The sequence below is a fragment of the Homo sapiens genome, chromosome 2 (assembly GCF_000001405.40).
Source record: "Homo sapiens chromosome 2, GRCh38.p14 Primary Assembly".
In the NCBI taxonomy this organism is placed as follows: domain Eukaryota; kingdom Metazoa; phylum Chordata; class Mammalia; order Primates; family Hominidae; genus Homo; species Homo sapiens.
Genome location: NC_000002.12, coordinates 75,634,590 through 75,778,768, shown reverse-complemented (window position 1 = coordinate 75,778,768; position 144,179 = coordinate 75,634,590). Strand labels below are relative to the sequence as shown.

Sequence of the window (144,179 nt, the reverse complement as noted above, 5' to 3'; positions counted from 1 at the left end):
CCCCCACCAACAGTGTAAAAGTATTACTTTTTCTCCCAACCTCACCACCATGTGTTGTTTTTTCACTTTTTAATAATCACCAGTCTGATTGGCATGAGGTGGCATCTCTAACTGTGGTTTTGATTTGCGTTTCTGTAATGATGAGTGATGTTGAGCTTTTTTTTCATATGTCTGTTGGACACATGAGTGTCTTCTTTTGAGAAGTATCTATTCATGTCCTCTGCCTGCTTTTTAATGAGGTTATGTTTTCTTCCTGTAAATTTGTTTAAGTTCCTTGTAGTCTCTGGAGAGTACACCTTTATCAGATGGATAGATTGCAAAAATATTCTCTCATTCTGTAGGTTGTCAGTTCACTCTGATAATAGTTTCTTTTTAATTATATTGCATTTGTCGATTTTTGCTTTTGTTGCAATTGCTTTTGACGTTTTTGGCATGAAATCTTTGCCCGTGCCTGTGTCCTGAAGGGTATTGCCTAGATTTTTTCCTAGGGTTTTTATAGTTTTGGGTTTTACATTTAATTCTTTAATCCATCTTGAGTTAATTTTTGTATAAGGTGAAAGGAAGGGGTCTAGTTTCAATTGTCTGCATATAGCTAGCCACTTCTCCCAGCACTATTTATTAAATAGGGAATCCTTTCTCTATTGCTTGTTTTTGTCAGGTTTGTTGAAGATCAGATGGTTATAGATGTATGGTGTTAATTCTGAGGTCTCTGTTTTGCTCCATTGGTCTACATGTCTGTTTTGGTACCAGTACTATGCTGTTTTGATTACTGTAGCCTTGTAGTATAGTTTGAATTCTGGTAGCATGATGCCTCCAGTGTCAAGGCCACTTTTTAAGCCCTTTAGCACACAAATGATCACATCACTTGTGCACACATCTGTTGGTGAAAACTGATCACATAACTTCACTATATGTCAGAGGAACTGGGAAACATAGACCCTGACTGGATAGCCACTTCTCCAAAACAACTATACCTTATAGAATGAGAATACAAATGTTGGTGGAGACGTGGCCATCTCTGTCACTGCCCCTCTTTGAGGAAAAGACACTGAAGAAGAGATTTGAAAGATAACAAAAAGTCAGACCATGTGTAGAGCTGTGAGAGGGTGAGCCCAGCCAGAAGGAACTGGACATGGGAAAGTCAGCCTCAAAACAGGAAAGGTCTGCCATGTTCAAAAGTCAGAAAGAAGAGACTGAAGTGTAGCAGACAAGGGAAAGGAGGCATTTAGTGATATTGGAGAAGTGGGAAGACAACTGATCTGTGGACTCTTGTAGGCCACACTGAGGAGTGTGGATATTTTTATTAAAGTATCAAGATGTTTTTAATAGCATAATAGTGTGGTCCAATTTATTTTTCAAAAATATTTATCTGGAAGTCATGAGAAGATTGGCAAGGAGTAAGAGATGGAGTGGAGAGATCAAAAATGAAACTCTTTTATTTCCTAAGACAAAGGCCATTGTGAATTGAATAAGTGTAGTCACTGTGGAAATGGCAAAAACTGAACCTGGTAACCCTAAGAAGCAGTAGGTCATTTGCTTGGCCTAATGTGCACACCTTGCTCATCTGATGGGAGGAACGTAGCACATGGATAGCTGCCAGACTTTGCATTTTGGCAATAGTAAGACAGGCCTAGAAGTCTGGGCTTCAGGTGGCTAGAAAGGGAGGCCCCAAAGTGATGTAAGAAGAGATATATTAAGATTGAAAGAGATGTTGCCCTGGTGCTCACATTTAGGGAGAAATCCTACATGGTAGTGAGTTTAGAATGTTAGTATTGACAAGCTGCAATGAAGACATAGATGTTTGACTCTTTTTATGTCCATGAATATAAACACAGGCAAAAAATAATAACGTGAGTTTCAGAGTAACCATATTACTTTTTTTATTTATCAAGCTTAGGCAGAAGAATGCCTTCCCTTCATCTAAACTTTTAAAATACTGCTACAGATGAGAATTTAAAATGTCTTTGGTGAAGGGATATGCAGCCTTTATTTGATCTAAGACTTTGGTTTTGAAAAGTGAAAATGTTAGGGCTCCTTTCTCACATTGAAATACCACATGAGACAAATCTGAATATCAAAGGATCTGAAAAAAGAAGGTGAATGTAATTCCAAAATTCAAGGGATCAATGGAAGATGGTCACTTCACAGAATTCCGTGTGTAGGACTCCCAAGTTACCTGGAGGATTATCTGCAAGCTTAGCTGCCTCTGATGAATTTTTTGAGAGAAGAAACCAACCCTCCAGCCTACTTCAGAAACCCATAGATAAGGAGTTCTTTAGTGCTCCAGTATATTTCTGGTGTGTGTTAAATAAGCCAGGATTCTACATGCTGTGTGCATGGTGTTTTGCAAGAACACAAAAGACTCATTCCTGCCTTAAAGGGCTAAGATATAGATACAGGTGGTTTACTAAAAGGCCTGCTTGCTTGAGAAAGGGTTAGTGGAAATGGTATGAATGTGAAAGAGATAGCAGGGTTTTACCCAAGGCAGGCAGCTCTTCATCTGGCATAGATGCTATTTCATTCACAGCATTAGGTATAATAACAGCAAAAGAAGCCCAACACGAAATTACAGCACTAAGGAAAGCAAAATAATTACAGTTTCGAAAAAAAAAAATCCCCAGCTCACTGAAAAGTAAAGCTTTATAAGCCCTTTGTGGAACTTCTGGATGATTCTACTAGATTTCTTCACTTAAAAAGTATTAATGATAGGAGTACTTGATGAAATTCTTTGGCAATTTTTACTAGTGCTTTTGAAGAGGATCAAAGTCATCAGTGTGTGGACATGACCAGACTCTGTTTAAAAACTATGTTTAATCGGTTTTTTACTCAGCTTCTTGGTGACAAGGACCTCAGTCATTTTGCAAGAACCTTTGTTAAGCTTTTTTGGGAACAAACTGACTTGCCAAGTACAATTAACAACGGTGAAGGTTGTAAAACACAGACATTCCTCCCTGCAGGTTCCAAACTCTAACCATAAAGAAAAGATATATTAAAAATAAATGGAAAAACAACCCCTTTGCCTTCATTTGCAAAGGCAGCTCTGTGTACTGGAGCTCTCACCCAGGAATCAGACAATCTAGACTGTCTTTTCAATACTGCCACTACTCAGCAAGCAGGGTGTTTAACCCCTCCAAGCCACACTGTCCATTTTGACAAAATGATGGAGTTGCAATAAATGACCTATAAATTAACTCATTTCTGTTCTAACACGGAGCTTCTCAGACACAATAATGAATGGGAAAGCTTCACATTGAGTGGGCAAAGATAACAGAAATCACCATCTAGGGAGGCCATTGAAGACACTGGCAGATTTAGAGGCTTTCTGTGTGTTTCACCAATGGAAGACCCACGTGCCAAGCATCTGAGTTGCAATGCTGAGCTTTCACCTGGAGATCTAAGCCAGTCACACACTCAGAGCTCTGACTAACATTAATGGTAACCCGTGTGTACATATCAATGCTGGAAGCAGTGACTGTACTTCAGAAACCCCCAGGTGAAGCCAAAGGCAAAACTATGGCTATAATTTTAAGCTCACGTTTTGAGCAAACCAAATACAATTTTAAAAGGAAAAAAAATGCCCAGTTTAATTGTCTCCCTGAGAATCCTTACACTATACCTTATAAAGGAAAATAAAATTAGAAACCTTGGTTTTAGTAGACTAACTGTCAATCCTCTCAACGAACAAAGACTCTCCCATGGCATCCCTTGTCTCTGTATTTATTGATGGCTTGTATCGTTCATCACACAATAATAATCTGGATGTGATGCAGCAGAAGAAAATGCAGAACTGTTTTAAATAATCATTTTTGTTTGTTTTTACTAAGTAGAACTACAGAATTAGTAGCATCCTGGCGCAGAGCTTTAAAAGTCTCAGTCAAGAAATTTCAATTGCCTTTGCAGCTTTTCATAAAAATTAATTTGATGATCAGCCAGATACTATCAACATACAAGATGCTTGGTACACAGAATATAATATGAAAAGCCAGGACAGAACATTACTAAGCATTTCAGAGCCTTCTGGAGTGAAATATAATTTTTAAGTAGATATTGGGAATTAGGGAATACATATCATGTACAATAAAGTCATGCTAAAAGATGTTCCTAGCTTATCTCAATCTCCAAAAGAGGCCATTTTCAATCTACTGCTTTTTAAATGTCCTAAATTTCTCCCTTTGAATGCAGAAATGCTAACATTTATTAAGCACTTCCCTGTTTTGGGTAATGTTTTAAATATTTCATTTGTTCAACAAATTTGTTATTGAGCACTGACTACTCGCCTGGCACTGCATCCAGTGTTAGGCATAGGGTTGTAAAAACCCACACCACCTATACCCTCATGGACTATATACACTAGAAGGGGAGGCAGAAATTGAATAAACAAACTTATTCAATATTATTACAAACTGTGAACAGTGTGATGAAAACTCTGCAAGATATCATACCTGGAAAAGAGAAGGGAAACCCTTCCTGAGAAAGTGAGTTGAGACCTAAGAGGTTTCCTCCAGGGAGCTGGTGGGAGCTGCCGACAGACAGAAGAAGATGGGCAAGGCTTTTGGGGATGGGTACTATCCCTACCCTCATACAACAAAAGGACAAACTGATATTTAAAGACATTAACTAACTTAGCCTAAGGCAATGCAGGTACTGCCTGACAAGTGAGGAGTCAAATGTGAGTGTACTATCAGAGCTTCAATAATGAAGGGACCTATGGGAAAAACAGGAAATGCATCCTCAATTATTACACTTATGAGTTCATGACATCTTGTGTTTCAGATCAACTGATTGTCCTCTGAAGGTGTCAGAGGAAAAAAAAATAATCCTCTTGTCATGAACAGCATCTTGCAATGCCTGGGCAAATCATTATCGCCATTATTATTATTATTTGGCTCCCTCAGAAGCTGCAGGCATTGGAGCACTGCCAATAACAGGAGATACGAGGTTCACTGAGCCAGAAGAATCATACCATAAATCCTGATGCCATTTTGAGAACATTAAAAAGCAAACAACCCATAACATTATAGAGCAAGAAGATGAACAAATATCACCTTCCCCCTGAATATGAGAACAAAGTGCATTAGATAAATAAAAGGCTGACCATATCACATAAAGGACACCGAGAACTACTGATGAAAACAGATCAAAGAAATGTATTCCACTTTTCTGTCTGGGCAAACCAGGTTACACAGTAATGATGGGGCTCAGATCACACTACCCCAAAATATGAGACCTTGGTATGTTGGCTATTTTAAGCTGAAAGAATCTGAGAAACATGTTTCCAGAGGGACTCTCTGACTTTCCTCTGCCCTTCTTCCCTGAAGCAGGTCATAAGGCTCTCATGTTCATGGTGCCTTCCTTATATCCACGGAAAGGAAGATCCTTATCTCCAAGACAAAGGATGTCAAGAAGAATCAAAACAAACAGGCTTTGCTGTTTCCTCCAGTTGATTACCCTTAGCTCATAATCTTTTCTTCTTTTTTTTTTTTTTACCCCATCATATTTGTCATTGACTCTTCATCAAACCTACCATTAAAACACTCCGGTTTAATTATTTCTTCACGTCTGCATTTCCTTATGAAGGCTCTTGTGCCATGAAAAACATGGTAAATCAATTTGCATGCTTTTCTCTTGTTAATCTGTCTTTTGTTACCGGGGCCCCAGCCAATGAACCTAAGAAGGATAGAAGGACAAGACATTGTTCCTCCCCTACAGTAGTTACCTGCGGAGCTGCCAGAAGCATCAGATAAGGCTCCACTCCTGATCAGTGTCCATTTCTACTATGTTTTTCTAACTAGCACCTAAAATGTTAATCAGCTATTAACAGTAGGGTCTCTCCAAAGTTATACAGCCAAACTTAGAAATAAGAATGGAATTTGGAAATGCTGATGAGACTGGAACTGTGCCAGGTGTCAAAGGGTAATTTTTTAAATAGATAAAATCCTGACTCTTACACAAATATCAAACAAACACATGTAATAATTTGATTTAACTTATTACTCAGAAAGAGAACCAGTAAAATGAAAGCTGGTTCAAAGGAGAAGCCAAAGAAAAGACATAGCTATAGATTAGGAATATTGAAATGAATTGCAAATGGAAGCAAAACTGGCCTCTTTCACAGTATACGAGGAGTGTCAATTGAAGTTCCACTGGATAGGACAGAAGTTGCATGCCTATATACAAGAATTATCATGCATTACTATCAATTATCTGCAACTTATAGAGTTGTAAAAATGTGCAAGGACAATGAAAGTTATAATTAGATAGCTCTTAAGTACATGGCCTTCCACTGAAGCACACATTTTTTTTTCCCCACACACAGAGATGAAATATATCCATTATGCCAGAACTGGTGACTTCAGGCAGATCATTGCATAATGTAAGGACAAGTAGAAATTAAAAATAAGAGGCTTAATTTGTTCCTGATTAAAATAAGGAAAGAAATTCCCCTCTCCTCCTTGTTCTTAAAGCATTTATTTTAGAAAACTTAAAATAATAAGTACTCTCTTTTCTCTTTGAAATGTATATAAATTCTTTTGAAAACTAAATAGGCCTTTTGTCAACTTTATGACCCAGGAATATTTTTTCTCAAGAAGCTGGGAGCCATCTTTTTGAAATACAAACATCAAAGGAGATAGCACTTCTCTTTCTGTGGGAGGGTTGGAGCCTTACTTCACTGACGCTGGAAGCCTTGCTCCGAGTTGCAAAACTACCTTTTTTCTTTTTTGATTAGTATTATTTTTGATTGACAAATCATAATTATATGACATGTATGGAGTATAATGATATGTTTTTCTCAACGCACACAATGTGCAATGATGAAATCAAGCTAATTAATATATCCTTCACCTTACTTACATAACATTTTTTGTGGTAATAAATTTTCTCTTAGTTATTTTGAAATATATAGTATATTATTATTGATTATATTCACCCTGATGTGCAATAGATCACAAGACTTCTTCCTCCTGTCTAGCTGAAACTTTGTACCCTTTGATCAGCAATTCTTCATTTCCTTGCTCCCTACTCCCACCCCCAGCCACCAGGAACATCATTCTACTCTCTACTTCTATGAGTTCAATATTTTTAGATGTCATGTATAAGGGAGATCAGGTAGTATTTGTTTTTCTGTGTCTGACTTATTTCACTTAGCATAATATCCTCTAGGTTCATTTATGTTGTCCCAAATGACAGAATTTCATTCTCTTTTAAGACTGAATAGTATTCCCTTGTGTATATGTACCACATTTTCTTTATCTATTTATCCATTGATGGACACTTAGGTTAATTCCATATCTTGGCTATTGTTAATAATGCTGCAATGAACATGAGAATGCACACATCCTTTCAACATACTGATTTCAATTTCTTTGGATCTATTTCCAGAAGTAATATGGTAGTTCTATTTTTAGGTGTTATTTGTTTTTGTTTTTGTTTTTGTTTTTGTTTTAAAATGGAGTCTCGCTCTGTTGCCCAGGCTGGAATGCAGTGGCATGACCTCAGCTCACTGCAATCTCCACCTCCCGGGTTCAAGTGGTTCTCGTACCTCAGCCACCCACGTAGCTGGGACTATAGGCACCTGCCACCATGCCTGGCTAATTTTTTGTTTTTTGGTTTTTTTAGTAGAGACAGGGTTTCACTGTGTTGGCCAGGCTGATCTGGAACTCCTGACCTCAAGTGATCCACCTGCTTTGGCCTTCCAAAGTGCTGGGATTACAGGTATGAGCCACAGAACCTGGCCAATTTTTAGGTGTTTTTTTGTTTTTGTTTTTCTTAAGTTCCTCAAAACTACCTCTTGCCATAAAAATATGAGATATTTGTTTTTCCTCTAGATAAAGCCAATAAGCTAACATGGATGGTCACCCCTCTTACCAGAGAGATTTAGGATAAATGAACTATGCATGACAAATGGTGCTGTCAAGTTCTCTTACTTGAGGACTATGGTTTCTCTTGAAACACGTGTGTAATAGGTTGTATCTCTTTGCCTGTATAAGAAGATGAGATTCCTTTCTGTCTTCGCAATCTCTTATTGAATTGCCTATGATGTGTATTGCATTCTGGTTTAAATCTTATTCAACAATAAAACTGGCTTCTTTCTCCACTAGTCTTATAGAGAGAATTTTGCTTTTACTTTCATTTCCCCCAAAATAGTCAACCCATCCAAATGTACCAGAAATCCCAGAAGCATCCTGCCAGAATCAAGAACCATCCTGCCAGAATCAAGAACCCTGTGAACCAAACTGCTCGTTCCCTGGTCACTGTCTCCTTGCCTCCAGACACAGGATGATGCCTTTTGCAAAAATCAAAAAAGCAGTGAACAAAAGGCAGGCATTCTACTGTATTCCTAGCTTACAGTAGATCCTAGGTACTATGTGTAGATTGACGTATGCAGTTAAGAGGCCTCAGCAAACAAGGCAGCCTAGGGAAAGTTAAAATGCCCACAGCAAACATGATATTCCTTGATTGCTGTCACTGAGCATTGAAGGTTGGCTCCCCAAATATCACCAACACAACCTGCTGATAGACAAAGCTGACTTTATTGCCTACTACAGTTAAGGGAGAAAACCACCTAGCAATGCTTTGGCAGTATCTGAGAAAGGGGGAAGATAAAGTCAGAATCTATGAGAATTGGATCTTGGATTGACCTAAGGCAAATATTTTAAGAGGGATTGAGGGGAAATTTTGGATCTGGGATAGTATTGGGTAAAAATTATCACATAACAGTCCAGAAGTGGTGGAAATAATAAAGTGGTGATTTTGAGGAGAGGGATTAAAAAATTTTTAGGTTATAAATGTCTGTTGATGTTTTCCACTAAAGAGCTGTTTGGTCTTTTGAGAAATTCCTGTAATGAATAGTCAAAGCATTTTCCTGAATAGTAAAATCATGCTAATGAAGACAGAGGAATAGCACAAACTCATATTAATGCGGACGGTAAGGCATGGCTTTGATTCCCAGCATCTAGGCTGTGTGGGGGTAGAGGATTTTGACTTTTAGAAGCTCAGGCCAAAACTCAGATGTGCAGGAAATGTTCTTTTTCTTTTTCTCTAAGTCAGCTTATTTGCTATTTTGGGCCCTGTAAGGTTTTTAATATCCATATTTATTAATATTATCTTGAATGCACACACAAGGTTTCTGGAGCAGAGAAGATTATCCATGAACTCTGAGAAATAAAGAAAGATTTATTTTCCCACAGGCTCTGATTATGCTGGAAAATCATCTCAGCCCATTAGGGTTCATCACACCACTTTTTCCCTCTTGAGTCAGATTCAACTTGTAGCCCCAGCCTCCAAGTCCTTCTGTTTCCCCAGAGGTCTACTCAGGGAACATAGTTCAAGGCTCCTCTATATAGGGAAATACCTCAGACACCTCTGCTCTCATCTCTTTCCCTCTTTGCTTTAGCTGCCCCAACCCGGGGACTCTTAGAAGTTGGAGGAAGCCATTCCTGCCTCAAACCCCTAATTCTCACTCAGTCTGTGCACCTCTACTCCTCCATACCAGGGTTTCTCAACCTCAACATATTGATATTCTTGGCTAAATAATTTTTGTGGTGGGAGCTTGTTCTGTGGATTGTAAGAGATTTAGCAGCACCCTAAAAATACCCACTAGATACCCCCAAGTTGTGACAACTAAGAATTCCAAGTGTTCTCTGTGGCAAGAAAAATGGGCCCTGGTTGGGGACCATTACCCTAAAAGTTTAAATTTTGTGAAATAAAAACCAGGAGGAAACTTCCTGTGTATTTCCTTCTTGCTTGCCTCATTTCTTCTCTGAGGTACTGAACTTAGGATGGCCTCCCCAGACAAATGAGGGCAAGGCAAAAGAAAAGGAAATTTGGTGGTGGAAGAACATAGATGAATAATTCCTTATAGTATCCCTTCAGTTGACCACTCCATCTCAGTGCTGATTGAAGGTCACCTGGGGACTATTAAAAATGCAGAATCTCAGGCTCCACCTTGCTGAATTGGAAGTTGGGCACTGGACCCAGCAATCTGTATTTTAACAAGATCTCCAGATGATTCTTATGCCATGTAAAAATAAATGACCACCCAAATAAGACTAAGCAGAGGCTCTTCATTCAGAGCTTGCTATAGTAAGGGAGTCAGTCACCATCACTTATATTTGGCAGGGACTCAAAGGGTGGGAATGCTTTACTGACATGGGAAGCTAGACGAAGGCTATTAAAAGTGGAGCAGCCTATAGGATTGATTTGGGAGCATATTTCACTTTCTCTAGTTGATTCTGAGTTAGAAGTGGGGTCAAAAACTCATGAAGCTGGCATTTCTTGGCCAAGTCCCAACCGTTCTGGGCCATTTGCTACAGAGGTTATGGTTTGGCTTCTTGGGCTGGTTGCTGCAAGCATTAGTTAGAGGTTGTGTTGTGTTGGATTGGGTTGGGTTGGGTTAGGTTTCATTGTCATCTATACTCTGGCCATTGTCTGGTTGTATATTTCATCTCTCAGCTGCTAAAGCTTGAGAATCATTGCTGTTTTCAAAAGAGCTGACTGAGCCAGGTGCTGCAGATTTGAGGAAGATACCCTCAGGGAGCTGACAGTTTAGCACAGAAGGACACTAAAACTACCTGCCATGAAAATCACACTGATGCAGAGAGCCATAAAGGAAGCCAAAACAAGATTTCCTGAGAACGGAGAGGAGTGAATAATTCCCTCTGACAGGGAGCTCAGGGAAGGTTTCCAGATGGTGCAGCATGTGTGTTGAACCTTGAAGGATTAGTGGAATTTGAAAACAAAAAAAGAGAAATAAGATAAACCTACTACTTCTGGGGAGGAAAAAGGTTTGTAATCAAAAAAAGAGTTTACAGGGCTCAAAAATAAACATTGGTCTCTCTAGGCTGGAGGGAAGGGAATGGTCATACAATTCATGCCGCAGCCCACTTACTCCTCATCACTGTATCTGTCTCTTTGTACCAGAAAGGACAAAAGATCAGAACCAGGTACATATTGATACATGTTTAGAAGCAAACAGCTCTTGCCTTCTGGCAAGGGGCATCTCTACCAGTGGCAGCCCTTAAAGACTAAAGACGCTCAAATAGTAGCATACACACATGCAGGATGAAACCTGGGGAAGCACCAAGTCCTGGAAATGGAAAGAAGATGAGACTGTCATATGAATAACCTGTGCAGAGTGTAGAGAAGGAACAAAGAGAAGGGATCAGAGGGGCAGGGATGGAAAAGGAGATGTAAAACCAGAAAGACTGAATGAAGAAGGGAGAGCCAAAGGAGGAGGAGCCTCCCTGGAGAGCTCATCCTGTGGACGGGAGGGAGAAGGCAGCAAGGTCTTTAAGGGGAAAGAAAAGGGAAATCGATTATTTTATAGCCCTGGGATTACAGAAAAAGAAGAATGGCATGCAATCATGTCTCCAGTGCTATCTCCCCTCATATGTAAAAAAGTCCTAATGTTCATGCCCTATTTACCCCCAACCTCATCCATAGCACAGAAGTGGGGACTCCATGGGTAAGTCACAGAGTATAAGAGGAGGAGAAGAACAGCAGGAGCAGTCAGCACAGGGACCTGCCGACTGCTTTCTTCCCAGAGAACAAGGTGAATGTATCTGCCTTTCTCTGCCCTTCTCTTCTCCAGAGCCAATAGTTCCTCCACCTTTCCGCCCTTTCATTTCTGGATGTTCAACTTTTATCTTTACAATATGAGGAAAGCAAAGGAGGATAAAACAAATCTTCCAAGCTCTCCTGTCCCCTAAGGTACATCTTAAAAAACAGATGCCCTTTGACTACAATCAAAGTTCAAATATGGACTTTTCCTCAAATCCACATTTTTCCTTTCTTACCAGAAAACATTCTGATTCCAATTAATTTTCCCAGTGGATATCTTGAAACAACGAGCCAGTGCACCTGGGTCAATCAGGCGCTATCACTGAGAAATCCAGCACTTGGCTAAAGGATAAATTTGGTACAGTTAGTCTTTCTATGAGGGAAAGCCAAGGAAGAAAATTGCTAATTGATGGCAGCTATTATGTGCCAAGCACTGGGATAAATACCTTTATATGAATGCATACTTAATTTGAAAAATCACCATGGGAAGTCAGCACTGTGATCCATGATTGACAGCTAAAGCACTGAAGCTAAGTCTTAGTTCACAAACTAGCCACCTCATTAGAAAGCAGTGGAACTGAAGCCTGAACTCTGCTAGGCTGAATCCTAATCTTTTGCTCCCTTTGCCTTCATGGCAACATATCTCTGCCCACGTAAGTGTGTTCATCCTTCACAATGACTCCCTGACCCCTCATATGAAACCTTGCTCTTTAGGAAGGATTCATCGCCAGTCATTTTAACTTAGTATATTTTCCCACGTACCTATGTTCCAGAGAACACAGATAGCATGAACTATGGATTTCATGGGCAATTAAATATGGAAAACACCAGGTTAAACAAATGTAAGCAGATTACTTACTTCTTAGATCCTTGATTATGGATACGTACATTGCGAAATAAGAAGCTCAAATAGCAGTAGGATGAAGTGAGATAATGGGAAGGTACATCACAGTGCTCCAAAAGGGAAAATTGTAAGACAATACAATGTGGTGTTTAAGCTCTCAGTCTCTGGGACCAGACTTCTTAGGTTCAAATCCCAGATCTATCACTTATCACATCAGATCTAGACTTTTGGGCAAGTTACTTAACCTCTCTATGCCTTGAAGAAATGGAGATAGTAAAAGACTTTACCACTTTCATAAGTATGTCATAAAGATTAAATGAAGTGATACAGACAAAGTACCTTTAGAATACAGTGTGTGTGACAGCCATGAAAATGCACCTCTCAGATCTCCTGCTGCAAAGAGCAAAGTCAACTGACAGCCCCAGCTGCCTCACCACTCTGAGTCCACCAGTGTGTTTGTGTTGAGGCCACATTTTCACGGGCATTGCACAGTATGGGCACTAATACAAGCCTATCCCTAAGGGACTCCTCTAATAGGTGTCTTCAGCTCCAGGACCCCTTATCCTGGCTGAAACGTTCTTAGCATGCAATGTAATCTAAATTTCTTCCTACTCAATCCCCCTCCTTTTCTGTCTCCACTTGATTCTTCCCCTGTATGCTTCAGATGTTTCCCCAATAAATCTCTTAGGTGTCTAATCTTATTTTAGCATTTGCTTCCTAGAAGACCCAAACTGACATGGCTAACTACAGTCAGGCACAGCCCACAAAGTTAGTTGCCCATGGAGTCCCTTACTCAAAAGCATTTCATGATGCTTTTGAAATGCACTTGAGGAAATGAGTGAATATATCTGTTGTTAAGTTTACCTGTAGGGAGAGCCATTTTTTAAGCATTTGTTACAAGGAAGTGAAGGTGAGAGCAGAAGGATCTTCGGGTTAATCTAAAATCAAATTACATACCAACTACCCAACTTAACACATATGACTGGGAGTATTTATCATAATAAATAGAATTGACTAGTTTTTGGGAACATAAAATAATCTGAAATTCTCTTCCTGCCATAGGACTCTGTGAATTTGAAACAGCTCCATGAGAACCCAAATTGCCTTACTGAGGCTAGGAATAAAATGAGGGGCAGGGAGTATATAGATTGTATGATACCAGTTCTCCGTCATCCAGTCATTTATTGACTCTTTTACTCATTTAATTAATATTGAGCTCTCACTATGCACTGGTTCCATTCCTAGGGGCTAAGGATGAAGTGATACAAGAGTCAGATGCAGACATAACTTCAACAAAATGTGATAAAGGCTGTAAGACAGAATCAAGTGCTATAGGGACACAAAGGAGAGAAAGCCTCACTCTGCCTAACACCGAGAGGGAGTCTTTCAGGAAGTTAAACGGTAAATGGAATTCCAAGAAAAACATTGTATACAATAAACTGGAAGTGTGAAGGAAACAGCACAGAGTTGGCAGAAAGCAGATGCTGATTATAACATCCAGAATCAAAGTTCATAGTGGGAGGATATTGTAAAGATAGGCAGAGGTCAATGGGCTCCCTATGGCACACTGAGGATAGTGTACTTCCCCATGCAGAAGGTAGAAAGTCACATGGTTCTGCTTGGAACTGAGCCCCTTACTAGACAGAGGAGTGCTGGAAACCTTCCTTAATTGGGTTGGGCCAAAATTGGTAGTTGTAGGGCCCTATCAGCTGATGACGTGGATGTAATAAAGCAGGAATGGAGCACATGAGAATTTGCACAGGAATACATGTGCATTATTATTTTAGCCCCAGAAGAAAATAAGCCTATTCTATTGAAAATCATCAGTATACAATTGCTTTGAAGCACTTACAAGTAATAGAAATGCCCCTTTTTTGTTATTACAACAAAATAAATACCAACAAAATATGAGTCAGAAAGAGTTGATATTTCAGAGAGGCCTCTGAATTTTCTTCCTAGCAAGTGCCAGGGTAAACTGTATTCAACCAAAAGAAAAGTTCTAATTCTGAAAAAAAAAAAAAAAAAAAGTTTCAGGTTCTCAGTAACATCTGACTGTTCTTTGTGCCCTCATTTTATTCTGTGCTCAAATTTTTTGAATTCCTATTTTAAAAACCCATGCATATTTTATGAATTGAGCCTAAATGTCCCATCATCACAAATTCCTAAGACTCTTTCTGCTCAGGAGCTGATCATTAGTGAATTCATTTTGTATTCCAGTGGTTGTCAAAGGCCATTCTGGAGGTGTTACATTGGATTTTGACATTAATTGATGAACACTTAAGCTCATCATAACTCTGCTGGGATTCAGAACAGCAGAAATTAGAAAGATGAATTTCAGGAGATGAAACCATCGAAAAGAAATGTAACTTCAGAGTCATTACTGTTGAATGCTTGGAGTTCCGTGACATCCATACAGAATGCAGTAAGGGCTCTTGCTGTAGTCAAGTATAGTGCCCTGGTGGGAAAAGAGGGTTATTCTGCATGTGTCAAGTAGAACTGGACAAAATTAGCAATCCACCTTCACAGCCGTATGTCCTGGGCACACAGGAGAACTAGATTTACCTTATTCTGTTAACTGGTTAAAGATGAACATCTCCAAAATGAGAAAAATCTATTTAGATTAAAATCAAAAAGAGCTCCTCTTTCTATTGCTACCAAAGGATTTATAGAAATGGAAAATGTCACTCTTAGGCCAGCAGACAGAAATCAGGGCCTTGGAATCCCATCAGCTTTGACAGTAAGTATTAAATAAAGATACTGAGCTAAGAAGAAAATAGAGCAGTTTTCTTTGGCAACAGTAGGTACTTGCTCAGCTATGCTATTTGAATAACTCATTGGGAGCTTGGTAAGGTTCAAGGTATTAGAGAGCTTTCTGAAAACTGGAAAAGATGGTGAAATGATTATTAGATAGGTTGAAAATCAATACATATATAAAATCCACAACAGCCGTCTTAACTTCAGTCCAAACTTCTCTGGGGTCACATTCTTGAACTCAAAAAGCCAATCAACAAGTATGTTGACTTTTCTTTCCTTCTATTTACTCTTCAAAACTCCACAAGGGAATTTATTTTGCTTTGTTTTTTCATTTGTACTGTAACCTACAGGGTTTCAACTGGTCAGAAAAAGAGACTATATATCAAAAGGTATGAAGGAACATAGAGGGTTTTGTGAAGAACTTATCTCAGTGAAAGCAAGGAAGTAATTAGCTTTTTGGAAACATTGAATTCATTAATATGATTAATAACAACACCTCCACTGGGTCTGGCACAGTGCTAGCCTCTATAAACTTTCATTTCTCACAATTTGTGTGTAAGGAAAGGATACGATTGTCTCTAATTTACAAATAAATAACCTGCAGCTTGGAAAGGTTCATTGAATTTTCAAAGTTATTTAGCTGGTAAGCTTTGTACCGAGGTTTCAATTCCAGGAACTTTAACCCAAGTGCCCAGTGAACCATTTTATCTCGCAACCTCTGACTCAGTTGACTTATTTATCAGGGCTGTGGGGTGAGCTCTTCCAGCTGAAGGCAGAAAATAATTGTTCTCACTAAGGCCAATGTTCCATGCAGCCAAGTGACTGACTGAGGTCATGTATTTAAGGTGTAATAGCAAGTCTGAGGATGAATTCATATTCTTATAGATTACAGTGGCATCACTGATGATCATTAAATTGATTCAGTCATAGAATTTTCAGAGCCTTTTTGTGAGTATTGCATTCAATCTTCCCCCCAGAAACCATGTATAAATTTGGAAGCCAAACGAGTAGATTATATTTTCTCGAATCTAGCATGCACTTTATGTTCTTATGAGTTTATTGCCTGTTTTGTATTTCTTAAACATTTTTTTCTGGTAACAAAAGCAATATAAGCTAATACAAAGTATCAGATTGTCAAATCAGACACACAAGGAATCAGAGATCTTAACCAGTTTCAAGTCTTACCAATAACTTCAAGAATTCAGGGAACCACAAGGCACAGACAGCATGGAAAAGTTGCCCACACTGCACCCCAGGTATTTCTTGCCACATTAAGACATGCTCTGGTTGAGATTAAATATACAAGGTCTTTATGTGGGGGATGCAGGTAGCAATTATACAAAAGGGAGCTAATTTAGTCAGGAAATATCCCTATTTTATACTTTTAAACTACACAGTTTATCTGACACTTTCTAGTGAGCCATGCCCCGGAAACCCATAAATTCCAGGTTTACTTACTACATATAAGCAAGTCTAGACACACCAGGTACCTCTTGCTAAAAAGTATGTAGTAGATAAATAATCTATCACTATTAAATACCACTGATCTGTATGCCAGACAGTCTATCATTAGCATATTTACAAAGGTACTTGACCAAGTCATCCCTCTTTCTTTCCCCAGGCTTTCCTCCAAAAAGTAAAAGAAAAAATGCACAGTTGCTGCTGACCCTTTCCTTTCCAAATAGCATACTCATTAGGGACATGTTTGAAAGTATAGAAAAAAGTGGGCGAAGGATACGAAAGACACTTCTCAAAAGAAGACATTTATGCGGCCAACAAACATGAAAAAAAGCTGATCATCACTGGTCATTAGAGAAATGCAAATCAAAACCACAATGAGATACCATCTCAAACCAGTCAGAATGGTGATTATTAAAACATCAGGAACAAATAGATGCTGGCAAGGCTGTGGAGAAATAGGAACGCTTTTACACTTGGTGGGAGTGTAAATTAGTCCAACCATTGTAGAAAACAGTATGGCAGTTCCTCAAGGATCTAGAACTAGAAATACCATTTGACCCAGCAGTCCCATCACTAGGTATATACCCAAAGGATTATAAATCATTCTACTATAAAAACACATGCACACGTATGTTTATTGCAGCACTATTTACAATAGCAAAAACTTGGAACCAACCCAAATGCCCATCAATGATAGACTGGATAAAGAAAATGTGGCACATATACACCATGGAATACTATGCAGCCATAAAAAAGAATGAGATTGTGTCCTTTGGAGGGACATGGATGAAGCTGGAAGCCATCATTCTCAGCAAACTAACACTGGAACAGAAAACCAAAGACCGCATGTTCTCACTCATAAGTGAGAGTTGAACAATGAGAACACATGGACACAGGGAGGGAAACATCACACACCAGGGTCTGTTGGGGGATCTGGGGCAGGGGGATGGAGAGAATTAGGACAAATATCTGATGCATGTGGGGCTTAAAACCTACATGATGGGTTGATAGGCACAGCAAACCACCATGGCACATGTATATCTATACAATAAACCTGCACATTCTGCACATGTATCCCGAACTTAAAGTAAAACAAAAAATTTTTTAAAAATGCAAGATGAAAATAGAAATCACCTGTAATTACTAAGCATCGCCAATCTAGAAATATTTACTATTAAAAATACTTTGTGGCCAGGCACGGTGGCCCATGCCTATAATTCCCCACGTTTTGGGAGGCTGAGGTGGGAGGATCCCTTGAACCCTGGAGTTCAAGACTAGTCTGGGCAACACAGTAAGACTCTATCTCTATTTAAAAATGCTCCAGTCTGGGGGACAGAGTGAGATCTTGCCTCAAATAATTAAGTAAATTTGTTAATGCTTTTCTCTTGCTCACCTGTAGAAAAAAAATGATAATAATAATTAAAGTTTTTTAACCAAAAATAAGTAAAAATACTTTGTGTTTTACTCTAATCATTTTTCTATGCAGATTATGTCTATGAAATTAGTTACTGAGAATCATATGCTGGTGGCTTTTTCCCCCCAGAAAATTTGCAACCTATGCTACACTCCCAATGAGCAATTCAAATAGCAGAATTAAGCTTTTTCTCTACACATCTTAATGCTAGATTTTAAAGCGTTTGTTTTCATTTTATTAATCAGATAGGAACATATGCCAACCTGGATCTTTGAGTGGCTGCAATTAGTAGAGCTCTCTCATTGCTCCACATTGGCTGTATTACATGAATAAGAAGTAAACTCTTGTGTTAAGCTCTTGCTATTTTGTGGTTGTTACTTTAACAAAAGTTAGTCTATCCCTACTGATTGATAGATACATTTGCAAATATTTTTCCAGGTTTTCTTCTTTAATTTAAATATAGCTAATATGTTTTATTGCTGCATGTAATTTTTATAATGGCAAATATCTCAAGTTTTGAAAATTGTCAATTCCTTCTTTGCTTTTATGCACTGAAAGTTTTTTACTGCAGAGAGATAAGATAATTCTCCTATGTTTCCTTCTGGTTCTTTTATGGTTTTGGTTTTTGCATTTAATTATTTTCTAAACAGCATTTAGAAAATATATGTTTTCTAATCATGGTACTACCATTTTCCATATTCAAAGCAAAAAAAACTTGAAAAATATAATAATAAACAAATGATATAGAGACAAAATCTTTTATTATGCCATCACCCAAAGATAACCAGTCCTAAACATTTGTTTATATGTATTGTCCGTAAATTATTTTCCTATACAGAGACATACATTTAAGTGAATAAATGGGATGATGCTTTATGTAATATTTTGAAACTCATTTTTCAGTTACATAAAACATTATATTTTATAAAATAAATAAAAATAGTAGAATAATTTATTTTCTTTTGGATATACACCTAGTAATGGGATTAGTGGGTTGAATGATAGTTCTCTTTTAAGTTCTTTGAGAAATCTCCGAACTGCTTTCTACAGTGGCTGAAATAATATCCATTCCCATCAACAGTGTATAAACATTCCCTTTTCTCTGCAGCCTTGCCAGTATCTGTTTGTTTAACTTTTTGATAACAGCCATTATGACTGGTATGAGATGATATCTCACTGTGCTTTTGATTTGCAATTCTCTGTTGACTAGTGATGTGGAACATTTTTTTCATATGTTTTGTGGCAACTTTTATGTCTCCTTTTGAGAACTCTCTGTTCATGTCTTTTGCCCATTTTCAGTAGAGTTGTTTTTTGCCTTGTTCAATTGTTTAAGTTCCTAATAGATCTTGGATATTAGTCCTTTGCTGTAGTCCCTTGCTGGATGCATACTTGGAAAATATTTTCTCTCATTCTGTAGGTTGTCTGTTTATTCTGTTGATAGATCCTTTTGAGTGCAGAAGCGCTGTAGTTTAATTAGGTTCCACTTGTCAATTTCTGTTTCTGTTGCAATTACATTTTTTTTTTTTTTTTTTTTTTGAGATGGAGTCTCGCTCTGTTGCCCAGGCTGGAGTGCAGTGGCACGATCTCGGCTCACTGAAAGCTCCGCCTCCCGGGTTCACGCCATTTTCCTGCCTCAGCCTCCCAAGTAGCTGGGACTACAGGTACCTGCCACCACGCCCAGCAAATTTTTTTGTATTTTTAGTAGAGATGGGATTTCACCATGTTAGCCAGGATAGTCTCGATGCAATTACTTTTAAGGGCTTAGTCAAAAATTCTTTTCCAAGTCTGACGTCCAGGGTGATGTTTCCTAGGTTTTCTTCTAAGATTCTTGTAGTTTGAGGTCTTACACTTAAATCTTTACTCCATCTTGAGTTAATTTTTGTATATGGTGAAAAATAGGGATCCAGTTTCATTCTCCCTCATATCACTAGCCAGTTATTCCAGCATGGTTTTTTTGAATAGGGAGTCCTCTCCCCATTACTTATTTTTGTTGACTTTGTCAACAATCAAATGATTCATTTCTGGGTTCTTTATTCTGTTCCGTTGGTCTGTGTATCTGTTTTTATTCCAATACCATGCTGTTTTGGTTACTGTAGCCTTATAGTATAGTTTAAAGTCAGGTAATGTGATGCCTCTGGCTTTGTTCTTTTTGCTTAGAATTGCTGTGTATATTCAAGCTCTTTTTTGGTTCCATATGAATTTTAGAATCATTTTTTCTAATTTTGTGAAAAATTACATTGGTAGCTTAATAGGAATAACACTGAATCTGTAAATTGCTTTAGCCAGTATGGACATCTTAATGATATTGATTCTTCCAATCCATGAGCGTTAAATATTTTTCCATTTGTTTGTGTTATATATTATTTCTTTCAGTGGTGTTTTGTAGTTCTTGTCGTAGAGATATTTCACCTCCTGGTTAGGTGGATTCCTAGGGTTTTTTTGTGGGTGTGACTATTGTAAATGGAATTGCATTATTGATTTGACTCTGAGCTGGAATGTTATTGGTGTATAGAAATGCTACTGATTTTTGTACATTGATTTTGTATCCTGAAGCTTTACTGAAGTCATTTATGAGTTCCAGGAGGCATTTGGTGGAATATTTAAGGTATTCTGGGTATAGAATCATATCATTAACGAAGAGAGATAGTTTAATTTCTTCTTTTCCTGTTGAATGCCTTTTATTTCTTTCTCTTGCCTGATTGCTGTGGCTGGGACTTCTAGCACTATGTTGAATAGGAGTGGTGTGAGTGGGCATGCTAGTCTTATTCCATTTCTCAAAGATAATCCTTCTAGTTTTTGCTCATTCAGCATGATGTTAGCTATGAATTTGTCATAGATGGCTTTTATTACTTAAAGGTATGTTTCTTCAATGCCTACCAACAACTTCAAATCAGAATGGTTCTTCTTTCTTTATGAATGCATTAGACCTTTTTTAAGTATATCAACTCTTTGTCTATCATATATGTTGCAGGTAGCTTTCTCATTTTATCCTTCTCCTTTTTGTTTTACTTACACTTTTACCATGCAGAAATATTTATATAGTCTAATTCATCCCTCCTTTTATGGTTCATTTATTTTGTTCTATTCCCAGAAAGATTTTCTTTCCAACATTACATAAATAACTATCATACCTGAGCTCTTCTGATTTCTCCCCTTGCCTAAGGGAGAAGAAAAGCATCATGACAAACAATTTCAGTTTCCTCTAGCCTCTCCTAATGTCTGAAAAGCATCTTATACATTAGTCTTACCCTCCTCTTTCTAGGACCCCTACCCCTAATAATAAACAATGATGTTTCTGTGCCATAAAGGAACCAAAACTAAAATAAAGTATCTAAGTAGGCAACTCATGTTATAATTATAAAATTTAGAATCACGGTTGGAGTGGAGAAGATCCACCATTCTTTTGGTTCACTGAAAAATATGAAGCTAACTTTGTCTAATCCTACATCAGGAAGATATAGGGGATTTACCTTTTGTGCTATCCTGAGGATTTTGGTGTTCAGGGTCCTACCATAAATTTCTAGGGAGGTTTATAAATGCCTTAGGCTATTAAACAGGTTCAATACAGGGTAGGTTGGATGGGGTGCTAAGCAAGTATTGGACCACAGATTAGCATCAATCCTATCAAATGATCAGCAGATCAACTGATGCCCTGGTTGTGGTTGATTAACGGTCCTCACTAGATAGCAACAAGAACACAACTGAATCCTGGTATTGGCCATCAATGGTTTATTGTTCCTTTGAAGGCTCATCAAAGTCTCCAGATCTTATAATCTTCTGTCTTTGTATTCCTACTCATCTTCCCTTTACCTACCTGAGGCATCTTTTGCCTACACCGCATGTAGAAAAAGTAGAGAGTTAAATACTTTTTAATCTGAAGTAAATGACCCATAGCTCACTGTCTGGATTGAAAGGAATAGAAGGGATGCCTTCAAAAGTGCAGTTGAAGAATGCAATGGCCACAAAGGGAATAAAAGCCAATCATGAAATATCAGTCAGAGTTCTTCATTTCAAAACACAAAAAACAACTGGCTAATTTAAGTAGAAAATTAATTGATTAAAAGGATAGAGCATGTTCATTCTCTTGATTTAATTATTCTTCGTTGTATTCTTGGATTATAACATCACTTTGTACCGCATAAATATATATATAACTCTAATTTGTCAATTTATAATAAAAATACATTTTTTAAATTTTTTTATAAAAAAAGATATGAGATAGCTTATAGAATTATCAGGAGGCCCAGAAAAACTAGGTTTAAGAAACTCTACCAGCTTTTGTATGTTTATACAAAATTATGTGACAAAAATGGTCCTTTGCAGACATCATTGTTATTACTGCCAAGCTCCAGACACTGTGACAAATCAACATCACCAGCTCTGGGCCCTGGACACTGCCTTCCACAACACAGCCACAGCTATCATGAAAACCAGACTTTCCTACAAGTGCCACCACCATAAGAGAATGTGCCTTCCGGTCTTCTTTTGCATCATGAGACCCCAGTTCAGAGTCTGGGAGATAAGTATCTTTTTAATGAAGCTAAGGTCGTATGTCCCTACCGTGGGTGCAAGGGTTTCTGGGAAAGCTAGAAGCCATGCTTTTCAGCGGGTTGACTCTACCTACCACTGAGATTCACAAGGTGGAGAATTCCCCAATATAGGAACAAGTCTGGACATGAGTCACAAAAACATAATGACAAATGCCTTCTGAATTAATATTTTAAAATACTATTCTGACTCAATCATTTAAAACCATATATATATGTCTTTTTATCTCAATGATTTATATATTTTGAATTCAATTGCTTGCTGCTTTCATAGATTTTTTATAAAGTGGAGGTATTCATTACAATTAGATTAAGCTGCAAGTAACAGAGAAACCAAAAATAACTGTGGTTTAACGGCTTTTTTTTTCAAGTTTAAGAAGTACAAACATAGTCCAAGACAGGAATGACATTTCATGATGACAGAGACCCATACTCCTTCATTCTTGTTGCTCTGCTATGTATAACTTCCATTTCCAAGATACTTTGATGGCTTAATGTAGCTGCTAAATCTACAAACATTGTGTTCACATTTTATTCAGCCATAAGAAGAAAAGAAAAAAGAGAGGCATATTCTATCTCTCTAAGGACATTTCCAAGAAGTCGAGCATACCACTTACATCAGTTTACATCCCATTGGGCAGAACTTAGCTACTTAGACAAGTGGCCAATCTAGCTGCAAAGGAAGTTTAGAAGTAGAATCTTTATTCCAACAGGTCACGTGTCCAGCTGAAAACTGAGGTTCTCCTTCTATGGAAAATGGAGGAAATGGATATAAGGGAAAAACTACCAGTCTTTGCCATGCTAAAATACCTTTATAACTGAGAATGTGGAATTATAAAAGTTAAGTTACCTATCCAAGGTGTGGTGGCAGGCAAACGCTCTAATCTCCTAAGAACTAGATTTGTTTGACCTCCTTGATTATTACTGCAAACTTTTTGGGCATGGCCTACCTAAACTTCAAGCACCAGAGTATATGTCACTCTCTCCATGGCACCTTCCCTAATTAAATGAGCCTACCTGGGCTCTATAAACTGTATAGTACTCACTGTTTCTCTTACTGCTGTGGTAGAAGAATTCTAAAATGGTCCCCAATATCCCTGCCCCTTGTTGTACCTGCTCTGTAGAATTATCTCTACAGGGAATGAGAGGGACCTATTAATATGATAATCACCTTCATGATTGTTGTATTATATAAAACTTTATCTTAGCAGAAGAGAGAGAGAGATGATCCTGGTGTCTTGAAGAAATGAGGTGTCACGTTGTGAGAGGGCTGTGTGGCAAGGAACTGGGAGTGACCTCTAGTATCTGAGAGTAGTCCCACCATTGAGAGCTAGCAAGAAGGAGAACTGTAATCCTACAACTGCAAGCACTGAATTCTGTCAACAGCCATAAGAGTTTGGAAAAGAACCTCAAGCTCCATAAAGGAACGGAGCCCAACTGACACATTGACTTGAAGCCTTGTGAGACCCTAAACAGAGAAACTAGCTAAACCATGCTCAGACTTCTGACCCATGGAAACTGTGAGGTAATAAATGGGTATTGTTTTTAGCAACTAAGGTGTAGTAATTTGTTATGCAGCAATAGAAAATTAATACCACTACAGTACTACTTTGTATTATTAAGACAAAGAAAAGTGGGGAGATGGAAATAGCAATGAAGTCTTATTTTGCTGCAGGTATAATGCTAAGGGCTCTACATACACTATTGTATTTAATATCTAATCAACTAGCATATTGGAGGAAAATAGGGCTCAGATAAGTTAATGCAATTTGGCCAAAGTATAAAGCTAGAAGACAGCAGAATTGACCAACTGGACCAAGAACTGGACCACCCATTTCTAGTACTTTTCTAATAATTGCTTAAATAATTTTTTTAAAAAAGCAGTAAACTTACAAGCAGTATACTCTAAGCTTTGTTAGGAAGTTACTTCTATTACTAAAATGTTTGAGTACTTAACAGTATTTATTTATAATTACTAAATTATATGTTTATTTATAAATTAGAAATGTTCTTACTTGAATGAGCATCTGATTTTGTTTGTGGGTTTCTTACTTTGTTTAGCCATTAGCTTGTTTAAAGGAAGAAGAAGAGGGTGAGGGGAGGAGGAGGAAGTGAGAGATGGAAGAATGGAAGGAAAGGTAGTTGTGATCCAAGAGTTGAGGGTCATTGAGGAGGAGGAGCATAAAGAAGGAGGGGATTATGGGACAGAGGACTACATTTGAAAGCTAAAACAGCACAACAAATTTAAGCATTTCTTAAGTGTTTTCTATACTATATTTTATGGACCAAATGCAACATAGTATCTTCAGGAGAATTTCTACAAACTTTCCTGGTAACTGTTGTGAGAACATTGAAAGTCAAATGTGAGCTGTTACAGCTTATCTTCAACTGATCCTTTCTCTATTGTTTAGACTAAATCTTAAGTAGTGCTATTACAAGAGCTCCTGGTCATTGTAATAAAAATTGTAGTGCCCTTCCACAGTTGGATTTTATAGTATGGTGATTAAACTTTTTGAGGTGCTGGTATTCTGGTTTCTATCCTCCTGATTGATTTCATTCTCTCTTTTGTCTTGTTTTTGATTTATTTCAGAAACATTATTATGACTTGTGTTCATCATTTCAGAAGGCCTCATTTGTGTAAATTTTCAGTCTCCCAATCTTGTTCCCGTAACATATCTTATGTCTAATTTGTTTCAGATATTTCAATAGCAGATGACAGTCTGGCTCAGACTAATTACAGCTGTTAATGAAAGATAATGATATAGTGGTAATAAAAATACCACATCTCTTTTCATATTTTGGAATTTACTGTAAGCTCCTCTGAAGCTCAAAGAGGATCATGTTTTCATTGCTCATCCCTGAGACTAAAAGAAATGTCAGAAATCGCATTTCAGTACACAATTAATATTTCTTTGCCCAGCTGGCTGTGTGGGCTTTCAGATTGCAAATCTAATCTGCTTTGCAAGATTTTCTACCTAATTCTTGGCTTTATCCCCAGATTAAATACTGAATGCTGTTTTAGCTGCTAACTTCTTTGGACAGGCCATGAGTACTGCAAAATAGAGGCAACATTTTTTTTTTCTTAGCAGTCACTTCTCAAGTTACAGAAATAACTGATATAGTTTGCACTAAATCCGCTAGGAAAATACATCAATTAATCTCCTGCTGTTTGTATATCTTTTAAGGGTTCAGGGATGAGTAAAGTGAATAAATAATAAAGGGATTGACAGCTGCTTATAAGAAGAGACTAAAAAAGATTGGGAATACTTTTATATTTGTTTGTAATTTAAAAATGCAGAGGTAGACAAGATAATATAATTAAAACAGCTAAAATCAGAAACTCTGCAAATAAGTGGCCAAGAGTTGTACAAGAAATTTTAGAATATCATCATATTCTGATCTGAGATAACTGAAGAAGAATGGGGGTAATTGATAATATCAGATTAATACTTGTCAAAGCACAGTACAAAATGGACTTAATATTGACTTAGCATTTTTAGATGATATGTAAATGTGTAAAAAGTGGAAGCTACCAAAAGTTTAAAATAGTCTCTTGTTATGGTTTCTTATGAGAAATAAAGACTGAGAAATTAGAACTGAACTTAGAAAACTAAAGTTGGATGTTTACCAAGAGTGTGGATAAGCAAGACCCAGCTCGCTTTGCCACAGACTGCTTTGAAAGATAAAAGCAAACACCCTAAGACACTAAGTGTAACAATTGCTAAAAACCCTGCTCTATGCTCCCATGTCAATTAAAGTGACTTCAACTGGCCTGCTTTACCTAATCCCAAATTGTTAAGTCCCATCCCCAAACCACTCAAGCTCTAAACCTAATTACAATCCTAGGCTCATAAAAACCCAAAGTTTTTTTCAAGATACCATTAAGGCTTTACTCTTAGCAGCTCTCTCCCTTGTTGAGCAATAACATGAACCAGGTTGTTTGAGACAGGCTTTCTTAGTGCTCTTTAAGCAGTCTAACAGCACTTAATCAGCTTTCGTTCTTTTTGTTTTATTTTTCTTTTTTTGTATTCTTGTTGAGTGTCTTTCATTGAGGATTAAAATAAAATCAATACAACATCAGCTTACCGTTGCACAAACTATTCCCCTCATCTACTAAACACTCCAGCTACAGTCCTAGCGAGCAGCTGAATGTTCACCCTATGTGTCTTGTTCATCCTTTGTTCTGCGCCTTTGCTTCAAGCATCTGCCCAGGGCTGTGAAGCCATGGTTCCTATACAACATGTGCAAGCCACTCAAAATTTTCATCACCCTCCTTCTTAATGTCAGAGCCTTGCAAAGTTTTTCTTCTTTCACTCATAGTGTCCCGTCATGCTAAAAATTAAAAAAAAAATTGTATAAATACTGTGAAAAAGTATAAGACAAGTTCTAGTTTAATGCAGACTTCATTTATCAATACCCCCATTTGGACAATTATACTTGTGGAGTGGAGAATAAACCGATGTGTGTTTGTGTGTGTATATATATATATATATCTTATGAATCCAGGTCACATGTGCACAGGCTCAAAAAAGTACTACCAAACACACGCAAAAACACAAGGACAATTTCAAAATGACTCAGAGCCTTGTGTCTTGAAAACCAGAAAGAGATCTCGATACCTAATCTACAGAAATGCTAACTTAAATCTTTACTTCCTTCATAAGTCACAGCTGCTACTGGGGCTCTGTCTGAAGCTTCTTCTACCTTTAGCCCATCTGATGTATCAGCCTTCTTCCTCTTCTCTTCTCTCAATACAGTCCTTTTTTATGTTAAGTGTTTAATGTGCATCAGCATCACCTGGCGAGCCTGTTAAAACACAGATTGGTGGCTTCATGCCAGAGTTTCTGATTCTGGAGGTCTCTGATGGCACACAAAAATTTTCATTTCTAGCATGTGCTCAGGTGATACTGATGGTTCAGGGATCACTCTTTGAGTACCACTGATGTAGGTCATCTTAGTCTCTCTGGTTGAGTTCCTTTTTCCCTCCTGTATCTATAATTCTATCTTCCACTTTCCATTCTCCCAACTCTCTGCCAGAAAAATACCAAAAATACAAATCTTAAAGATATTTGTCAACTTGGGCTGCCATAACAAAATACCATAAACTGCAGAGCTTAAACCCCAGAAATTTACTTCTCACAGATCTGGAGGCTGGGAAGCCCAAAATCAAGGTGCCAGCCTAATCAGTTCCCCAGTGAGGGCTTTCTTCTAGGCTTGAAGATGGCCACCTTCTCACTGTGTCCTCACATGGAAGAGAGACAGAAAGAGTTTGGGCCTCTCTTTCTCTTCTTACAAGAGCACTGATCCCATCATCAGGGTCCTACCCTTATAACCTCATCTAATCCTAATTATCTTCCAAAGACTCCATCTCCAAATACCATCATATTGAGGGCTAGAGCCTCAACAAATTCATTTGTGGGAGCAGGAGTGTTCTGTCCATATGAATAATTAACTCTCCTGAGATGGCAAAGACTGAATTCCTCTTCACGGGCAGATAAATAAGGTGAAAATTCCTTAGTCTTGTTAATAATGATTGCACTTTAACTTATATAAAATATACAACACCATGGGTGAATCTCCAAAATAAAAAAGAGGAAAGTCAAACACAAAAGATTATATATTATATGATTCCATTTACATGAAGTGCTAGAAATAACAAAAATATAGTGCCAGAAAACAGACTTAATGGTTGCCTGACACTGGTGGCCTAAGGAGAAAATTGACTACAAAGGGGTGCAAGGAAACTTTTTAGAATGATAGAAATATTCTAAGACTTGGTTTTGCTGGTGGTCACCTAGATATATGCAATTGCCAAAATACATTAAATTGTATACTTAAAATGAGTGAATTTTATCATATGTAAATTATGCCTCAGTAAATAAGGGAAACATATACATACTTTATATGTATATTATATATTAATATATATTACTTTATATATATAAAATGTTGAAATGTCTCCAAAAACAAAAAAGATTTCATTTAAATTAAGCTGATGTGACAACCAAAATTCTCTGTGGAAAAATAAATAAATAAACTGATAGATTATCTTCTGATTTTAAAGGAATTTTCTTGTTTTGTTTTGTATTTTATCTTTCATCTCATGTCTAAAGTGTGCCGGCCCAGGTTACAGGCTACATCACACACAATCAGTACCTCAATCAATGAAATAAGTGTGGCTCACTCTCCTCTTCCTGGGTGGGGTTCAAAGGATGTCTAAAGAATTGCATTTGTGAACTAAAGAATGCTACGTTGCTTTAGTTAAACGCAACTTACCTGATGAAGAAAGTACAATATAAGTTCAACAAAGGAAATGGTTTTGTTTAGGGCAGAATCTTCACTAATCTCTTACTGTGGCAATGCTTGGTGTGGTCTCTTCTTCTCCATCTCCCAGAGGAATAATTACACAAGTTCTGCTTTCTGCTCACCTGCCTCCTCATGTCAGATTTGGCATCTCTATTGCAAGATAATTGCTGCTTGGAATATTCAATTAGCTTTTAATTAAATATTGCTCATTAATATAACTGCAAGACAATAAAACATATGTCATTTGATTAGCCAAAAATTCAAATATAAATTACGTTCATTTTTATGCCAACATGCACATTACCTAATGAGACATTTTTCACCCTGCTATAAAAAGATTGTGTGTGATCTTATTTTCTTTTAGAGATTTTTTTAATGCGTGCAAGAAAAGTTTTTAAATTATATGTGGCAACTCATATTCTATTTCTTATCTCTACATTAACTATTTAGAACAGAAAGTTACGTACAGTTAAGTACAATGAAACTTCTTTGTAATAGCAGGTGTTTGGATATTAACTTAACACTCAGTTTTATATGTCATTTTATGTATAAAAATTTGTTGTTTATAGTGATCATATATATATTAGAACACAGATAGCATTTTATTTAACAACATATTTTGTCTGGTTATAAAAGTAATATATAGTTATATAAGAAGCCTTTTAAATTATAGAAAGGTAACCTATTAATACATTGATGTATTTTGTTCCTGTTCTGTTTTTAAAAACTAAAATTATAGCATATATTATAATATGTAATCTGGCTTGTTTAAGATTGTATTGTGATCACGTATCATGTCACTTTTTTAAAATTTAAAAATCTGAAAAGCTATGTGATATTTCATTATATAAACTGATTATAATTTTTAGACATCAGGGTTTGTTTTTCCCAATTTTTCACTATTATAGGTAAAAGTAAGGAAAATATATTTATTCATAAGTCTTGGCCATACCTCTGGTCAGGACTGATTCCTGAAAATAGAATTACTGGATTAGAAGAATTAAGGGAATACTTGTATTCTCAGCTTCTCATGTTTTTACAGGGTAGAGAGCAGCCTGGTGCTAACACTTCTAGGCCCTGTACAACCCCTGAAACTGATCCTCCCATAAGAAGCCAGGGTGATTAATATGGTTAGAGAATTGGAGAGAGTTGATACCTCTGGTCTCCTGTGATTTCTGTGAAGAACATCCCATGCTTTGACCTCTTGGCTTACTTAGCTTTTGATGTAAGACCACTGGGGCAAGGTGGTACCCACTAATAGCAACACCCCAGTGAGGAGTGACTGCTCTTTAAAGTTTCTCAACCTGTAAGTGGGTTGAGGTGGGGATGGGTATTAGGAGGTCAGAATTATCAGGCCCCAATATCCAACAATGGGAGAAGGGGGAAAGGCCCCATCAAGTTCTCCAAGCAGCTTTATTTGATAATCATGTACTTTAGAACACTTTGCACTCCTTCACTTAGTTTGGGCTCTGCTTCATCTGCAAGGAGCCAGGTAGGAAATAATTGCAATGAGTAGGATTCAGGTAGCAAACTTTTCACTTAATCTCCAACAAATGATATAATACAAGAGCTCAGAAGAGATAGAACAGTAAATTCACACTTTGAAATACTCCTTCTACTGCAAATACATAGCAGTAACAGTAAAAAATGTGGAAAAAAACAAACAATAACAAAATTTTTTAAACTGTGCTAAAAAAGAAATAAACAGTTTCATAAACCTGATATGGAAAAGAAATGAAAAATGGGAGCTGCGCTCTGGGTCAAGGGCAAAGAGGAGTAATTCGGAGTCTGGTTCCTGTGGAATTATGGAGAATAATAATGATCCACTAGGCTGAAAACGAAATCAGAGAAAGACCTACTGACTAAGTCAGGGTTTGGTAAAGATGTTCAATTCATGAAAACAGGGTTAAGAAAATGACTACTGACTCTACTTAAGACTGCAGATTATAGGAGCCATGAAAGGCCAAAACACAGAGATAATAGGATATTTCAAATGACATGAAAATTATATAATGCTAAGAAAGATGTTCAACAAACAACAATATGAGCTTGAATTCACTTCAATTGAATTTTACTGTATAGCATAATCAGACAAAGGCTTTAAAATAAACATGTTAGTAGGCCCTGAAATGACAAAAATGAAGGAAATATAGCCTTAGAAAGGACAATTATAAAATAAAAGTGGAAAATTTGTAAAGGACAGATGAAAATGAAAATAAAGAGGTCTTGAAAAATGAAAATATGATAATCAAAATTCAAAACAAGTCAATGAATAAGAAAAACCCTAGATAGGACATAGTAGAAGAGAGAATTCATGAATCAGAAGGTAGTTAGGATTTGTCAAAGCACAGTAGCAAAAACAGAAAAATGAATTATACTTAAGTGTAATATATGTACACACAAGCACATATATACATGTACACAAATGCATATGACAGAGCAATAAGAGACAAGGATAAAAATTAATAAATGACAGCATATGTATAATAGGACTCTCCCTGACTACAAGGAAGAATAGAGCCACAAGTTAGTGGCTGAAATTTTTTTAGAATTGAAGGAAGCATATGTCCTTAGAATACACTTGAACTCCAACTACTGAGCAGGATAATAAAAATAAGTACATACTAAGCTATATCAGAGTGAAATTATACAGTGTCAGGGAAAGAAGAGAAAATCTTAAAAGCTATCAGAGAGGGAAAAAAAAAACATTATTTAGAAGAACCATTGAGGTCAGATGCAGTGGCTCACACCTGTAATCCTAGCACTTTGGAAGACCAAGGTGGGTGGATCACTTGAGGTCAGGAGTGCGAGACCAGCCTAGACAACATGGTGAAACCCTGTCTCTACAAAAAAAAAAAAAAAAAAAAATACAGCCAGCCATGGTGGCTGGCGCCTGTAGTCCTAGCTACTCAGGTGGCCGAGGCACTAGAATCACCTGAACCCGGGAGATAGAGGTTGCAGTGAGCCAAGATCGTGCCACCCCACTCAAGCCTGGGTGACAGAGCAAGACTCCATCTCAAAAAACGAAAGAAAAAAAAAATTGAGATTAACAGACAGCAGATTTCTTTCTTATATAAGAAATTTCAGAAGATAATGGTGTAAAATCTTGAAAGCACTGAGGGGTAATAACTTTGTTTTGCCTTTTGTTATTATTGTTTGTCTTGTTTTGTTCTTCACAGTCTCTCCAACATCAAAATTTTGGAACATCCTAGATTTTAATCCTTAAATGTCTTTTCTTTTTCTCTTCTCACTCCCTCATGGGCTCATCCCGTCTCATAGTTTTACATGACATCTATATGTTGATGAATTCTATTTGTTACCCTTTGCTACACAACAAACCTCCCTAAAATATGGTAACTTAAAACAACTATTTATTGTTACCTCTCACTGCTCTGAGGGTTGACAGGCTCAGCTGGGCAGATGTGGTTTGCGGCCCCTCATATGGTTACAGTCAGCAGTAGCTGAGGCTGTAGGCATAGGGAGGCTTATTCATTTACAAGTTTGGTGCCTGGGTTTGGATGACTAGTATAGTTAGAGGCCAGTTAGGCATCTCTACCTCCATGGAGACTTTCACTCCATCATAGCATGATAGTCTCAGAAAAGGAGATATTCTTTCATGGTGGCTGATTCCCAGAGTAAATATTCAAGAGCGCCAGGCAAAAGTTGCAAGGTTCTTATCACCTAATGTTGAAAGTCTTAGAACATACTTTTGCCACATTCTATAGGTTAAGCAAGTTGTTAAAGCTTAGAATCTATTTTCTTTCCTTTTCTTTTTTTTCTTTTTTTTGAGATGGAGTCTGGCTCCATCACCCAGGCTGGAGTGCAATGGCGCGATCTCGGCTCACTGCAACCTCTGCCTCCTGGGTCCAAGTAATTCTCCTGCCTCAGCCTCCCAAGTCACTGGGATTACAGGCACCCGCCACTATGCCTGACAATTTTTTTGTATTTTTAGTAGAGACAGGGTTTCACCATGATGGCCAAGCTGTTCTTAAACCCCTGACCTCTGGTGATCCGCCCACCTCAGCCTCCCAAAATACTGGGATTACAGGCGTGAGCCACCGCGCCCACCTAGAATCTATTTTCAACACAGTTGCTAGAGTGATTATTTTAAAAACTATATTGAATCATGTTACTTCGTTACTCAAAACTCTCCAGTGGGCTTCCTTCTCATTCAGAACAAAAACCAAAGTTCTTAACACTGAATGACATGAGCTTACATAAACTGACTTTTGTTCTTCTGTAACTTCATCTCAAACAATTCTTCCCCATCCCCCTTTCCAACCTTCATCTCATTCATGGCACAATACCCTCCTTGATATTCCTTGAAAATATCAGATATCCGATGCTCTCTCACCTCAAGGCTTTGTACTTGTATCTTCTACTCAGACAACTTTTCTACCAAGTATTTGTAGAGCTTGATCCCTCAGAGCTTTGCTCAAACATCATCCCCACAGTGAATCTTTATTTGCAAATCTGCTCAACACTCCATATTTTGTTATCCCGTCCTCCACTTTATATTCTTGCCATAAACGTTATGACTGTCAGAAATACTATGGATTTTATTTATTTATTTATCCAATCATTCATTTACTCATTTATTGACTGTCTCTGTCAATTAGACTGTAAGTTCCACAGACAAGGATTTTTTTAATTTTGATCTTTTTAATTGATAAATAATAATTGTACAGATTCATGGGTTACATAGTGATGTTTACATATGTATAATACATAGTGATCAGATCAGGGTAATTAGTATATACATCTTCTCAAACATTTATCATTTCTTTGTGTGGGGAACATTCAATATTCTCCTTCTAGCTATCTGAAGCTATATAATATATTGTTGTTAATTCTACTCATCCTACAGTGGTAGAGAACACTAGAACTTATTTATCCTACGTAGCTATAATTTTGTGTCCTTTAACAAATCTCTACTTATCCCTCCCTTCTCTCTACCCTTGCCAGCCTCTAGTATCCTCTGTTTTACTTTTTACTCATATGAATAAACTTTTCTCAGCTTCCACATATGAGTGAGAATATGTGGTGTTTAACTTTTTGTTCCTGACTTATTTCACTTAACATAATGTCCTCCACTTCCATCCATGTTACTACAAATGACAAGATTTTATCTTTTTGTGGCTAAATGGTATTCCATTATGTATATATTGCATTTTCTTTACTCAGTCATCTGTTGTTGGACACCTAGGTTGATTCCATATCTTGGCTATTGTGAACAGTGTTGCAATAAACATGGGGGTGCAGATGTATCTTTGATATACTTATTTCCTTTCCTTTGGATAAATGCTCAGTTGTGGGATTGCTGGGTCATGTGATAATTTTAGTTGCAGTTTTTTTAGGAACCTCCATACTGTTATTCATAGTGACTGTATGGGTTTACATTCCCACCAACAGTAAGAGTTCCCTTTTCTTCACATTTTCACTAGCATTTACTATTTTTTTGTCTTTTTGGTAGTAGCCTTTCTAACTGAGGTGAGATGATACCTCATGGTGCATCTGAGTTGCATTTTCCCAGTAATGAGCGTTGTTGAGCATTTTTTCATGTTTGTTTTCCATTTTTGTGACTTCTTTTCACAAATGTTTGTATGTTTGTTCAGACTTGCCCATTTTCCAATCAGATTTTTTTTTTTGCTGTCAAGATGTTTGAGTTCCTTATATATGCTGTATATTAGTCCCCTGCAGTATGAGTAGTTTGAAAATAGTTTCTTTCATTCTGTAGGTTGTCTTTTCACTCTGTTGATTGTTTCCTTTGTTGTGCAGAAGCTTATAGTTTGATATAATCTCATTTGTTTATTTTTGCTTTATTGCCTGTGCTTTTGAGGTGTTATTCATAAAATCTTCTCTCAGACCCATATCCTGAACCATTTTCACTATATTTGCTTCTAACAGTTTTATAGTTTCATGTCTTCTATTTAGAGTTTTGATCCATTCTGAATTGATCTTTGTATAGGGTGTGATGTGGGGGTCTACTTTCATTCTTCTGCATATGGATATCCACTTTTCCCAGCACCAACTATTGAAGAGATTGTTTTTTCCCCAATTAGTGTCCTTCGCACCTTTGTCAAAAATCAGGTGGTTGTAGATATGTGGATTAGTTTCTGGGTTTGCTATTCTGTTCCATTGATCCATGTGTCTCTTTTTGTGACAGTACCATATTGTTTTGATTACTATAGCTTTGTAGTATATTTTGAGATCTGGTAGTGTGATGCTTCCAGCTATTTTTGCTCAGAATTGCTTTGGCTATTTGGGGTCTTTTGGGGTTCCATAGAAATTTCAGGATTTTTTCCATTTCTATGAAGAATGCAATTGATGATTTCATAGGAATTGCATTGGATCTGTAGATTGCTTTGAGTAGTATTGTAAATTTAGCAATATTTACTTTTCTGATCCATGAACATGGGATGTCTTTTCATTTGTTTGTATTGTCTTCATTTTCTTTCATCAGTGTTTGTAGAGATCTTTCACATGGTTAAGTTTATTACTAGGTATTTTTTGTTGCTATTATAAATGGGATTGCCTTCTTGATTTCTTTTTCGGCTAGCTTGTTTTTGGTGTATAGAAATACTACTGATTTTTGTTTATTACCTTTGTATCCTGCAACTTGACTCAATTAGTTTTACAGTTCTAAGAGTTTTTGGTAGAATCCTTACGTTTTTCTCTATATAATGTCATGTCATTTACAAACAGGAGCAATTTGACTTCCTCCTTTCCATTCTGGATGTCCTTTATTTCTTTCTTTTGCCTCATTGCTCTAGCTATGACTTCTGGTACTATGTTGAAAAGAGTGGTGAGAATAGTTTTGTTCTTGTTCATAGAGAAAAGGCATTCAGCTTTTCCCCATTTAGCAACATGTTAGCTGTGGGTTTGTCATACATGACATTTATCATATTGAGATACTTCTCTTCTGTACCTAATTTATTGAGGGTTTTTGTCATGGCACAATGTTAAATTTTATCTAATGCTTTGTCTGCATCTATTGAGATGATCACATATATTTGCTCTTTATTCTATTGATGTGATATATGACATTTATGGATTTGTGTATGTTGAAACGTTCTTGCATTCCTGAGATAAATCCTACTTCATCATGGTGTATTATCTGTTTGATGTTTTATTGGATTCAGTTTGCTAGCATTTTGTTGAGAATTCTTACGTCTATGTTCATGACGGATATTGGCCTGTAGTTTTCTTTTTTGTTGTCTCCTTGTCTGGTTTTGATGTGAGAGTTATGTTGGCCTTATGGAATTAGTTAGAAAGAATTTTCTCTGCTTTAACTTTTTGGAACAGTTTGAGAAGAATTGACATTAATTCTTCTTTAAAGGTTTGGTAGAACTCAGCTGTGAAGCCATCCAGTCCTGGACTTTTCTGTTTTGGGAGACATTTTTATTACTGATTCAATCTCATTACTTATTATTGATCTGTTCAGGCTTTCTATTTCTCCTTGGTTCAATCTTAGTAGGTTGTATGTATTCAGTAATTTATTTATTTCCTCTAGGTTTTCAAATTTATTGGCTTATGGTTATTCATAGCAGTCTCTAATGATCCTTTGTATATCTGTGGTATCCATTGTGATGTCTACTTTTTCATTTCTGATTTTATTTATTTTGGTCCCCTCTCTTTTTTTCTTAGTCTACCTGAAGGTTTGTCAATTTTGTTTATGTTTTCAAAAAACCAACTTTTTGTCTTATTCACCTTTTGTATTTTTTAGGGTCAATTTCATTTATTTCTGCTCCCATCTTTATTATTTATTTCTTTTTACTAATTTGGGGTTTGGTTTGTTCTTACTTTCCTCATTTTTGGGGTGCATGATTAAGTTGCTTATTTGAAATCTTCCCTGTTTTTTGATATAAGCATTTATTGTTATAAACTTACCTCAATACTATTTTTGCTGTGTCTCATAGGCTTTGAAACGTTGTGTTTCTATTTTCATTCATTTCAAGACATTTTACATTTTATTCTTAATTTTTGTCTTCACCCATTAGTCAGTCAGAAGCATGCTGTTTAATTTTCATGTATGTGTACAGTTTCAAATGTTCCTCTTGTTATCGCTTTCTAGTTTTATTCCATTTTGATAAGGTAAAACACTTTATATAATTTGATTTTTAAAAATTTGTTGAAACTTGTTTTGTGTCATAACATATGATCATCCTGGAAAATGTTCCATGTGCTGAGGAAAAAAAAAACTGTGTGTTTTGCAGTTGTTGGGTGAAATGTTCTGTAAATTTTTGTTAGGTCCATTTCATCTATGGCATAGTTTAAATTTGATATTTCTTTGCTGATCTGTCCAATGCTGAGAGTAGGATGTTGATATTCCCAACTATTATCATATTGGGGTCCATCTTTCCCTTTAGATCTAATAATATCTGCTGTATATATCTAGATGCTATGGTGTCGGGTGTGTGTGTGCATGTGTGTGTGTCTATATATATATATAGAGACACACAAACACATATGTACATAATTGTTATAGTCTCATGCTGAATGTATCCATTTATTTATTTATTTATTTATTTATTTATTTATTTATTGAGACAGAGTCTCACTCTCTCCAGGCTTGAGTACAGTGGCGTGATCTCAGCTCACTGCAACTGCAACCTGTCAGGTTCAAGCGATTCTCCCGCCTCAGCCTCCTGAGCAGCTGGGACCACAGGCACACGCCACCACACCCAGCTAATTCTTGTATTTTTAGTAGAGACGGGGTTTCACCATGCTGGTCAGAATGGTCTCGATCTCTTGATCTCATGGTCCACCCACCTCGGCCTCCCAAAGTGCTGGGACTACAGGCATGAGCCACTGTGCCCGACCCCCTTTATTATTATATAGTGTCCTTTTTGCCTCTTTTTACAGCTTTTAACCTGAAGTTTACTTTGTCTGATATACATATAGCTACTCCTGCCCAAGACCATGAACCCACCTCTTGCATCAGTGTGACCTGGGTGTGAGTTATGGAGTCAAAGGAGATCATTTTGGAGCTTGCTAGTGAATAAGTCTCACCAGAGCTGATGGTTTTATAAAAAGAAGTTTCCCTGCACAAGCTCTCTTCTCTTATCTGCCACCATGTTGAGACATGCCTTTCACCTTCTGCCATGATTGTGAGATTTGACTGCCCCGCTGGATTTCAGACTTGCATGTGACCTGTAATACCTTTATTTTGGCCAATTTTTTCCATTTGCAATGGTTTTATTTACCCAATGCCTGTACTCCTATTGTATCTAGGAAGTAACTAACTTGTTTTTGATTTTACAGGCTCATAGGCAGAAGGGACTTGCCTTGTCTCAGATGAGACTTTGGACTATGGACTTTTGAGTTAATTCGAAAATTACTTAAGACTTTGGGGGACTGATGGGAAGGCATGACTGGTTTTGAAATGTGAGGACATGAGATTTAGGAGGGGTCAGGGGTGGAATGATATGGTTTAGCTGTGTCCCCACCCAAATATCATCTTTAATTCCCACGGTTGTGGGAGGGACCCGGTGAGAGGTCATTGAATCATGGGGTGAGGTCTTTCCCATGCTGTTCTCTTGATAGTGAATAAGTCTCACAAGAGCTGATGGTTTTATAAAAAGAAGTTTCCCTGTACAAGCTCTCTTCTCTTATCTGCCACCATGTTGAGACATGACTTTCACCTTCTGCCATGATTGTGAGGCCTCCCCAGCCACATGGAACTGCAAGTCTGTTAAACCTCTTTCTTTTGTAAATTGCCAAGTCTCAGGTATGTCTTTATTTGCAATGTGAAAACAGGCTAATGCAGTCACCTCTTCCAATTTAATGGTGTAGGTTTCAACATACTCCACTGAACTGACACCCCAAGACCAATTTATTAGTATAATAAATTAGTATAAATAATTTGTATAAATGGGTCTTGGGGTGTCGGTTCAGTGGGGTGTGTTGGCCTTAGTTCTAGGTGGATGTAGTGTAGTCTCCATGAAGTTTCTTCAGCTGTAATTCACACTGGTAATGTGAGAGTTTCTCAGTGGGCTAGAATGAGAGAGTTTTTGGTGATGTTGATGTCACTTTGCCAGGGGTCAATGTATTAGTCAGTGTTCTCTAGAGGGACAGAACTAATAGAATATATGTATATATGAAAGGGAGTTTATCAAGAATTGACTCACACGATCACAAGGTAAAGTCACACAATAGGCCATCTGCAAGTTGAGGAGCAAAGAAGCCAGTGGTGGTTCAGTCCAAGTCCTAAAATCTCAAAACTTGGGAAGCCAACAGTGCAGCCTTCAGTCTGTGGCCAAAGACCCAAGAGCCCCTGGCAAACCACTGGTATAAGTTCAAGAGTCCAAAAGCTGAAGAACTTGGAGTCTGATGTTCGAGGGCAGGAAGCATCCAGCATGGGAGAAAGATGAAAGCCGGAAGACTCTGCAAATCTCCTCTTTCCAACTTCTTCCTGCTTTATTCTAGCCACACTGGCAGCTGATTAGATGGTGCCCAGATTGAGGGTTGGGTCTGAAGCCTCATCTCCCCTGCCCAAATCAGATCTGGCCAAATCAGATCAGAGGGTCGGTCTGCCTCTCCCAGTCCACTGACTCAAATGTTAATCTCCTTTGGCAACACCCTCACAGACACACCCAGGAACAATACTTTGCATCTTTCAATCCAATCAAGCTGACACTCAATATTAACCATCACAGTGGGCCCATGGAGCTATTTGTCAATCACACAGCTGCTTAGCTGGCCTGGGGGTGTGTCTTCTAGGGGTGGGCCCCTAGGATATTTCTCAGGACCAGGATGCAGGCTCTGGCTGTTCCACCAACCCGGGAGCATGTCTGCTGGAGGTGGCTGTTTTACAGGTCAGATGCAGGTACAAGCCTGCTAGGCTGGCTCAGGAGCATGCTCACTGAAGGTGACGTATAGGGCTTTTTATCAGGTCCCTTATACAGGTGGATGGCTGCTTACCTGGCCTGGGGCATGTCCACCAGGGTTGGCCCACAGGGCTATTTGTCAGGTTTTAGACGTGGGCTCCTGGCTGCTTTGCCTATCTTGGTGCATGCCTGCCAAGGGCAGCCTATGGGACTATTTCTCAGGCCTTTATTGAAACAAGCTATTGAACAAGCCAGGAGCATGTCCGCAGGGAAGTAAGGGCACTGCAGGGCTGCTTCTCAGATCCTGAGCATGGATGCATAGCCACTTCTCTGGCCCGGGGCCTTGCCAGCTCCTCAGAGGCTTGGGACATCTCCTGCTTGAGTGGGAGAACACACAGTGGTTTGGTCAGCTCAAATTCAGGTTTGCTCTGGGTAGGATTGCCAGGCTGTTCCTCAGGCTGGAGCTGCAGTAGTGGGAGTTGGTTTCCCTACTTTGCAGGACCGGGGTCACAGCTGATTCTGAGACCAGGCTTCACACAGCTGGGGTTGTGGCATTCAGCCACCTGTGTGGGTTTGGCATAATGATGATAAAGCCCTAATGCTGGAGAGGTGCAGTGGCTATTGGTCCTCACGCCTCACAGTAGGGTACACTCCAGAGGTGGCTTTGTCCTCAAGATGGAACCATGCTACAGCAGCTTGGTTTGCAGTGGGCGGGTGGGAGGTGGGAAGTATAGACTTTGTGCTCCTAGTGTAGGGCAATGCCCATCAGCTCTGCAAACTGGGCTCAAGGCTTATAAGGACTCTGGGATTCTTCTGTAACAAGAACTGTAGGTCTTTGTGGTGGCAATGGGAAATGGTGTGTATCTTCTGCTTACCTTCCCCCTGCAATGAAAAGTCCCTTCTGACTCAAAGCAGATCTGATTTGGGCAGGGGAGATGAGGCTGCAGAAACTGGGTGCCTCCACACTGTCCTTCTGGATTTCCAATTACTGCAGGCACATCTCCACTCTCCCACTGCACTCCAGAGCTCTCCCTTCAACACTCCAATCAAATCTTGGCTGTTTATTTACTGCCTTGGTCCTGTCTTGTGAGCAGGACAAACACCAGGCATCTCTGGTCAGCCACGTTGCTGACATCACTCTCAGGCAAGGATTTTTATCCATTTTCTTCCCTGATGTATTGTCACACCTAAAACAGTGCCTGGCATATTATAGGTACCTAATAAGCAATGGTGTGCCGATAAATGTTTAATGACGAGCTCCCATAAACAAAAGCAAAACAAAACCATGATTTATAGAATTTGCTGATCTCATGGTATATGTAGTCCTATCGCAACCAATTTCAACTGATAGGTCACTGAACATGGAATTGGTAAGCGATAAGCATAATTGGCTCTCATGACCCATTCCAAGTCAGCTACAGCTGTAATACTTGTTTAAAAAAATGAAAAAAAAGGAAGGAAGGAAAATACATCTATACTGAATTCAAAATGAAGGAAAATAAAGACTTTCTCTAAACAAAGATTTTAGGAGTTCACAATCCACAAACTGTCATTGAAGGAACCAATTAAGAATGCTTTAGTAAAAAGAAGAGTATAACTACAGAGATTGCATAGAATACAAAAACAATGGTGGTGCTGAAATTATAAAATGTATTAATAAATGTAATTATCAAATATATAAATTTTTGATAATAAATGTAATTTATTATCAATTTATAAATTTATTATAAATAAATAAATTTATAATAAAATTATAAATTTATAAATAAATTTGATGATAAATGTAATTATCAAATATATAAATGTCTAAAAATATAATTTTTATGTTTAAAAATGTGACACAAACTCTAGACAACAAAAAGAAGGGGTTCAATGATAAAGAGACTACTGATAGAGCCATTGTCTTGCTTAGGAGTTGGATAGAGATATTGAATAACTGTATGTCAGATGTTTAAGAATACCACTAATAGCCTAAAAAATACAATCTGTAGCTTCCAAATTTCCAGAGTGAAAAACCAGGGAGTGAATATGGAAATCTTCACATCCCAATATACGAGGGGAAACAGAGCAATGAAAAAGGATGATAAAAAGAAAACATAAAATAAAATGGTAGAAATAATTCACAATACATATAAACGGATTAAATGCTCATTTTAATTGGCCGAAGTATATTAATTTTTAATTCAACTTTAAATCCAAGACATATACCTAAATAAAGACAACACATAGAGGTTGAAAATAAATGAATGGAAAGCTATACCAGACTTGCAGGTTAAGAATGACAAACAGAACACATAAATTTACTTATGATTCATTTTGAAATCTCATTAAAATGGCAGCTAATGTTTTTAAGGCCTAAATCTATTTTTTAAAAAAAGACAATGGTAAAAGAAACGTTAGCTATAAAACATCGAAAGCTGTAAAGCAAGTGGATTCTTGGTAATTGACTTAGCAGGTAGTGAGGAAAGCAAGAAAGAACTATGATTTACATTGCAGACTCAAAAGGCTTAGGATTCGGTGGCACCAGGGATCTCTGGAATGGGGTAAAATAATAAAAATTATACTGCAAATAGACAGATTGTCTGAAAGTGTTTAAGAAGCAGTTCCCCAGATCCCCTCATAGGGTTGCTTTGAGGATTTTATGAGTAATATATGTAAAGCACACAGAGAAGTGCCTGGCACGAAGTAAGTGTTCTACATGTGTTTGCTATTATTACTCCATAGTGGGAAGTTAATAGATAATTCTATTAAAAGATGGAAAGGCAGCAATAGAAGCATACTATAGAGATGGAGGTTAATAATAAAAGAATTGTCTAAAAGAAGTTAAAGTTGTTTCATCTGGGGGAGAGGAACAGGGGTTACTAGTTTTTTATAACAAGCCTCATAAAGTAATAGCAAGTACTTGACTATTACCATGATAAAAAATTAAAACTTAAAAGGAAATAGGGAATAAAAGGCAGGGAAGCTGGTAGGCATAGTAGCTAATACTAACCAGAAGAAGGCTAGTATAGCAATTCTGTGCTGTTTTGACTCACAACATTTCTAACACCAAATGTGTCAGTTTTTTTTTCTTTTCACACCAACCAACCACTTCTACAGCTCTCCAGACACCAACTTCATGTCCCACAATTCAATGTAATTCTGATTCTAACTACCCAGAGTCAGTGCAGACATCTCAGGTTAAGGGCTCAGTCTCACAATACCGCCCGAATTTCAGATGTCCATCACAAGTCTGTCACCCATACTTCTGACCAACCAGTTCCCACGACTCCCTCCTCAGGTTTGAAAATTTGCTATAATAGCTCACAGAATTCAAGAAAGCACTTTACTTACTATTACTGGTTTATTATAAAGACTACAACTGAGGAACAGCCAAATGGAGATCTATTTGTGCCTACCATATTGTACAATGCAGAACTAATTCCTATTTTAGACAAAATATTTCATATAATAGAAGAAGAGGAAACGCTGTTCACATTATTGAATGAGGCTTTAAAATCCCTGATACCAAACCAGACAAGAATAGTGCAGGAAAAAAAACAATGTGTAGACCAATTTCACTCAAAACAAAAATGGAAACATTCTAAACAAAATACTACATGAAATTCATATGAAAAAGCTAAAGGTTAAGAATATCCAAGACAATTTGAAAACAAGATAAGAACTTGCTCCACCAGATATTAAGATTTATTTTAAAGATCTAGTAATGAGACTGTGTGACATTGGTCCAAAGATAGACAAATAGGCCAGAGAAACAATATGGAGAACATGACAGACATAGTATTGCAAAGCAGAAAGCAAGAGTGTCCTGTTCAAGGAATAATACACAGGTAGATTAAATTATTGTTAGTGATCTAGTTCTTGGGTTGGGTAATATTCATCATGTTATAAATAAACAAACAAAATTAAAAAAATAAAGAATGCCCCATTCAATCTATGGTGCTAGGACAACTGGATGTCCATAATTAAAAATAGCTGAATTAGACTCTGCCTTTAAACCCTACACAAAATATACTTCAAATGGTTTAAAGAACTAAATATGAGAAATAAAACTTTAAAAAGAAAATATGACTTTTTGGTAGGGTTTCTTAAGCAAAAATTTTAAATAAGATTCCAAAAAGCACAAAGCTGTTCACGTCAGGTAAACATTGATACATTTTACCAATTAAAATATAAAACTTCTGATATGGTTTGGCTGTGTCCCCATTCAAATCTCAACTTGAATTGTATCTCCTAGGATTCCCATGCATTGTGGGAGGGACCCTTGCTACCGTCATGTAGGAAGTGCCTTTTACCTCCCACCATGATGCTGAGGCCTCCCCAGCCGTGTGGAACTGGAAGTCCAATTAAACCTCTTTTTCTTCCCAGTCTCAGGTATGTATTTATCAGCAGCATGAAAACTGAATAATACTGTAAATTGGTACCAGTAGAGTGGGGCATTGCTGAAAAGATACCCAAAAATGTGAAAGCAACTTTGGAACTGTGTAACAAGCAGAGGTTGGAACAGTTTGGGGCGCTCAGAAGAAGATAGAAAAATCTGGGAAAGTTTGGAACTCCCTAAATACTTGTTGAATAGCTTTGCCCAAAATGCTCGTAGTGATATGGACAATAAGGTCCAGGCTGAGGTGGTCTCAGATGGAGATAAGGAGCTTGTTGGGAATTGGAGCAAAGGTGACTCTTGTTATGTTTTAGCAAAGAGACTGGCAGCATTTTGCCCTTGCCCTAGAGATTTGTGGAACTTCAAACTTGAGAAAGATGATTTAGAGTATCTGGCAGAAGAAATTTCTAAGCAGCAAAGCATTCGAGAAGTGACTTGGGTGCTGTTAACAGCATTCAGTTTTACAAGGGAAGCAGAGCATAAAAGTTTGGAAAATTTGTAGCCTGACTATGGGACAGAAAAGAAAAACCCATTTTCTGAGGAGAAATTCAAGCCAGCTGCAGAAATTTGCATAAGTAATGAGGAGCCTAATGTTAATCCCCAAGACCATGAAGAAAATATCTCCAGGCCATGTCAGAGACTTTCACGGCAGCCCCTCCCATCACAGGCACAGAAGCCCAGGAGTCCCTGTGCCGTGTGCAGCCTAGGATCTTGATGCCCTGTGTCCTAGCCACTCCAGCTGTGTCTGAAAGGGTCCAATGTACAGCTTGGGCCATGGCTCCAGAGGGTGGAAGCCCCAAGCCTTGGCATCTTCCACATGCCTGGATGCCCAGGCAAAAGTTTGCTGCAGGGGCAGGGCCTCATGGAGAACCTCTGCTACGGCAATGCAGAAGGGAAATGTGGGGTGGGAGCCCCCACACAGAGTCCCTACTGGGGCACTGCCTAGTGGAGCTGTGAGAAGAAGGCCACCGACCCCAGACCCCAGAATGGTAACTCCACCAACAGCTTGCACTGTGTGCCTGGGAAAGCCACAGACACTCAATGCCAGCCTATGAAAGCAGCCGGGAGGGAGGCTGTACCCTGCAAAGCCACAGGGGCGGGGCTGCCCAAGACCATGGGAACCCACCTCTTACAACAGCATCACCTGGATGTGAGACAGGGAGTCAAAGGAGATAATTTCAGAGCTTTAAAATTTGATTGCCCTGCTGGATTTTGAACTTGCATGAGCCTTGTAACCTCTTTGTTTTGGCCAATTTCTCCCATTTGGAATGGCTATTTTACCCAATACCTGTACCCCCATTGTATCTAGGAAGCAACCAACTTGCTTTTGATTTTATAGGCTCATAGGTGGAAGGGACTTGCCTTGTCTCAGACGAAACTTTGGACTGCGGACGTTTGGGTTAATGCTGAAATGAGTTAAGACTTTGGGGGACAGTTGGAAAGGCATGATTGGTTTTGAAACGTGAGGACATGAGATTTGGAGGGGCCAATGTTGGAATTATATGGTTTGGCTGTGCCCCCACTCAAATCTCAACTTGCATAATGTGTCTCAGAATTCCCATGTGTTGTGGGAGGGACCCAGGGGAGGTAATGGAATCATGGGGGCCAGTCTTTCCTGTTCTATTCTCGTGATAGTGAATAAGTCTCATGAGATCTGATGGGTTTATCAGGGGTTTCCACTTTTGCTTCCTCTTCATTTTTCTCTTGCCACCGCCATGTAGGAACTGCCTTTCGCCTCTCTCCATGATTCTAAGGCCTCCCCAGCCATGTGGAACTATAAGTCCACTTCAACCTCTTTTTCTTCCCAGTCTCGGATATGTTTTTATCAGCAGCATGAAAACGGACTAATACGACTTCCATAAAACAGAAAACAGCAAATAAAATATAATTCACAGGCTTGAGAAAAGCTATTTGTCATAATAAAGCTAACAAATGAATAGGTCTGAATACATAGGAATACCCAAAAATCAATTTTTAAAAAGATAGGAACATCCAACAGAAAAATGGACAAAGAATATGAGAGTAAAGTATTACACACCAAAAAAAGAAATGTAAATACTACTAAACATATGAGTAAATGTGCAGCTTTACCAATGATCAGACAAATACAAATGAAAACAATAACAACATAAGATTGGTAACATTTTAAAGTTTGATGATTCCAGGGATCAGTGAGAACATGGAGCAACAGGAACTCTCAAATGCTGCAGATGGGCATGTGAATTTGAACAACTACTTTGAAAGGCAATTTATTGGTATCTATAAAGTTGAAAAATGTGCAAGCCCCCTCAGGCATCAATTACATTTCTAGATAATTCATCTTAATAAACTCTTCTGGTTTATTATGCAGACCAATTTCATTCTCTCATTTTGTCCTATCTTTACCCTTCTAGAATAGGTCCAGAGGAGGCTTCAATTCCTGAACTCCAAAACACATCACGGTATATCATCGTGGTTTTCTTATACCAACTATAAAAACAGCTTACCCAAGATTATACTATTGCCCAACAGTAGTTGTTGAAGTTCATTGTGTTTAAAATAGCATTCTTCATTTCCAGCACAGATACAAATTCCATTGTAGTAAGAAAGTATTGTGAATAGAAATGATAAAAATGGATATTACCTTTGAGTCCTACTATATTTAGAATAAAATCCAAAACCCTTAACAGGACCTGTAAGATCACTGATATTCTCCCTGGCCTGCCTCTCCAGCATCACATCATTTCACTCTCCCCCAGCTCTCTTCAGTCCAGCCACAATGAGTATCACCTAACTTCTTGAACACACCATGCCTCTCCCACCAAAGGGCTCTTGCTGTTACCTCTGCCTGAAAGCTGTCTTCTCTACCTCTTTGTCTTGCTAATTCATGATCTATTTGCAGGTAGCATTTTTTGACAAATAATAAATATTTGATGAATATGTTTTGCCTGACGTAGACTGGCTAAATACGCAAATGATTTGTCTTATTTGCTGTTTGTCTTTAGGAGTTGAGTCCGGTACAATGTCCTTCAAAATCAGGCCACAGATGAGAAGCTGCATTCAATTCCAAGGGGATTGGCAATGTGGGAGGACAGATAGGGTGTTATCAGGATGCCAATGGGAATGGGTGCAGAATCAATAAAGTGTGGCACCTTTGAGGAAAATATTCATCACTCCCAAAGCATGACACGAGTAGGAATGTGAAAAGGGATGTTCTGTAAGGCAAAAACCATCTCAAGGATTTTGTCAAAGGACACAGCAGTTCTTTTGGTTTAGGGGTCTTTTCTTTTTTCTGCTGCAAATATCAGAAATGGTGTTTTTCAAACTTGATCTATAGAGCATAAAGCCAAGAGAACCCCTTTGGATCATTTGTGTGTGTGTGTGATATAGCTGTTCAGGTGATGTCACGGTGCAGTCAAAGTGCCTGAGCAAGGGAACTTATAAGGGACAGATTGTCTGCCACCTCTGAGACTAGCCCACCTAAGCATTTGGCCCTGACCAGTCTGGCAGCCCTTGGGCTCTGGTTCTCAGAACAGCACTGTTGTATGTGTCTCCAAGCTTCAAAATTCTCAGACTGGAGGGTTTTTCAGGGTTTCACTCTCTACTTGGCCCTGTAGTACTTTAGATTGCAGGATAGAACATGCCTGGCCAGCAGTTTAGGTGGACAGGTAAAGGAGAATAAGACATTCAAATAATATATTTCTAAAGCACTGTGAGGGTCCCGTCTCACCAGCTGGCTGCTCCAGGGTTAGATAGCCTGCATGTTTTGTTGTGGCATGCCAGGTCCTCTCAAGGCATGCTTCAGCCAGCCTAGGTGTCAATAGCAGCTGACTCCTCCTGAGATAACTGATCTCAAATGCAGCCAGTTTCTTGGAGACTTGGCACATGTATCTTGAGTCAAAAAGCTATATGGTGCCTGGATCCATCATCACTTAAACGTGAAGGCAAGAATCTTCCACCCAGAATTCCATGAAGCATCCCTTCCTGTGACCAGGACCCAGGATGAAGTACAACATTTGGGAGTGTTGAGTCTTGCAGCAGGATAAATGTCTATCCATAGATCCATAGGTAGACCTAGGAGGAAATGGTCTACCCACTAGAGTATATGCTCTGCCATCTGGTTTTGCAGCAATTAGGTGAATGGATGGATCAAGTGGCCCAGAACAGTAGCCACAGGAAGTTGTGAACATGGTATCAGATATGCCTCATTATTTGCAGTGAATATCTCTATTCAGGAATCTGCAAGGCCCCAGAAACTCTGGCTATCACTTCACCTGGTGAGCCTTGAAGCTGCCCATAGAGACTGCCAGTCACCCCAGCCCTGCCAGGGTCTGTGGATGGCACTTTGACCATCCATGCCAAGCCAGGCCACCAAACATTGCTTGGCTAAGAATGGAGGTTCAGGTTGCTTTTAAGCAGCAGAAAAAAGCTGGAAGAGAGGTACTACTGACTTCGCCTTCTCTACCAAACAAGGAACTGCACTATGCTCAGCTCCCGTGTAAAATTGTATCCTGACATTTATAGGTGCAGTGGGGTTAAACGGATTTAGAAATGGAGCCACAACATCAATGGGCAAAATGGGAAATATGTTCTTACAAAACTGGCAAAGCCAAATCCAAAGTAGACAGTGCCCTCATGTGGAAGAAAAAATTTTTTTGCGAAAACAAATTTCCACTGTTTTCTGAGTGACTGTAGCTGAGTATTCTTTAGAAATACGCAAGAGGTAAGTTAACATTCTACCAATAAGAGCTAGCTGACAGGTAACAAATGATTAACTTTATCATATGAAATTTAAACTCAAGAAACTGTCTGGGGTTCAGCAAAACTAGACAACTTATTTTTAATACAAAGAAGTGTATTAGCCCATTTTTTTGCATTGCTATTAGGAAATTTATAAAGAAAAGAGGTTTAACCGGCTCATGGTTCTGCAGGCTATACAAGCATGGCTCCAGCTTCTGCTTTGCTTCTGGTATGGGCCTCAGAGAACTTACAACCATAGTGGAAGGTGAAGGGGAGCAGGAGTGTCACATGGCGAGAGAACAGGAGCGAAAAAGAAAAGGCAGAGGTCCCAGATCTCGTAAGAAATAACTGAGCAAGAACTCACTTATCATCATGGGGATGATGCTAAGCCATTCATGAGGGGATCCCCCCTGCCTGCCCCACCAAACCATGACACAATCGCCTTCCACTAGGCCCTGCCCGCAACATGGGGAATCACATTTCAACATGAGATTTGGAGGGAGCAAACATCCAAACCGTGTCAGGAAGTAAATATAACATCTAGTTAATAGGAAATGTGTTTTGTCTATCTGCCCCCACTCCCAACCACCCATGAAATAAAGATTTTTTTTTAAGGTTGTTTGAAGGAGTAGCTAATTAATAATCTTCCCCTGAGTACCCACTTATGTCCACTGGGCGGTAAGTCATAACCATTCCCCAGGGGACAGCAACATGGTTTCACAGGCTCGCTAGTGATTTTTTTTTTTTTTTTCTGGGAGAAGTGGTAACACCAATGGTATTTGAGTGCACTGGGCCCTGAGTCAGATCTTTGCTCAGTCCCCTGAACACAAAGCACCTGCAAACGGGATGAGAGAGCATTTCTGAAAAGGGAGGCAAAGCTGGGAGGAAGAGAGAGGAGGATCTGAACTTTCATAGAGCTGGAGTCTTGCTCTGGCCTCTAGCAGCTGTGCAGCCCAGGACATGTGGCAGGGTCCTGCTGGTTAGGTTAGAGTGATAGTATCTGTACCACTACCATGGAAAGTAGCAAGCCCTACAAATCAGGGCTTTTCTCCCGGAGAGCCAGCTGTTAAATGCTTACCAGCACACTACTGCTTCTGTGATTGACTTTCCCCCTTTTAAGCACTCTCACTCTCCTGTTCCTGCTACTTGCACTCTTCACCAGCCACACTTTCATTCCTTGCACCTGTCCTAACTGCCCTGTCTGGGAGCCCTCTCTGGGCCTCACTTCCTTTCATATCAAGTCTAGATTCCCTGTTCCGTCACGCTGCTCTGTTAATTGCACTCTTAACAAACTAGTGTCCCTATTTAAAAATTCCCTAACTATGAATCCATCAAATCTATGCCATTTTCTCCTACCTCATGGCATCGAAGCATTACTGAAGAATATCTCATAGCCCTGAGTGTTGGGGCCATTTAAATGTGTAGTATGCAGCCTCATAGTTTTTTCAGTGCTTCTTAGAAATCTATTTATTGTGCATGGCCAGCTTAGCTCTTTTGAAACTTATCCACTTTCCCAAAGTTAGTTATTTTCTACCACCCTTTCCCACACATATTCTCTACATGTAGCCTCACCTACTTTAAGAGAAAACATTAAAATGGAAGTAATAGCTCTCAATATATTAGTGGCCAGCCAAAAAAAGTATTTTTATCCACATCATAGTACTTAACTTTCTCTTATTTCAATTACAGTATTATTCTTGCTTCTTTCCTTCTTTCTTCAGAGTCCTTCAATTTCTTAATCTATAAAATATGAATAACAACACTGACCTCATGGGGTGTTTGTGAATACTAAATGAGTTATTATTTAATAAATTGAACACATATTTGTAATGCTTTTTAAAAATATCTTTATTGATACATAATTCACATACAATTTGCATAATTAATGTATATAGTTAAATGATTTTTAGTATATTCACAGAGTTGTACAACCATCATCACAATCTAAATTTAGAACATTTTTATCACCCCAAAAAGAAACCCTGTACCCATTAGCAGCCACTCCCCATTCTTCCCTCCCCAAAGCTCCTGGCAACCACAAATCAACTTTCTGCCTCTGTAGACTTACCTATTCTGAATATTTCATATAAATGAAATCATGCACTCTCTGTTCTTTTGTCACTGGCTTCCTTCCCTTAACATGATGTTTTCAAGATTCAACTTGCAAGGATTTTAGAACAGTCTTCGCACATCGGAGGTCTACTTTGAGTTTGCAGTTATTATTTCCTGGGCTATTCTTCCTTGAGGACTAAATTCCAACCTTTTCCATGCTTCTGGGGTTCCAGTATTTACTCTCTGCAGTATTTTTAACTCCTTTTTTTTTTACTTTCATCTCTGTCTTTGCATATAAACCCTCTGAAGCCTCTCCAATATCTAATTCTTTCCTATCTTTCTCTCCAGACAACATTAATTTAAAAGCTATCTACTGTTTCTACCACATTTTCCTATTAACTCTTGATAACTTATCTATCATCTAGTAGTAGAAATATAAGTTGAATGTTCCTTATCCAAAATGCATGGGACCAGAAGATTTTCAAATTTAGATTTTTTTCAGATTTTGGAATACTTGCACATACATAATGAAATATTTTGGGGATAGGATCCAAGTCTAAACATGAAATTTATTTATGTTTTATACACACAGTATACACATAGGCTGATGGTAACTTTACACAATATTTTAAATAATTTTGTGCATGAAACAAAGTTTTGTCTACATTTTTACTGTGCTCCATCACATGAAGTCACATGTGGAATTTCCCTTTTGTTGAATCATGTTGCCACTTTAAAGGTTTTAGATTTTGGATCATTTTGGATTTCAGGTATTTGGACTAGGGATGCTCAACATGTAGTAGTAGGGCTTTTTCTCTTAGAATTACCACTGACTCTCAGAGATAGACCCTCAAAATGGCCATGTTTGTTGCATTAAGTTGAACCATATAAAATGGCCAATATGCAACGATTTTTTGCTTACAACAATGGCAATTTTACATCACTCAATCTGTCAATTCCCTCCAGTCAAAGACTACTACAAATGCACCTGCAGTTGTGGAACTTGGGTTTACTACTCCTGGGCTCTCTCAGTAGGAAGGTTTTAGGATTTGAGTTTGTCTTAGATGATTGACGGTGGGTGTTAAGGATGTAGGAATTTGCTCCAAATTGGATGCTATCAGAAAACAGAAGCAATTATTTTTCTCAATCCCCTGCCAAAGGAAGATGATATTGTTGATATTCAGATTTTTACCATTGCTGAGATTTTGCTAATCAAGATCAGAAAGTTGTTGATATGGTTTGGATCTCTGTCTCCACCCAGATCTCATGTTGAATTGTAATCCCCAGTGTTGGAGGTGGGGCCTGATGGGAGGTGATTGGATCACGGGAGTGGATTTCCACCTTAGTACTGTCATGACAATAATGATTGAGTTCTCGTGAGATCTGGTCATTTAAAAGTGTGTGGCATCTCCCCCATCTCTCTCTTGCTCCTACTATGGCCATGTGAGCTGATCTGTGTGCTTCCCCTTCACCTGAGGGGTTTCAAGTTTCCTGAGGCCTCCCCAGAAGCCACCCAGATGCCACCATCATGCTTCCTATACAGCCTGCTGAACCATGAGCTAATTAAACCTCTTTTTAAATTACCCAATCTCAGGTATGTCTTTAAACAGTGCTGGAATGGACTAGTACAGTCGTTCAGAGAACAGAGTCCATATTGGATTAGGGTTAACTCCTCCTTCTGTCATAGGATGAATTGAATCATCTTACATGACAATGGCTATGCAGTCATATTTAGATGTCTGAATAGGATATATTGGCCAACTGCAAAAAAGTAATAACCTAAAAAATATGATTACTTATTCACCTTCACAATAAGTCTCAAAGACAGAAGCCTAGAATATAAAATAAGGGTGATGAAAATATATCCCAGAATTCACCTGGATCTGTTTTAGAGAGGTAGATGTTTATTTTAGCTTAGACATGGACTATTCTACTTGTCCTCTAACATATATAACCACATCAAGAAGTGATCTATTATAGTAAATTTTTCCTTGGATTGTTAAGAATAATTCAAAGGCTATGTAACTATTCATGATAACTTCAGTGAATAAATTTAAATTTAAATGGCTTTATCAGGCTTCTAAAGAAGAAGTTGTGTAATTTTTTTTTTTTAATTTTTTATTGATCATTCTTGGGTGTTTCTCGCAGAGGGGGATTTGGCAGGGTCATAGGACAATAGTGGAGGGAAGGTCAGCAGATAAACAAGTGAACAAAGGTCTCTGGTTTTCCTAGGCAGAGGACCCTGCGGCCCTCCGCCGTGTTTGTGTCCCTGGGTACTTGAGATTAGGGAGTGGTGATGACTCTTAACGAGCATGCTGCCTTCAAGCATCTGTTGAACAAAGCATATCTTGCACCGCCCTTAATCCATTTAACCCTGAGTGGACACAGCACATGTTTTAGAGAGCACAGGGTTGGGGGTAAGGTCACCGATCACCAGGATCCCAAGGCAGAAGAATTTTTCTTAGTACAGAACAAAATGAAAAGTCTCCCATGTCTACTTCTTTCTACACAGACACCGCAACCATCCGATTTCTCAATCTTTTCCCCACCTTTCCCCCCTTTCCATTCCACAAAACCGCCATTGTCATCATGGCCCGTTCTCAGTGAGCTGCTGGGTACCCCTCCCAGATGGGGTGGTGGCCGGGCAGAGGCGCTCCTCACACCCCAGACGGGGCGGTGGGACAGAGGCGCTCCCCACATCTCAGACGATGGGCGGCCGGGCAGAGACGCTCCTCACTTCCTAGATGGGATGGCGGCAGGGAAGAGGCACTCCTCACTTCCTAGATGGGATGGCGGCCGGGCAGAGACGCTCCTCACTTTCCAGACTGGGCAGCCAGGCAGAGGGGCTCCTCACATCCCAGACGATGGGCGGCCAGGCAGAGACACTCCTCACTTCCCAGACGGCGTGGCGGCCGGGCAGAGGCTGCAATCTCGGCACTTTGGGAGGCCAAGGCAGGTGGCTGGGAGGTGGAGGTTCACGCCACTGCACTCCAGCCTGGGCACCATTGAGCACTGAGTGAACGAGACTCCGTCTGCAATCCCGGCACCTCGGGAGGCTGAGGCTGGCGGATCACCCGCGGTTAGGAGCTGGAGACCAGCCCGGCCAACACAGCGAAACCCCGTCTCCACCAAAAAAATACGAAAACCAGTCTGGTGTGGCGGCGCGCACCTGCAATCGCAGGCACTCGGCAGGCTGAGGCAGGAGAATCAGGCAGGGAGGTTGCAGTCAGCCGAGATGGCAGCAGTACAGTCCAGCTTCGGCTCTGCATCAGAGGGAGACCGTGGAAAGAGAGGGAGAGGGAGACCGTGGGGAGAGGGAGAGGGAGAGGGAGAGGGAGAGGGAGAGGGAGATTGAGAAAGTTGTGTAATTTTTAAGTTTTTCTTGATTCAAAGACAAGTTTTTGGCATCCTTCTCCAAAAGTGTTTTTGTTTGTTTTTTTACTGTGGGAGTTATAGCTCATGTAGTATACATAAAGAGGGAGTTAATTTTTCCTACATGGAATTTTTCCAAATAGCCTGTATTTGCTGCTTTTTTAAATTTTTTTTTTTAATTCTGGGGTGCATGAGCAGGATGTGGAGGTTTGTAACATAGGTAGATGTGTGTCACAGTGGTTTGCTGCCCCTATCAACTCATCACCTAGGTATTAAGCCCAGCATGTGTTAGCTATTTTTCCTAATACTCTTCCTTCCCCCACCCCACCCCTGGACAGGCCCCAGTGTGTGTGGTTCCCCTCCCTGTCTCCATGTGATCTCATTTTTCTGCTCCCACTTATGAGTGAGAACATGTGGTGTTTGGTTTTCTGTTCTTGCCTTAGTTTACTAAAGGTAGTGGCTTCCAGCTTCATCCACGTCCCTGCAAATGACATGATCTCATTCCTTTTATGGCTGCCTAGTATTCCATGGTGTATATGTACCACATTTTATTTATCCAGTTTATCATTGATGGGCATTTATGTTGATTCCACGTCCTTGCTATTGTGAATAGTGTTGTAATGAACACTGACATACATGTATCTTTGTAATAAAATGATTTATATTCCATTGGCACCGGGTGCTGTGGCTCACGTCTGCAATTGAGGCGGGCAGATCACGAGGTCAAGAGTTTGAGACCAGCTGGCCAACATGGTGAAACTCCGTCTCTACTAAAAATACAAAAATTAGCTGCAAGTGGTGGCACATGCCTGTAATCCCAGTTACTCAGGAGGCTGAGGCAGGAGAATCACTTGAACCTGGGAGATGGAGGTTGCAGTGAGCCGAGATCGTGCCACTGCACTCCCACCTGAGTGACAGGGAATGTGTCAAAAAAAAGAAAAAGAATGATTTATATTCCTTTGGGTATATTCCGATATGAGGGCGGGGGCGTGGAGCCAAAGCGGGTGGAGCCAAGATAGCCGAATAGAGGCATCTCTGCTCTGCAGCTCCCACCGAGAAGGACGGAAACTGCCAGTGAACTCTGCATCTTCAATTGAGGCACCAAAGCTCTCTCACTGGGACTGACTAGGTGGCGGGCGTGACCCACGGAGAGCAAGCAAAAACAGGGTGGAACAAGACCCCACCTGGCAGCTGCAGGCAGCCAAGGGAGCTCCTTCCCCCTGCCAAGGGAGATGGTGAGGGACTGTGCTTCCCCTCCCTGAAAACCAGGCTTTCCCCACGGATCCTTGCCTCTTTTTGGAGGTTCCTGGGCATTCTTTTCAAGGAAACATGATCTGCTGGTACTTTTAAAATATCAAAAAATCTCTAACAATTATACTGCATATACAGGTTAAGTTAGTGTGTGGCAGGCAAGTATAAGCCTTGTGTTCACATAGGTAGTACTCTAGAAAGTACAGATTCTATTGAGAGTGTAAGTACAATTTAGAACAATAGAAGAAGGCTGATGTTTTGTCCCTCAAATTGGGCAGATTCCTTAGAAGAAGTTAAATATTTCCTGCAAAGCTGATTGGTGTGTCTGTGAAGAGAACAAACTGACTATTGTGAGAAGAATGGTATTAGTTCTCTTTTCTAAAAGGCTGTTTTGCTGATACAGCTGTAACAACTTTAGCAAAAATATTTTGCTAATGGGAGGCCAAAGTTTAATTTGTATAGGACTCAGTAAAGGTTGTCATTAATGATGGGAGGGAAATTTAAGCTATGGAAGGTCCTATAAATAATCTACTTTTTGAAGTGTTGGAAGGAATAGTTATTAAATTTTGTCAGCAAACAGTTAAATTCCTAGCCATAGCTATAATGTGAGAAAAACACATCAGGAAGTTTTGTTTTTTCTTAAATAGCCAAAGATTATGTAGAGTCAAAAGTAATAGAATTATGATAAGGAAGATCATATTGAAAATTCTTTTAATTAGTTCATAAAAGGTACAAAAATATAATAATGGTTTATATTAATAGTAAGGGAAAAGCAAATGGGTGATGAAGAATCAGAAATTAATCTTGTCTGTTGACTTGGGTAGAAGCTGCTTTTTCTGTAGTCATCAACATGTTCTGTCTCCTTGTGTGTAAACCATTTATTTCTCTAGTCAGAGGCTTCTGTACATAACAATCCTAAATTTAGGGTCTCTGAATGGAGTGGCCATACAATAATCACTAAAAAAAAATGTGTTGGTTGTTTTTTACGTTGGGATCAACACCTTGGAGTTTTACTGGTATATCAGTTGTTAACATTACCAGGTAAGACCTAGTCTATCAAAGTTCAAAGTCAATTTTTCCCTAATTCCTTCTTTAGAAGACTAAATATCCGGGTTTCTGATCATGGAGAGTCCACTTAGGAGGATGTTTTAGAAATACAGCTTGTTAGTGATAAAGCTGTAGGCATCATCTGAATCCCTGGTAATGGTCAGTCACACCTGCTTGTAATAGCTTAGAATCTAGGCTTGGAAATAATGCCCCAATGCATAAGGCAAATCTGTTTTTAACTCAGAGGGAGAAAACCTGTGGTTCCTAGAGAGAACTGATCTTATTTTCATATAAGCTAATTGTAATGATTTGGGACCTGGGTATTTGATGTTCCTTCAAGCTTTGATAGTTATAGTTTAGAACTGCATTCCCTGCATTCTTTTCATTTTTCCTGAAGCTTGTAGATCATAAGGTAATAGAGATTCTGAGTAAAATGTAAAGCTAGAATGGAATAGAGTGAGATTCAGCAGCACTTCTGCCCACTATGAAAACTAAGAAGTTGAGAGAGTCAGTTGGCAGAGAGATGAATGAAGCAGAGATGCAAGGACAAGAAATGGAAAAAGTCCAATTTCCAGTTTCAGTCCTACCCAAGATCTGCATTCTTAGTCAGAAGACACTCTGTATTCTTACAATAATTCATCCTTTTAAAAAAGTATTGTTATGTTTAAGTAGTTTGCATTGATTTATGTTATTTGCTCACATTGATCAAAGTTGGGATAGCATGATTATCAAATAGAATACTAACTGCCGTGATCCAAAATGCATCTAATATTTTTAAAGCACAAGTGCATATAAAACTTTTGAGAAATACTAACTGGCCATTATTACAGGATGCTATGAAGCACTTTATTATTTTGAAAATTGTTAGATAAAAGGAAAGGAATAAACATTTATCCTCTCTTTCCTACATAAATGATACCACTGAGTGACTCAATATTAGATGAGATAATTCTCTTTTAAAAAGTTTCCAGGGGCCAGCGCTGTGGCTCCCATCTGTAATCCTAGTGTTTTGGGAGCCTGAGGTGGGAGGATTGCTACAAAACAAGACTCAATTTCTACATAAAGAAAAAAAAAGAAATTTAGCGAGTCATGGTGGCATGCACCTGAAGCCCCAGCTACTTGGGAGGTTCAGGTAGAAGAAGAATTGCTTGAGCCCAGGAGCTCAAGGCTGCAGTGAGCTATGGTAACACTACTGCACTCCATCTGGGTGACAAAGTGAGACTCTGTCTCTAAAAAAATAAAAATAAAAAAGGAATGATAGAATGAGAATATCACCATTTTTCAAGCCCTAATGAATTATTAGATCTCGATATTAAGTGTTAGTGGCAGCTAACATCATATATAGATGCACACATAAAGAGACAACTAGATATTATGTGCATCTAGATGGAAGAAAATAACCCTTCCTATGAGGTATTCTTGCCATAAAAGTTGAACCTGAATCTGTGCAAGCCTCTGCTTAAAGAAAATATAGGAGACAGAGAAGCATGTTAGAAATGACATCATACGAATTACATCAGCCAAAATAAGACTGGAATAAGTCTTTAGCTTTTTTCTTTTTTTTTTTTTAACAGATGTATTGCAAGAATGCAAGTGGGGAAAGCAAGAGCAAGAGTGAAAAGATTATTATGGATAAAAAAAGCTTGAAAGATATACCAACTAATCCCAATTTGGGGGCCTTGTTTAGATCCTGATTCAAGCAAAAGGTAAAAAATTATATGATTATAAGATAATCAGAAATTTGAACACTAAGTATTTTATGATATTAAAGGTTATTGCTAGTTGTTTTTTAAGTGTGATAATTGTATTGTGATTACATTTTTTAAAATATTCTTATGTTTAAAAGATGCCTGAAATATTCATGGATGAAACATTATGTCTGTCATTTATTTCAAAATAATGTGTGAGGAGAGAAGTGGATGGGAGTACAGATAAAACAAATTGTTCATAGATGAAAATTGTCAAAGCTGAATGATGAAAGCTCATTAAACTGTTCTTTTTTTACTTAGTATATATGTTTTGAAGATTTCCATAATATAATTTTAACTAAACCAGATCATTTGGATATCTATATTAAAAAAGTAAAATTTGACTGACATCTCACTTCTTACCAAAAAAAATTGTAAGTATATTATATATTTATAACAGAGATTATCTTCTTATCCTGGGGTAGAGAAAAATTACTCAAATGGGACACATAAAGCACAAATGGTAAAGAAAGGTTAAATAGATTTTATTATATTAGCATTAAACATTTAAGAATTTCTCTTTACCAAAAACAATCATTAATAGAGTGAAAAAGCAAACCACAACTGGGAGAATATATTTGCAAAACAGCTATCAGTTAAATACAAAATACATACAGGAGAGCTATGCACCATTAAGAAAAAACAGACAACTCAATAGAAAAATGAGCAAGAGACTTGAACAGGCAATTCAGAAAAGAAGAACTCCAGATAGCCTAATATGTACAGTATATATACATATATATTTATGTATATATATGTTTTCATATACACATATACAGTATGTATACTGTATATATTTATGTATATGTGTATTCACATATATGTAATGAAAAAGGGTTTATCCTCATTAGTAATCAAGGAAATTCGTATTCAAAGAATAAGGACATACACCCAGATGGCTAAAACAAAGACAGCTGACAATACCAAGTGTTAGCAAGTATGAGGAGCCATGGAAACTTTAATACACTGCTGATGAGAATGTAAATTTAGGCAATTACTACTTTGGGAACTGATATTTTCCAGTGAAGTTGAAGATATGCTTACCCTATGACCTAATGATTCCATTCTTAGGTTTATACCCAACTGAATTGTGTGCCCATGACCCAAAGAGACACTTGTATCACAAGTGCTTTAATAACATTATTTGTAATATAACAAAAAAATCAAAATAACCAAATGTCAGCTGAGCGTGGTGGCTCACACCTGTAATCCCAGCACTTTGGAAGGCTGAGGCAGGTGGATCTCCTGAGGTCAGGAGTTTGAGACCAGCCTAACCAATATGGTGAAACCCCATCTCTACTAAAAATACAAAACTTAGCCAGGCATGGTGGTGCACACCTAATCCCAGCTACTCAGGAGGCTGAGACAGGAGAATCGCTTGAACCCTGGGAGGCAGAGGTTGCAGTGAGCTGAGATCATGCCACTGCACTCCAGCCTGGGCAACAGAGCAAGACTCCATCTGAAAAAAAAAAAAAACAACCAAATGTCAACGATATTAGGATAGATAAGCTGTGGCATATCTATACAGTGGACTGTTACGCAGCAATAATAGTAGACTACAGTTACACAGAAGAACAATGTGGAATTATAATACAAACACATATTAAGCCAAAAAAAGCCAAGCACAAAACAATACAGATGGTATGATCTCAAAAGTTCAAAAACAGACAAAGCTACATCATAGTGTTTGAGTATGTGTGCTTGCAGTAAAACTGTATTTTTAAAAAAGCAAGGAAGTGATTACTGTAAAAGTCAGAACAATGATTACTTCTGGGGACAGGGAGGGTGAAATGATTGAAAAGGGGAACAAAAGAGAGTGCTGGGATGCTAGCAATCTTCTATTTCTCGACTTTGTTGGTGGCTGTGGAGGGATTTGCTTTATGATAAGTTCTTGAACTGTACATGTTTGTTTTGTGCATTTTTCTGGATGTGTGTTACATTTCATATTGAGTGAAAGGTTTTTCATTCAGTACCTCAAATGAGAAACCCTAGTGGAGGCACTGAAAAGAAGCCTGGATTTGTTAGAAAGCTGATTGGTTGGAATAGAAGGAAAACTCTAGAATTTTTCCTAGATCTCAAAGGCAAGGGATTTAAAATGAAGAAAGGCACTCATAACCACCCTCTAAACTGACCTTTTTTGACATTGTTCCTCTTAATGCCTATAAATTGCCATGTATTTTGACCTTAACTTGATCTCCATTGCATGAATAGCTTGTGGTTGGTTAGCACAGCATGATTTATTTCACATGACTCCTTTCACCTTGACCTCCTTACAAGACCTAACTGAAAATCACCCATGCCATCTTAGTTATTGTGAGTAGTGCTGCAGTGAACACTGGAGTGCAATTATCTTTTAGAGGTCCTGATTTCAATTCTGTTGACTAAATGCCCAGAAATGAGACTGCTGGATCACATGGTAGTTCTACTTTTAATTTTTTGAGGAATCTTCATATTGTTTTCCATAGTAGCAGTACTGTTTTGTCAAGTGAAGGATGAACAGATGAAGGAAATGTGTTGTATAGAGAGAAGGGAATATTATTCATCCTTAAAAAATAAAGAAATCCTGCAATATGCAACAACATGAATTAACCTTGAGGACATTATGCTAAGTGAAATAAGCCACCAAGAAGGAAAAACACTGTGTGTTTCCACTTACATGGGGTATCTAAAATATTCAGACTCATAAAATCAGAGAGTAGAATTGTGGTTTCTGTGGGCTGGGGAAAGAGGAAAACGACAAATCACTAATCAACTGGTATAAAGTATCAATTGTACAAGATAAGTAAGTTCTGGAGACCTACTGTACAACATTGTCCTTATAGTTGGCAATGTTGTATCTTACACTTGAAAATGTGTTAAGAGGATAGACCTCACATTAAGTGTTCTTACCACAGTAAAACACATTTTTTTCAAAAATCGCCCAGCTGGCCGGGCGCGGTGGCTCACGCCTGTAATCCCAGCACTTTGGGAGGCTGAGGCGGGTGGATCACAAGGTCAGGAGATCGAGATCATCCTGGCTAACAAGGTGAAACCCCGTCTCTACTAAAAATACAAAAAATTAGCCGGGCGCAGTGGCGGGCGCCTGTGGTCCCAGCTACTCGGGAGGCTGAGGCAGGAGAATGGCGTGAACCTGGGAGGCGGAGCTTGCAGTGAGCCGAGATTGCGCCAGTGCAGTCCGGCCTGGGCAACAGAGCGAGACTCCGTCTCAAAACAAAAACAAAAACAAAATCGCCCAGCCTAGGTCCTAAAACTCTGTAAATACCCTGCCTTATTCTTTCATTTTCAGATACTTATAAGATTCTGTCAAGGTGGTGTTCTCTCTTACTGTAGTTAATCTTATAAACTTGACTTTGGTTGATCAATAGGTTTTTCTGATGGTCCTTGGGGTATCTGACAGTTAATCAATAGATTAGTTCAGGCACATAAGAGTGACAGCTCAAAGACCTCTATTCATTATGAAAATTAGGACCTAAAATTGAGAAAATTCTCAATACTTGGGATTACAGGATATCATAAAGTATTTCCAATAAACCAGATCCTAGGGCTAATGTGGGTTCCTCACACCTGACCTTTGGAACAGGACCCCATGTGTTTCATGACCTTCTGGTCCCAGCGCAGGGCCCCTATCATAGTAAGTGCTTAAAAAAATAGATGCTGAAAAAATGAAAGCACAGTTAGTTTCATATTTGTATGAATGTGTTTCCATAGTAATTTTTTAATTAAAAAAATGACTTATAAACATGACTTCATAAAATTTTGTCCTCTTAGAAAGTTTTAAAGAGCCTGGCTTAAAAGGAAAATATATTCATTACTCAGCTCTATAGGAGGCAATTTCCATGAGATTATTTGATACAATCCGTTTATAAGAAGCGCATTTCTCACTAGAGGGAGCTCAGAATCCACCATTAAATGGCAAGACACGCTGGATAAAATGTCACTTCACTTTAGGGAGAAAAGTCTGTTTGGGTAAATATGACATTGATTTCCAGAAGTTGGGAATTTTTAATATGCCAATTTTTCCCATTGTTAACCTCTGCAATTCTAAATGACATAAAAGGGAAATAATACAAACTCTCATAATGATCAGCCAATTACTTAATAAGCTAATATTGTAAATAAACACAGTAGGGCAAATAAAAAGATATGGCATTATCTCTACCTGCTTGATGAAGGATGGTGGTAAAAATCCTAGTATTCATGAAAATGAGAAATTACATAAGGCAGTGGTAAATATGAGTATCGGGAAAAGCTGTTTGGAGAAATATAGTTTTGCTCTTTGCCCTTTTCCTGTGCCCATAGGTAACTCCGTGGAGCATCTTCTACTTTAAAGTTGCACCTTCTTGGGTACATTTGGGTACATTTGGGGAAAGGGGCTATCTCACAGCCACTCCTAAGCCAGCGTGTTCAGTAGCCTGCTTCTCTCCTATCATCCACTCCATCTCCTTTGACACCCTCAGCTCAGAATCGTGGAGCCACCAGCTTTTCCTCATCCACCACCTGACCTCAGCTGCCAACTCTTTCAATCTCAACAGCAATGTTAAGATTGGATTTGGAGGCTGGGCACGGTGGCTCATGCCTGTAACCCCAGCACTTTTGGAGGCTGAGGCAGGCGGATCACCTGAGGTCAGCAGTTTGAGACCATCCTGGCCAACATGGCAAAACCCTGTCTCTACTTAAAATACAAAAATTAGCAGGGCGTGATGGCGGACATCTGTAATCCCAGCTACTCAGGAGGCTGAAGCAGGAGAATCGCTTGAACACAGGAGGCGGAGGTAGCAGTGAGCTGAGATCGCGCTACTGCACTCCAGCCTGGGCAACAAAGCGAGACTCCGTCTGAAAAAAAAAAAAAAAAAAAAAAAAAAGATTGTATTTGGAGCAAAGTTTTACTAAATCCTTGGAAGAAAACTGCACTGTATCTAAAAAGCACTTCATCCGATTCTCCCATGTAACTGGGAACTTCTCACTGACCCTCATTTCTCTCAGATTCCAGACTACAACCATCCCCCACCCTCCACCTCAGATTCTGAAGTTTTTCTCTACCCTTTGAAATTCTTCACACTTCTCTTTACCCTAGAGTTCCAAAATCTACCATGCATGTATGTCCCAAATATTATATAGGACCTATTTATACTAAAAAGCTACTCCTGTTTTATCTGAATTTCAAGTTTTACCAGGTATTCTATATTTTTTCTAAATCTGGCAACTATCCCTCAGAGTCATCGCTCTGCTTTCCCTGGGGACAGAGGAGAAAACTCAGGATTCCTCCCCCTTTATTAAATAAGTTATCTTTATTTCATCCTCTCCCACCAAGGCAACACCCAGAGAAAATAATTTTTCTCACTTCTTTCCCTTAGAACAAATGTTTGATTTCTGTTTTAAATAGCAGAGTTTTTTCTATCTCCATCATATATCACCTATCTCTTAACATGTTTGCATTTAACAAGTTAGAGTGACTTGTTTTCCAGTTTTATTTTCGTGAGTGAACACAGATGTTTCAGAATTGCCTCATCCAACCATTTAGTTCATTGTGTTCATGTCAGTTGTGCACTAAACACTAAACTAGGTATAGGATATCAAAATGAGTAAAAGAAGGGCTCTGTCTGGGGAGGCAGTGTCTTTTAAAATGGGAAAGTAAACAATGAGTCCACATTAGCAGATGGCTCTGAACTCAGCCGAGAACAGTAAACTCTGCCTAGCGTTTTCACATTTTGGTTTAACATCGTTTGTGAGTTAGTGACTTTTGAAGGGAAAGAACAGCCTTCTAGAACACCAACATCACACTTAGATTGTCCTTAAATAAACTGCTGCCTTTTAAGCAACACTGGGAGTGAATTCTGTCCTGCTGACCCCCTTTCCAATTGCAACAAACACCTAAAATGACTTTGGAAGCTGGCAGAGAACCCTTTTTGAGGAGGTGCAGACAGATATCCCCTTATGGTGAACAACTTCTACACTTAAATAACCTTACTCACTTTGAATAGATTCTTATTAGTTTTCCTTTTGGGGGGCTATTTAGGTTTCTAAATTTTGAGGTACCTAACATTTACATGCTGTTACAATCTGATATGAAGTTCATCAATGATTAAGTTATTTAGACTATTTTTTAAGACTTCTTTTTTTTTTTTGGAGATGGAGTCTCACTCTGTCACCAGGCTGGAGTACAGTGGTGCGGTCTCGGCTCACTGCAACCTCCGCCTCCTGGGTTCAAGTGATTCTTCTGCTTCAGCCTCCCAAGTAGCTGGGATTACAGGCATGCACCACCACGCCCGGCTAATTTTTGTATTTTTAGTAGAGATGGGGTTTCACCATGTTGGTCATGCTGGTCTTGAACTCCTGACCTCGTGATCTGCCCACCTCGGCCTCCCAAAGTGCTGGGATTACTGGCGTGAGCCACTGCGCCCAGCCTTCTTAAGGGTGATTAATACTTAGTATCTGCTCTAGGACCTTGCTATTTAGAGTGATCCTCAGACAAGTATCCTCGCCTTCACCTGGGAGCTTGCTAGAAATGAAGACTCTTGGTTCCTACACATAGCAGCTCAATCAGTATCTATATGTCCACACTATTTCCATGTGCTTTGAAGAACATTAGATTTGATAAGCATTAGTCTAGGGCTTAGCATGGTGCCTGTGCTAGTAGGTGTATAATAAACACTGATTGAATTGTACGATATATTAATATGTTTCCTTAAGAGTGCATAACAGAACACTGAATTTCTCTCCAATTACAATCACGATCATCTTCCTCATTCTCCTCACTGTTTCAAAATGCTAGTCTTAGCTGGGCATTGGGGTATGCGCGTGTAGTCCCAGATCCTCAGGAGGCTAAGGTGGGAGGATCACTAAGCCCAGTAGGTCAAGGCTGAAGTGAGCTGTATTTGCACCATCGCACTGGGTGGCAGAGCGAGACTCTGTCCATAAAATTAACTAAACTAAAAATTATAGTCTCCTGTTTGGTTTAGCATTAACTACTTTATAGTGTAATTTGGAAAGATGTCCTCCTCTGCTAAGGGAGTACAGAGCAGTATCCATGGCAGAACTTGGGAATTCTGCATGGAAAGATGGCATCTGAAAAGCACTGGACCGAACGGAACCCACTTCTCCATCTCCAATCTTTAAAGTTTATTCTAACTACAAGGAGCACTTGGTCCATGATAGGAAGCTGTTCTTTCAGATGCCACAAGTATCTCTATTCTCCAGAAATATCTTTTTCACACCATTTGCCAATTTTCCAAAAGAAACACACAAAAAAACAAGTAGTTCTCTAATTTTACCTGGATTTAAAAAGAGAAGCCTCTCTTTATAATAAGACATTAATAACTTGTGAATAACTGATAATACTGTATCATATAATTTCCCAAATTTACATCAAGGAGTTTCAGTTTATTGAGAAAAGCCAAGAAAAAAAGACAAAGCCAAGAAAAAAAAATTCCGGGGCTAGGTCAATCAGAGAAACTTTGCCTCTTCTCGATTCCTTTGGTGACATATAGTCAGTGATACAATGGTAAATGTTTAATGACTGGATATCTGGGAGAAACACCTGGACTTCTAAGGTCTTCCAATTTATATGGTATAAGTAGTCCCTTTATGGCTGATTTCAAGGTGCCAATATTGTGTCCGGAATTGGTGGGTTCTTGGTCTCACTGATTTCAAGAATGAAGCTGCGGACCCTCGCGGTGAGCGTTACAGCTCTTAAGGTGGCGCGTCTGGGGTCTGCCCCTTCTGATGTTCAGATGTGTTTGGAGTTTCTTCCTTCTGGTGGGTTTGTGGTCTCGCTGGGCTCAGGAATGAAGCTGCAGATCTTCACGGTGAGTGTTACAGCTCATAAAAGCCACGTGGACCCAAAGAGTCAGCAGTAGCAAGATTTATTGCAAAGAGCGAAAGAACAAAGCTTCCACACTGTGGAAGGGGACCGGAGCGGGTTGCCACTGCTGGCTGGGGCAGCCTGCTTTTATTCTCTTATCTGGCCCCACCCACATCCTGCTGATTGGTAGAGCCCAGCGGCCTGTTTTGACAGGGCCGTGATTGGTGCGTTTACAATCCCTGAGCTAGATACAAAAGTTCTCCACATCCCCATCAGATTAGTTAGATACAGAGTTTCCACACACAGGTTCTCCAAGGCCTCACCAGAGCAGCTAGATAGAATGTCTATTGGTGCACTCACAAACCTTGAGCTAAACACAGGGTGCTGATTGGTGGGTTTACAAACCTTGAGCTAGATACAGAGTGCCGATTGGTGTTTTTACAATCCCTGAGCTAGACATAAAGGTTCTCCAAGGCCCCACCAGAGCAGCTAGATACAGAGTGTCGATTGGTGCACTCATAAACCTTGAGCTAAACACAGGGTGCTGATTGGTGTGTTTACAAACCTTGAGCCAGATACAGAGTGCTGATTGGTGTATTTACAATCCCTGAGCTAGACATAAAGACTCTCTATGTCCCCACCAGACTCAGGAGCCCAACTGGCTTCACCTAGTGGATCCCGCACCGGGGCTGCAGGTGGAGCTGCCTGCCAGTCCGGCGCCGTGCGCTCGTACTCCTCAGCCCTTGGGTGGTCGATGGGACTGGGCGCCGTGGAGCAGGGGGTGGTGCTCGTCGGGGATGCTCGGGCAGCACAGGAGCCCATGGAGTGGATGGGAGGCTCAGGCATGGCGGGCTGCAGGTCCCGAGCCCTGCACCGCGGGAAGGCAGCTAAGGCCCGGCGAGAAATCGAGCACAGCGCCGGTGGGCCGGCACTGCTAGGGGACCCAGTACACCCTCTGTAGCCGCTGGCCCGGGTGCCAAGTCCCTCACTGCCCGGGGCTGGCAGGGCCGGCCGGCTGCTCCGAGTGCAGGCCCGCCAAGCCCATGCCCACCCGGAACTCCAGCTGGCCCGCTGTCACCTCTCAATATGACGCCACTAAACATGGAGTTGATAACAGGTGTGCAGTAGCTCAACATTATATAGTATTTCTACCATACAGATACAGTAGTAGACAGAGCTTGATGAATATAGAACAAATTTGCGTCAGACAATAGCTTTTTGTTTTTAGATAGTTTCTTTAAGGGTGAAAACATTTAACCAGGCTCTCTTGAAGCCCTGCTGCCTGGGGGAAGTCATTTGATTTTTGCTAGTCTGTATGCATTGTTTATGTACAGACTTTATGGTTTTGTTCTCAAAGGCATCTCCTCCTACCCCGAGCCTCACACTGCTGGGGTTTCGTTTGTTTTAAATCTTGGTTGGAGGGGGCACTCTCTCCAGAAAGTAAAAGACAACGGATCTGGCTCCAGTCCAGGACGGAAAGCATAACGCTTGATTTCTGGATGGGGTTTGCACAAGGACAGCACGTGAGTTCTGCTCTCCGTGGGACTCAGACCGGATAGGCCGTGAAAATCTCTAAGGTGTCAGTCCACGCAACCTAACCTGGCAAAGGGAATGCTTTGCAAACTCAGGCCCCAGAACAGAACTCGGCCTACCAGATCCAGGGAGCCAAAGCACGCAGGCGCAGACAGAGTAGCGGTGAGCAGAAGGCAGGCGGGACGGGCGCGCGCACTCGGCGGCCAGGCGCGGCGGGAGCGCGCCCTAGGGGGCGGGCACTGAAGCTGCGGCTTGCGGTTCAGCGGGTTCTAGGGCGCCGGGCGCTCGGGCCTCGGCCATGGCTCACAGGCCGAAAAGGACTTTTCGGCAGCGCGCGGCTGATTCCAGCGACAGCGATGGCGCCGAGGAGTCGCCTGCTGAGCCTGGGGCGCCGAGGGAACTTCCGGTCCCGGGTTCTGCGGAGGAAGAGCCGCCCTCTGGAGGAGGCCGCGCGCAGGTGGCGGGACTGCCCCACCGGGTTCGGGGCCCTCGTGGCCGGGGCCGGGTCTGGGCGAGCTCCCGGCGTGCCACCAAAGCGGCTCCCCGCGCGGACGAAGGCTCAGGTGTCCAGGGAGACGCGGGGAAGCGGGGAGGTGACGGCACAGGGCGGGAAGGGGCCGCGGGGTCTCTGGATCCTTCTCTGGGGGTTCTATAACTTGCTGCCGACCACAAGCCATGCTGAGTCTTATCCAGAAAGACTTATCCAGAAGGTAGTGAGCGAGAAAATAGCTCGAGCACTTGCCCGCTATCTGCATCTGCCTTTTGGACTCCTTGGGGGAAATAAAACAATCGTGTACAGTTGGGAGGCTCTTCGTTTTCACCATCAGTTGACTCCATCAGTTATAACTAACACAGTTATCAAAGTTTATGAAGAACCTAAACTGTCACAACAAAGTTCAATAATTTATAATACTATTAAGTGGGCAGAAGTTATATGTACCTTTTAGACACTTGACCAACTTATCTTTCTTGAAAACATTTAGCCAGAGTAGTACAGGAATCTAGGTTTTGGGACATTCCCCTTTGTTTATTTTCTTTTTTCACCAGTTATTTGCAAAAACTAATAGTAATATATACAACACAAAGAAGCATGATAGAGATTCATGACACTGTAGATGGTACCAGTAATGGTGTTAGATATAGTGTCGTCATTTTGAAGTACCTTTGAGTTCTTAAATACAGGTGTAAGGCAGCATAAAGTTGTTTAAATAAAATGTGCTGCTCTGAGTTGGAATTGTAGCTTAATGAGGAATACGGTTTTTGGTTAGTCTTGAGAGCTAAAATCTTCCTATTATTTTTTATTGTCATTAAAGTGATTTTTATTAATTTATTGAGAAGTAAAAAATGTATATACTTATAGTGTACAACATGATGTTTGAAATGTGTCTACAGTGACTAAATGGAGCTAATTAACATTTGCTTTACCTTAGGTACTTACTTTTTTTTGTGGTGAGAACACTTACTATCTACTCTTACTAATTTTCAAGTATGCAATGCATTGTTATTAATTTTAGTCACCGTGTTGTAGAATAGAATTCCTCTTGTCTAATTAAAATGTGTGCCCTTTGACCAGTATCTTCCCAACTACCCTCAACCTCACTCAGTCCCTTCTAACCACTACTCGACTCTCTGCTTCTGTGATTTCTGATTTCCACTTTTTTAGATTACATATGTGAGATCATGTGGTGTTTGTCTCTCTGTGCCTGTCTTATTTCATGTAACATAATGTCCTCCAGGTTTATGATCTTCGTGATTTCTTGGTCTTTCTTGTGACCTTCTATTTGTCTAAAGTTTTCATGACCTTTTATATTTGTTTTCTGGTTAAACTTTGTAGATGAAAGTTGAAGTCAGGAGTTCCTTTTCTCTTGCCTTCTAGAATAGTGGTTCTCAAACTCTTTGGGAATTGGACCTCTTTTAGACTCTTAGAAATGATTAAGGATTCCAAAGAGCTTTTGTTTCAGTAGGTTATACCTATCAATATTTATCACACTAAAAATAAAATTTATTAATTCACTTACAAAAAATCTATTACATGTAAGGATAAGTAAGATTTTTGTGAAAAGTATTACCCCAAAAAAGGAAGAGTAGCATTGTTTTCAATTTACAGATCTCTTTAATGTCTGGCAAAATATTAATAGAAGACAGATGAATTGTCATAGGTGTTTCTGCTTTTAATCTCTTGTGCTATTTTGTTTTGGTTGAAGTATTTGAAGAAAATACAGCCTCTGACAGATACATGATTAAGACGAGTACTTAATAGCATTTTTAGATCATTGAGGGTGTTGTGCTTTAATATAACACAGCTCAACAAGTAATAAACTAACCCTTCTTAAAAGTTAGTTGCGGGCCGGGCACAGTGGCTCACACCTGTAATCCCAGCACTTTAGGAGGCCGAGGCAGGTGTATCAAGAGATCAGGAGTTCGAGCCCAGCCTGGCCAACATGGTGAAACCCCATCTCTACTAAAAATACAAAAATTAGCCAGGCATGGTGGTGGGTGCCTGTAATCCCAGCTACTCAGGAGGCTGAGGCAGAGAATCACTTGAACCCGGGAGGCAGAGGTTGCAGTGAGCTGAGATTGTGCCACTACACTCTAGCCTGGGTGACAGAGTGAGACTTTATCTCAAAAAAAAAAAAAAAAAAAAAAAAAAAAGTTGCCAAATGGATTCTTAAACCATATGATTAAATTTGGGGTGCTCTTACCTTAAAACTCTGTTCTGTTTTGTACTTTGGATCTTTTACTCATGAACGATTGGTAACATCTTGCATTATTTGGAAGGTATTCATTAGCTGAGTTTGCAGATCTTGCAAATGTTGGAGCATTTTATTGTACAATACCAAAAAAATCATAGTATTACCACTGATTAATCAGTCTGTAAGTACTGGAAAGCTGTTAGGTTCACAGTAGAGAATATAAGTTTTCCAAAATCTCAATTTTCACTTGAAATCTCTCATTTTATTGATAGGCACAACCGGGCTCATGTTTTGAGAAAATGTTTGTCAGATAGCCATGTCTGAATAATCGGTTTGTTAGTCATTCTTTCAAGTAAAATGGTGATGCTTCTTAAAAACAACGTCTAGTTCAGCTTGCAACTCAGTCACACAAATGCTTTTCCTTAAGGCAGCCATTGCATTTCAAGATGCAGCAAAAGTGCCTTATGAATACTTTGATTTTGTCACAAAGAATATTAAACATGTGTACTCAAGGGTCAAAATTTAATAAAATAACAATTTTTTAATTAGTTCATGAAGAGCAACTGGCTTTTTTCTGCCATGTGAGGTAAGGAAAAATACCATAACTGCTACTACAAATTGATTCATTCATGCCAAGAGCCTAGCAGTTTTACCCATCACTGCCTTTACTTCATTATATAAATATCAACATGGTAAAAAGAACAAATAACATGTTATTATTGTGATGAAAGTAGTTTTAATTTCACAGACTCTCTGAAAGAGTCTCAAGGACCTCCAGGGATTGATAAACCATGCTTTAAGACCCACTGCTTTGGTGTTAATCCACTTTGGAAACAGGTATGGGTTGTCATAAATGACAATATCTAAGAAAGATGTGAGCTGCAGCTATATTTTTTTTAGTGTTTTAAATTTTGATTTTACTCCAGCCTTTTTTGAACTGTATGTAGGTCTTCTAACTAAGGTAGAAAATTAAAATTAATGAGTAGTATGTAATCTTATGTTTTAAGGTTACTCATAAAGATTGCAAATTTATTGTGGATTAAGAAATCCTTTCTTGTCAATAATGTCAAGAATTCCTTTATTTTGTTCATTCAATTTTCACAACACCCCTGTGGGTTTTATCTTGGTGTTATCTTTGTTTAACAGATTAATTGAATTTAACAGACTATTTACCTTCCCAAATCATGCATTGAAAAGATGGACCCATGGTTTAATATTGACCAAAGTGCTCGTTACAATATTTCTCGCCACCAGCCGTTGAAATATGGCATACTATAAAGAGAGCCTAAGTTCTGAAGTTGCCTGGGATTAGGTTGACAGCCCTGCTTCTCCACTGCCCGAGTTGGTGTTCTTTATCCTCTCAATCCTTAGTGAACTCATCAGAAATTGCATTTACTTTATAGAATTACAGGTATTAAATAAGTCATGTAAAACAGGTTTCAGTGTGCCTAGTACATAGTATACATTAAATATTTTTCTTTTCTACTTATTCACAATCATTACTATTCTAAATATTACTTCATTTTTTGTCGCTTTTTTTTTCTCTAATGCCTCCTTCCCTTTTCTCATTGCATACTTTTGGAAATATATTATTAGATGCCTAGATAATACAAATAGGGTCTTTGTACACTTAGTAGATCATTCAGTTGCTTAAGAAAGAAAGTTGGAGGAAGATCAATATGTCTACTTTAATATATGGACTAGGATTAAAACACCGTATTATACATATGCCATGTGTTGTTCAGAATTTCAATTAATAATTCCATTATTTTGACTCTTTTTTGTTGTATTTTTAAAATGTCCTGTTAGAATCCAGAACCCTTGATGTGTCCACAGATGAAGAGGATAAAATACATCACTCCTCAGAAAGTAAGGATGATCAGGGTTTGTCTTCTGACAGTTCTAGCTCTCTTGGAGAAAAAGAACTTTCATCAACAGGTTAGTAATTTGTATGATTTTGGTTAAGAATTTTATTTTTAATATAGTGTTTTTGATATAGTTATTAATGACATAACAAACTCTAGTGACATGGGGCAAGTAGGTCATTAATGATGATTGTCAGAGTGCCAAAATTGCTCATTTTTATTACATTTTAACATGCACAGGTCAGACAGCTTATAAGTAGCAGGGCTAGGATTCAAACCCAGTTTGTTCTGGAGCCTGTATTCTTCTTAATCACTGTGCTATACTGGGTGATTGACATTGATACTTGAAGGATGGTAAGAATTTGTCAGGGAGGATGTTTCAGGTATAGGATGTAGCATATCTGAAACTCTAGGGAAGGTATGTAATATGTGCAGGAAGCTAAAAATAGCTCTGGCTGAAAGTATTTGGTTGCGAGTTTAAGGAAAAGAAAACAGGAAGGACAAGTTGGAGTCAGATTATACAGGGCTTAGGGAACCACTGAAAATTTTATACAGATGACATGAATGTTTTTGTGTCTTAGAAAGATCAGTCTAGTTCAGGGGTTGGCAAATCTGGCCCACCACCTGTTTTTGTAAACAAAGTTTTATTAAAACACAATCACAGTCTTTCAGTTACTTAATATTTGTGGGTGCTTTTGCACTGCAGCAGCAGAGTTGAGAAGTTGCCACAAAGACCCTATGGCCCGCAAAGTGAAAAATATTTATCTGGCGTCTTACAGAGGTTTATAACTTGTTTTGTGCCGTGGACTCCTTTTTCAGTCTAGTGAAGCCTAAGATCCCTTCTGAGAAAATAAAGTAAAATACATAGCTTTGTAGAGGAAACAAATTATATTGAAATAAAATTATTAAAATATATTTTATGACGCTTGTAATATAGTAATAAGTGCTTCTGTGCTTCTTTTTTTTTTTTTTTTTTTTTGAGATGGAGTCTCACTCTGTCGCCCAGGCTGGAGTGCAGTGGCGCAATCTGGGTTCACTGCAAGCTCCGCCTCCCAGGTTCACGTCATTCTCCTGCCTTAGCCTCTTGAGTAGCTAGGACTATAGGCCACCACGCCTGGCTAATTTTTTGTATTTTTAGTAGAGATGGGGTTTCACCGTGTTAGCCAAGATGGTCTCGATCTCCTGACCTCTTGATCTGCCCACCTCGGACTCTCAAAGTGCTGGGATTACAGACGTGAGCCACCACGCCCGGCCATAAGTGCTTCTTTATTAGCCTATTAAATAACAACAACCAGTAGCTCTGTAACCTTGTAATTTTGTTTCTTCTCCATGTCCACAAGGTACAGAAATACTAAGCGATTAAGCCAATATTAAGAACTGAAATCTAGTAAACAGTTGAAGCCTTGTCTGGATTCTAGATACAGTGCTATTCAGTAAAATTTTCTGTGGTTTGGAAAAATTTTCTATCTTCACTGTCCATATGGTAGCCACTAGTCACAAGTGGCTGTTGAGCTCTTGAAATGTGGCTATAGCGAGACTGAGAAATTGAATTTTTAGTTATATTTGAATACTCACATAGGGCTAGTGGCTACTGTACCAAACAATGCTACTATAAAAGATGGCGGATTAGACTAGGTGCCATGGCTCATGTCTGCAGTTTGGGAGGCCGAGGTGGATGGATCACCTGAGGTCAGGAGTTTGAGACCAACCTGGCCAAAATGGTGAAACCCTGGCTTTACTAAAAATGTAAAAATTAGCCAGGCATGGTGGCATGCACCTGTAATTCAGGGGACTGAGGCAAAAGAATTGCTTGAACCTGGGAGGCAGAGGTTGCAGTGAGCAGAGATCATGCCAGTGCACTCCAGCCTGGGCAACAGAGCAAGACTCCATCTCAAAACCAAACAAACAAAAAAAGATGGTGGATTAAACAGGATAAGGCAGTGGTTGTAAAGTGTTGGCAGCACTGCCCCCACCTTAGGAGAGAGGGCAGCGTTTGAAAATGTGTGGGATTATTTAAATGATTATAGTAGTTGAGTTGTTGCTGGCACATAGTGCCCTAGAGGCAAGGGATGATAAATGTCTTAACAGGAGTGCAGAACAGTTCAGCGCAGTGAATTGCCCATCCCCTATGCACATTGAGAAACGCTGATTAAAAATTGAAAACTTGTCCTGTGAGGAACACCTGAAAGTTCGAAGGACTTATTGGCTGGCGAAGAAAAGATGGAGGAATGTGTTAATTTTAAGGGCTGGCATGTGGAAGAAGAGCATTTATTTGTGTTCCGATGAATAACTGCCTCAAAATAGTCCCTCTAGCAGAGATTACTTGTTACTAATAGAAGATGATAATTTACCTCTCAGCCCTAGATGATTGCATATCAGATAGGATGATATATGTGAAGAATTATTCATAAGTTATAAATTTGTAAAAACATGATGTATTTATTATTGAACAATATGCTGACATTATTGATTCCTCCTATGTCTGCCCAGCATCTGCTGTGTGAGAACCCTTGAACGAGGTATTGAATATGCAGAAACAGGACAAACGCAATACTCTTCTCTTCCTTGGTTTTTTACTTCTTTATTTTTACTTGAGCAGTTACCTTTATGTAGCACTAATATCTTACTAGTGTGTCCCATTGCTTGTGACTTACTAATTAAACCCTACCGAGTCACCTGCAAGAAAATCACTTCCAAAATAAGTATTTCTGTGTCCACATTCATACACTTGAGTATTTGAACCTAAATGTCTTATCTTAATCCTGCCTGCACATTAAAATCCTCTAGGGAGCTATAAAAACATACTTCTGCTCAGCTCTGCCTCAGATCAACATCTGAATCACTGGTATAGAGGCCTGGGTATGTCAAGCTTCTCAGGTGACTCTGATGTGTAGCCAGGGTCGAGAATTGCTACTATAACCTGCTGTGATGGTTTTGAATCTTAAATGCTTTGGGAGGAGGAAGAGACACCTGACCTTCATCATGTCCCTGACAGTAGTCTATAAATAATTACTAATCTATAAAAAAGCAAATCACTTCATTTTCTATTACTTGTTCTTGATGAATATTTATTGACTTCTAGTGATTTCTTTATTGCTTCATGATTCACTCAAGGACTTTTAATTTTCCCTAGGGCTGATGTCAAGCATATTGGTCTGTGATTTCTAAAATCTTTCTCTTTTTTTGTTTGTTTCAAACATGGGAGCTTTTGTGCATCTCCAAGTACATGGCATTTTTCTGTTTATTTCTCAAAGAATTTGGGTCAACTTGTGGGAAAGTTTAGAAAATTTCACTTCAGCCTCAGTAGCTTGACATCTTTTTAGTAGTTTGAAGTGCTTAAAATGGTGAAAATTTCTCTCGCTGTTTCTTTAATGTAGTATTTTTCTTAAGAAACCGTTTTTTCCAGAATGAAGATAAATTTCAGCTTAGATCATGCATGAAGAAACTCGTTTTAAATTGGAAGAGTTTATGCTAATGATATTTATGCTGTACAAAATAAAGAAAAAAAATAAGACTCTCTTAAGAGTTGTTGTCATTTAAAATTTTTCACCTGGTAAATGAGCCTGATTATTTTCTTTACACTTCTTAATGTCTCATGTTTATTCACGTGGGGCTCACTACAGAACCGCAGAGGCTAATTTGGCTTTGCTCTGTTACTGTTTGTAGTATGTTTGTGATTTCTTGTAAGTGTGGGTAGGAGGGAAGGAGGAAGGAGGACATCATAGTGTAGTATCTCTCTTACTTGGTAAGTCAGGCTGGTCTGTCATTGATCCTTCTAACTTCTGTAGCTCTCACTGATTGGGGAACACCACACTCAGCCCTCTCCACATCCCTGCGCTGACAATCTCAGAGCTTCCAGAAATGAGAAATAGCGACCCCTCAACAAAGTGAGCAGTACCTGATGAGTAAGAGAGTTAAAAGATAAAATGAAGCAGTTTCAGTATATTTTCTGATACTTCTAGATTTGTTTGATTTTTCTAAGTTGTATTTAATCTCTATTAAGTTTTCTTCCTTTGCTGATACAGATTTTGAGCCATTTATTAAAGTCACATTCATATATCAAAATAGCAAATAATTTAGGAAAATGGTGCTTTTTTCTTTTTCTTAAATGTGAGGAATATTTACTTACATTGGTCTTTGGTTTTTAGTGTCCTCGTCTTTGTTTCCTTCAGTTAAGATCCCAGATGCAGCTTTTATTCAGGCAGCCCGCAGAAAACGTGAATTGGCCAGGGCCCAAGATGACTATATTTCTTTGGATGTACAACATACCTCCTCCATCTCTGGTATGAAGAGAGAGAGCGAAGATGACCCTGAGAGTGAGCCTGATGACCATGAAAAGAGAATACCATTTACTCTAAGACCTCAAACACTTAGACAAAGGATGGCTGAGGAATCAAGTATGGATTTACCAATATATGAAGATTAGGATATTTTTTATTAGAATATAATATGAGAGAATCTCCATAAAAAATGTAATATGCTGGCTCACATTTTATAGTGTTGATAATGGTTTTTAACATCGATTTGGTCCATGATATTGTGACCTCTAAAAGATGTATCTGTATCAAAATGTTATTATCAAGGAGTATGTGTAATAATGTTTATTAATGCCTGACCTCCCACCTTGATGTTTTTGGACAGGTTAAAAAAAATGTGCAGTATCTTACTTTCAAAGCATTGAAAACGATCGTTTTTACCTGTATAAATATATTTTTTTTAACATGGAAGCATCTATAGAGATTTTAGATGTCATGTATTAAAATCTTCCCTGCTGTAATAAAAAATTTCCTCTACCAATAATACTAAGCCTTAAAGGACTGTTTTCATATTTCTCATTTATGATATATGCATTTGACCAAGGTTTTGGTAACTTTAAATAATATTTTTTTCAGAAAAGGACTTAGTTCCTTACAATTTATTTTTAAGTGTTTGGATTCTCAGGTAGTAATTGAGAGATCTTTGATAAGAAAAACCAAACATTTCATTCTTTCTCAGTTTTTTACAATATAGGGCTATAGTGTTTTGAGTGGGACAGTTTAGTGATAGGAGTGCAGGTTATGGAGTCAGATCCCAGGATCCAGCTTCCAGCTTCAACATAGTCCTAAGACAGTTACTTAACCTCCCAATATTTGCATTTCCTCATTTGTGAAATGAGGGCAGTAATAGTGCCTTCTTCCCAGAATTATTATGAAGAATAAATAACACGTCAAGTGGTGCTAAGCCTTTGTATAATCTCAAAAAATGTTGGCTTGCTGCAATTAAAATGGAAAAATACTAAACGTTTACATGTGAGCTTTTTTTCCGCTAGTAAGCAGAAATGAAGAAACAAGTGAAGAAAGTCAGGAAGATGAAAAGCAAGATACTTGGGAACAACAGCAAATGAGGAAAGCAGTTAAAATCATAGAGGTAATCATTTTTTATCCCATGTGTATTAGATTCCTGTGGCTGCTATAACAAATTACCACAAACTTGGTGACTCAAAAGAACACACATTTATTCTCTCACAGCGTGGAGGCCAAAATCTGAAGTCAAGGTATTGGCAGCACCTTGCTTCTTCCAAAGGCCCTGGGGGGTTGTGGGGAGCGGTAATTCTTCCTTGCCTTTTGCAACTTCTGGTCATTCCAGGTGTTTCTTGGCTTGTGACTACATAACTCCTCTCTCTGCCTCTGTCTTCACGTGGCTTTTTCCATGTCTCTACTGTGTGTTTTTCTCGTAAGGATACTTGTCATTGGGTTTAGGGCCTACTCAGATAATCCAAGATCCTTCACTTAATTACAACCACAAAGACTCTTTTTCCAAATAAGGTCATGTTTGCACTTTCCAGGGATTATGTCATGGATGTATCTTTTGGGAGGCCTCCATTCAACCCACTACACTGTGCATATTATCTTATTTTCCACTAGATTATAAATACCTTCCACTTGAGGGTACTATTTTTTTAATCTTTAATTTTATAGTAATTGACAGTTTATATTGTACAGGTGCTTAAAAGTAAAGTTTAGCCCTCAAGCTTTACTTTTAAACGCCTGTTCTGTATAATACAAATATATCCAATTTTCTCTTTGGAGACTGTTTTTTTCACTTCACAATACAACAGAGACATCTCACCGCAATGGTATATCTACTTCGACTACACCTTAATGATTTCATAGCAATCTAGTGAATAGATAATATATATCATTTATATATTAAATCTCATTATGTGATTTCTCATATAATTTTTTATTGTAGTGAACCCTATGGTAAATATTATACACAAATATGTTATACCTATATTATGATATGTAACTGTTACATTTCTGCATACACAAATAATAGTTTTGTGTTTTATTTAATTTTTTAAAAGATGTAAACAAAGTAAATATCCAACAATAGGGGTCTTGGTACAATACAGTAAGGTGGGATGAAGTGCTAAAAATGGTATCAGAAACCAAAGCTCGGGAGGCTGAGTCAGGTGGATCACTTGAGTACAAAGAAGACTAGCCTGGGCAACATAGCCAAACCCTGCCGCTACAAAAAATACAAAAATTAGCCAGTCATGGTGGCACACACCTGTAGTCCTAGCTGCTTGGGGGGCTGAAGTGGGAGGATTGCTTGAGCCCAGGAGGTCAAGGCTGCAGTGAGCCAAGATCACGCCACTGCGCTTCAGCGTGGGTGACAGAGTGAGACCCTGTCTCATTTAAGAAAAAAAAAAAAAAACAACGTTAAAGCCCAGATTTGGCCAGGCATAGTGGCTCACACCTGTTACTCCAGCACTTCGGAAGGCCAAGGTGGAAGGATCACTTCAGCCCAGTAGTTTGAGACCAGCCTGAACAACACAGTGAGACCTGAACTCTACTAAAAACAAATAAAACTAGCCAGGCATGGTGGCGCATGCCTATAGTCCCAGCCACTTGCGGGGCTGAGCTGGGAGGATCACTTGAGCCCAGGAGTTCTGGGTGCAGTGAGCTATGATCACACCACTGCACTCCAGTCTGGGCAACAGAGTGAGACCCTGTCACTAAAAATAAATAAATGAATGAATGAATGAATGTAAAGTTTAAACAAGTAGTGAGCTTTGAAACATAACAAATGTACTGTACTTGGGGTTAAAAGTCCTAGATTTGGGCTGTGGGTCTGCTGCTAGAATATAAGTTCTGTGAGGTCAAGAATTGCAATCATAGTGTACATCAGAGATTCCCAAACTTTCTCATTCATGGAGATGTTAGTGTCTTGGTAATTTTATCATGATACTTGTAAGCCAAAAGAAGTACCAAACAGTTCTATTTATTAAGTAGTCCAAAGAATTTTATACAATTTATGTCCTAAGAACTAACCATTTGGAAAAAATAATACAGATAAATTGAAGGCAAAACATTTTTATCTTTTTTTAAATAACCAAAATTCCTTACTAATGAGATGTGTGTTCCTGTTAGGCATTGCATGACTTTTCAGACCTTGGAGTCAGATTGGACACTGTCACTCTCATTTCCATACTGATGTTCACACAATACTTGTTTTTATCATAGCATCCTCCCAAAACCCAGCTCCACAAATATGACTTCATCAAAAGGAATGGAACACATTCTTTTTTTTTTTTTTTTTGAGACAGAGTTTCTCTTTGTCGCCTAGGCTGGAGTACAGTGGCATGATCTCGGCTCACTGCAACCTCCACTTCCCAGGTTCAAGCAATTCTCATGCCTCAGCTTCCTGAGTAGCTGGGACTACACGTACATACCACCATGCCTGACTGATTTTTTGTATTTTAGTAGAGATGGGGTTTCATCATGTTGCCTAGGCTGGTCTCAAACTCCTGAGCTCAGGCAGTCTGCCCACCTCAACCTCCCAAAGTGCTAGGATTACAGGTATGAGCCACTGTGTCTGGCCATATGGAACACATTCTAATGTAACTGTGAACTAAGAGCTAGTAGTCCAACAGATGTTGAGTATTACGGTTTTTCCCTAAAAAATTTAAAATGTCTCACTACACCCCTTTAAATTTGCTAGGATGCCTTTGCACACAGTTTAGGAACCACAATATGCATGCAATTTTGAATTCTGATTTCCTTGCTTGACATATTATAAATTATCTTCTCTTGTTTTTATATCGTTATAACAACTGATTTTAATAGCTATATAATATTCACTGGAGTCACTGAATCATAATCTTAACCATTCTTCATTTTGGACATTTTAGGTTATTTGCAATCTGATTTTTTTAATTAACAAATAAGAATCAGTGAATATTTAATTATTTTCCTCCTCTCCTTTCTTTTGTTCAGATGTGTGTTTTTGAACTATTCCTTTGTAATAATTGCCAAGAGTTGTATTACTAATCGAGATGAACATTTTTATGGCACTTAGTATATTTTTCTCTATTGCCATTTAAAGAAAACTTAGCTCAATCTGTAATGTCGCCAATATCATGGGAATATTTTACCATAATCTTGCCCTCTTCAGGTCCAAGTATAGTTGGTGAAAATGGAATCTCACACTTATTTGATTTTCATTTTTATTGCTAATGTGAGTACATTTACTGATTCCTTTATTGAAAATCTACCATTTGCCACTGTGTTACTTTCCTGTGGCTCCTGTAACAAATTACTGCAGACTTGGTGGCTTAAAACAATAGAAGTTTATTCGCTCTGAGGTCTGGAGGCCAGAAGTCCAAAATCATAATGTCAGTAGAGCAACCCCCCTTTCCAGAAACTCTGTAGGAGAATCCATTCCTTGACTCTTCTAGTTTCTGGTGGCTGTTGGCATGCCTTGGCTTGTGGCCACATCTCTCTTTGTTGCATCTTCACATCTGCTTCTTCTCTTGTGTCCCAAAATTCCCTATCTCTTAGGATGGTACATGTAATTGTATTCAGACCCCATCGGGATAATCCAGGATATACACCACATCTCAAAGTCTTAATTACATCTTTTGCCATATAATGAACATGAACATGAATGTGAACATGTTTTCATGGGGTCACCATTAGCCTGCTACGGCCAGTTACAATGATGTACAACCTCTGCAGGAAGGGAGACAACTAAACAAAACAATTATAGTGAAATCCTACAGGTGCTGTGACAGAACTCTGTGCAGGGTCCTGAGGTGGCACAAAGGAGCAAGTGGGTGATCAGTTTTATAGGAGGGAAGGTAAGTGAGGAAGTCTGAGAAAGCATTTATGGAAGTGGTGATATTTGAATGGGTTATTGACTGCAAAATATCAAGAGTGTTTGGAGATTTTGTAGATATGCGTAGAGCTGGATGGGAGGCTTGGTGAGAACTGAAATGACAAAAGATGATGCTTCATGGAAAATATAAAAAGAATAGCTAAGCCAGTGAAATTGGCTAAATATCTGGTCAGTTTTCTTCATGTGTCTTTGTGTAAAATAGAGGTTCTTCAGGATCTTTTGAACATTCCAAGCATGGAGGAGCTGTGATTAGACAGAGGACACTAATGTGAAACATACCATGTTATAAGATATATGTTAGGAGTGCATTTCTTTACAAGGACCAGAAAACCCAAATAAGAATGTCTTGGCTGGGCGTGGTGGCTCATGCCTGTAATCCCAATACTTTGGGAGGCCACGGCAGGCAGATGACGAGGTCAGGAGATTGAGACCATCCTGGCTAACACAGTGAAACCCCATGTCTACTAAAAATACAAAAAAATTCACCAGGCATGGTGGCAGGCGCCTGTAGTCCCAGCTACTCGGGAGGCTGAGGCAGGAGAATGGCGTGAACCCAGGAGGCGGAGCTTGCAGTGAGCCGAGATTGTGCCACTGGACTCTAGCCTGGGCAACAGAACGAGACTCCATCTCAAAAAAAAAAGAAAGAATGTCTTAAAGAAAAGTAAAAACTTTACCTACAAACCCTCCAGCACACTTCCATTTACTTTTCATTGACTAGAATGGAGTTGCAGTTAAATAGGTACTTCTATCATGGAAATAGGTGTTAGGTCAGCCAGACAGGTCTGTCTACTCCACAAATTAATATTCATGAAGGATTGTTGTTTCTTAAAAAACTGGGTGACTTTCTGAGAGTACATTAGACCATAACCAAAATTAGCTTCAAAACTAAACTTTTTTAAAAATGTAATTTTTAGAATTTGCTTCTTAAATATGAATTTAAACTTCTAAATTTTAAAACTGAATTTAAAAACATTTTATTGGGACCATGAAAAATTACAAAGACATGGAATTTTTTAGCTTGAAGAGACCTTGGATCATCCAGTCCCTTTACATGCTATTAATGTTTCAAAGGTAAATGAAATAAATGGTTTTGTAAAAATCTATTTTTACTTTTTTAGGAAAGAGACATAGATCTTTCCTGTGGCAATGGATCTTCAAAAGTGAAGAAATTTGATACTTCCATTTCATTTCCGCCAGTAAATTTAGAAATTATAAAGAAGCAATTAAATACTAGGTGAGCAATACTCATTTTGAAATTTACATTTGTCCTAGATATTTAATACTAAAGATATAACACTATATTCTTTTAGATTATTAAGTACTGATATTAAACAGACTTATGGGGGGGAAAAAGGATCTCCTGTGTTATCATACTAACACAATTTATTTCATTTTTGTATACACTAGTCCCCCCCATATCTGCATTTTTGCCTTCTATGGTTTCAGTTATCGGTAGTGAAACCATGGTCCAAAAATATTGAATGGAAAATTCCAGAAATAAACAATTCATATGTTTTAAATTGCATGCTGTTCTAAGTAGTGTGATGACATCTTGAGCTGCCCTGCTTCATCCTGCCCAGGATGAGAATCATCCTTTTGTCCAGCATCTCTTTGCTCTGTAAGCCAGCAGCCTGTTAGTCACATAGTAACCATCTCAGTTATCAGATCAACTATTGCAGTATCACAGTGCTTGTGTTCAGGTAACCCTTATTTTACTTAATAATTGCCCCACAGTGCAGGTGTACTGTATGTAATATATAAATTAAACTTTATCATAGTTACCTATGTATAGGGAAAAAACAGCATATATAGGCTTTGGTATTATTTGCATTCACTGGGGGTCTTGGAACCTATCCCCATGATTAAGGGGTGACTACGATATGTCTTTTTAGTCTTTATAACATATTTTACGTGGTTAAAATCAGTAAATACAAAATTCTACTTTTCTATTTAATATGATTATAAGCATTTTTCTATATTACCAAAAAGCCTTTAATTTTTTTAAAAAAACTATCATGTTTGTCCATATAGTTGTTATATCATAATTAAATACTTCTCTGTTGGACATTTTGATCTAGAACAGGAGTCAGCAAGTCGTCTTTTTGTGTAAAAGGCTGGATAGTAAATATTTTAGGCTTTAAGGGCTAGATGATTGCTGTTGTAACTGCTCAACTCTATGTTACAGCATGAAAACAGCCATAGACAATATGTAAACATATAAGCATGTATGTGTTCCAATATAACTTTATTTATAAAAACAAAGGATGGACTGGTAGTTTGCCAGCCCCCTAGAATACAAAGATAACCTTGCATGAGGGATAAAAAAGAGGCAGCAGATCATTGATTTATCGTAGCATTTTATTTTATCTGGATAACTTTATTATATTTTATTTTTTATTAACTAGGTTTTTTATTTTAAAAAGACCATACACTCTCATTGTTAAAAAATAAAATAACCAGTGGAAAGGATATACAGAACGAAGTAAATTACCACCCTCCCTAGAGGAACCCATTGCTACCAGTTTCTTATGTTTTGTTCCAGAAGTGGTCTATATGTATATCTTTATAAGCACATGTATACTTATATATTCCCGTTTTTATACAAAAAAGGACATTATATACCCTGCTCTGTACCTAGTTTTTTCCACATGATATTTACTTACAAGTTCACTGCTATAGTCAAAAATATTCTACTTAACTAAAACATTTTATTAATAATGCCTACTATACATTATTATCTTGATTAATTTCTTAATTCTCACTCTCCTTTATATAAAGCAAAGAAAGATTCTGAAAGACAAATGCAAGAAAACTTGAAGAGAGAATATTTGGCCTAAGCAAGTGCTAAAGGGTTTCCTTTTATTGTGGTGTTCTTTGCTTATCTAGTCTATAAACCCAGATTTATATGATTGTCAGTTTCCTTGGTGGTCTTTGAAAATATTTACATTAGATTGCTACTTTTAAAAGAGTATGAAAAATAAACTAATTTTTATTTTATTTATTTAGATTAACATTACTACAGGAAACTCACCGCTCACACCTGAGGGAGTATGAAAAATACGTACAAGATGTCAAAAGCTCAAAGAGTACCATCCAGAACCTAGAGAGTTCATCAAATCAAGCTCTAAATTGTAAATTCTATAAAAGCATGAAAATTTATGTGGAAAATTTAATTGACTGCCTTAATGAAAAGGTACATATCAATATTTATTTATATCATTTCCTTTTTTGGAGAAAACCCCTTGTGCAATTAAGAAAAGTCTAAATCTCACAATTAGATACTTTTCTCTAGTATTTTTCCTACACATTTTTAAAATAAGATGATAGCATTCTCTTAATGTTGGATATTCAAGTTTTTTGCAACTATTTTATTATTGTAAGTAACATTGTATAAAATTTTGTATATAAATTTTTGTTATAATTTCTTCTGTTTAAGGAAAATTCCTTGAAAATGAAGTCAAATAAAATGAATTATTAAGTCTAAATATTTTTAAGGCTTATGAAACATTACAAAATTGACCTCCAGAAAGATTGTGCCAGTTTTATTAGTTTACTAGATTAGGAATAAATGGATTTTGTTTTTACATATCATATTTTGATCTCAAGCAAACTCTTTGGTTTTCTGCTTGTGAATTATTTGTTTCTTGTCTTTGCCCTTTTATCTTTGTGGTTCTTAGTGGAAATTTTTTTCTTTTTCTTTTCTGGTTTTGTTAGAGTATGAACAATTCTTTATAGCTTAAAATTTTTTAATGTTTTATCCTACTTAATGTGAACTTACCAGTTTTGTCTTTTGAATTTGTTTGTAATGGTTTTTCTTTCAACATTCAGATGTTTTGAAATTTTTGTTTTTAGTTTTTGTTTTATGCATACTAAGTTTTTACATTGGGGCAGGCCTTCAGTTGTCTGTTTTTAAAAATAGATTAACCATTTCAATAAATTATTCTCTACTTTCCACATTTTTGTTATTTTTATTTTATTTATTTTTCTAGTGAGGGGGACAGAGTCTCGCTCTGTCACCCAGGCTGGACTGTAGTAGCACGATCTCAGCTCAATGCAACCTCTGCCTCCTAGGTTCAAGCGATTCTCGTGCCTCAGCCTCCCAAGTAGCTGGGACTACAGGCGTGCACCACCACACCCAGCTAATGTTTTGTATTTTTAGTAGAGACGGGGTTTCGCCATGTTGCCCAAGCTGGTCTGGAACTCCCGAGCTCAGGCAATCCACCTGTCTCAGCCTCCCAAAGTGCTAGGGTTATAGGCCTGAGCCACTGCACTCAGCCCACATTATTTTTTGTTTATAATTAAAACAATGAGATGCTTTGTCCCAATTGTTGTTTTAAGTTGGCTATCTTCTACTATCACTTGGTAGTTACTTTCTGAAGTATTTATTACAATGTAATTTTCTTTTTTCATTTGCCCTTGAAAAATTACACTGTTAAAATTTTGTCAGCCTGTGCATTAATGTACTCATAGCAGCAGCTGTGGAGTATCAATGGAGTAGGAGGAATTGTTGCTCCCCAAAATATGAGAGTTTCAATTTCAACAAGTCTCATTTCTGTATCACATCACAACTTACTTACCTGACTCTGGTTAGTTTTTCTCCATTCCCCGATTTTTCAAATTTCACCAGCTTTGAGTGCCCCCACCTACTTTCCACACCCTCAGCCTGGAAAACATCTGTACCCTTCATTTTTTCCTATTCTTCTGTCTCAAAAAAAAATCTTCTATCTCAAACTTTAATGCATGTTCCTGACTCCATCCCATTTGGTTTCTTTTTTTTTTTTTCTTTTGAGACAGAGCCTCACTCTGTTGCCCAGGCTGGAGTGCAGTGGTGTGATCTCAGCTCACTGTAACCTCCACCTCCAGAGTTCAAGCGATTCTCCTGCCTCAGTCTCCTGAGTAGCTGGGATTGAAGGCAGGTGCCACTGCGCCTGGCTAATTTTTGTACTGTTAGTAGAGAAGGGGTTTCGCTATGTTGGCCAGGCTGGCCTTGAACTCCTGACCTCAGGTGATCTACCCACCTCCCAAAGTGCTGGGATAACAGGCATGAGCTACCACATCCTGGCCCCCATTTAGTTTATCTATCTCTGATAATTGTAACAGTTCCAGTAGACTAAGTCAATTTTCTGATTTTTTAATATTAAAAGTATTGGCAGCTAGGTCTGTTGCACACAATGTTTTATACTTCAGATGTGATAGTATTGGGAATGTTTCTTTGAGAATTAAGCATATAAATATGCTTATGTATCTTCTAAATATTACTTTTATATATATATATATATATATATATTTCATTATCGATGACCTGCAAAATGTTACTTATATGTGTATTTCAGATTATCAACATCCAAGAAATAGAATCATCCATGCATGCACTCCTTTTAAAACAAGCTATGACCTTTATGAAACGCAGGCAAGATGAATTAAAACATGAATCAACGTATTTACAACAGTTATCACGTTAGTGTTTTTCGTGTTCCATACAATTTATTATTCATTAAGCTAAATTATGTGAAGAATAAAAATATTTTTATTTTTATAAACATGTTTTTCATGTATTTTCCCACAAACCCTTTACCCACCAACTTCCAAAAACTCAAAACATTTAGAAATAGGACTTAAGAATGTTTTAAATTAAGTCCAAGACTCAAAAATAAACATGACTTCCAGTTATTTACTATTTCAGACAGAATATGTACATAGCCATTTAGAGAATGTTTTGAGACAAGTTCACATAATTCTGGAGGCTCTGTCAGAAGTCTAACTTCATAGTTTCAGAGCCCTTTTACAGATTGGTTCTGGTGAGTTTCAATACAGATTTTAAGATCTCATTATATAAAATACGGATGCCTCCTCTTTTTTTTTTCGCATTGATTTTGTACTTTCAGAGATATCTTCCTTTGATTAAGGTGCTATCAGGAGATAGTGAAAGACCATAACCAAGTAGCTAGTAAATGCAAAGGCAAAGTGACTTTCAGTGAAACACACAACCCTTAGTGGATCATAAATAATGGTATTACGTATTAAAATAAGAAATAATATGAATAGAATACAGTAATCCCTCTAATCTGCAGTTTTGCTTTCCACAGTTTCAGTCAACAATGGTCCAAAAATGAATAAGTACAGTACAATAAGATATTTTGAGAGAGAGATACCCAACATTCGTATAACTTACAATATATTATTTTCATTGTTCTACTTTATTGCTATTGTTAGTCTCTTACAGTGCCTAATTTATAAATTAAACTTTATCATAGGTGTGTATATAGAGGAAAAAACAAATAGGGTTTGGTGCTATATGCAGTTTCAGGCATCGACTGGGGTTCTTAGAAGGTGTCCCCTGCAGATTAGGGGGGACTCCTGTATTGGCAAAGCCAATATTTCTTGCATTTGGCTATGGAAAAAAACTGGTAGAAACTACTGGAAAAGAATATGAGAAAACGAAACTTTGTGGTAGAACTTTGTTGCTGTTCTCAACAACAGCAAAAGTACACCAGCCAAAGTACATTTTTAGGCTAATGAACCTCATGCCTGTTAATATTGCAATAAAGAGTTAACATTGAAATGTCATTGCATAATTAATTGCAAAATTTAAGCATATTTATGTATTTACATATGCATATGTTTATACATCCATGATATTACCTTTATTTTCAAAGCATTTTACTTTTTTCTTTTGAGAATTTGTAGTATGAAGTCAATTTTATTTATTAACAGGCAAAGATGAGACATCCACAAGTGGAAACTTCTCAGTAGATGAAAAAACTCAGTGGATTTTAGAAGAGATTGAATCTCGAAGGTACCTATATAAAGTGAAGATTTAAAGAAAGCATCATTGAGCAAGTACTTTTCACTACTGAAATATAATTAACCACATGATGTCATTAACTATACCTGATATACATTATTAATTTGTAAGAATAATAGAAAAGCAAAATTTAGTAAAACCACCCTTGACTGCTTTAAAGACACATTGGTGTATTTGGATCAGTTAAAAGGAATGGGTAAAATGACATTTATCAGGCTGGGAATTCCTTGTAACTAGAAACCGGTCCTAATTATAATTACCCCCTCTTCGGAATCTGGTTAGCCCATGGGAATGTCCTAAATGGGAATGTCTTATAAGAGAAAACAAAACAAAACAAAAAATGCAGAACCACCAACTCAAACTAATGAAACTAAAAATGTCAAAAATATTAATAAAATTGTGCGCTGATATGATAGTATATTTCTGGCCATTTAAAATAAATGATAAAATTACTTATTTTCAGCAAGAGGTTAAAAAAAATTTAGGCATTTATTTTCAGCAAGAACTACTTACTTTTTGTTTATTTTTGGTTTGTTGCAAAATATAGGACAAAAAGAAGACAAGCAAGGGTGCTTTCTGGGAATTGTAACCATCAGGAAGGAACATCTAGTGATGATGAACTGCCTTCAGCAGAGATGATTGACTTCCAAAAAAGCCAAGGTCAGTTACCAAGTTTCTAATATATCATGGTTTGAGTTTTGAAATGGTGAGAAACACTTTGCTGGGATTGCCCTTAATAAGTACATAAGCTATATAAAACAGTTGGGTAAATTCAGGAAAAATGAAACACATTTTTCCTCTGTAAGACTCTTTTCTCTGAAAAAATGGAGTAAAATGAAGGAAGGAACATTGTGAGTATTCTTACATCTTCATAGTTTTTTCTCTTAGACGTTCTCCAATTAATAATGAACATCTTCATTTCATTTCTTTACCACACATACTTTCTATATTGTCATTTTTAACTTAAAACATTTGAATTTGGTGAAACTTTTTAGCATGATGAGAAGATGCATATAGTTGAAAAATTCTAGGCTCTGGATTTAAATAAATTTGGGTTCTAAGGGAGATTTTTTTCTGTGTAATCTTAGACAAATTTTTTGACCTCCCTAAATTTGATGTTGTTTTGTCTGTAAATAAGTAGACTATACCTATATGGTATGGAAGATAGCTACGATGGTAAAATGAGATTAATGTATTTCTGCGTATAGCAGGGGTATATATGGTAACTTCTATTAGTGTTGATATTATTACTTTGTTGATAAAGTGATTTAATAAAAATTTATATTAATATAAAAGGACAAATTTTAGCTCAATTGATTACAGTCCATCATGACCGTGTTTTTAAGGAAGCATACTTAAAGTTCACAACTTAAAATGCATAAAGAGACTTATTTTGTTTACAGGTGACATTTTACAGAAACAGAAGAAAGTTTTTGAAGAAGTGCAAGATGATTTTTGTAACATCCAGAATATTTTGTTGAAATTTCAGCAATGGCGAGAAAAGTTTCCTGACTCCTATTATGAAGCTTTCATTAGTTTATGCATACCAAAGCTTTTAAATCCCCTAATACGAGTTCAGTTGATTGATTGGAATCCTCTTAAGGTATTTATGCTTAACATATGAAAAATTATCCTGATTATATTAGTTGCTTAAATTCCCTTACTATTGTGTTAGGCATTAAATACCTTACCCTTAGAGTCGGAGCTGAAATTTAGAGCTTTGGAACAATAGTCAGAAAATGTGTGCTTTCGGCTACATTCTTCTTTTCTTGGCTGTCACTTGATTTTTAGGCTAAGCATCATTAACATCAGTAAAGCAAACACATTTTTTTTTAGCTTCTTGTACATTAAATTTAAAATCCTCCCAGAAAGTATAAGGTACTGTTGGGTTTGGAGAAAGTAGATATAAAAGCCTTGTTTCAAGAATTCTTAAGTTGGAGATGACATACTGGGAAGAGTTGCTTAGGGTTGTGTTGAGAAGGTGGAATGCAAGCCTTTGAAGAGTTTATGGGGTAAACAGGATGAATCAGAAAGGGAAAGGTGTTTCATAAAGGTGTAAAGGGAGAAGTATTAGTTCAGGAGCTAGAAATTGCACAGATATTTAGATCCTAAGTTAAGGAATATAAACTCTGTTCACTGAATTTGACTGACTAAAAGAAAAAAAAAGAAGTATGAACTCAGCAACTGCCTACTGTGTAATAGGACCTTTAACTAAATCACATACAAATTACATATTTATGCTTAGTGAATTGAAGGGGCCAGAAATAAACTTTGCTTGAAGTGGATGAATTTTTTTTATAAACAAATTCCATGGCTGTTTCAAGTGCCTAACAAATTTGTATTTTGCTCCAAGCAGAGTACTTGCCATGTGGTAGGGTCTAAAGGCTCCGGCACACACTAGGTAGTTGTTGAGTGTTTGTTGTGTGATTGAATGCATGAAATGCAGCTTCTTCTTATGTTACTTAGACACCATGTCTCAGTCATGCTGTCCTGCAATCCTGCCTAGCCTTGGTGGTCTAGTGTTAAAATAGGGAATTAATCTCTTCTGATCCTTAGAAAAGCTCTGGTGATTATTGAAAAAAATAATAACTATTTAAAAATACACTAATGTTGAAAGATTTCTTTATAACTTTTGTAATTTTCTTTGTAAGTTGGAATCCACAGGTTTAAAAGAGATGCCATGGTTCAAATCTGTAGAAGAATTTATGGATAGCAGTGTGGAAGATTCAAAGAAGGAAAGTAGTTCAGATAAAAAAGTCTTGTCTGCAATCATCAACAAAACAATTATTCCCCGACTTACAGGTACTGCTTCGTAACCTTGGTAAAATTAAATTATTTTCTGACAGAGTATATAAGGTTGTTAATTTCTGTTATATTCACAAAGTTTTTTCATAAGTTTTTAATCTCAAGGAAATGTTATATGTAGTAAAAATCAACAGCTGTCAAATGTAAGGTGGTTAAAAAATTTGTGTTTGTACAGGTGGTTGGCTACCAAACTGCTAATACTCAGATTGATCACTAATCCTCATCTGACGTATCATCAGCAGTTCCAACAGTTGACCCTTCTTTCTTCCTAGAAACACTGTCTTTACTTGGCTACCAAAATACCACACTCTTAGTTTCCTGCCCACCTCTCTGGTCTTTGCTGTCTGCTTGTCACCTCTTTGACTTCCAAGTGCTACAGTATCTCTGGATTCAGGTCACTTACCTTCTCTGTTCTATTTACTTCAGTCACTTAGTATTTAAAGTCAGTTTAGTGTTTGTGGCATTCCCGCTGCTTTTATGGCACTTCAGTCATTTTTTAGCACACTTCCATCCATACTACATGTGTCCTTTTTTCCCCTTAACTTCTCTAATTGTGTTTCTTATCCTTTTCTTTAAAACCATTGCTTCATCTGGGAGTGGTGGTTCATGCCTGTAATCCTGGAACTTTAGGAGGCCAAGGCAGGTAGATCACCTGAGGTCAGGAGTTCAAGACCAGCCTGGCCACCATGGCGAAACCTCGTCTCTACTAAAAATACAAAAAACTAGCTGGGTGTGGTAGCAGGCACCTGTAATCCCAGCTACTCAGGAGGCTGAGGCAGGAGAATTGCTTAAACCTGGGAGGCGAAGGTTGCGGTGAGCCGAGATCGTGCCATTGCACTCCAGCCTGGGTGACAAGAGTGAAACTCCGTCTCAAAAAAAAAAAAAATTGCTTCATTTCACTCACATTTGCCACTAGCAGCTATGAGCACTTAACATTAATGCTTGTGCTTCAGACCTTAGCATGAAGTCTTTTGTTTTACCTGTGTACTTGATAAGGATCCGTTTCACTATGTCACTGAGAAAGAAATTTGACAGCAAAGACTGCAAAACTCTTATTTAATTTTTTGTGTGTTTGTTTTTGAGACAGGGTCTTCCTCTGTCACCCAGACTGGAGTACAGTGGTGTGAACATTGCTCAAGTCAGTCTTGAATTCCTGGGGTCAAGTGATCCTACTGCCTCAGCCTCCCAATTAGCTAGGACTCCAGGCGCGTGCCACCATACCCAGCTAATTTTTAAAAGATTTTTTTAGAGACAGGGTCTTGCTCTGTTGCCCAGGCTAGTCTCAAACTCCTGGCCTCAAGAGACCCTTCCCCTAAGCTTCCCAAAGCACTGGGATTATAGGCATGAGTCACCATGCCCAGCCTAGAAGTTGGAAGCAATTAGCCTTATAATTGCTTCTTAGGCAACTTGATTATAAGATTTTGGCTGGGTGGAGTTGCTCATGCCTGTAATCCCAGCACTTTGCAAGGCCGAGGCAGAAGGATCGCTTGAGCACAGGAGTTCCAGACCAGCCTTGGCAACGAGGTGAAACCCCATCTCTATTTATAAATTTAAAATTTAAAAAAAATAAAAAATAAAAACTTTCAAGATTTTATTTCAATGAAACTTATGGTGCATTTGTGGGGTGTGTTAGAAAGTTACTATTTTTAACTAACTCTACTAATGATAGAATGCATGTGCCTAGTTTAAGCACTCTGCTGAAAAAATCTAAATACTAATGATGAAACAGTCCCACAAATAAGTAGCTTTGTGAGAAATTAACACTGACTGAGTCCAAATAGTGATTGAATTCTACATATATTTCAAAGATAGCACTAACAGAATGTGCTAATGGATTGGTTGTGCAGCAAGAGAGAAAGAGAGGAATCAAGAATGGGTCCATTGAGGAATTGGCCTGAGCAACTGGAAGGACAGAGGTGCCATTTCCTGAAATGAAAAAGTCTGACAGGAGTAAGCTTAATGTGGGGAGCTGTATTAGCATAGCAGCTCAGTTTGGGACATGTTGATTTTGAAGTACCTGTAATCTAAGTGGACATGTCAAGTCAGTTGTTGAATACATGAGTCTTAAAGGGGGAGGTCCAGTCAGAAGGTATAAGTTTGGAATTTATCCACATGACATTTATTGATGGCATTTAATGTATAAAATTGACTTTGAATACCAAGCGAGTGAATATAAACCGAAAAGAGAAGGTAAGTGACCTGAATCCTGAGATACTATAGCACTGGGAAGTCAAAGAGATGACAAGCAGACAGCAAAGACCAGAGAGGTGGGCAGGAAACTAAGAGTGTGGTATTTTGGAAGCCAAGTAAAGACAGTGTTTCTAGGAAGAAAGAAGGGTCAACTGTTGGAATTGTTGATGATAAGTCAGATGAGGATTAGAATCAATCATTGGAGTTTGCTATGTGAATGTCATCTGTGATTTGCTAAGAGCGCATTAGGTAGGCTGATAAGAGATAAGGCCTAATTAAAGGGAAAGCAAGAACAAGTGAGAAGAGAGAAACTGGAGATAGAAGTTTAGATAGTACTTTGAGGAATTTTGTTGTAAAAGATAGGAGGGAAATGGAACAATACTAGAGGAGGAAGTAGGGCTAAGGGGGATTTTTTGTTTGTTTATTATTATACTTTAAGTTCTGGGGTACATGTGCAGAACGTGCAGGTTTGTTACATAGGTGTACACGTGCCATAGTGTTTGCTGCACTCATCAACTTGTCATCTACATTAGGTATTTCTCCTAATGCTATCCCACCCCAGTCCCCTGACCCCCAAAAGGCCCCGGTGTGTGATGTTCCGCTCCCTGTCCATGTGTTCTCATTGTTCAGCTCCCACTTATGAGTGAGAACGTGCAGTGTTTGGTTTTGTGTTCTGGTGTTAGTTTGCTGAGAATGATGGTTTCCAGCTTCATCCATGTCCATGTCCCTGCAAAGGACATAAACTCATCCTGTTTTATGGCTGCATAGTATTCCATGGTGTACATGTGCCACATTTTCTTAATCCAGTCTATCATTGATGGGCATTTGGGTTGGTTCCAAGTCTTTGCTATTGTGAATAGTGCCACAATAAACATACATGTGCATGTGTCTTTATAGCAGCATGAATTTATAATCCTTTGGGTATATACTCAGTAATAGCATGGCTGGGTTAAATGGTATTTCTAGTTCTAGATCCTTGAGCAGTCGCCACACTGTCTTCCACAATGGTTGAACTAGTTTACAGTCCCACCAACAGTGTAAAAGTGTTCTATTTCTCCACATCCTCTCTTTTAATTGTGATGTTAGGATGTCGATTTTAGATCTTTCCTGCTTTCTGTTGTGGGCATTTAGTGCTATAAATTTCCCTCTACACACTGCTTTAAATGTGTCCCAGGGATTCTGGTACGTTGTGTGTTTGTTCTCATGGTTTCAAAGAACATCTTTACTTCTGCCTCCATTTCTTTATTTACCCAGTAGTCATTCAGGAGCAGGCTGTTAAGTTTCCATATAGTTGTGCGGTTTTGAGTGAGTTTCTTAATCTTGAGTTCTAATTTGATTGTACTGTGGTCTGAGAGACTGTTTGTTATGATTTCCATTCTTTTGCATTTGCTGAGGAGTGTTTTACTTCCAATTATGTGGTCAGTTTTAGAATAAGTGTGATGTGGTGCTAAGAAAAATGTATATTCTGTCGATTTGGGGTGGAGAGTTCTATAGATGTCTATTAGGTCTGCTTGGTCCAGAGCTGAGTTCAATTCCTGGATATCTTTGTTAATTTTCTGTTTCATTGATCTGTCTGTTATCGACAGTGGGATGTTAAAGGCTCCCACTATTATTGTGTGGGAGTCTAAGTCTCTTTGTAGGTCTCTAAGAACTTGCTTTATGAATCTGATCTGAGTGCTGCTGTATTGGGTGCGTATTTATTTAGGATGGTTAGCTCTTACTGTTGCACTGATCCCTTCACCATTATGTAATACCCTTCTTTGTCTCTTTTGATCTTTGCTGGCTTAAAGTCTGTTTTATCAGAGACTAGGACTGCAACTCATGCTTTTTTTTCTTTTTTCTTTTTTTTTTTTTTTTTTTTTGCTTTCCATTTACTTGGTAAATATTCCTCCATCCCTTTATTTTGAGCCAGTGTGTGTCTCTTTACATGAGATGGGTCTCCTGAATACAGCACATTGATGGGTCTTGACACTTTATTCAATTTGCCAGTCTGTGTCTTTTAATTGGGGCTTTTAGCCCATTTACTTTTAAAGTTAATATTGTTATGTGTGAATTTGATCCTGTCATTATGATGCTAGCTGGTCATTTTGCTCATTAGTTGACGCAGTTTCTTCATAGCGTTGATGGTCTTTACAATTCGGTATGTTTTTGCAGCGTCTGGTACCAGTTGTACCTTTCCATGTTTAGCGCTTCCTTCAGGAGCTCTTGTAAGGCAGGCCTGGTGGTGACAAAATCTCTCAGCATTTGCTTGTCTGTAAAGGATTTTATTTTTCCTTTGCTTATGAAGCTTAGTTTGGCTGGATATGAAATTCTGGATTGAAAATTCATTTCTTTAAGAATGTTGAATATTGGCCCCCAGTCTCTTGTAGCTTGTAGGGTTTCTGCAGAGAGATCCGCTGTTAGTCTGATGGGCTTCCATTTGTGGGTAACCCAACCTTTCTTTCTGGCTGCCCTTAACTTTTTTTCCTTCATTTCAACCTTGGTGAATCTGACAATTATGTGTCTTGGGGTTGCTCTTCTCGAGGAGTATCTTTGTGGTGTTCTCTGTATTTCCTGAATTTGAATGTTGGCCTGCCTTGCTGTGTTGGGGAAGTTCTTCCGGATAATGTCCTGAAGAGTGTTTTCCAACTTGGTTCCATTCTCCCCATCACTTTCAGGTACACCAATCAAACATAGATTTGGTCTTTTCACATAGTCCCATATTTCTTGGAGGCTTTGTTTGTTTCTTTTCACTTTTTTCTCTAAACTTGTCTTCTCGCTTTATTTCATTGAGGTGATCTTCAGTCTCTGATATCCTTTCTTCCACTTGATCGATTCAGCTATTGATACCTGTGTATGCTTCACGACATTCTCATGCAGTGTTTTTCAGCTTCATCAGGTCATTTGTATTCTTCTCTAAACTGGTTATTTTAGTTAGCAATACCTCTAACCTTTTTTCAAGGTTCTTAGCTTCCTTCCATTGGGTTAGAACATGCTCCTTTAGCTCAGAGGAGTTTGTTATTACCCACCTTCTGAAGCCTACTTCTGTCACTTCGTCAAACTCATTCTCCATCCGGTTTTGTTCCCTTGCTGGTGATGAGTTGTGATTCTTTGAAGAACGGGCATTCTGGTTTTTGGAATTTTCAGCCTTTTTGCACTGGTTTCTCCCCATCTTTGTGGATTTATCTACCTTTGGTCTTTGATGTTGGTGACCTTCAGATGGGGTCTCTTAGGGTACATCCTTTTTGTTGATGCTGATACTATTCTTTTCTGTTTGTTAGTTTTGCTTTTAACAGTCAGGCCCCTCAGCTGTAGGTCTGCTGGAGTTTGCTGGAGGTCCACTCCAGACCCTGTTTGCCTGGGTATCACCAGCGGAGGCTGCAGAACAGCAAAGATTGCTGCTTGTTCCTTCCTCTGGAAGCTTCGTCTCAGAGGGTCATCCGCCAGATGCCAGGCAGAGCTCTCCTCTGTGAGGTGTCTGTCGGCCCCTACTGGGAGGTGTCTCCCAGACAGGATACACAGGGGTCAGGGACCCACTTGAGGAGGCAGTGTGTCCCTTAGCAGAGCTCGAACACTGTGCTGAGAGAACCACTGCTGTCTTCAGAACTGTCAGGCAAGGACGTTTAAGTCTGCTGAAGCTGCGCCCACAGCCACCCCTTTCCCCAGGTGCTCTGTCCATGGAAGATGGGGGTTTTATCTCTAAGTCCCTGACTGGGGCTGCTGGCTTTTTTCAGAGATGCTCTGCCCAGAGAAGAGGAGTCTAGAGAGGCAGTCTGGCCGCAGTGGCCTTGCTGAGCTTCGGTGGGCTCTGCCCAGGTCGAACTTCCCGGTGGCTTTGTTTACACTGTGAGGCATAAACCGGCTACTGAAGCCTCAGCAGTGGCGGACACCCCTCCGCCTACCAAGCTGAAGCATCTCAGGTTGGGCTCAGACTGCTGTGCTGGCAGTGAGAATTTCAAGTCAGTGGATCTTAGCTTGCTGGGCTCCGTGGGGGTGGGACCCACCAAGCCAGACTACTTGGCTCCCTGTCTTCAGCCCCTTTTCCAGGGTGGTGAATGGTTCTGTTTCTCTGGCGTTCCAGGTGCCACTGGGGTATGAAAAAATAAAAATTAAAAAAAAAGCCTGCAGCTAGTTTGATGTCTGCCCAAACAGCCACCCAGTTTTGTGCATGAAACCCACAGCCCTGGTGGGGTAGGCACTGGAGGGAATCTCCTGGTCTGCCGGTTGCGAAGACCGTGGGAAAAACACAGTATCTGGGCTGGAGTGCACTGTTCCTCCTGGCACGGTTTCTCGTGGCATCCCTTAGATAAGGGAGAGAATTCCCCAACCCCTTGTGCTTCCCAGGTGAGGCAACACCCAACCTTGCTTCAGCTCACCCTCTGTGGGCTGCACCCACTGTCCAACCAGGCCCAATGAGATGAACTGGGTACCTCAGTTGGAAATGCAGAAATCACCGGCCTTCTACGTCCATCTCGCTGGGAGCTGTAGACTGGAGCTGTTCCTATTCGGCCATCTTGGCAGCCTCCTTACACTGAGGGGGATTATTTTTAATACAAGATAAATAGTTGTTTGTAGGGTGATGGAAAAAATCTAGTACAAGTGATGTCAATACCAAAGTGGAAGGACAGTGTTCTGGGAACAGGATCTTAGACTAAGCCAAAAGGCTTGGGATCTCATCCACAAAATAAACAGTTTGCCTGAAGTGGTGGGAGTGTGGGTGCCTCATCCATAGGAATAGGAGACAAGTTAGAGCATATCGGCACAGATGTAGGTAGGTGTGTAGATGCTGTGGTAGGAGCTTCATAGTGCTGCTTTTCTGATTGCTTCTATTTTCTTAGCAAATTAGGAAGTAATTAGCTGAAAGAGAATGCAAGGGAGTAGAAAAAATAAAGTAGGAAATAATCATCTAGAAGGAAAAAGTCCATCAACTGAGAGAGAGATAACGGAGAGGGGAGAAGGTATGAAGTAATCATCTAGGTGAGAGGGAGAGTGAATGGACCTGAGAGACAGAGAGAGAGAGAGGCTCACTCAAGTTGTATAGTGATCAAGTTAATGTGTTTGTTTTTCCAGCCACTTTTTATCTGCATGGTTGCAGGCAGAGACTCAGTGACAAGGTGAACTTAACTATAAAGAGCTGTAGTTTAGCCAGAGGAGTTTAACAAAGCCCAAGAAGAACAAGGAAATTGAAGATGTATGCAAATATGTAATGGTAATAATTGGCCATGGAACTTAAACTGAATAAGGAGGGAAGTAGTGTTTGTTAAAGGTCTTGATTATTTGTATATGAAAAGCAAAACAATCTAGTAAATACATTGTGTACCACTGAAATATTTGTTTCAGACTTTGTAGAATTCCTTTGGGATCCTTTGTCAACCTCACAGACAACAAGTTTAATAACACATTGCAGAGTGATTCTTGAAGAACATTCCACTTGTGAAAATGAAGTTAGTAAAAGCAGACAGGTAATAATTTCTAGAGTTGCGAACTCCATGATCTATCTCTAAATCATTATAATTTTCTTACAGATCTTGGTTTATAAAAGATGCAGAAGTGATTATCAGAAAACTGTTTGGGGGAAAACATATTTACTTTTGATTTATAGAAACTAGACTTTTTCTCAGACTGCACTGAGATGAAAAAAAAATTTTTTAAACTGGACTTGGCTATTTTTTATCTTTATAATAATAAGATGAAAGAATATACCTTGATACTTCTCAACACTGTGATAGGAGTGGTAATCATTTTAAATTATAGACATACATGTAAGGACCCAGATTATGACTTTCATTCCTATTAGCTTACTTTTCTCTGTTCAGTGATCTGATTTGTGTTCTCATGGCCCAGGCAGCCATCTTTCAGGATTATGAATATACACTGGCCCTGCAGAGATGAACCGGTATAAATTCATTAGTGCAAATTCATTTCTTCTAAAGGAAGACAACAATACTCATTACCTTTGTTCTTTTGGCAAAAATCCAGTGGCATTGTGGCTTTGCTTGAACAATGGTTTCAAAATTAGACTGACACTTATTGTATTAACTAGTTATTTGTAGTCTACCAAATAATAGTAGTCTCTTTAAGGATTCAAAGTTCAGTAAAACAGATCTTAATCTTACAATGATCTAGAATTGAATTCAGTGAACATAAGACATATTGGGGAACTTTTTAGAGTGATGTTGCTGAGAATCTTCTCACTCTTTCATTGTAGCATTTTTTTTTATTGTTTGTTGATGAGATTGTAGATTCATGCAGTTTTATGAGTAAACCAATTTTAGGTTGAGCTTTAGGAAATTAAGGAGAAATTGACAGACTGGAGAATGCCCGGAGTAGAATGACAGAGGTGGTTGAAAAGCAAGGAGGCATATCATATTCATATTATGAGCACCATTAAGTTTTAGCCCTTGGAACTGTGATTACAAAGGAGGATAGCTGTAAGAAATGAAAGGGAGAAAAGGGATACCAGCCTAATTCTGCCTTCAAGAAGCATGTAATCTCAGAGAAAATAAGATGCACATAAACTGTAACTTAAAACTGGAAGTGAAAAGGAGAAGTAGGGAAGATAACAAACACTTATTTAATTCCAATTGTGTACTAGGCACTCTGTAAGGTCTTGTACCTGTCATCTTAATCCCAGCAGCCCTATTTAAAAAATGGGTGATCGCCAGGTATGGCAGATCACGCCTGTATATCTGAGTGCTTTGGGAGGCTGAGGCAGGAGGATCTCTTCAGGCCAAGAGTTCAAGACCAGCCTGGGCATCATAGCAAGATCCATCTCTACCAAAAAAATAAAAATTAGCTGGGCTCCCCCTTGAGCCCAGGAGTTGAAGCTGCATTGAGCCTTGATTGTGCCACCACACTGCAGCCTGGGCAACAGCAAAACCCTGTCTCTTAAAAGGATGACAGCCTCATTTTATAGATGAAGAAAATGAATCTTTAAAACTAGTTGTCACAGTGCTACTATGAATGAGCACTAGGATTTGAACTTGGATAGTCTGCCTCTAAAGCCCAAGTTTGCCTCACTGACCATGTTGCCTCCCCTTGAGCAGCATAGATAAAGTACTGTGTCTTCAGGAGAGAGACAGGAGAGAGAGGTTACCTTCAGCAGTGGGGATAAGGAAATAATTTATCTTAGGGGTGGCATTTGAACTGTGGCTTGAGGGAAAGAATAGGATTTCAACATGTGGCAACAGAGAGAGAGGCATTTTCTGCTTACCTCCAATAGGATAAAAACTCAAGTAAAATAGATGGAAACTGTTGCAGGAATTAGAGATATTTAATTTGAAAGATGTACAGAGAGATGCTGTTTGTATTCAAAGAAGGTATAGATTTATTCTGTGCTGTTATGCAGCATAGAACCAAGATTAGTAGTTAAAAGCTACAAAGAAGCAGATATATAATCCTGCATTTGCTTTCCATATAGTATTGTTTAGTTATAACCTAAATGTAAATCATTATGCTTTACCATTTGTTAAATACTTTCACATTGTCTCATTTGATCCTCATAACCCTGTGAAATGTATTTATTTTAATTGCATTTTTACAGATGAAGCTGGGGCCCAGAAGGGTTAAGTCATTTTTGAAATACTTGAATACTAAGTGGTAGACCTGGCTCTTTGTGATCACTGAAGCCCTTCAGCAGTATTATGGATTCACTCATGAAGTCTTTTTTTTTTTTTTGAGGCGGAGTCTTGCTCTGTCACCCAGGCTGGAGTGCAGTGGTGTGATCTTGGCTCACTGCAACCTCCGCCTCCCAGGTTCAAGCAATTCTCCTGCCTCAGCCTCCCGAGTAGCTGGGACTACAGGCACCTGCCACCATGCCTGGCTAATTTTGTGTGCTTTTAGTAGAGACGGGGTTTCACTGTATTAGCCAGGATGGTATTGATCTCCTGACCTTGTGATCCGCCCACCTCGGCCTCCCAAAGTGCTGGGATTACAGGCAAACTCAAGCAGTTTTTATAATGGATGTTTTTATTCTGAAACCGCTCTGCTGTGAATGTAGAAAATGGGTTGTTTTCATAAGCAGGAGAATAGATTACATCAGGGTTTTCAGTCTCAGCACTACATTGGCATTTGGAACAGATAATTTTTTGTTGTGAGGGTTTGTCCTGTGCACTATAGTATGCTTAGCAGCATCCCTGGCTTGTGCCCACTAGGTGGCAGTAGCACTCCCCGGTCTTCACAACCAAAAATGTCTACACATTGTCAGGTATTCCCTAGGGATGGCAAAATGGCACTTGGTAGAGAATCACTTACACTATATAATGCCCCATGTTGCTAAGACAGTTCACCAGTGGGATCACTCCATTTCTTCAGTGATGAAAGAGAATGAGGTTCAAGAATGAAAATTGAGTCAGACAACATAGTTTCTGTTTTCAAAGTTAGAAGGAAATGCTGTAAGCTAATGCCTGGTAATAATAGTTTTGATTCTGACTAAAAATCTAAAGTAAATTATTATAGAGGAAGATTATGAATACTTAAATTTAAAAAGCAGTAATTACTATAATCTGTCATTGATAGGATTCCCAAATACAAATGATACTTAACATTGTTTATTGAAGCAAATTGTTATTATGATTGTTCTTAGGGATTAAATGGGGAAATATAAGCTTAAGTAAACCTAAAAAATAATGGCCAGTAGGGCATTGGCTACCTATGGGGAGTCTGTTAGTATTAGATATCTTCTCAGCTTTGCCCTGTTCAATATTTTTATTGAACTGGATAAGGAGTTAAAATACATACTAATGAAATGTGTCAGTGACAAAAAGCTAGGAATTCTGTAAGACTTGTGGATGGTAGAATTAGAATCCAAGAAGATTTCAAAAGATTGTAGAAAATTGACTGATTCAAGAAATTGTGAAAAAATAAATGCATGTCCCACCCATGCGTTTAAAAATTCAACTATATAAGTAAAAGATGAGAGAGACACAGTTTTGAAGCAGCATAAGTAAGACAGATTATAATCAATAAACCCAGCGTGAGTCAGCAGTGTCACTTGAGTAACAGAAAACAGGTACATGGGAGTTTCTCCTAGTATGTGTGTGCTATTTTGAGTAAGAATGGCATATTTGGTGATAATACCCACAGATTAGACCTTCCTGGGAATATTGCATTTAATTTTCGGTGTAAGCATATTAAGTGGAGAGTGTCTTAAGATAGTATGGGAAAGAGAAGATGTAAAAAAAAAAAAAGTATGATATTCATCTTAAAATCTAGAAAATTGTCATGTGGAAGTGGGGCTAGTTCTATTCTATATGATCCCAAGAAGTAAACCAAGACCAAGGAGTGGAAGCTGTGGGAGGGAAAAGTTTGTTAACTCTCATTGTTAACTGAAATCTAATAGTCCAAAGTTATGGGCAGCCTCAGGAGATAATGATCCCCTATCAGCAAATGGTTTTAGACATGGCTGGTGGACCATTTAGTAGAAATGTGAAAATAAGTCTAAACATCACTTGGGAGTTCAGATAGATTTTCAGACTCATTTTTTGTTTTTTCTTTTTTATCAACAGAATCTATTTCAAATAAATCTTACGCAATCCGATACGCAAACACACATACAGAAGTAAAACTGCTCCTACTGTTGTGAGCACCTGCCTTTATTCTTCCCCAACCATCCCCAACATTTGTCCAGGCCATCCTGGGATTACCTCCATGGATATAGAGAACAGCATAAAAACCATTGGCATCACACAAGTGCCTCTTTAAAGCTGTTTCAAAGTATATATATATACACAAAGGGTTGTATGTGAGTCTGAAAGTGTGATTCAGAATGCTTGTTAAAACTGTTTGGAGAACCTTATTTTCCATCAAACAAATGATGTTATTTAATACTTAGAAAAGTTAATATCTCACGGTTTTAAAATATGTGAATTTATGGGAGGTTTCTTTTCTTTTTTTTGTTTTTTTTTTTTTTTTTGACAGAACCTTACTCTGTCACCCAGGCTGGAGTGCAGTGGTGCAATCTCAGCTCACTGCAACCTCCACCTCCTGTGTTCAAGCGATTCTTGTGCCTCAGCCTGCCAAGCAGCTGGGATTACAAGCATGTGCCACCATGTGTGGCTAATTTTTTCTATTTTTAGTAGAGACAGGGTTTCACCATGTTGGCCAGGCTGGTCTCAAACTCCTGGCCTCAAGTGACCCACCCACCTCAGCCTCCCAAAGTGCTAGGATTACAGGCATGAGCCACGGCAACCGGCCAGTGAATTTATGTTTTGTTTTAAACAATTTATTTGGAAATATTAATACTTTGAAAGAAAACTTTCATGAATAAGAGTAGTATTTCCATATTCCCTTTACCAAGATTTACTTGTCATTAATATTTTGCCCCATTGGCTTTATCATTAGCCCTTCCATTTTAAATATATACATACAATATGTTTTCTCCTGAGTACTGAGAACAGGGTGCATATTTGTTAAGACAAGGATATTATGTTATATAACCAGAGTAGTTAGCAATTTCAGTAAATTTATCAACACTTAATCTACCATCCATATTCCACTTTTGCCAGTTGATTCAATAATGTCCTTTATAACATTTTCAATAGAACTATTTTAAGAAACAAAATTTAAACAATATGGGAACATTTGTCAAGGCCAGCATCCAAAATCATTAAAATTAAATGAAAAAAATCAAAGCAGCTTTTTTTGTATCATGAACACCTAACTCAGTAAGTTACATAAACTCAGATGCTATTTTTTGGAGATACTGTCTAGAAAATGCTTTTTTTTCTTTGAACAGAATTCAGAATGTTTAAAGAATGGAGTAAAATACAACTGAGTTTTAATTTTTAACATTAAATAAATGTTGATATATGGCCACTTGAGGAATATGTTATAGATAATTAAGTGGAAAGAGAAACGACTTCAGGTCATGCTTTTTAAGAAAAATATATTTGAATTCTACATTTATGGATAATTCAGTTAGTATATAGTATGTGACAGTTGAATTTGTGCTGTATACATTGTCATTGACTTAAAAATTAACTTTTACTCTAATGTGTAGTATGCCATTTTTATTTTTCAAATATGAATAAGAATATCATTATATAAATAATATAAATATTGCTAATATATGAAAAAAATAAACACTCATTGTCTTTCATCCTAGTACAAGGATTAATACCATCGTAGGATATTTTCATCCTGGCTTTTTTTTCAAAGTTATAATCCTAATAGGCATGTAAGTTAGTATACTACTTCTGCTTAATGTTATCTCATTGCGTATTTATAGTTGTCTGTTACTGTAGTCATCATAATCTTCAGCTAAAGTTTATGATAGATTCACTGGAGCGATGTAACATCTCCTTAAAATTCCCTGTGATTGAATAGTTTGGTCATTTCCAATTTTTTTATGTACAAACAAAATGGATTTCCCTAAGTGGATTTTCCAACAAAGGACCCACAGCTGGAGTATATAAAAGACTTGTACAAATCAGTAATAAAAAGACAGAACCTAATACAAAAAAATAGCAATGTTGGCAAGCAGCTTAATTAGGTACTTTGCAAAACGGCTTGCCAAGTGGCAAATAGGAATATGAAAAGATGCCCAACAGCACATTACTCAATGATAATTAAATGAGAATTAAAACAACAAAATGAAATATGACTGCATACCCACTATAATTGCAAACATTAAAAAACAAGAAAATGCCAATTATCGTAAGTATGTAGTGAAACAGGATTTATTTTATACTGCAGGAATGATGTAAATGGGATGCCACTATTCTAGAAACCGTTTGGTTTTTTGTACGTAGTTGAACGTATGGACATGAACTGTACTCCAGCCATTCCATTTCTATTTATATACCCATTAGAAATGTATGACCATGCATACTAAATGACATGTACAAGAATTTTTATGGCAGCATTATTTATAATAGCCACCAAACCAGAAATCACCTAAGTGTTCCATCAATAGTATTCATGCAACAAAATACTATATAGCAATGAAATTGATCCAACTATACCCATATGTAGCAACATGGATAAATAAGGTTTTTTTTGTACCCAATTGATAGTTATTTTAACAGCTGGTTATGTGAGTGTGGATAAATTTGTACTGCAGTTAAAATTACTTTTTTTTTGGTAAATACATTTCTATCTTCTATCACTGATGCTTTTCAAATTTGTAATAATAGGATTTACTTAAATCCATTGTTTCAAGAATGAAAAAGGCAGTAGAAGATGATGTTTTTATTCCTCTGTATCCAAAGAGGTAAGCGCTGTTAATTTCTAGATTGTTGGAAATAGCTGATCATAGAATACAGATTTGTTTAAGAATGCAATGCAAAAGAAACTACAGTGTTTTATTTTTTGTTTTGTTTTTTGTGTTTCTTTTTTTTTTTTCTTTTGAGACTGAGTCTCACTCTGTCGCCCAGGCTGGAGTGCAGTGGCGCGATCTCGGCTCACTGCAAGCTCCGCCTCCCAGGTTCACGCCATTCTCCTGCCTCAGCCTCCCATGGCTGGGACTACAGGCGCCCGCCACCACGCCCGGCTAATTTTTTGTATATTTAGTAGAGATGGGGTTTCACCATGTTAGCCAGGATGGTCTCGATCTCCTGACCTTGTGATCCGCCCGCCTTGGCCTCCCAAAGTGCTGGGATTACAGGCGTGAGCCACCGCGCCCGGCCAACTATAGTGTTTTCAAAACATGTGTACACATACTCTATGAGGATGCAAATTGAGATTTCAACAAATATTTCTCAGTGACTTACATAAAGCCGTGCTTTATCTTGGCGCTTAGATGAATTTTGTTTGGTTGGTTTTGGTTTTGGTTTTACATATATCCTAGGAACATAGCAGGTGATATAGAGTGGTAAAGAGCACACGTCCACTGTTAGTAGGTATTTTTATGCACTTGTTTTCTCATCTATAAAATAAGGATAAAATTAGTGCCTACCTCACAGGATATTAGGGAGATGAAGAGAATGCTCAGAACACAACAGGGCCTAGCACAGAGGAAGCACAATGCTGAGGAACGAGAAACTGCACCTGTAAATTCTGCAGTCACTTTAAATTATAAAACGAGTATTTGATGTATGATCATAACTTTGCTAAGAAGCCATCAGTTATAATGATGCATGAACTGTAGCAATCCAGTGAGTAGTGACAGGATGGAGGAGCTTTATGGAGGGGGAAGAAAGGAACCTCAAAGCTTTCTGATTCATTTTGAATCATGAGATGTCTACATGTAAAAATTCTGCCTTGGTAAACTTTGTTTATAATGTTTTAGATAATGCATTCACATGGTTCAGATGTATGAATGTGATATATTAGTTATTTGTTTATAAATATATATTTTATAAACATATTTATAAATATATAAATATATATTTTATAAACATATTTATAAATATATAAATATATATTTTATAAACATATTTATAAATATATAAATATATATTTTATAAACATATTTATAAATATATAAATATATATTTTATAAACATATTTATAAATATATAAATATATATTTTATAAATAAATATATATTTTATTTATAAAATAAAATAAACAATCTCTATTTATATTCCATTAAGGCTTAGTTTGGTTGGTTTAAAAGAAAGTCTGATCTTAAACTCTGGTTCTGAAAGACTAATAGTTCTTTGCATTTTCTCTTCTCTTTCGTTTGTTTCTAATTAGTGCTGTAGAAAACAAAACATCACCTCATTCAAAGTTCCAAGAAAGACAGTTCTGGTCAGGCCTAAAGGTGAGCAAAAACTGCAAAAATGAAAAGGCAATTTTTGTAAAAATCCTGTTTACTATAGAACAAAGAACAACAAACTTCTTCTATAAGAATTAGATAGTATTTTAGGCTTTGTGGTCACATGGTCTCTGTCGAATTACTCAACTCTGCCGCTGTAGCACAAAAACAGTCATAGTACATAAACAAATGAACATGGCTGTTTGAATAAAACTTATGAACACTGAAATTTGAATGTCATATAATTTCCTCATGGTACAAAATATTTTGTTTAAAGACAGTTTTAAAACGTCCTTGAAAAGTGTTAAAACCATTCTTAGCTCACGGACCCTATAAAAACAGGCAACAGGATGGATTTAACCCACAAGCTATATAGTTGGCTAACCCCTGGCCTTAAAATTATTGCTAAGTCAGTGGCAGTAGGGATGAGAAGGAGAAGAAGGTTCAAACAATGTTTGGGAGGAAGCATTGAAAGGAGTCGATAACTGATCAAGGGAAGATAAGATCTATTTTGTACATAATGAAGATATATGTGGGACAAATAGAGATACAGAGGTCTAGGAGGTGGTTGGATACATAAGTCTGAATTTCAGGAGACAGATCTGAGCTAGAGATTTGGGAGTCCACTACCTGTAGGTAATATTTGGAGCCATGGTCATGAATGGCAAGCTGCGTAAGGAGACTGGATGAAGCATGAGAAGTAGGCCAAGGACAGAACCTCGGGAAATACTAACAGAAGAGGAGAACATGGAGGCTTCAGGGAATCTGTAGAATCAATTATGAGCCTTAGGATGATCACAAGAGAATGGCCTCAAGGAAGCTAAATGAAAGATTTTCAAGAATGAAGAAAAGAGTGTTAAATGCCACCAAAGAGTATTAAGAGAAAGACTGAAACACTGTTTATTGGATTTGACAATTAGAAGGATATAGGTGACCTCACCAAGAGTAGTTTTAATAGTGTGAATTAATATTTGTCATGTGGTTGAATCAGGGAAAAGGCTTTCTGGGAAGAGGGAACAACATCAACAATGAGATAAAATGTGAAAAAGCATTACATTTTAGTAAAACAGCATGTAGTTCAGCACTCAGAGTAATGAATATAGTACTGCAAAAAAAGAAACACCTTAAAATTCACAGAAAGATCTGAATTTAGTAGAGGGAAAGGACAACCAATATTTTATTAGAATTTATTATGGTTACTTAATCCAAGTTATCTTCAAACTCAAAGGTGATTATAAATCTTTATGTATCAGAGGAATGAAGCTCTCAGCGTTGATTGCCTTCTCAAGGTCACATGTTGGTAATGGCGGCCCTAGTTTTGACAGTAGTTCTTTATGAATCACGTGGTCCTGTGGTCTTATACTTGATGGCCCCCGGCTTTGAGAGAAAATGGATTGGGAAGGAAGATTATTGATCTGGAAAGGCTCTAGTGAAGTTATTTGAGATAGATTTGGGGATGGTTATCCTAGAAAATGAAAATAAGATGAGCAAATACATGGAGTTTGGAAAGAATCAAGTATTTATTCAGAGATATTGTATTCTAAAATTGACAGTTCCAACAGGGCTAATTGTAGTGAGAATTTTAGTTTGACCAACTCTTCATGTTTGTTAGAGACTATTACAGTTTCTCTTTGGAGAAAAGGTACATATTTACTTGATATTTTATTTTAGCTCTTCCGCAATATTCTTCTTTGGAATGGACTCCTTACAGATGACACCTTGCAAGAACTAGGACTAGGGAAGCTGCTAAATCGTTACCTTATTATAGCACTTCTCAATGCCACACCTGGGCCAGATGTGGTTAAAAAGTGCAACCAGGTAAGTTGTGAAGGAAGACTGATTCTAATTTTATCATTTCTAAAAAATTTAGCTATTAAAATCTATTATTTAGCAAAATAATTAAATGTGTGGTACTCATATATAGACAAATGGGCCAGGCACAGTGGCTCATGCCTGTAATCCCAGCACTTTGGGAGGCTGAGGCAGGCGGATTGCGTGAGGTCAGGAGTTTGAGACCAGCCTCACCAACATGGTGAAACTCCGTCTCTACTAAAGATACAAAAATTAGCCAGGTGCGGTGGCTAACACCTGTAATCCCAGCTACTTGGGTGGCTGAGGCAGAAGAATCGCCTGAACCCAGGAGGCAGACGTTGCAGTGAGCCGCCATTGCACTCCAGCCTGGGTGACAAGAGCAAAACTCCATCTCAAAAAAAAAAATTGACAAATGAATTTAACAAAGCTAAAATGCAGAGCCGCTCTTCTGTATTTAAGAAAGAGTATACTGGTTTGAAATATCCCCAGTAGGGAAAGGAAAAATTACTTAATAAATGATGCTAGATGGCTGGCTGTTTACAAAAAGAATGTTAAGTCCTCACCTCTCACTATACACCAAAAAAATTTCAGGTAAAATTTTAAAAAATGTAAAAATGAAACTATAAAATATACTAAGATGGTAAATGACTATATTTGAGAGTGAGGGAGTTCCTTCTAAACTTAAAGGCAAAAGAAGAAATTATGAGAAAAAGTAATAAATTTGAAAAAATATAAAACTTTAGTGGATCAAAAAGGTATTGGGATTAATTGATTATTATTAAAACTGGGGAATGTGTTCATTGGGCTCATTATACTATTCTTTCTACTGCTGTTTGTGTTTGAAATTTTGTATAATAGAAAGTTAGAAAAGTTAAGAATCTAGGAAATAAAAAGTTGTTAACATGTAACAAGTGTTAATATTCACATTAAATAAAAAAGCTCTTTACAATTTAGTAAATAATTCAAATGTTCTGACTAAAAATGGCCAAAACACGTGCAACAGTAAAGTCACCTAAAAGGATATGTAAAACTAACCTTAAAATATGTGAAAATAATTAATAGTACTAATAATCAGAGAAATGGAAATTATTTATAGGAAGGATATTTACTTGACCAGTTGTGTTGGCAAACATTTTTTGGCGTTGTTATTTTACTTACGATTTCCAGTGTTATAAACACAGGAAAACAACAGTTCCATCATTGCAGGGGCACCATTCACTGTATGCAGTGCAGTGGTTCTGGAAAACAGTCTCCTGCACTGGGGGAAGGAGGGATACAGCTCTTTTGGAGAGTATTTTGGCATGATGGATACAAAACTTTTAAAGCTTATATTCTTTGACTTAGCCAAAGTAAGTTAAGTCAAAAATTAGAGATGCACATATAGATTTTAAGTACAAAGAATATTGTTATAGCATTATTTATAATAGAAAATAGTTGGAAACACCTACATATCCCTAAAAACATGATGGTCTTCTCATAAGATAAAAATGTGAAAGGAAAATAAATCTCAGAACCTGTCTCAGATACTTTTGGGTTCACAAAAGTTATGTTTTTGAAGAATTTTTAAGAATATGGGAAAATAATTATTTTATAATTAAAAACACATACACACTAAACTGTTCCCAGATAGAATAGGGTCCATCTGCTTGTTCTTGCAGCCCAATAACAAGATGCAGACAGACTGGGAAAGAAAGGAGCTTATTTTTGCAACCAGTTACAGGGAAAAGGTTGTAGCAACTCACCAGACCAACTGAAAGTTACAATTTGGTTTTTTGTTTTGTTTTGTTTTGTTTTGTTTTGTTTTCTTTAGCACTTATATGCATTCTAAGCTCCATGCTACATGGGAGAGTGCATCTACAAGTGAGAGTGTTTCATTCAGTCTGTACAATCTAACTACCGTCTGGGGTCTGTAAAGCTTTCTCTAAAGTCTTGGAAAGTTTTTTAATCTTAAGTGGGCCCTGGTACAAAGAGTATGTGTAAGAATGCTTTCATTATTTGATCAGACTTTAGGATCTGGGAAAACTCAGGCAGGGTCTTAATGGGTTTGTTTTCGCATTCCAGTTCTTGTACTCAGGCACCAGTTTCTCTAGCTCTTTAATGTTTAACTTACACATTCATCAAAATTATAGAAAAGGGTTAGTGGAAATTGATTCATCTGGTTGCTAATGGAAACCTAGTCTGCCATAAAACTATATATCAATTAGTAGCCAACCATGATTGTTCTGGCTATAGTTTTTATATCATAGTTTTAAGCATTATATATTAAAAATTTAAATCATCATCCATGTAATGTTGTTCAGGTTTAGTTTAGTCCCCTTTGACCATAGGGTCTATTATGAAGTGGAGAAGAGGAAATATATTTACACAGCATTCTTTCCACAGCATATGGTTAGAAAACCAGGCCAAGAAAATCGACTTTTAGTGCTGGGATCATTAACGCAAAAGCTACATGGTTAAATGAGAATTTTACTGAGACTTGTAATACAAAACAAGGGGAAAACAAGTGCAAATGACATTCAATAGTAAAGGGTGGTTTTAAAACTTTTAAAAAGAGTTTACATAACAAAACTTGTAGGATCTTCTGCCTTAGGCAGTCAGTGTGTCAGTATTTTTCCTGAATAGTTGAAACAGGTGATTAAGGAGTAGAATTCTTTTTCCTCAACCATGTTTTAAATGCTGACCAATCTTAGAAAGAGCGCATTCCAGAACGTTTATTTAATATACTGTATAATATATAGGGTGCATTTTAATTTTTTCCCCAACTCTCTGCTTTCTATATTGATCTTGATGTTACCAAATGTAGCATAATCTGTATGATTATCTAGGAATTTCCTTGAATAGTGTGATATTGTGACAGGCCAGGTTTCCATTAGCAAACAGAACGATCAGTTTCCAAGAACCCGTTACTATAACGTTAATGAAAGTGTAAGCTAAACATTAAAAAACTGGAGAAACTGGTGCCTGAGTACAAAACTGGAATGCAAAAACCAACCCATTAAGAACCTGCCTGGGTTTTCTCAGCCCCTGAAATCTGATGGAATAATAAAAGCATTCTTACACATACACCTCATTCTGTCTTAAGATTAAGAAACTTTCCAAGACTCTCGAGAAAGCTTTCCAGACCCTAGTCCCTAGCTAAAGATGAGATAGAGATTGAATGCAACACTCCCACTTGCAGTTACAATCCCACACGTAGCACGGAGCTTTAAATATATACAAGCACTAGAAAAAAGCTTAGAACTTTGAGTTGGTCTGGTGAGTTACTCTGACCTCCCTTCTTTCCCAATTGTCTGCATCTCGTTTTCGGACCTCAAGAGCAGGCAGCCATACTTTGTTCTCTCCGGGAACAATATCAAGTTTTTTTCCTTTCTCCCCTTTTCCCTCCCTTCTTTACCCTTGTTTCTGCTATGAGGAAGTTTTTTTTTTTTTTACTTTTTAAATTTTTTCTAACATTTTTCTGTTTTTACCAAAACTTTTCTCAAAATCTTGTATTACTCTTAGGATGACAATGATAAAATGTAATTTCCATTTCCAAAAGAAAAATTGAATGCACCTACATTGATTCATTCTGCTGCTTTACAATTAAGGCAATGTATTACACTGATAGAAGATTAAAAACATAATTAATTTATCTTTCATTCTTTGTATCTTAGAATCACCCATTTGGTTCCTTAACTCCATATAGATCATATGCTAGGCCATCCAATTTCTTTATAAAATAATAGTGAATGTATGTATTTTAGAGTTGTATTGACCAAATATTTTGTGTCTAGACATTTTTGGTTTTTAGTTGTAAATTATGTTTTGTACAGATTTAATGACTCACAAATACAAGAATATAGAAAGAATTACTAGTACTACCAGGGAGTGTTCATAGAGAGTAGTGTATTTTAAGTTCTTAGCATTAAAGAATGAATTCCAAAATATATGTAGCCTTGGACACAAAGGGAAATCTTTAGAAATTTTTATTTAACCATAAACTATAAAATGGGGAGAATGATACTCAGCTTACAGTATCACTATGAGATTATATTAGCAAGATTTCTTAGATAACTGTCATTGTAAACCAGCCATGTGTTTTGATTAACAGGTAGCAGCATGTCTACCAGAAAAATGGTTTGAAAATTCTGCCATGAGGACATCTATTCCACAGCTAGAAAACTTCATTCAGTTTTTATTGCAGTCTGCACATAAATTATCTAGAAGTGAATTCAGGTAATGCATATTTTATTTTCACTTCTATAAAGAGAGTTCATGGATTCTGTATGCTCTCAACAACTTTTAGAAAGATTTGTATTTTTACTGTACTTTTAAAAATTTGTTAAAACTTTGTAGAGTTAGTAGATATTTTTATGGTTACCTTTGGGATGGCTTATGCATATCCATATTTTAAAATGTAAATCTCCCCCAAATTAAGCAAATTCAAAAAACTATAGCACAGGGGAATATAGAATTAAAACTATAAATCAAAAACATTTTATTAAGCACTTTTTAAATGTGTTTTTAATTTTCCTGTCCATTTTTAGAGACTCAACAGTTGTTAAGTACAGGTCTCCAGCTTGGTATTTATCCAGCAGTAGCTAGCTCTCTGTTCTGAATGTTTCGTTCACAGCACCAGCTGTTTGGGGGCTTAAATACAGTGGTATTCCTGTTAACTCCCTCTCCAAAAAAAATTTTTAAGCCCAGATTTGGCCGGGCATGGTGGCTCACGCCTGTAATGTTAGCACTTTGGGAGGCTGAGGCAGGAGGATCACTTGAGCCCAGGAGTTTGAGAACAGCCTGGGAAACATAGCAAGACCCTGTCTCTAGAACAAAAAATTTAAAAATTAGCTAGGCATGGTGGCATGCGCCTGAGTCCCAGCTACTGAGGATGCAGAGGTGGGAAGATTGCTTGAGCCTGAGAGGTTGAGGCTGCAGTGAGCTATGATTGTGCCACTGTACTCCAGTCTGACCAGCAGAGCCAAGACCAAGTCCCTTTAAAAAAAAAAAAAATCAGATTTGTATTATTTGCTAATGTCATGATGTGTGAATATACTCCCACCATTGCTTCCACCACAATGTCTCATACAAGCTAATAGCAACGCAGCACTACTGAAATTTCTGATAGACTTACTATATGCTTTTCTACCTTTTACAGTAATTCACATTGAAATTTGCCAGAATACATCCACTAATGATCTGTATTTGAACTTTATAATTAAGTGGAGATGGCAGCATCTCTCTGTGTTTTATGCTACTTTAGATATTGGCTTAAGGTAAAGCTTTTGTTTTAGATTAACAACTGATGATCAGGTTCTGAATTGACCGCTGTTCCCTCATACATTGCATTTTTAAAGGGAGAAATTTGTTTTGTTTTTCAGGGATGAAGTCGAAGAAATAATTCTTATTTTGGTGAAAATAAAAGCTTTGAATCAAGCAGAATCCTTCATAGGAGAGCATCACCTAGACCATCTTAAATCACTAATTAAAGAAGATTGAATAAACTTTATTGGAAAATGCTAAAATTTTAATATAGTTACACTCAGTTCCTTTGTTTGAGAAGAAGCTGGTGCCTCTCTCTTCTTTATTCCCTGTAATAGAAGGTAGGATTTGAAAAAAAGCAGGACTCCACCTCTGTATTCCCCCGTGCTTTACCTTCTGGCATCATGAAAAGCTGCCATGATTCTGTGGTGTTCTAAGGAATTAAATGCACTGGAGCTTTAAGAGCTCAACGTGTTTCCCTTTGATTCTTTTGGCTGGTCTTTCAATTTTCTTAAGAGGGGAACTGGAGAAACCTTGCTAAAGGTTTTAGCTTAAGTGAGCATGCTACTAAGTCTTCTGTCCTGAACCACAATAATATCTTTTAGTTCTCTTTAACTACCTTTATTTAAAAATAAGTCAATATGAAAATCTCAGTTGGAGTGAATTATTTGCTAAGTATTAAATGATTAAGGCATGTGCCGATTGTCAAATTATCCTTCAGAAATCTGTACCAATTTAATGTACCAACATAAGCATAAGTGAGTGCCAATGAATCCCTACCAGCAGTAGTTATTATCCTTTTTAAAAATGCATTGAAAATTTGAAAGGTAAAAATCTTATTTTAATAGCGTATTTTGTGTTGGCTATTAGAGAGTAAACATATTGGTTTTGGCCATTTGTAATTATTTCTGAAATATCCATCTTTTTCTTATGGACTTTAAGACCTTTATATTTTTAAAGATATTGATTTTTTGCCCATGCTTGTGGCAGAAGTTTTCCTTATTTGCCATTTTTCTTTTATTTTTTTTTTAATTGTATTTTTTGAGACAGGGTCTGGCTCTGTCACCCAGGCTGGAGAGTAGTGGCACAATCTCGGCTCACTGCAACCTCTGCCTTCTGGGCTCAAGCAATCCTCCCACTTCAACCTCCCAAGTAGCTGGGACTATAGGCATGCGCCACCATGCCCAGCTGATTTTTGTAATTTTTTGTAGAGATGGGGTTTCGTGACATTGCCCAGGCTGGTCTCGAACTCTTGAGCTCAAGCAGTCTACCCACCTTGACCTCCCAAAGTGCTGGGATTACAGGCTTGAGCAACCATGTTTGGCCTTTCTTTTAAATTTGTTGATGTTTTTTGAAGCATTAAGTCATTACTTATTAGCAAGTTACTATTTTGTTTTTTTGTCATTGGTGGTAGGACTAAGAAGGAAACAGATATTTTAAATACTCACAACATGTGATTCATTTTCTGATAAAATATTTGTCTAATAAAACAGAGGCAAGATAATTTAATCAAAAGAAATTAAGAAAATTTTCCAAAAATGTTAGTTTACTAGTAATTTTTCTAAGTCTACTTATTAAATAACTTAAGGGAAACTGTAAATATATTTTGCAAATTGTTGTTCAAAAGATAATTGGAAAAAATTGAATATATTGTAGGATTTGAATATACAGCCTACTTTTATGTCACCTCTACCTTCAAAACTACATATAATTTATTTTAGGAGTTGGATTTGTTATGTCTGTTGCAGTGAGGACTTGTGATTCACTGGTATGAAGAATTTTTTGATGTTTATATTAGTAACAAAATTATACAAGGATAGAATCTCATCTAGAAAATGCAAACTATTGTTGAAAAGCAGTTAGCATTTCCACACAACCGCTGTCCCCAGAGATAACTGCTGTTTTCATTTTAATGTTATCCTTTTAGACCTTTTCTCTATTTACAAAAATGTTACGTGTTTCTATGTGTACATAGTTTTGGGTTTTTTTTTTTTTTTTACGTAAGTGGCAGACACTTTATTGCACATGAAATTTGTAATTTTTTTCTATTTAAGTACACATTTGGAAATTATCCTCTGACTTTTGGATTTTTAACTAAATATGTTGGACGTGTTCCTTTATATATTTAAGTTCAGCACAGAAACTTTCCTACCTTTTTGTGGAAGATAAAATATTAAAACTGCTTTCAAAACTACAAATTGACTTAAACTGCTATAGTAATTTTCAATTAAATTTCATTATACCTGGAGTTTGAACGTTAAGGTTTTTATCATATACTGTAATTCAAAAATTTACCTAAATCTCAATGTAAAATTCTTTTTTTTCTTATTACTATGAAATGGATGGAATAAGGAGGGGGAACACAACTAGCAAGAACAAAACATTGGGTTGGCAATTGATATCACATCTTAATTCTTTCCCTGAATTTCTTTCAGCTTTTTGTTCACATAAAGAATGTGAAATTTTTACAGAATCAGACAGATGACTTTAAAGAAATTTTTTTCATGATGGAAAAATCACCTCAATTGATTTTTCCATTTCTTAGGTCCTTGAATAAATGATACTTAGGTATACCTCAGAAATGCCATATATGATACAAATCCTGCAAAAGACATCATGAGAAAATACCAGCAGTATCTATCATGAATGTAGAAATAAAAGTCCTTAAAATAATTAGCAAATCAAATCCAGCAATGTATAAAAAAGATAATAGGGTTTATTCCTGGAAAGTAAGGTTGTTTTAACATTAGTCAACCAGTGTAATCACTCACGAACAGAATAAAGGAGAAAATCCACATCTCGATGACTGCAGAACCAATCATCTCAATTATTACCGAAAAAGTGTTTGACAAAATTCAGCACCCCCTCATACTACAAAAACCTTTCGGCAAAGTAGGAATATAAATTCCTCAATCTGATAAAAGGCATCTGTGAGAAAAATCTATACCTAACATCATATATAATGGTGAAATATTAAAGCAAGGATGTCTGCTCTCACCATTTCTGTTCAACATTGTTCTAGAAGACATAGTCATACAATCAGTCAAGATAAAAGAAGGCATAAACATTGAAACACAAGAGTTAAGATAGTCATTAGTTGGCCAGACATCCCAACACTTTGTGAGACTGAGCTGGGAGGATCGTTTGAGGCCAGGAGTTCAAGATCAGCCTTGGCAACAAGCTTGTTGTAAACATTAAGAGAAATGAAATGTCTTGTACAGCATCGGCACATAGGAGCCTTCTAATGAGGAGCCTATCCCTGAAAAAGTGAAAGATATATCATTTTTCTAATCCTTCGAATAGGATAAACTAAGTTTTTGATCTCTCTGAGTTATTCAAAAGGCTCAGGGATTTATTTCCCATCACAACACTACAAGGTAGTTTAGAAAATATACATACTTGAGCAACATGGTGGAGTAGGCACATTGAAAAACAAGCAGGGGCTGGGTGTGGTGGTTCACGCGTGTAATTGCAGCACTTTGGGAAGCTGAAATGAGAGGATGGCTTGAGGCCAGAAGTTCAAGACCAGCCTGGTCAGTATAGTGAGACCCCAATCCCTAAAAAATATATATATATTTTTTAAAGCAGGAACAGGCATAGCCAATTTTATCAGAACTCTGAAAAACAGTAAAAAGTTTATAGCAATGAAGCAAATGCTGAGTCAAGAACAGGCAACTTTAAAATGGCAAGAAAGCTTTGTGACATTTCTGCTTGCCCTTCCCCCACAAGCTCCCTGGTGTTGCAGCAGTCTTGAAATCAGCAACTGCATTCTGTCTTGGACCCTGATCCCCATTTCTAGAGGAAGCTGAGCAGAACTTACAAATTCTTGTTTAAGTCTCTGGTAGCCTGTCTGGGGCTACTTAAAGGATTGACAGAGCACTCATCGTAAGCAGTAGGCAATGCTTGAAAAAAGTGTAAGGTGAACTAACAACCGCAAACACCTGGGTCGAAAGACTATGGTCAAGATATCCAAAAAACCATCTATGTTCTGTGAGAAAAAGCTGCAAAGGAGTTTCTTTGGGAAATTAGAATATTCAACAGCACATACAGGGAGATTTAGAAAACTACGTGCATACACAGCAAGAAGCATGCTCAGACAAGATCTGCAAAGACCCTACGCTTTTGGGCCTGATTGTTAGGCTCAGTACAAGCCTGGCTAAGTATTAATGGAAAAGCCCAGCACAGAACCAATCTACAAAGACTGGAAAGACTGGGAGAGAGATTTTTCTGCTAGTTTTAACTCCTTTCAAGGAAATCTATGTCAAACTATTAAACACAAACTAAGGAACAGAGACTTCAGTGATGACACACAGAAGGAATACAGTCTTTGCAAAAATAGTTTGGAAATGACTGCACATGTAGCAATAGACTGCTACAATCTTCAATAATAAAAATAAAACTAACTCTCAGGAAGGGGGGAATATCTGATTTTCAGGGCCACCACGTTATGATGTTCAAACATACAGTTTTCAACAACAAAAAGACAGCATACAAAGACACAGGAAAGTATGGCTCATTGAAAACAAAATAATGAAAACCATCCCTGAAGAAACACAGACATTGGACTTACTATGCAAAGACTTTAAACAATTGTCTTAAATAAGCCCAAAGAGCTAAAGGAAAACATGGACAAAGAACTAAAGGAAGAAAGAGACATATGAACAAAATGAGAATATCAATAAAGACACAGACGTTATAAAAAGGAACCAAAGATAAATCTTGGAGCTGAAAAGTACAGTAACTGAAATAAATTCACTAGAGGAGTTCAACAGTTGATCTGAACAGGGAGAAGAATCAACAAACTTGAAAAAAATAAAAAGAAGGGCAACTGCAATAATCAAGTCTGAGGAACAAAAGAGAACACAGCCTAAGAAACTGGTGAGACAGCATCAAACAGACCAACATATACATTAAGAATATTTCAGAAGGAAAAGAAAGAAGCAGTGAAAAAAATTGAAGAAATAATAGCCAAATATGTCCAAAATTTGATAAAAGACATAAATCTATGACTCCAAGAAACTCAACAAACTCTAAGTGGGATAAACTCAGAGACCCACACTGAGCCGCGTTATAATCAAACTGTCAAAAGACAAAAGCTGAGCAAATCCGAAAAGCAATAAGACAGAACTGACTCATCAAGAATGAGGAATCCTCAAATTTTATAACATCTAATATCTCATGAGAAACCATGAAGTCAGAAGGTAGTGGGATGACATATTTAAAGTGCTGAAAGAAAAATACTGTTACCAAAAATTCATGTATCTGGCAAAATTATCCATCAAAAATAAGGGAGAAATCAAGACATTCTCAGATAAAACAAAAGCTGAGGGAGTTTATTACAATTAGACTTGCCCTGCAAGAAATGCATAAGGGAATCCTTTGGGCCGAAATGGAAGGGCACTAGACAGTAACTCAAATCTATATAATGAAATAAGGATCCAAAATAAGATAAATATATTGACAAATATAAAAGTCAGTATTACTATCATACTGTTTTCTAACTCCACTTTTTATTTCCTAAATGATTTAAAAGACAAACTCATACAAATAACTATAAATTATTTATTAGGCAATTTGTGCCATCAATAACATAAGGGGGGCAGGGGCAGAGCTTTACAGGAGTAGAGATTTTGTATGCTATTGAAGGTAAATTGGTATCAGTTTAAATTAGATTGTTTTAAGTGTAGGATGTTAACTATAATCCCCATAGCAACCACAAATAAAACATCTAACAAATATACACAAAGGGGAGTGGAAAGAGAATCAGACTAGTTCACTACAAAAAAACAGAAAAGAAGGCCATAAAGAGGAAATGAGGGGCCAAAAAAGTATATGACATATAGAAGAAGTGTTAAATGGTAGAAGAAAGTCCTTCCTTAATTACTTTAAATGCAAATGGATTAAATTTTCCAATCAAAAGGCAGAAATTGGCAGAATGGACAGAAAAAACAAAACAAAACAAGATAGTGATATGCTGTCTACAAGAGACTATAGCTCCAAAGACACAAATACATGGAACACATAGAAAAAGATACTCTGTGCAAAAATTTTTTTAAAAAAAGAGAACCTTAACACATTGTAAACCACCTTGACCTAAGAGACATATAGAAAACTACAGTCAACAATAGCATGATAAATATTTTGCTCAAGTGTATGAGGAACATTCTCCAGGACAGACCATCTATCAGGCCACACACCAATTCTCAAAAACATTAAAATCATACTAAGTATCTTCTCTAATCACAATGGAATGAACTTGGAAATCAATAACAAAAAAACAGTGGGAAATTCATAAACATGTAGAAATTAACACACTCAACCAGGGGATCGAAGAAGAAATCACAAGAGAAATAAAACATGACATTATCTAGCAATTCTACTCAAGATGTATACCCAAAAGAACTTAGAAACAGGCAATCAAATACATACTTGTTATGTCAATGTTTACTGCAGCATTATTCACAATAGCCAAAAGGTAGACATATCCCAGTGTTCATCAGAAGATGGATGAACAAAATGTATATACATACAATGGAATATTATTTAGTCATAAAAACAAATGAAATTCTGACACATGCCACAACATGGATGAATCTTAAGGACTGCTTGAGGCCAGGAACTCAAGACCAGCATGGGAAACATAGCAAGACCACATCTCTACAAAAAACAAAATCAGCCAGGCGCAGTTAATGTGTGCCTATAGTCTTAGCTACTCAAGGAGGATTGCTTGAGCCCAGGATTTTGAGGCTGCAATGAGCTATGATCACACCACTGCACTCCTACCTGAGTGATAGAATGAGACCTTGTCTCAAAGATAAAAAGAAAGATTTGAGGTTACCTGGGGTTGGGAGAGATACAGGAATGAGGTTATTGCTCAACAGTTACAGAGTTTCAGTTTGGGGTGATGAGAAAATTTTGGAAATAGTAGTAATAATTTCACAACATTGTGATGTAATTAATGCCTCTGACTTGTAAATTTAAAATGTTTACAATGGCAAATTATGTTTTATATATATATCCTACCACAATAAAAAAAAAAAGCTTTAGATTATGCACATTTAATTTTATTTCTGGGGGAAGATTTGCTTTACTTCTGGGGAAAAATTCACAAGAATTTTAAAGATATTCCTACAGAGTAAAAAGCATGATTGTTTACATGTTTTTGAGCACCTGTACTTACAAGCTGATCATACATTTGCAGAGCTTTAGGTCCTAAAATATACTGTCCCATCTACCATTCTACCAAGATTGAAGTGTGTTTATCAAGACAGAAAAAGAACAGGTTTTAATAGCTATCTTCTAACAAGATAAAGAGAAGAAAAATATAAGATATAGGCTCTTGTTAACCTTTTATTTTGAGAGGTTCTTTTGAGAGGTTATCTCAGCAAATAATCTAAACAAGTGAAGGATAGGATATCTATTACTTGTTGACAGTAGTTAGATGACTATATAATCATTAGTGAAAAAGATCAAGGAAGTAGCTGAAAGCTGCTGTCTGACAGACCCCTAGACAATCTCCTTCCTGGACAGACCCCTCCAGGAAGGAGATTGGAAGCCTCTATTCTAGGGAATCTGACAAAACCAAAATATTCATGTGGAGGAGGGGACTCCCAAAAAAGCCCATTCAGATAATCCTAAAGACAGCCCCTTCCCACAACCCAAAGGCTTTCCAAGCTTTTTAGTCCCTCTTTCAACCATAAGAAGACAGCCAAAGATTATCAGATATCCTGGAAAAGTCTGAAATATAGACAACAAAAAATAAATACAGAAAGAAATTTGGAGGAAATAGATGCGCAAACAATTTTAAATGAAAAAAAAATACACTATATTGAATACCCCTTATCTGTGAACAAATCCATAGATAAAGGCTTTTTGGTTGTAAGAAAAGGAACTTCTACAAATCAAGAAGGGGTCTTAAGATTTTAAAATACAATAGCAAAGAGTTGGAAGATTGAGCTAAAGAGCTAAAAAACAGAGACTGGGGTCAAGGGAGGGAGGTAAGAAAATAGATACCCAGTGCTGGATATCCAACATCCAAATAATAGTTGGGAGAACAAAGCAGCAGAGAATAAATCATCAACCAATGCTAAGTGTTTCCCAGAACTGACAGAAATGAGTTACTATCTGGAAGGGTTCACCTAAAACCCAATACAATGGATAAATATAGACCCACACCAAGACACATCATCATGAAATTTATGATGGGGAAATCAAAATGGCATTGGATTTCTCAATACAACAATAGAAACAAAGAAAATGGAGCAACAATATTTTTAAAGTCCTGAAGGAAAATTACCTCCTACCTAAACGTATAAAGTATCAATCAAACATGAGACATGCAAGGTCTCAAAAATTTTACCTCCACACAAACTTCCTCTAGAAGCTACCAAAGGATGTGCTGCAGCAAAACAAGTTAGTACTCAATAAAATGGAAAACATGGAATCCAGAAAACAGCTGAGCGCAGGAAAGAAGTTAGTCCCAAGACAGCTAGGAACCAGAGGGCAGATCTGAAGGTAACTCAATGGATAGGCTGAGAGTTGCCTTCAAGATTTAGGATAGTACTGTATTTTTTAACCTGAGGAACAGTATATCCAGGTGAGTATGGACCAAATTACATGTTTTTCTTTAGCATGTGTGCTTATACCCCAGCTTTCCAATCCATGCTGCATGGATCAGCAACAACACTCATATCATACCAAAGGTATTGTTTTAACCTAATCCTAAGATACAGAGTTTGATTCATCATGCTGTGAGCATCAAAAAACAGTTTACTTCCTCTAACCACATTTCTGCAACATCCAGCTACCCAGTATAATCCTGCCAGATACCTTGTGGTGAGCCTTCTGTTTAGCAGAACTCACTCATAACCTTAGCCATGAATTTGCTCAAAATTGGCCTCTGTAAACTCTCAGAGGAAGCTGAAGCCAGACTATGACCCAAAGACTGTAACGTTTCCCTTGAAGCCTTCATGCAATAATAGTAATACTGCCCCTTTATACTTGCTAACAGGTTTTTTTTTTCAGGTTTTTCAAAATTAAATATATTGTTGAAGAATATATGTGTTGGCAGTAAACTAAAAGAAATGCAAGGGAATAATTAACAAGTCAAGATGATATTTACATTTAAAAAGGAGAGAGATACAATTGCAGATTTACTGGAGTCTTCTGAGATCTTATTAAATGTTTTATTTCTTAACATTCCTACATATTAATAAATGTTCTATTTCTTAACCTGATAGTGGGTACATGAATGTTTATTATTCTGTAAATCATATTGTGCTTATGAATTGTTTCACAATTAAAAAAAAAATTCATCCCACCTATTCCCTTTGCTCAGGTTCCATGCTCATTAAAGACCATTCTGGTGATGCTCTGACTTCTATTGTAGCTTTGCCTCCAATAAGCAAATGGACATTGGTCCATTTGGCATGTGTAATTCTCTTTTTAGAGTAATAAACTGGTGTACAAGTTTTATTTTAGAAAAAAAGTATTAATAAAACAATGAATGCTTAGTTCACTTAATTACTATGTTCTTATAAATGAAATTAAATTGGTCTCAAAATATATCCTCTTAGAGCCAATGTATCTTCTGCAACTAACCAAATTCATTCTCAGAATCAAGACCTTTTCGACGCTTCAATTTCCTTCCATATTGCAGCTTCAATTTTTGAAGTATCATATTCCCTCATCATATCAAATTCAAGCCATGGCTGATTCCACTTCTGAGCTTCTTTCATTTGCTGTTCAGTTAAACAAAGATCAAATCTGATTCCTTTAATATTAAAATTTGGACGTTCCCAGCGTTTAGACCAGGGCTTAGGCTTCATTTTTACTTTCAGCTAAGGAAGATTAAAAAAAAAAAAAAAAAAAAAGCAATAATTAGGCTGATAGGCATGAGCAAAAATTCTTCTGAAGTTTTCATTAAGATGATTCTTTCTTTCTTATTTTATACTTGAACTTCTAGTTTCAAATGTATAACCCATACCTCATTAACAGGAACTTTTTGGTTAGGCTCTTGTACTACTGGCTTCATATTCACATCAAAAGTGCTATATTCAGGAAGGGCATCTCGTAAGTATAGCAAGCTATCATCCAGCCGTTTCTCTAATTTGACCACCTGAATCTCCTGGACCCGAGGATTATAAAGTTCAAAGCAAATCTCGACACCTAAATAGAACAGAAAACATATTCTTACAATCTAAGTCCACGTTCCTATACATGTTTCATACTGCAGTAAAAGCATTTCATAAAGGAATTAGCACAAAGTTTTGCATGTAGAAAATGTGCCGTTAATTTGAAATTTTTAAGATAAAGATTACTGAAAGAAATAGAAATAAGCTAAAATCCATTTAAATATAAAGTTAGAAAGTCTGAATTGGAATGATAGTCTAAAAAAGAAAAAAATGGCTTCTAGAAATATGTTGAGTCACATATCTCTTCAATTCTCATAGTAGTAACTTCAGAGAAAGTCTGAATTCTTCCCTATGTCACGTTTTTTATCTCCCAATTACTTGAAGAAAAATCAATCTTCCATGTTAAGAGTAATAAGACTAATGGTACAAAAGAAGTAAAATATTAAGTTCCAACTTTGGTTAGAAGCTCCTTTGATTAAGGATTAGTGGATTAAAGGGATGGAGAGAACTAGTTTTGCCTTTTGCCCTTCCACCTTTCACCATGTGAGGGCACAGTGCTTGGCCCTTCCAGAGCACACAGCAACAAGGCACCATCTTGGATGCAGGGAAGGAGGCCTCACCAAATACAAAACCTGCCAGCACCTTGAACTTAGATTTCCCAGCCTCCCGAACTGTGAGAAATAAATTTCTGTTCTTTCTAAATTACCCAGCCTGTAGCATTTTGTTACAACAGCACGAACAGAATAAGCCACCAGAAATGTAAACCAGAGAGACTGCACAAATGCAAGCAGATGATGGTGACATGGATGAGGGTGATAGCAATGTAGAGGGAAGAACAGGCAAAATTGTGATATATTTTTTGGAGACTGTGCCAAGAAAACTTGATTGACTGCATGTGTGAAAGTAAGTGGGTAGGCAGAGTGGTACCATTTATGGAAATAGAAAAGACTGTGAATGGAACACCTTGCAAGGGGAAATAAAGAGTTCTGCTTTCAACTTATGCTGGTAAGACATCCAAATAGAGTGTTGATCAGATAGTTGCAGATAGTTGCAAATCTGGAACTTAAAAAGGGTCAGTCCTGGAGTTATAAATTTGGAAGTTATCATTATACAGATGGTATACAAAGCCACCGAACAAGAAGGAAACACTAATGCAGGAAGCAGTGATGGGGAAGGTTGAGGCAGGTTACAACAGTCAGACATACTACAGAGAATGGCAAGAGGGAGCTAATCCTTTTTGAGTATTCTGTGTCCAGTACTTCAAATACAGTATCTCACAGTTGATTGGCTAGAACCATGTAGAGTAGAAACTATTACTATCTTAATGCTTAAAGAAAATCAAATGACTCACTCCTATGCTCATTTACTTCTATTACAAGGCCTCTCCAAGTATTTGACCAGATTGAAGGCACAAATCAATTAAGTCCTGCTGAATTCCTGCACGCACAGCCCACTGTCATTACAGAATAAGCAAGACAGCAACTGCTTTCACATTTTCAATTTCTTTGAAAATAAGAATACTTTGTTGTTGGAACTTCATGAAGCACACAACTTGATAAACGTAATTGTTCCTGCCATTTTAATTAATAATCTTGCTAGAGTTTTACTCCTTGTTCCTCTATTAGGCATAGTATATAAACACAATTTTGCCTTTTTAAAATTCCTCCCAAGTCATATAAGACAGTGATAATTTTGTTTTGTGTCATAACATAAAGTAAAATGTGGGTATTCATTTTAGGAGCAAGTAATTCATGAAGACATTAAAGGTTTGTCTTAAAGTTTTACTCATGGGTTATTTGCTCCTAAAACAAATATCCCCATACTGCTTTATAGTAATTTATTCCCCTCTTTGATGTTGCCATGGTTTGCAAAGTCTACTTCTAATGACTGTTGTTCCAATAACATAAGAAGCCTTCAAGAGAAAGAAGTCCATCAACCATATTTAATCATTAACTTCAAATCTCAATCCATTCTAAAGCCACAGGCTCCACATCTTCCCTCAGAGTCTCCTTTTACTTTCAAATTTCAGATTTCTTATCCCAGGATGCAGAAACAAAAAGGAATCCTGAGATAACATTTTCTAGACAATGAAAATGATGAAATAAAACTTACCTTGTCCTTCGATAACATTCCTAAGGATGAAAGTAGCTCCAAGTCCTCTTCCTGATCTCTGAATGCAAATCCCCAGAAACTGGCTGATTTTTCCACTGGCATATGGGTCAGCTGTAGTAACACGAAGAATACTTCCTACAAATTCAAAAGAGAAGTGAACTTTTTTTTCAGCACACCCAGCTGAGAAGTAAACTTTATATAAGATGCAGAAACAAACAAATAGCATTTCTAGATAACTTAACTTCCTAAATGTTTTAATGTAGGAATAAATACTTCATATGAGCATAACCCAGATATGTAAAAAACAATCTTCTTTTGCTTTTTAAGAAAACTAACCATCCAATCACAAACTAGCCATCCTAATTACTAATAATAAAAACATACAGCTCTTACTGACCAACATAGAACTCTGGAATGTGGAGTACTTTTCTCCTTTCTAACATATCTTTTCTTTCTATTTGAAATTTCAGAGGATCTGTTCTTCCCCTTCGAGGAATGAATTCAGGACTCAAGAACCTGTAAAAAATACAAATAAATAATTAAAAGTAAACTCAAAAGGCTGCTAGAAGAAAAATTGTTGCTTTTCAAAGAAATTAAATATGATATTGATGTATTTTATTCTTCATTGTCTAAATAAAAGTCAATCTTATTTCTAAAATTGTTAATGCTCATGAAAATAGCTAACAATTCCTGAGTACTCACCTGGTATTTTGTTAAAAGCTTTATGAAACATCTATAGCATAAATTAATCCTTCTAGCAACCATGTGGGTTTGGTGTCATCTCCTTTTTACAGAGCAAGAAACTGAAGCTTGAAAAAGGTAAATAACTAACCCATTGCTACATTAGCTATAAATCTGTCAAATCAAGATTTAAATGTAGGTATGTTGGTCAGTCTCCAAAGCCTATAACCATTACTACAGGCCTCACACTGAGCTATACATGCTATAATAAATTATGTCAGAAAAGACATCAACATATAAATCACTAATTATAAATTGACTTTTAAAATGATCTTCCTGATCAGAGAAGATGGCCCTGGAGATGGTGCTGAAGGACCTGGGGCATCTGCAGGCTTGTTGGCTGTGTTTGCTGGTCAAGACTATAGACCAGTTTGAATATGAAGGTTCTGACAACTGTAACACCTATCTACAGACGAAGAGTAACTGAGATGGTATATGACTGCACTAGCTCTTCCTTTGATGGAATCATTGCAATGATGAGTCCAGAGGACAGCTAGGTCTCCAAGTGGCAGCGAGTCAGTAACTTTAAGCCAGGTACATATGCGGTGTCATTCACTGGTCACCTGCCCCAAGGAATCGTGTAGGAGCTGAAAAGTCGAGGAGAGACCTACAAATCCAGAGACACAGCTGCAGCACATCGTGTCCCTGAACCATTTTCTCTTCCTTGGATGACAGGTGCGGGTGGGAGGGATTTGGGTTGGTGGATTAACAGATCGAACTGAAGAGAAAGTAGGATGCTGATTTTCCTATCCATGGCCCAGGGATGCACCTTGCCCATGGCAAGGACTCTAGGTCAAATGCCAATAAATATGAACCTCTAGAAAGTTCTTAAGGCCATGATACATTCCTTGCCTCCCTCTCCCTTTCTCTTAGGCACAGTAAGAGCTTGTTTATGCTGTAAGAATCTTCCCAGAACAGCAGAGGCCCTTCTACTCCCTACTGACTGTCTCTGAGCCTTCTGTACTGCAGCCTTTCTAGTGTGCTTCCTTGCTTCCAATCAGAAGGTGCTGTCCAGAGGCTAGGTAATCCCATCAGCTTGGTAGTCCTGGGGTCTCGTGGTTGTATCTTTCTGCCCTCTAGACCTGGCACAGCAGTATCCCTTGAAGAAATCCTGAGGCTTCATAGTGCTCTTCGCTCCTTGACCACGTTTAATAATTCTTGCTTTTCCCCCTCCTCGTCTCTTCTCTTCTGTTTACCGCTCTTCCTATACCTTAGGCCAGTCTCACATCCCTGCATTTCACATTCTCCTAACTGGAGACCCTTGGGCCTTAGGCAACTGCTGGGTCCTAGTCTGCCTTGTTTGTGCCTCTGTAGGAGGTAAGTCCTTCCTTTTCTCCTCTGGCCTAGTAGGGGACCTTGGGTAATGTCCCATTTTGGCCAAGGTGAGGTATTCGTTTTAGAATAAAAAATTCACCATAAATTCTCATTTACTTAAATTTCCACAGAAATCCTGTTAGTGTCCCCGTTTTGATTTCCCTAAGTTGCTGGTTCTCCCTCTGTAAAAAGAGAATGATTAGACCCTGCCTGTTTACCTCAGGATTGTTGTGATTGTAGAAATGAAGCTATGTGAAAATTGTGTAAGTCTTACAAAGGTGAAATCCTTTTGCTTAAAAAATAATAATCTTCTTTTTTTCTTCTTTAACTGATTTTAAGCTCATTATGAAATATTTAATCTACATAAAAAGTATAAATGACAGTACAATGAATATTCATGTCTTTACCACCCACCTCAAGAAATAAATTATCAATATTGTGGAAGCCCCTGTGTATTTAGGATAGTTCATTACTATCCTAAATTTGGTGATTATTCCCATGAATTTCTTTCTCTTCCTCAATTTTCTACTTTGAAAATTTTAAAGCCTACCAAAAAATAGTAATACAATGAACACCTGTAGATCTTTCATCCACTTTTACCAACTGCTAAAATTTTGCTATATTTGCTTTATATACACATATCATTTTTTTCTGAACCATTTGAAAATGTCAGCCAGGTGTGGTAGCTTACGTCTGTTATCCCAACACTTGGGAGGCCGAGGAGGGTAGATCGTTTGAGCCCAGGAGTTCCAGACCAGCCTAGGCAACATAGTGAGACCTCATTCTACAACAAAAAAATTTTTAAAATAGCCAGGCATGGTGGCGGGCACCTGTAGTCCCAGCCACTTGGGAGACTGAGTAGGGAGGGGCCCAGGAGTAGGAGTTGCAGAGCCAAGATCATGCCACTGCACTCCAGCCTGGATGACAAAGCAAGGCTCTGTCTCAAAAAAATGGAACAGCAAGGCATTTCATCCCTCAATAATTTAGAAGGCTTATGCTAAGAATAAGGACTTGCTCCTATATTATCACGATACCCTTCTGACACCTATAAAAGTCAGCATTAATTTGATAACATAATCTAATACAAAGGTATCCAATCATCTGGCTTCCCTGGGACACACTGGAGGAATTATCTTGAGCCACACATAAAAGACACCAACAATAGCTGGTAAGCTTAAAAAAAAAAGGCACAAAAAAAATCTCATATGTTTTAAGAAAGTTTACAGATTTGTGTTGGGCCACATTTAAAGCTGTCCTGGGCTGTGGGTTGGACAAGCTTGGTCTAATACAGAGTTCATACTCAAATGTATGTCATTATCCTGGGAAGGTATTTTACATCTATTCGTTGCCCAATTCAAAATACAATCAAGCTTCACACATATTTGGTCATTAGTCTCTCAGACTAGGACTTTTTTCCAACTTTGTATTTTTATAACATTAACTTTTTTGAACAGTCAAGGCCTACTATCTCATCTCTGGATTCTGGATTGTTTCCACATGCCTAGACTAAGGTTAAATAATTTTAGTAAGAATATTACAGGGAGATGATGTGAACAACTTATTCTGTCACATCAGGAGACACATAATATCAACTGGTACCAATACTGGTAAAGTTAGGTTTGACTGTTTGGCAAAGTTTCAGAAGGCCCCCCTTACATTTCTTTTTACTTTTCATATGCATGTATGTCTGGGCAACATATATTGTTTCGTATAATTTTGTTTTTGTTTTTTTCTGAGACAGAGTCTTGCTCTATCGCCCAGGCTGGAGTGCAGTGGCACGATCTCGGCTCACTGCAACCTCGGCATCCTGTGTTCAAGCAATTCTTCTGCCTCAGCCTCTCGAGTAACTGGGATTATAGGCACATGCCACCACACCTGGCTAATTTTTTTTTTTTTTTGTACTTTTAGTAGAAATGGGGGTTTCGCCATGTTGGCCAGGCTGGTCTCGAACTCCTGACTTCGTGATCTGCCCTCCTCGGCCTCCCAAAGTGCTGGGATAACAGTCGTGAGCCACCGCACCCGGCCTATAGTTTTAAAACTTCATAAAAATAGCATCCTACTACATTAATGATTCTAAAGGTTTTTTTTACACACAGATTTGTGAAAATCTTCCATGTTTAAAAGTGAGCTCTAATTCACTCATTTTTCACTGCTATACAATATTCTGTCATATGAATGTATTTGCCTGTTCACCTACTGATGGATATCTAGGCTGCCTCTAAATTTTGTTACAAAAAATACTGTTACATTCATTCTCGTGCTTGTCTCCTTGTACATACACGTTAGGAGTTTAAGTTGTGTGCTTTCTGAGTGAGAAGGTATACACAACTTAAACTTAGTAAATTCTGTCAAATTGTTCTCTAGAGCATATAATTTACATTCCTATTTAAGTGAATTCTATTAAATGCCACTGTTTAAAAGAGATATTCCATTTCTACCCTCAAAAGCAAAGTTTTATGAAGAAATATTTTCTGAATCTCTTAGTTCTCTAACTCCAAGTTTACTTCTATTTAAATCCGTGGAATATTTTAAATGTTAAAAAAAGAAAAGAAAAAAAAAAGCCAGGCGTGGTACCAGTAGTTCCAGCTACTCTGGAGCCTGAGGCGGGAGGATCACTTGAGCCCAGAAATTTGAGGCTGCAGTGAGCTAAAATCACCACTGCACTCCAGCCTGGGAGACTGAGAGAGACTCTGTCTAAAAAAAATTTAAAAAATAAAAAAATTAAAAATCCCAGAAGTAATCCAATCAATAATCTACAGCCCTTTCAAAAAGCCTATAATCATATCAGGTTTTTCCTCTGAAAACTGGCTTTTTAAAAAGGTTGCTACATAGCTCTCTTTTCAGACCTTAAGTCCTTTAAATTTACATGTACCTCCAAGATTACCACCATTCATATAAGTTTTTATTCACACTATTTTGATGAGTAAGTTTCAGACACAATTTAGTGGCCAGTTTTACTGTGCTTTGTCTGCCAAAACTTCCAACCTAAACCATAGCAAATTTTTTAAGTTGGCCAATCGATTCCTATCCAGGGTTAAGGGTCTTTTGAGAGAAAAGAAGAGCTCTTGGACGTAAACAGGTATAAACAGGATATACCTCAGAGAAAAACTCTGGTACAGGACAAATACCACAGAGAAAAGAGTTTAAAATATGGGGAACCCCTACTTGAAGTTCTGACTCAATAAAACTGCAAAGAAGTTCAATGCTGGCTTGGGGAGAAGTGAGAAAGAAAGAACAGTGTGGTGCGCTGGCTCTTGAATCCTACACACCTGCTCGTGCAGGGGGAGGTGCAGCCCCCACCTTAGAGCCGGGACCTCGAACGCGAACGCGCTCACGCGCGCACCGACCCCAGTTGCCGGCCTAGCGCCAGGGCAGTGCCTCACCTGCGTTCCGGTTCCACGGGGCGGTGCTTGTCCACGATGACCGGTTTCGGCGGCGGTTGGAACGCACCGGGCTCGGAAGGCCCAGTGCTCTGCTGCCGGACAGGCCCCGCGTGGACCCCTGCGGGAGCGGACGACGGAGGTCAGAACTCTCGTGCCAACCCTGAGATCCCGCAGAGCCCCGCAATCTCCCCCAACCCGGCGTCCCACGGGGGACCAACGCTGGGGTTGCCTCTGATCTCCAGGTTCGCCTCCCCCATCCTGACCCTGGGCCCCTAACGCGCCCCAGCTCGCAAGTCCGGCTCCACTTACTGCAGGCGATAGAGGCCGGCGGGGGGAGCAGAGTCCTGGCGGCTTGGAAACTCCGGCCTAGGCCCATTGCAGCCCAGTGCCCCGCTGCAATGCAGGCCGCCATGCCAGCTAGCTCACGTCAAGACTACAGCTCCCAGTAATCAGTGCGACGAGGTTGTTGCTGTCTGCCACCATATGGCGGCTGCTATGGGACAAAATGGATAAGTCTCTCCTCGCTCCTTTCCTGATGTCTTAGGAAAAGTGCACGTTTCTCTAGTTCCTCGTAATGCGCCAAGTTACACCCCTCCACAGGGGTGTTCTCCCAGCCTAGAAAGCTTTTTCCTCCCCCTATGAATCCACTCTATCTTCTCAGACAAGCTTTCGCTATGCGAAAATCCCATTGTAGGCCGTCTTTCCCACTGGGTGCCTTCGATTGGCAGCTCTGATCTCATTTGCAATTCTTTCTTGTGTAATTATTAGATTAGTATTTAAATCTGCCATTATACTATAATGAGGCAAGGGAAGGGATAAAGTCTTCTTTTTGCTCACCATGTTATCCCAGCACCTAGCACCTACCTGGGCCCTCACTAACATCTTTTGTTTTGTTGAGACAAGGTCTTCCTCTGTTACCCAGGCTGGAGTGCAGTGGCGCGATCATGGCTCTGCAGCCTCCAACTCCTGATGTCAGGAGATCCTCTCACCTCAGCCTCCCGAGTAGCCAAGACTACAGTCTCGCACCATCACGCCCAGCTAATTTTTCTAATTCTTTGCTGAATGCACAGAAAAGAGAATAGAATAGTTCCTGACAGAACTGCTGGCCCATAGTCCTTGAGACTACACAAAGCATTAACCCTTTGAGGAACCCAAATGAATTTGGGCTGGGCAACTGTGGGTATGGATAGGTGGGAGAAGTAAAGCTGGAAAAGGTAAATTGTAAGTCTTGTTAAGAAATTTGGAAAATGACTGGGCGTGGCCAGGCATGCCTGTAATCCCAGCACTGTGGGAGGCCGAGACAGGAGGGTCCCTTGAGCTCATGAGTTGGAAACCAGCCTGGGCAATATAGTGAGACCGTATCTCTAAGAAACAAACACACAGCCGGGCGCAGTGGCTCACGCCTTTAACCCCAGCATTTTGGGAGGCCGAGGCGGGCAGATCGCCTGAGGTCAGGAGTTTGAGACTAGCCTGGCCAACATAGTGAAACCCCGTTTCTACCAAAAATAAAAAAAATGATCCAGGTGTGGTGGCAGGCTCCTGTAATCCCAGCTACTTGGGAGGCTAAGGCAGGAGAATCGCTTGAACCTGGGAGACAGAGGTTGCAGTGAGCCGAGATCGCGCCATTGCAACAAGAGCGAAACTCCGTCTCAAAAAAACAGAAAAAGAAACACACACAAAAAAAGAAATTTGGAATTTGTTATTTCAGCAGTGGTTATATAAGGATTGAACACTTAGAGTAATGTGATAATTTAACTACATAATAGTCATTCCAGTTGCATTAATGTCCCAAAGCTACCTCAAATTCAGCCTATCCATACTGAGTTCATCTTTTTCAGCTCCAGACTTCCTTCCCAGTATTGGCTATCTCAAGGAATGGCTTCAGCATCCACTCTCTTGCCTAAGCCAAAAATCTCAGTGCCATTCTTGATTCCTCCCTGTCTCCTCCTGGATGAAGTTCCAAAAACTATGCCTGACACCGTCAAATATCTCAGGAATCCATATACTTTCTCATCCTCCCATCCATATTTCCAATCTAGGTCAACATATTTTCTCTCTTCAGGATCCCTGGAGATCCCTGCAACAGCCTTCTCATTAGTCTTCTTGCCTCTGGTTACCTCCAGTCCTTCACGCAGCAACCAAAAAAAGATGGCTCAGAAATGCATACCCTGTTCTTTCCTTTCCCCAGTTTAAAGCCTTACTGTTTACTTTTGACAGAAGTCAAATGCTCATAAAAGCAACCAACCTCTGCAGCTTGGCCTCTATACTCTGACTTGCCATCCTGAAGAACATGAGCTGTTACATCAGCCTGAGGAACAGGGCCATGTTTTGAGCACAGAATTCAAGATGCTGTGAAGAAAGACAGGGCCTTCTATTTTAACTCTAGCTTCTTTGATTAGAACAAGAATTTATTCTATAAATGACAAGGAATCTCACAACCAAAATTTCAGATGAGCAATATTTTGGCTCTTCTACCTACCCGAAAAAGTAGACTTCAAGCCCTTAAGAGTAAAAGGGAGGAGAGGCAAAGATAATCATGACTGGCAGTGGTGAAGATTTTTCTGTATTAACCATGCCCAGAACACGTGGCCTTCACTCTTGCTGGGATTGGTCCTAAAGGTAGGGGCAGAGAAATAAAAGACAGACCTTCACAGGAGGACAGCAGGATTTACTAGACATTGCCAAGCCACTCCTGCTGCCCTCTCCTCTTCCACAGATGAAGGAATAGTTGTGTAGAGTTTTACAAAATTGGAAGAATGAACCTAAAGAATCTTATCTAATTTTCTCCCGTATTCTTGCTCATCCAACATATATCAGGCCGTTTTGACCTTATCTTAATTTGGAGAACAAGCTGGAGTTTAAATTATTCCAACTTAAGTTGTTATTAAACAACTTCATAGAGCAAAATCAAAGAGCACAGAGCTGGCTCAACCATTTTATGAGCTGATCACAGGAATAGAACTTTAATTATTTACTTCTGTGTTTTACACCCTTGGAAAGGAGATCATGAACATCATTACATAATGTTCAGCCAAGGGAAGAAAGTATTCCAGGCAAACTGGCTGCTTCAGGTTATTGTGACATCAGGATCCTTGTCGGTTTTGCTTGTTATTACATCCTCTATATTTAGTAGAGTATCTGGCACCCAATAAATATTTCTAAGTAAAATTAGATAGATCATTCTGATTGTACTTTAGAAAATGGCTGGGAAGCAGGAAATTATTGAAATATTCCAAAAGAGAGATGGTGCTAACCTGGAACAGAAAAAAAAAAAATGGTTCTTAAAGTGTGAGCCCTTGACTAGCAACATCAGCACAACCAGGGAACGTGTTAAAATTACAAATTCTCAGGTCCCGCCCCCAGACTTACTGAATTTAAAACTCTGGGCACAGAACCCAGTGATCTGTGCTTTAGCAAATCCTCCGGTGATTCTGATAGTTGTTCCAATTTGGGAACAATTGAGGTAGAGGCAATAGAGATAGAAAGTGGTATTTTTTTTTCTGTCTCTCCATCTATTTGTGAGGTAGAGTCAGTAAAAAAAATTTCTGAAATGTACTAACTGGAGTCTTTGAGAGAGGTTCCCATCTCTGCCTTTTCTTCTTCATGGGTAATAGGATAGAGGTATGCCTACCTCATTGGGTTGGTATAAGGATTAAATTGTGATAATGCATAAAGTTTGCAGATAAATGTATAGATCATAATAAAATTCTTTTTTTCCAACTTTACTGAGACATGATTGAAAGATAAAAATTTGTATATATTTAAGGTGTACAACATGATGATTTGATATATGTATGCAATGTGAAATGATTATCACAGTTTAGCTAATTAACATATCCTTCACCTAATTAAAAAAAAAAGCTTTTTGTAAAACTTATTTTAAAGATGCCAGCAAGAGGAAACTATAATCTGATTCATGTATTAACACATCCAAAAAAAGAATCTCCTATTCCTAGAAAACCGTAAAGATGCTACCAAAAGACGCCTAGACCTGATAAACAACTTCAGTAAAGTTTCAGGATACAAAATTAATATGCAAAAATCAGTAGTATGTCTATTCACCAACAGTGTTCAAGCTGAGAACCAAATCAAGAATGCAGTCCCATTTACAATAGCCACCAAAAACATAAAATACCTAGGAATACACCTAATCAAGGAGATGAAATCTCTACAACAAGAACTACAAAACACTGCTGAAATAAATTATAGATGACACAAACAAATGGAAAAACATCCCATGCTCATGGATTGGAAGAATCAATGTCACTAAAATGTCCATATTGCTCAAAGCAATTTACATATTCAACGACATTCCTATTAAATTACTATCATTTTTCACAGAACTAGAAAAAAAAACAATTCTAAAATTCATGTGGAACCAAAAAGAGTCCAAATAGCCAAAGCAATCCTAAGCAAAAAGAGTAAAGCAGGAGGAATGACATGATCTGACTTCACACTATACTACAAGGCTACAGTATCCAAAACAGCATGGTACTGGTACAAAAAGAAACAAACAGACCAATGGAACACAATAGAGAACCTACAAATAAAGCCGCATACCTACAACCAACTAATCTTCAACAGTCTACAAAAATTAGCAGTGGGGAGATGACATCCTATTCGATAAACGGTGCTGGGAAAACTGGCTGACCATATGCCAAAGAATGAAACTAGACCACTACCTCTCACCACATACAAAAATTAACTCCAAATGAGTTAAAGACTTACATGTACGACCTCAAACTACAAAAATCCTAGAATAAAGCCTAGGGCATACTCTTCTGGACATTCACCTAGACATAGAATTTATGATTAAGTATCACAAAGCATAGATGGAGTGGTGAGATTAAGCGTGTTCCCTGCTTTTGCAATTTTTCTAGCTACATTTTCTGTAATAGGTACATTTTGGTTTTACAATGAAAATCAATACACTATTTTAAAAACACAGCTGAGCGTGGTGGCTCACACCTGTAATCCCAGCACTTTGGGAGGCCGAGGCAGGCAGATCACAAGGTCAGGAGTTTGAGACCAGCCTGACCAACATGGTGAAACCCCGTCTCTACTAAAAATACAAAAATTAGCAGGGCATGGTGGCGTACCTGTAATCCCAGCTACTTAGGAGGCTGAGGCAGGAGAATCACTTGAACCTAGGAGGCGGAGGTGGCAGTGAGCCGAGATCGCGCCACTAGCATGCCAGCCTGGGCGACAGAGCAAGACTCCATCTCGAAAAAATAAATAAATTTAAAAAAATAAAATAAAAACACAAATGCACTGACTATGATAGTTCTTACTTCCTTTGCTTCACTCTGAGGGAAGCCAGGTACCTGTTATGAGCTGCCCTATGGAAAGGTCCATATGGCAAGGAACCAATGTCCCCAGCCAACAGCCAGCAAGGCTGCTTCTTGCCACAGGAATGAGCTGGCAAGCAGACCTTCCCTTAGTTGAGCCTTGAGTTGACTATAGCCCCAGCCAACCTCTTGATTGCAGCATTGTGAAAGACCTGGAGTCAAAATCACTCAGCTAAGCCACTTCTGGATTTCTGACCCACAGAACCGTACAATAATAAATGTTTGTTGTTTTAAGCTGCTTAATTTAGGAGCAATTTATTAAATAGTAATAGATAGTGAATAAAGGAGTGTATGTGTGGTGGGGGTGAGCTTATGTGGCAACATGAAGTTCCTTCATCCAGGCAAAATATATACTTCAAGGCCTCACAGATAATATTGACTTTGGAGAATTTGTCATGGCCTTGGGTCTGACTTTTGATTTTGGAAGCCCAGAACCTGATTTTCAGCACAGCATTAAATAGATACATCATTTAGGGCAGACTTACATGAACCAAATTTTTGAAATTGATATGACAAAACTAAATGCTAGTTTATTAACTTATAAGTGAACAAAAAATAATATGCTGACCAGAATACCAGAACATTTATGTCTTTGTGACCACGACTTTCTCTCTCGGAAGGCAAAATTTAATGTCACATATGGAAGGGGTTGCTTGATGAACATGGAACAAAGGGAGTTTAATATAGGTTTCAAGTGTTTATTGGCAACAAGCTAAGTCTCCTATTAGGGAGGATTTCATCAATGGAATCAGAGAACTTGACAACTGTTGTCTACAACTTCCTTCATTTATGTCTGCACCAGAATGGACTCATCAGTGGGCCTGGAAATTCCCCAAATTACTTGGCTAAGGCTCTTTCCTTTTCTGGCTGGGCACTGGCCAACTTCCTTTGCATTTTTCTCTACAAAATGACTAAAAAGATGCATTGATTTCATATTAAGCAGATACCTACAATGACAGAAAATGGTGAGACTAACTCACAGGAAACAGTTATAACAATCAACTTATAATGGGTAGGAGATAATGTAATATATTTGACAATGATTTTCCTCCACGTGGCTGGAAGAAAAAAAATTGTTTCTCAGCTGTGTGGAAAACATTGCACCCTCAGGGCTCTGGAAGGCAGAGTTCCACAGCATGTGTGGTTAGGCTGTCCTCTGGTGGCCACAGCACCACACAGCAACGCTGGACGGTCTAGGTCCCCTCTAGCTTTTCTCTTTTTTCCCTTATTAAAAAGTCTCTCTCTTTCCTTTCTTTTAAAAATTGGGACATCATAGTATATATTTTGGGGATACATGTGATATTTTGATACACTTATACAACCTGTAATGATCATATCAGGGTGGTTGGGATGTCCGTCAACTCAAACATTTACCTTTATGTTGGGAACATTACAATTCTCTTCTAGCCATTTTGAAATATACAGTAAATTATTGTTAACTGTAGTTTCTCCACTGTGCTATTGAATACTAGAACTTATCCCTTCTATATAAATGTATTTTTATACCCCTCAACCAACTTATCTGTGTCTCCCTGCTCCCTCAACACACATACACCCCCCCAGCTTCTGATAACCACCAGTCTATGCACTACCTCGATGAGACCCACCTTTTTAGCTCCCACATATGGTGATAATATGCGATATTTGTACTTCTCTGCCTGGATTATTTTACTTAATATAATAACCTTCAGTTCCATTCATGTTGCTGCAAATGAGATAATTTTATTCTTTTTCATGACTGAATAGAGTTCCATTGTGTATGTATATCACATTTTCTTTATTCATACATCCATTGATGGACACTTAAGCTTATTCTATATCTTGATTATTGTGAATAGTGATGCAATAAACATGGGAGTGCAGATATCTCTTTGATATATTAATCTTTTTTCTTTTGGTTATACACCCAGCAGAAGGATTATGGGATTTTATGATAGTTCTGTTTTTAGTTTGTTGAGGAACCTGCATACTCTTCTCCACAGTGCTGTACCATCCACCAACAGCACTGGGATTCCCTTTTTCTCTGCATCCTCACCAGCATCCATTATTTTTTGTCTTTTTGATAATAAGCATTCTAACTGAGGTGAGATGATATCTCATTGTGGTTTTGGTTTACATTTTTCTGATGAATAGTGATTTTGAGCATTTTTTCATATATTTGTTGGCCATTTGTATATATTCTTTGAGAAATGTCTATGCATGTCTTTTGCCCATTTTAAAATTGGATTATTTGTGGGATGTTTTTTTTTTTTGCTATTGACTTGAGTTCCGATTTTCTCCAATTCTGTAGGTTGTCTGTTCACTTTGTTAATTGTATCCTTTGCTATGCAGAAGCATTTTAGTTTGACGTAATCCCATTTGCCTATATTTGTTTTTATTGCCTGTGCTTTTGAGGTCTTACCCAAAAGATCTTTGCCCAGACCAATGTCCAGTAGTGTTTCCCCCAAATGCTTTCTTCTAGTGGTTTCATAGTTTCAGATCTTACCTATAAGTTGTCAATCCATTTTGAGTTGATTTTTATACATGGTAAAAGATGGGGATCCACTGTAGCTTTTCTACAGAGTCCCTTTAGAGTGTTTCTTTCTACAATTGAATGCCTGGCACTGCCCACCCAAGATGATAAGCTGGAGAAGAAATATTGGAGCATAAATAGAAAGTTTTATGCCATCATATTTTGCTTAGTAACCCAATTCTTACTAAGACTACATCAATACTCAGTTAAGCCTTACCACCACGTTGTAGGCTGTGTTATTCTGGAATGACGAGAAAACTGAGGATTACAGAAGAGCAATGACTTGGCAAAGGTCACACAGTACATGTGTTGGGTGTTCCACATAGTCAGCAGATAAATAACGTGTACCTACTATAAGCTAGTCACAGAAGTGGACAAAGAGAAATAATTTTCTCTGAAGACAACATTATAATACAAAATGATAATTGCTGGGAGGATGTGTGTTCTGTGGACTGCCATAGCACATGGGAATGCATTTTGCCCAGGCAAGGTCAGTTGGGAAAGTTTCTCAGAAGAAAGGAGACTTGAACTGAGTCTTGAGGATATAATACTATATATATATAACCAGGGAAGCCAGAAGAGGTTAAGACTAATCAGAATAAATTAGAGAATGTTTTCCTCCCCTCTCACCCCATGCATGAGACTCCAGTTAGAAGACAGAAGTAGAATACTGTGTTATCCTGGAGTCTTCATTATGTTGGACAACAAGTTTTGTAGAAAGCTGAAGGTTACTGCTTTGAACAATATACATATATTTTTAAACCAGCAGCAAATACTTTAAAAAAGCATTACAGATATCCTTATTACCAAAAGCAGATCCTTATAATTTTCCCTAGATTGTTCCTCCTCCTGGTTCTCAATCTCAAGAAATAGCAAATCGAACTCCCTGACCACCCTTCCAAATGGAGTCTCCTGTTATTCCTGTTTTCTATTTTCATAGTACTTAGCATACATGATAGATATATTTTCAGTGGTTTGTTTGCTGCTTTTTCATTTTCCTCCCCTGCTCAACTGTAAGTCTTAAAAATCAGGAATCCAGCTTGCTTTATTTGTTTGCATATTACCTGAGCAGAAAATGAGAGTGGGAGGTGGGCTGGGTTTAGGGAATGAGGGAATTTGGAAGTCATAATAATGAGTGTAAGCTTCTTCAGGAGGGCACTGAGGAGTGTTCAGATAATTTTTTAAAAAAGAATGACAAGGCCAGGCTTACATCTCAGAAAGTTTCCTGTCACTGCAGAGTGGAGAATGGGCTGGAGCTGCAGCTTATGGAGCTAATTTAAGAGGTAGAGGCAGTGATCCCTGCAAGATGTGACAGTGCTCTCGACTCAGATGCCTGGGGCTGAATGAGAAGTGGTGGTAGAAGTGGGCGCTGAGGACAGGGAATTAACAAGCCCTGGTGATTGACAGGTTATGGGGGAAGCCCCCGGACTCCTTCCTGGGAATTTGGTGGATGGTGGCATTTCTGTGAGATAGAGGATGGGAGAAGGAGCAGATTTGTGGGAACAGGCTGCATGTGTGCTGGAAACATTGAGCTTAGGGTGCATGTCTGTCACATGCAAGGAAAGAAGTCCACTAGAGGGCTGGAAGTGAGCCTGAAGTTGAGGAGACAGACCTGGGCAAGAGGGACAGCAAGTGGAGCCATCTGGATGAGGCCACACAGGAGGGGCTGTGTGTGAGAGAGGAAGGGGTCAGGACAGAGCCCTGGAGAACAGCAACTTCTAAGGGATATGTGGTTGAAATGAGCAGCAGGGATGCAGAGAAGGAGCTGTCTGAAAGAGAGTCAAAGGGAGTCGGGAAGGCAGTAAGCTGATGAGAGTGAGGTGGTAGGAGAGGGCTGGCTGACAGCCAAAGATGTCCTGAGATGCCCAGGCAGAGGAAGCTGAAAACTGGCCTTTGGATATATAATTGTTCCCTTCCACATCACTCTTTGAACTGTATGGGTCCACTTATATGCAAATTTTCTTCTCCCTCTGCCACCCCTGTGACAGCAATACTAACCCCTCCGCTTCCTCCATCTCCTCAGCCTACTCCACATGAAGACGATGAAGATGAAGACTTTTATAGTGATCCATTTCCACTTAATGAATTGTAAATATGTTTTCTCTTATGATTTTCTTAATCACATTGTCTTTTCCCTAGCTTACTTTATTGTAAGAATACCATATATAATACCTATAACATGAAATATGTGTTAATTAACTGTTTATGTTATCAGTAAGGCTATTAGTAAAGTTTTTGGGGAGTCAAAAGTTATACACAGATTTTCTTTTTTTCTTTTTCTTTTTTTTTTTTTTGAGATGGAGTTTCACTTTTGTTGCCCAGGTTGGAGTGCAATGGCACACAATCTCGTCTCACCGCAACCTCCACCTCCCGGGTTCAAGCGATTCTTCTGCCTCAGCCTCCTGAGTAGCTGGGATTACAGGCATGTGTCACCACACCCAGCTAATTTTGTATTTTTTGTAGAGACGGGGTTTCTCCATGTTGGTCAGGCTGGTCTCAAACTGCTGACCTCAGGTGATCTGCCTGCCTCAGCCTCTCAAAGTGCTGGGATTACAGGTGTGAGCCACCGCACCCGTCCTATACACAGACTTTCAACTGTGTGGGAGGGGGTCGGTGTCCCAATCCCCATATTGTTCAAGATCAACTGTAGTGCCAGAGACTTGAATGATATCATTAGTGTGAGGACTGTTTAGTTTTTAGTGTTGGTACTATTTAGTTTCCATTTATTGCCAGTTTTTATGTATTTATTACCTTTACCTTTTAGGGAGGGCACAGGAGTTGAGGAATAAAACATTGAGTATGGATGTTACAGAGTAATTTGCTGAGATAGAGGTTCATTGGTTTTAGCATTCCCCAAGCTGATCCCTAGGCAGGTCTCCTTCAAGTTTCTAAAAATATGAGTTGGTGGGTTCCTCCTTCCTACCCACCTTCTAACCCAAGTCCAGAGCTTATGAGTTTTAGGACTCTGAGAAGATGATGCTTCTCCCTAAGAAGAAACGATAGAGGTCAATGTTTAGAGAAGGCAAGGTTGAAGCCCCTGGACCTAGGAAAATTAGCAGCTTTAGCTGCCATTGAATAATGAGGGATGGGGATGAGGAATGCACAGTGTGTGAACAGAGACCTGTGCCCACTATCAGGCATATGTGAGGCTAGATGGGGAGCTCACTGCAGATGCCAACCTTGGAAAGAGATGGCTGCAGGGCCCACCCTCAGTCTAAGCAGGAGAATTATTTTTACTAGAAAACTGAATTTTGCTGAGAGCTGAGGAATACGAGCTTGAGAAATACAGTATTTTTTAAAATCTGAAATGAAGTATTAAATATAATGACTTAGAATCCCATTTTTTGTCTTTTGTTTAGAGAAACGTATCAGTGCTTTTTAATCATGGCTACCAAGAGAATCTTGGAAGGAAATAACAATTTGTTAGAAAAGAATATTTTCTAATTTTGTAATCATAGCAACTGATTTGCTATTATAAAAGTAACACAAAATTGAAGGAGCTGGGACTTGATTTTACCCTACTTTAAAAGTAAATAAGTTAGCATCTTGTTTCATGAACACTGGTAGAAGACATAGACTCTTGGGCTGGAGACAAAGCACTTTATTATTCATGACATAGCGTGAGCATCAGCATGTTTGCAAAGGTTCCCCTTGTCCTCAAGTCCCAGATGGGTGACACCACAGGCCCAGATGAATGGTGCCCACATAGTAAGTTCATTTCACAGTGAAGGAGCACTGAGCTTAAGGAATATGCTGCTTTTACGGGAAGCAATAAACACACCTATTCTTTATTTCAAGTGACACAACCTCATCTCTTATGGTTGGCCACAGCAAACCCACACCTGAGAAATGTCCTGGGTAAAGAGGGCTGAGGGCCTTGCATTCTTGGTATACCCAGCAAGACGTGTAGGAGCTCAAAAAACAAAAACAAAAAATATTTACTATAGGAAGTGTGCATAATAATAATAACAATAACAAAACCCACTTCCTACTTACATTGCCCAGAAACTACAAATGGTTAATTTAGTCCTACAAGCTAGATCCAGAGTTGAGAGAAGTTTATGGCAGCTGCTGGAGTCACACTTGAAGTTCAGGTGATAATATTATTTTTTTCATGTCAAATGAGTAAGATGTCAATGTTGTAATAAGGTTAGAGGGAGGCACATCTCACACAGGAGTGTGAAAACTCAGTCATCATGCTTATGAATCATAACAGGATCCAGGTGATAATATTTCTGAAGCAAATATTCCTGTTAGGACAGCTGAAGTTCATCAAATACCTTTGCGCTCACTACTTGGGGTTGGGATTAGTCTTTCAGGCTGAAGTCACTAAGGAACCATGGTCCATTTCCTCAAATTTCAAGGACTGTCTTTCAGATGTCTCAGAGATAGCACTGTCTGTGAATACAGTGAGGGCTTCCTTGCATAGTCGGTCTAAGATTTTCTGTTTCTAAGCCCTTGCCTCTTCCCAAGCATGTAGTGAAATCTGAGCTAGTTACAACAAAACAGGTTAGAATAAGGCTTGATCACCACAGCAGGCAGGCTATCCACCTTTTTTTTTTTGACAGAGTCTTGTTCTGTCTCCCAGGCTGGAGTGTAGTGGAGTAATCACGGCTCACTACAACCTCTGCCTCCCGGGCTCCAGGGGTTCTCCCATCTCAGCCTGCCGGGTAGCTGGGACTATAGGCGCCTGCCACCATGCCCGACTAATTTTTGTATTTTGATAGAGACAGGATTTTGCCATGTTGGCAAGGCTGGTCTCAAACTCCT

At 38.2% G+C, this 144,179-nt stretch overlaps 2 protein-coding genes, 2 long non-coding RNA genes, 1 other non-coding gene and 1 pseudogene across 16 annotated transcripts, besides 8 other annotated features; 2 read left to right on the top strand and 4 right to left on the bottom strand.

Moving 5' to 3' along the window:
* Window positions 5,238-5,941: an enhancer, noted in NCBI's record as "NANOG hESC enhancer chr2:75999954-76000657 (GRCh37/hg19 assembly coordinates)". NCBI's record gives its function as "activates a minimal SCP1, AML or CMV promoter by ChIP-STARR-seq in naive and primed H9 embryonic stem cells {active_cell/tissue: H9 hESC(naive and primed)}" and the evidence as "EXISTENCE:reporter gene assay evidence [ECO:0000049][PMID:30033119]".
* On the bottom strand, window positions 26,673-67,994 carry LOC105374813 (uncharacterized). Of its 2 annotated transcripts, XR_940260.2 has the most exons (3): window positions 67,735-67,830; window positions 28,856-29,103; window positions 26,673-26,911 (listed from the first exon to the last, which is right to left on the bottom strand). It is a non-coding gene; the product is annotated as an uncharacterized LOC105374813 (long non-coding RNA). The 2 variants fall into 2 exon arrangements; XR_007087116.1 differs by lacking the exons at window positions 26,673-26,911; window positions 28,856-29,103 and adding an exon at window positions 58,751-59,740 and having other exon boundaries at window positions 67,735-67,994.
* Window positions 44,470-44,970: an enhancer, noted in NCBI's record as "H3K4me1 hESC enhancer chr2:75960925-75961425 (GRCh37/hg19 assembly coordinates)". NCBI's record gives its function as "activates a minimal SCP1, AML or CMV promoter by ChIP-STARR-seq in primed H9 embryonic stem cells {active_cell/tissue: H9 hESC(primed)}" and the evidence as "EXISTENCE:reporter gene assay evidence [ECO:0000049][PMID:30033119]".
* Window positions 53,691-54,191: an enhancer, noted in NCBI's record as "H3K4me1 hESC enhancer chr2:75951704-75952204 (GRCh37/hg19 assembly coordinates)". NCBI's record gives its function as "activates a minimal SCP1, AML or CMV promoter by ChIP-STARR-seq in naive and primed H9 embryonic stem cells {active_cell/tissue: H9 hESC(naive and primed)}" and the evidence as "EXISTENCE:reporter gene assay evidence [ECO:0000049][PMID:30033119]".
* Window positions 65,647-116,064, top strand: GCFC2 (GC-rich sequence DNA-binding factor 2). Of its 11 annotated transcripts, none has more exons than XM_047445615.1 (17): window positions 65,647-67,777; window positions 72,118-72,246; window positions 76,346-76,570; window positions 77,482-77,579; window positions 82,454-82,569; window positions 84,342-84,528; window positions 86,669-86,792; window positions 88,050-88,131; window positions 88,688-88,800; window positions 89,544-89,743; window positions 90,792-90,942; window positions 98,455-98,576; window positions 105,249-105,325; window positions 106,753-106,819; window positions 108,485-108,631; window positions 112,716-112,840; window positions 113,986-116,064. In XM_047445615.1, exons 3-17 carry the CDS (start codon window positions 76,459-76,461, stop codon window positions 114,101-114,103), a joined length of 1,839 nt encoding a protein of 612 aa, XP_047301571.1. In that variant the 5' UTR covers window positions 65,647-67,777; window positions 72,118-72,246; window positions 76,346-76,458; the 3' UTR covers window positions 114,104-116,064. The 11 variants fall into 11 exon arrangements, 10 of the variants coding, with proteins under 10 accessions (XP_047301571.1, NP_001397774.1, NP_003194.3 ...); NM_001410845.1 differs by lacking the exon at window positions 65,647-67,777 and adding an exon at window positions 67,854-68,178 and having other exon boundaries at window positions 76,346-76,456; NM_003203.5 differs by lacking the exon at window positions 65,647-67,777 and adding an exon at window positions 67,854-68,178.
* Window positions 66,473-67,044: an enhancer, noted in NCBI's record as "H3K27ac-H3K4me1 hESC enhancer chr2:75938851-75939422 (GRCh37/hg19 assembly coordinates)". NCBI's record gives its function as "activates a minimal SCP1, AML or CMV promoter by ChIP-STARR-seq in naive H9 embryonic stem cells {active_cell/tissue: H9 hESC(naive)}" and the evidence as "EXISTENCE:reporter gene assay evidence [ECO:0000049][PMID:30033119]".
* Window positions 68,023-68,322: a silencer, noted in NCBI's record as "silent region_11683". NCBI's record gives its function as "represses an Ori minimal core promoter by ATAC-STARR-seq in GM12878 lymphoblastoid cells {active_cell/tissue: GM12878}" and the evidence as "EXISTENCE:reporter gene assay evidence [ECO:0000049][PMID:35858748]".
* On the bottom strand, window positions 86,798-106,453 carry LOC124906025 (uncharacterized). Its single transcript, XR_007087113.1, has 2 exons — window positions 98,917-106,453; window positions 86,798-88,135 (listed from the first exon to the last, which is right to left on the bottom strand). It is a non-coding gene; the product is annotated as an uncharacterized LOC124906025 (long non-coding RNA).
* Window positions 116,065-116,562: 498 nt separating the features above from the next.
* Window positions 116,563-131,986, bottom strand: MRPL19 (mitochondrial ribosomal protein L19). The gene is made up of 6 exons (NM_014763.4): window positions 131,859-131,986; window positions 131,550-131,667; window positions 126,509-126,627; window positions 126,112-126,246; window positions 123,852-124,033; window positions 116,563-123,705 (listed from the first exon to the last, which is right to left on the bottom strand). Exons 1-6 carry the CDS (start codon window positions 131,959-131,961, stop codon window positions 123,484-123,486), a joined length of 879 nt encoding a protein of 292 aa, NP_055578.2. The 5' UTR covers window positions 131,962-131,986; the 3' UTR covers window positions 116,563-123,483.
* SUPT4H1P1 (SPT4 homolog, DSIF elongation factor subunit pseudogene) lies at window positions 127,121-128,460 on the top strand (annotated as a pseudogene).
* Window positions 131,757-132,056: an enhancer, noted in NCBI's record as "active region_16093". NCBI's record gives its function as "activates an Ori minimal core promoter by ATAC-STARR-seq in GM12878 lymphoblastoid cells {active_cell/tissue: GM12878}" and the evidence as "EXISTENCE:reporter gene assay evidence [ECO:0000049][PMID:35858748]".
* Window positions 131,757-132,186: a biological region, named in NCBI's record as "Sharpr-MPRA regulatory region 13771".
* Window positions 131,892-132,186: an enhancer, noted in NCBI's record as "tiled region #13771; HepG2 Activating non-DNase unmatched - State 1:Tss, and K562 Activating DNase unmatched - State 1:Tss". NCBI's record gives its function as "activates a minimal TATA promoter and a strong SV40 promoter by Sharpr-MPRA in HepG2 and K562 cells {active_cell/tissue: HepG2 | K562}" and the evidence as "EXISTENCE:reporter gene assay evidence [ECO:0000049][PMID:27701403]".
* LOC124906161 (small nucleolar RNA U13) lies at window positions 143,525-143,628 on the bottom strand. The gene has a single exon (XR_007088749.1). It is a non-coding gene; the product is annotated as a small nucleolar RNA U13 (small nucleolar RNA).
* Between the last annotated feature and the right edge of the window lie 551 nt (window positions 143,629-144,179).

What these genes read in the sequence shown, in the direction of transcription:
- GCFC2 (XM_005264520.5), top strand. Translation starts at nt 67,914, where the DNA reads ATGGCTCACAGGCCGAAAAGGACTTTTCGGCAGCGCGCGGCTGATTCC. An exon ending in GTATTTACAACAGTTATCAC is followed by an intron (nt 86,793 to 88,049) that starts GTTAGTGTTTTT and finishes ATTTATTAACAG; the next exon opens with GCAAAGATGAGACATCCACA. An exon ending in TTGATTGGAATCCTCTTAAG is followed by an intron (nt 89,744 to 90,791) that starts GTATTTATGCTT and finishes TTTCTTTGTAAG; the next exon opens with TTGGAATCCACAGGTTTAAA.
- MRPL19 (NM_014763.4), bottom strand. Translation starts at nt 131,961, where the DNA reads ATGGCGGCCTGCATTGCAGCGGGGCACTGGGCTGCAATGGGCCTAGGC. An exon ending in GCCGGCCTCTATCGCCTGCA is followed by an intron (nt 131,668 to 131,858) that starts GTAAGTGGAGCC and finishes CCGCTCCCGCAG; the next exon opens with GGGTCCACGCGGGGCCTGTC. An exon ending in GAATGTTATCGAAGGACAAG is followed by an intron (nt 124,034 to 126,111) that starts GTAAGTTTTATT and finishes TGTTCTATTTAG; the next exon opens with GTGTCGAGATTTGCTTTGAA.